Source organism: Hevea brasiliensis, chromosome 1 (assembly GCF_030052815.1).
Source record: "Hevea brasiliensis isolate MT/VB/25A 57/8 chromosome 1, ASM3005281v1, whole genome shotgun sequence".
Taxonomy (NCBI): Eukaryota; Viridiplantae; Streptophyta; class Magnoliopsida; order Malpighiales; family Euphorbiaceae; genus Hevea; species Hevea brasiliensis.
In genome coordinates, this window is record NC_079493.1 from 117,470,907 (window position 1) to 117,615,085 (window position 144,179).

General features: G+C 32.4%; 6 protein-coding genes, 1 non-coding gene and 1 pseudogene across 8 annotated transcripts; 3 read left to right on the plus strand and 5 right to left on the minus strand.

Annotated features, from left to right (window-relative positions):
• Positions 1-45,561: 45,561 nt before the first annotated feature.
• LOC131180813 (disease resistance protein SUMM2-like) lies at positions 45,562-49,611 on the plus strand. The gene is made up of 3 exons (XM_058148541.1): positions 45,562-48,538; positions 48,736-49,284; positions 49,459-49,611. The coding sequence occupies exons 1-2, from the start codon at positions 45,848-45,850 to the stop codon at positions 48,976-48,978; spliced, it is 2,934 nt and encodes a 977-aa protein (XP_058004524.1). The 5' UTR covers positions 45,562-45,847; the 3' UTR covers positions 48,979-49,284; positions 49,459-49,611.
• Positions 49,612-60,335: 10,724 nt separating this feature from the next.
• LOC110639653 (disease resistance protein SUMM2-like) lies at positions 60,336-65,385 on the plus strand. Of its 2 annotated transcripts, XR_009149496.1 has the most exons (3): positions 60,336-60,725; positions 61,737-64,401; positions 64,803-65,385. XR_009149496.1 is itself a non-coding variant. In XM_058148546.1 (2 exons), exon 2 carries the CDS (start codon positions 62,814-62,816, stop codon positions 64,026-64,028), a length of 1,215 nt encoding a protein of 404 aa, XP_058004529.1. In that variant the 5' UTR covers positions 60,336-60,725; positions 61,737-62,813; the 3' UTR covers positions 64,029-64,407. The 2 variants fall into 2 exon arrangements, 1 of the variants encoding a protein (XP_058004529.1); XM_058148546.1 differs by lacking the exon at positions 64,803-65,385 and having other exon boundaries at positions 61,737-64,407.
• Positions 65,386-66,473: 1,088 nt separating this feature from the next.
• On the minus strand, positions 66,474-67,121 carry LOC110639666 (pentatricopeptide repeat-containing protein At1g74900, mitochondrial-like; the record flags this gene model as incomplete). The annotated part of the gene is made up of 1 exon (XM_058154245.1): positions 66,474-67,121. A coding segment is annotated over one exon (648 nt), but the record flags the coding sequence as incomplete, so codon positions are not given.
• A 24,756-nt stretch (positions 67,122-91,877) lies between these two features.
• On the minus strand, positions 91,878-93,686 carry LOC110671704 (uncharacterized). The gene is made up of 2 exons (XM_058154246.1): positions 93,449-93,686; positions 91,878-93,334 (listed from the first exon to the last, which is right to left on the minus strand). Exons 1-2 carry the CDS (start codon positions 93,684-93,686, stop codon positions 91,878-91,880), a joined length of 1,695 nt encoding a protein of 564 aa, XP_058010229.1.
• A 7,824-nt stretch (positions 93,687-101,510) lies between these two features.
• On the plus strand, positions 101,511-105,645 carry LOC110639655 (disease resistance protein SUMM2). Its single transcript, XM_021790697.2, has 3 exons — positions 101,511-104,514; positions 104,724-105,314; positions 105,489-105,645. Exons 1-2 carry the CDS (start codon positions 101,791-101,793, stop codon positions 105,000-105,002), a joined length of 3,003 nt encoding a protein of 1,000 aa, XP_021646389.2. The 5' UTR covers positions 101,511-101,790; the 3' UTR covers positions 105,003-105,314; positions 105,489-105,645.
• A 24,614-nt stretch (positions 105,646-130,259) lies between these two features.
• On the minus strand, positions 130,260-130,331 carry TRNAP-UGG (transfer RNA proline (anticodon UGG)). The gene has a single exon. It is a non-coding gene; the product is annotated as a tRNA-Pro (tRNA).
• A 509-nt stretch (positions 130,332-130,840) lies between these two features.
• On the minus strand, positions 130,841-132,055 carry LOC110639668 (triphosphate tunnel metalloenzyme 3). Its single transcript, XM_021790707.2, has 2 exons — positions 131,715-132,055; positions 130,841-131,583 (listed from the first exon to the last, which is right to left on the minus strand). Exon 2 carries the CDS (start codon positions 131,571-131,573, stop codon positions 130,962-130,964), a length of 612 nt encoding a protein of 203 aa, XP_021646399.2. The 5' UTR covers positions 131,574-131,583; positions 131,715-132,055; the 3' UTR covers positions 130,841-130,961.
• A 5,078-nt stretch (positions 132,056-137,133) lies between these two features.
• Positions 137,134-137,955, minus strand: LOC131180818 (MACPF domain-containing protein At4g24290-like; annotated as a pseudogene).
• Between the last annotated feature and the right edge of the window lie 6,224 nt (positions 137,956-144,179).

Here is a 144,179-nt window from a genome sequence, read left to right on the forward strand (position 1 = left end):
ATTTTAATTTTAATTTCAATATTATTATATGTTCAGGCATGCCCATGCATCACTTATAAATATATATTTATGTAGTTAAATACTAGACACATTTTATATTGCATCTTTATTTAATGAAATGTTATAGATATTGTTTTATGGTAATTTGGAGCAGTGTGCATGTGTTGGTGTGCTTGTGGTGTGTGATATCGGATATGGACAGGACGGGTAGACGCGGCTGGAGCTTGACTCGCTGGGACCCGATCCTTTTATAGATAAGTCGGGGTAGGCACGACTCGAGATGATCTTACTGGCCCCCGCATTTGGTCTATTAAGAGAAAGTCTAGCTTGAGATATACTCGCTGGCAAAGGTTGGATTAAGAGAGCTGTATAGGGGATCAACTCCCATATATGTACTGTTTGAATATTATATGGGTGTGTAAGTGCTCCAAATTATCTTTTTGTTGTTGTTTATGATGAGATTTGTATGAAAACCATGAAGGTATTGTATTCCACTCTTTAGGATGCATTAGCTTTAGATAGCTATAGAAATTATACTTAAAATCGGTATTTTACTCTCTGAGTTGAACGCTCACTCATGTTCACCTATTTTTCTAGGATACAAGAGGTCCTTTATTGAGTTTAACCAGCTTTATTTTTCACAGGTCTACTATCGACATTTAATTGTATTTTGTTCTTTTACTTTGTTCTAGAATTCCGCATGTATTTTTATTATTAGTAATGTATTCATTTGGATCTATTATGTATGTATTAACTGGAATTGTAAGCATGGTATATGAGTATGCATGGATGATCATTGGGTTGAATGAGGGAGCTGAGCTCCCATTTGAATTAGTATTATTATGAGTATGTGGAGGGTGAGCTGAGCTCCCCAAATTATTATATATATTGTGCTTACAAGTCGGATGAGTAAAAAACTCCTCGTTGGATGGTCCATATTATGGTCAGATTCTGTCTAGTTGATTTCTTAAAATTGGGCTCAATATGGACTTTAGGATTGGGTTAAAGAATAGTTAGACTTACTACGGGCCTCAAGGGCTTTAGGCTGACTCAGGTCCTAGTGCCGGTCCGGCCCATAGGTTGGGTCATGACACATATGGACTACATAAATAACTTTGTAAAATTTTGAATTTTTGTTTTGGTGGATTTTGAATTTGTCACAACCTGATCCCATAGGCCAAACCGGCACAAGGACCTGGACCGGCATAAAGCCTCCGAGGCCTATACTAAGCCTTACTGTTCCCAAATCCATAACCAAGGTCCAAAAACTGAGGCCCAACATATAAATAAAATGAAATATTTTTATTCGAGTCAACCCAACCCGATAACCATAAAAAACTGAAGTTAGGGGAGCCCCGCTCAACCCTGATACTATCATTTACAAATTGTTTAATTATCATACAAATCTTTATTTATTAACCTCAAGAATTTAAATTAACACAATTCCTAGCATGGTCCATACTACTGCTAACACATGTGGAGTTCTAGATTTCAAATTTAGAAAGTAATAAAACAATTAAATAGCTGATGTTAAACCTGCGAGAAAGAAAACAGGTTACTCTGAAAAAGAACTCCTCCCGTAGCCTGAAAATAGGGTAAACAGGAGTGAGCATTCGACTCATAGAGTAAGATACCAATTTTAAGTACAATTTTTATAGCTATCTAAAGCTAATGCATCCTAAAGAGTGGAATGCAACACCTTCATAGTTTTCATACAAATCACATCATAAACAACAAAAGGTAATTTGGAGCACTCACACACCCATATAATATTCAAACAGTACATATATGGGAGCTGATCCCCTATACAACTCTCTTAATCCAACCTTTGCCAGCGAGTACATCTCAAGCCGGACTTTCGCTTAATAGACTAAATGCGGGGGCCAGCAAGATTATCTCGAGCCGTGTCTACCCCGACTTATCCATAAAAGGATCGTGTCCCGGCGAGTCAAGCTCCAACAGTGTCTACCCGTCCTGTCCATATCCAATGTCACACAACACACGCACGCCAACACGCACACTGCTCCAAATTACCATAAAACAACATCCATAATATTTCATCAAATAAAGATGCAATAGAAGATGTGCCTAGTATTTAACTACATAAATATATATTTATAAGTGAAATATATATTTATAAGTGATATATGGACATGCCTGAACATATAATAATATTAAAATTATAATTAAAATCAATATTTTACTCATAGACGTAAACCGAGGTCACTGTGGTGGCTGGACGGAGGAGCAAGGCTGTCTTGGCTTACCTGACAATTACATTATAATTATTTAATATAATTGACTCAGTACAAGCTTAAAAAGAACCAAAGACACAATAAATTGTGTTAGAAATCCGGCAGAGTTTCCCCTATATCTAGGACCTACTCAACCTGCAAAAGGGCTTAAAATACACTTCTATATCCACAAGTCATATAACCATATCTCAATCACATCACATGACCCCTCATGGGACCATCCAAACAGTCAACAACCACAATTTGAAAAATTACAATTTAGTCCTTATAACTAATCCTTTTGCAAAAACTACCCAAATGAGCTCTAAAAATTCTAAAATTTTGCCCCCGTGGTCCTTAGCAATATTAATAAGCTAATACAAAAGGAATTATAATTTTCTAACTATCCATGAATATTTTATAAATTTTTAATCTAAATATGAAACTAAATAATTAAGAAAACTTAGGGTTCGAGTTTACCTATCCCAATTCTGATACTGAAAACATATCCAGAACGTCTGAAAATCGTGGGGTAGCCTATAATCTTGACTCGGTTCTGAAGTAGCTTCGATCGCCTGTCTGTCTAGCCCGAAAATATAGACCCAATCGACATTCGAATTTCTGTGAATCAAATATACCTATGTGAAGCCTATAATACGGGAATTAGTATATAATTTTTAGAGGAATTATTAAGCTCATTTAATACCCGAAAAAATACTACGAAGTTCTATGGGACCCATTGAAAAACGATGTCAAAAAATTTTAAAATTTATATTGTCGCAAAGCTCTCATCGAATGTAGTATGTTGGTGGTCTCGGATTTTCGATCCGATGGTCGGATCGCCAGAAAAGTGGTCAAAAAGCTAAAAAAAGCCGCACTTTCTCTCTCTTTGCTGACGCAGGAAACGGCCACCAATTTAGGCATGGTGGGTCTTATCTGAAAGTACTCTTCACCAAGAGTTTATAGCAACTTGAATCACTCCAATCGGATGTCGGGATAGCTAAATATGAGCAGTCAAAGTTCGAGACCTATTTTTCTCTCTCCTCTTTTTATGTCGCTGGAAAACCACAATGTGCCACCATTCTGGGTTCCTGGAGGTCACCAGAGTCGTGCCTGGTTGCTGGTGGTGTTACTGGCCGATCACCGGAGAAAGGAAAAAGAAGAGAAGAGGGGAGGAGATGAGAGAGAAATGGGAGGGGGGCGGGGGGCGGAGCTTCTCCTGATTTTCTTTTAAAAAATTTATTTATTTATTTTTTTCAGCTGATAGTGGAAGTGAGTTCCACTGTCACTCCCACTACCACACGTAAAGTCACCTCAAATCTCTTATTTTTTTTCTAACATATATATTAAATTAAATTATAATATAAAATTAATACTTTTAACATTTACATACATAATATTTGTTAAACACCTTTATTAAATTCTAATCAAAATATAATTAAAATATTATTAGTATTTATAATAAACTCTTACTTAATGAATTAAAATTAAAATAATAAAAATAATAAAATAAATAATATCGACAATATTAATAATAATGATAATAATCAAATTAATAACAATTAAATCAAATCTTAAGATCAATATCAGAAATAATATAATGCTATATCTTGTTAATTGATTAAATATTAATAGTTAAAACTAATCATTTCAATTAAATTAGACTATTAAATAATTTATAAAATATGTTTAGAAATAATATTAAGAATATATAAATGAGGATTTTTACAAAAATTATAAATTAATTAGATATTATTAAAATAATATTCAAATACCATATAAAGAAATATAAAATTTATATTTTTAAAATTCAGATTATTACAAAATTTTATTTTTAACATTTCCGTTTTATTTTAATTTATCTTTTTTACATTTATCAAATTTCAAGTTTTGGTTAATAAAAATTTATGAATTTTTGAAATTTATCATCTATCATAATCTTTCCCCTAATAAGTTGGATTTGGTGAGATAATTCATTCAATGAGAATTTTTTTTTAATCATTTTTTTATTATAAAATACCTTCCAAATCTACAGATTTAATTATAGACCGAATAAGACAAATTATAAAAACTTATAGAATTAAATTTCATAATTTTACATTTTTAATCATTTTTAATGTCATTACTTTCATACTTGGTCTGGTTTAGATAACAACTTTCCACGATTCATTCATGGGACTGTTCAAAAAATGAATAAGCTCGAAACCGGTTCAATTCAGTCTAAAAGAATTAATTTTAAATCGAAATATTTTAATCATTGAATTATGAACCATTTTAAATCATATGATAAAATTAAAATTTACCATCTGTGCATGTTCGATCTAAAATTTTCCTGCTTTTCATTAATAAAATCTGATTATTTATAAGAAAAATGGATTTAGGTTCGTTTGCATAAAAAATATTAATTTTTGGATCATTAATTATTTTCAAGTTCAAGATTAACTAAATTAATTTTTTATGAAATTATTCTATTAATTTAATTAATTAACAACTTGAAGTTAAATTAATACATAGATGTGGATAGTTAAAAGATAAATATCAAAAGAGGCTAACAAATACTGAGTGATTAGCCAAGAAAGAGAAATTGTGGGAAGTCATGAGGAATTAAGAGAGGTTATAAATAATAAGCAGTTTATCAGAGTTATAAATATCATATAAACAGTAATATAAAAAATTTCAACAACTCAACCAAATAATCAAATCAGACATCAGTGGTCTTTAACTTTTCAATTATTATATTTACTTTTTTAAGACTTGTATTTAATTTTTGCAGTTGTATGCTCACTTTACAAACAATCAATCAAAGCTCTCTTTCATTTTTCAATACACTTGATTTTAGTTCATAACAAAATTGGTGAAAATATATTCAGTCTAATCAATTCTCATAATAATTTAATTTAATAAATTAATTATATAATTAAATAATATACTCAATATTTAATACACTCAAAAATTCCTAAATTTTTTGCCAGTCAAAATTGTTGTTTTAAGGAAATAAGGTGACAATATCGCTAATTGCACTTGCATTTCAGCAACTCTCTAGAAAACAAATAAGTTATCATAATTTTCAGCAACATGCATTTGCTTCAGGGCTAAACAGGAACTTTCCATTGGAGAGCCAATCATAACACATTAATAAAATATTTAATATAAATACCTTATCCTAAAAGATAAGTAAATATATTTTACCATTGAAATAAAATAGATATTAATATTTTATAAAAAAATAAATCGAATTAGTAAAAAGATGTCCAATGAAGATCAATGAATACTGTTTTTTGAGATCTCCCAATATCAGGTCTATGTAATAATGATTGTGACTGCATTGATGATTATTGGAAAAATGGCCGGTTGAGTTTGACCCACTCTCCCAGGCATCCAAGTTTCGAGGAAACTTCGTTTGCCTTTCCAGGTGGACTAAGAACAGTACCACAATTTTGCTTTTTTTTTTTTTTTTTAGGATAGTATCGTCTAAGTGAAGTGTGCTTCCTAATAAATGTTTAAATAAATTAAAATAATTATTATTATATTTTATATAAATAATTTATTTAAAATTTTTTTATAAAATTATAATAATATAAAATTTTATATTTTAAATTTATATTTTATTTTTATTTAATGAAATTTTTTTTAGAAAAAAACTATGTAAATAACTTTTTAGACCATTGATGCGATTCTCATATATTTTATATAATTTAAATTAATTAACGTAAATCATAATTGTGTTTTAAATTTTTTTAATGATATAATTACATATTTGAAATAAATACAAAAATTTTACTTGTACATTAATTTCTCCTAACCAATATTGTAGAAAAAAAAGCTAAGGAAAAAAAATGAATTTCTATAGAAAGGGAAATTATTATTTTTTTTATAATTTTTTTTCACAGATAAAAAAATTATTTAATTATTTTTTATATTTTAATAAAAAAAATTATTATATTTTTACTGTTATATCTATATTGAATAAATAAATTATATTAAAAAATAACTATTAAAAAAAAGACATAAAAAATAGAAAAATTAACATTGTTTTTTTTTTATTATTTTTCCCTCAATTTGAATGAAAACTAAATACATCAATTTTTTTTTCAAAATAAAGAAATTGAATTTTTATTTTTTTTCCAAAAAAATAAGAAAATTACATTTTTTTTTCGATTTTCCTATCATTTTTTTCTCCAATTTCGTTACTACAAAACAGACCTAACCAAAAATTTCCCCCTTGTGTGAATATAGAAGTTGGACAATGGATGCTAAATTTTCATTGTCAAAATAATGCCACAAAAATTTACTAAAAAAATGGCTGCCAAATTTCTCCACTAGTCACTAGCTCGTTGACTCTTGGACTAACAAGTATTTTTAATAAGACACATTTTGAAAATTTGATATGTATAATAAAAATAAAAATTATCACTAAAATTTTAGCAAAATTTCAAATTTGAGTCACAATTAAATTTAAATATACTAAAAAATAAAATTATTATAATATATTTCATAATATAATTTTTTATTCATAATTTTATTATGTTTCTATAAGATATATTCCGTTTATATAACTTTATTTTTAGATTCATATTTTACATTATAATATTATAAAATAATTTATAATTATAATTGTATCTGTACAAATAAATATTATATTTATAAGGTGAAATTACAAATAATTACTATGTAGTTTACTCATTTTATGGTATGTGGACTTTAATTAATACTATTTTCCGTGGAAAAAAAATAATATTTAACAAATTTAAATGATTGAAAATGAATAAAGATAAAATACTGCACATAATCTTCTTCCTTTCTTGATCCCATTTGGCGACCAGCAGCTCCAAGATTCAAATAAACTCTTCTCGAATCAAGATTCATGTTAGCGAGATTGCAACCCCTCGTGAGATAATATTCACGTGCAAACACCACCTCAAGCTCGTGTGCTCTGTCGTCCCTGCTCAGTGCTTGCGCTAGAGTTGCAGCCCAGGAGCCAGAACTATTACAGCAACATGGTGTCATAGGAATCTCAGCTCTTCTGAAGAATCTTTGCAGACATGGGAAAAAAAAACATTTGAATAAGATATGTGATGCTTACTTTCTTCCTGAATTGTGGAGGAAATTACCTAGAGGGTCTAATTTAAAAACTAAATTATCAAAAGGGGTGAGGAAAAAATTATTTATTAAAGGGGATATTTTTTATAACGTGGAAGAAACAGATTGACAGACTAAATTATGAGTAACAACTAGGGACAACTTGTAACAAAAAATCTTCTTTTGGACTGAAATATAAAAAAAAAAATAAAACGGCAGATGCAGTTGGGTGCTATCCATAATAGAGTCTAACTGTAGTGAACAGTATAAATTCTCTCGTTTTGCTAAAAAAGAGTCTCATTTTGCAAAAAAGAAAAAAACGAATATCATTTTGTGAAAAAGTAAAAACGCAAAAAAAAAATGTGGGCAGTTGGGTGCTATCCATAGTAGAATCTAGCTATTACGTTGTTAGACATAGCAGCCAGTCGCTACCAAAGGTAGTGCCTAGGTACCGGTGAACACATTACTCTGCAGCATTCCTTCTCGTTTAGCGTGTGGCGTCAGAACCCGTAATAGAGTAATCTTGTTCTGCAGGTAGACGCGAATAATAATAGCATCTGAGTGCACTATTTAAACCTTCCTCCCCCCTTGTCCCCCAACAACCATCAGCTATAAAAAAAAAAAAAAAATTAAGCCTGCTCTGCTCTCTCTCTAAAATTTTGCTATAGATCAACTCTGTGTAAGAAATTTAGTAATCATTTATTTGATTATTTCTCTTTGATTATAGAGGAAATAAAAAGAAAATAAATATATTTAGAGTTAATTTTTTATTATTCATGTTATATAAATATTATATAATAATATCTCTATCTAACAATATCTGATATATTTTTTATATGCTAACAATATCTCTATCTGTGTGTGTGTGTCTCTCTCTATTTGTAGATAAATTAAAGCCCATTGAATTTTGAGATAATTTTACTTTGAGATAATTTTTTTATTATTAATAATATTAAATAATAATGATATAATAACAATTACTGTAGTATGATTTGTTATAATACTACAATAAAAATACTATTTATTAAAATTTTTACACACTCTAATAAAGAAAATAATTTTTTATAAGTGTAACAGTATAATTTTTCTTATTATTGTTGTTAAATAATATTTTTATAATAAAAATGATTGTAACATAATTTTTTGTAATACTCTAGTATCTCCCTCTCCCTCTCTTTGTCAGTATCTCTTTCTCTCAGCTTATAAAAAAAGTAAAGTGCAGTGCATTTTGATGTATTATTTTAATTATTGATGTTATATTATAAATTGTTGTAGTATAATTTTTTATGACCCTCTAATCTCTCCCTCCCTCTCTCTCTCTCTCTCTCTCTCTCTCTCTCTCTCTCGACCTGTAGAGAACTTAAGGTGCAGTGAATTTTGAGGTAATTTTTTATTTTGAGATTTTTTTAATTTTTGATGTTAAATACTAACTTTATAAGAAAAATTAGTATAATATAATGATTTATAACATTGTAAAAAACTATTGTTTATTAAAATTCGTAGACACTGTAAAAGAAAATAATTTTTTGTAAGTCTAACAGTAAATTTTTTTTTTATTATTGTTGTTAAATAATAATTTTATAATAAAAATTACTGTTATATAATTTTTTGTAACACTCTAATCTCTCTCTCCCTCTCTATATTTCTCTCAATATCTCTTTCTCTCAGCCTATAGTGAAAGTAAGTTCCAGTGAATTTTGACATATTTTTTTAATTATTGATGCCATATTACAAATTATTGTACTATAATTTTTTATGACACTCTAATCTCTCTCTCTCAATGTCTCTCTCTCTCTCTGCCTATAGAGAAATTAAGGTGTAGTAAATTTTGAAGTAAATTTTATTTTGAGCTAATTTTTTTTATTATTCATATTACATTTTTTTAATTATTGATGTTAAATACCAATTTTATAATAAAAATTATGATAATATAATTTTTTATAATACTATAAAAAAACTACTATTGATTAAAATTCCTGCACACTTTAAAAAAAACAATTTTTTGTAAGTGTAAAAGTAAATTTTTTTAATTATTATTGTTAAATAATATTTTTATAATAAAAATAACTGTTGTATAAAATTACTGTTGTGAATCTTGAGGTAATTTTTATTTTGAGGTAATTTTTATTTTCAGCTAATTTTTGTTATTATTCATGTGACGTTTTTTTTCATATATGATATTTTATGATTATTGTGGAAAATTTTTAGGTAATATTTATTTTGACATTAATTTTTGTATTATTGCTGTTATATGAAATTCTAAATAGAAATTGATATATTAGGTGTAAATACAATATTGTATTTGTTAAGTTTTTTATATAACGTATTATAATAGATATTAATAGATTAAAAGACTAATAATTAGAGTGATTGTTTATTCATTTATTTTTATAATAGAAGAGTAATAATACAGTGCAGTGAAAGATTAATAAGTTGATTTATTACCCTTGATAGGAATAGAAGAACAAATGCACAGTTAGAATTACCTGCGGCCAAGTCCATCTGATCCTTCAATACTCAGACACTAGAGACTTCATCGGTTAGAGTCTGTCTGGGAAGGTACAATGCAGGAAGAGGTGATAACTTGCAGAAGACATGCAGATGTTCTTCACTTGGATGCCCCTCTACAATTGATTGTTCCTCATTTGACGGAAAGTGGTTTTATTGGCGTATCTCAAATGAGATTTTTTGTATTAGATTGGCATCTCATATCAGCTCTAATTGAAAGGTGGAGACCTGAGATGCACACATTCATATTGCTGATAAGAGAGTGTACTATCACTCTAGAAGATATCGATATAATTACTAGATTGCCTATAGATGATCATGCAGTAACTGGCAATTATAGATTGGATTGGCCATCTGTTTGTGAAGAATATCTAGGCATAAGGCCACCTCCACATGTATTTAAGGGATGTGGATTATATATGTCATGGCTTATAGGTCAATTTGAAGCTATTCCTGAAGAAGCTGATGATGCCACTTTACTTATACACGCACGAGCATATATAATGCGTCTAATTGTAGGTTCACTTTTCAATGACAAATCAAACACTCGTGTTAATTTGATGTTCCTACCATTGCTTGCGGATATGAGACAGGCTAGGCAATATAGTTGGGGTTCAGCATGCCTTGCATATCTATATAGGGAGCTTTGCCGTGGAGCAAATCCTGAAACTAAAGAGATATCTGGTGCCCTTTTCATCTTACAGATTTGGGCATGGGAGAGAATTGAGACGGTTGCTCTATCATTACCAGATCCAGCACCACATGATGATGCTCCATTGGGTAGTAGGTATGCATGTTAGTATTGATTTTCTTTTTATGTAATACAAAATTAAAACATTTATAAATTAAGAAATAAATTAATGGATTACTTTGCAGGTGGAGTAATATGCGACAGGTAACACAAGTTACCACGCATGTATTAATCCAAATGAGAGATAATATTGATAGAATGACGGATAATGATGTAAGATACATAATAACATATTTCTCTTAAATTAATTATAAGAGTTAATCTTATTTTCATGATTTTCATCCAACAACAATTTTTTCTATGGTTTATATTTACAGTTTATATAGGAACCATACACCTAGGATGTACTAAATGGTTTGCCTGAGTATTGCATGCAAGGGGAGGGTGTGTAGCGGGCAATGGTGCCACTAATCTGCTTTCACATTGTTGAGTGGCACCAACCTGATAGGGTATTACTGCAATTTGGATTGCAACAGCCGATTCCTTGGCCCCCTCGTCAAATTGGAGGAGCGGAAGCATGAAAAACATAAGTTTAGATCATTGAAATTCAAAATTTTTCATCTAGGGTCACATGCATCATGCAAGATTTATTTTTATCTATTTGATTTCAATGATAAACAACATATTAAAACTCTTTTAATATATTTTTGGAACAACATTTGCCATTTAAGATTTTAGAATTAACAGATTAATTCATTAGAACCCTAGATTAGATCAAGAATAAGTGCACTAACCTTTTGATGCACTGCAGTGTGTTTGGCACCTTTGGGATGCGTCTTAGAACACCAAATATTGTCCCTCTAGCTTGTCCAAACCAAGGTCACCTATGGCAGCCCTTGAACAGCTTCTAAAGCTTTTTCTATGAATTAGAAAATCAAGTTTTGCCTTTTGAGAGATTACAGATGTAAACAGGACACTAGAAATAATTTCTAGTATTTTTAATTCAAGAGATTGTTTGCTAATCTCTTTGAAATGAGGAGAGATGAAGAAGAAGAGAAGGGCGAGGCTTCTTGGGTGGCGGCACCAAAGAGAGCAGCAGCCTTGTTATTATTTTCTTTCATAACAACACATTATATAGTTAGGTCATCACTTAAAACCCTTGCCATATGTCACCTTCTGATTGGCTCTAGGTTTAATTGACCAATTACATTGTGCCAAATGTCAAACCTATATTTAATCTTGACTTTGATCATCTTACATGATTAAAAGACATATGGCAAGCTTATGTGTAGTGCCATGTGTCACCATCTCATTGTGCCACATGTCACCCTGTGAAATGACCAAAATACCCCTGTGTTTTATTTTTGAGTTCTCAACCCAAAATAATTTTTTTTCTTCTTCTAATCAATTCATATCAAATATAAATTAATTAATTAATCTTTATTAATTAATTTCTCATTAATTAAATTCATACTTAAACACTTTAAATATAAATTTAACTTATACTATACATCCAATAACCTAGATTTGGTTTCAAGCCATGCTAGGGACTTTGCAATCTAATTGCAAACCAAACCTATTTAATTAATCAATTAAACTCTTTAATTAATTAATTAAATCATATTTAATTTGGTGATTACTTGTGTATGTGTGTGACTTACTAGGCTTATCACTAATTGGCAATGAGACATGATATTAACTCTTAATATCATCAGAACTCTTTCTTACTATAAATGATTTCTCTAAATCATTTTATGCAGCTCATAGACTATGGTTAACACTTAGCATAGCATGCCATAGCCACCCAATCAGTAATAAGGTTTACCTTAAATGAACCTATAATCATATGTTATCATGCACTAGAATCTCTCTATTACAAAATCCCAATTCGAGCTGGAGTCATGGTTTATATCAAACCCCATTTGCTATGAATATTATGTTCTCTTTTAATTCCAGTTCTTGATTAAAAAGATTTTCTCATCAGAAACTCTTTTCTGAATAAATCTATCTGTCCTGGCTAGGAACTTAAAACATCAAGAACAATTAAATGAACATAGGATTTTATCCCTATTTACTTAGAGGAACAGATTCCATCTTGATTAACACCTACCTCCATATATAACTAGTAGGAGCCAACACATACCCATATACCCATACACAGTACAAGTATGAAAGCAGTATCAAACTCAAACCACCTATATACAAGATAACTGTGCTATCTCAGGTCTAAAGATTATATGCACTGATATGATTTATGACAATGCATTGACAAGAGTAAACTCCATGTACTTGTCATAAGTATCACTGATTCGACATACTTATCATGTATAAGTGCCTATCATATTTGTTATATGGCATGAGACTCACCATTCCATCTTATTTACATCTCATACAAATAACTTGGGAACAAACATGATTACAATCTTTCTGGATAAGTCATGTCCTTATTGTGAAGTATCCTCGATTGTGAACCTATTTATGATACTTTGAGCTAGAAATACTGTCACTCATATTCTTAACAACTTAAGAATAGAATTTCTAATAAAATATCAATGGATCTTTTCTATTACACATAAATATATTATGTAAACGAAAAAGTGAAAATGTCTTTTATTAATAAAATATATATAAGATACATACTAAATGATATGCTCTAGGACATACTACTAACACAAATAGATGACCTGTATCAAACTTCACTGTGACAAGATAATGGTGACTGGGCAACATTTCATGCCCAATATATTAACAGATGGAATAGACACCACCAATTCATTGTACAGGGTGAAGCTGCTACGAGGCCACTCCACCATCATTCGCAGTATATGGAGTGGTATTGCCTTGTGTCTAGACGATGGATCTCAGTAACAGGAGCTGCTATAGGTTCTGTAGTAAAGTATCATTTTTACATTTGTTTCTTTAACAATGTATTTGCTTATTAAGTAATAAATTAAGTGTGTAATTTTATTATATTCAACATTGTGTTTCACAGAAGGATGGCCTGGAAGAATTGCTTATTACAATGGAAGATCCATCCGCACAGAATATTACATATAGTAAATATTAGTCCTAAACATGCTACGAACCCTGGAGGAGGAGAAGCGTCTTATTAATCGGCGACCACCATATCCAGATCCGACCCCACCAGCGTATGTTTTTGGGGAATTGTTAAAAGATCCACCAATTATGCAATCGCAGTAATAGCAGAAAAGGCGTAGGGGTGGACAAGCAAGACAAAGGGAGTCATCTCATCCGTCTACAACGCCAACAACTGAAGCAGTGCCACACCCTATCTTTTACCATCCCTTTGACAGTTTTGATACTAGGGCACAACCTCCTACCCAATTTCCCAAAGTTGGTCCGTCAACATCCATTCCAACATTCACTGAATATTTACAAAGCCAGTACACGGATTGGACCCCTGGTCCATCCATTCCAGGCCCTTCTGGATACTGGATGCCTTCGTCCTCACATCATATGAGGCAACAAGAAAGGACATCATTCGATTTCATTCCAATTCAACATGAGAGGACACCATTTGATGCAATGTTCGCCCTTTTCTCTCGATCATACACAGATGTACCTTCGACATCATAATACGGATTCAATGCTGCAGAAGCTTCAGAGATGTATTTTTCACCTCATGATTCTGGGCTTGGGAAACATTAGGGGTGGGACTCTTTGGGCATTATGAATCTGTTTTAATGCAGAATAAGGCAGCTCCATCTTCAAGCATGTAGCAAACTGTACCAGAACTTCAACTGATGTCGACATAGGATGTTGATGAACATGAAGATCAAGGAGAACATCGCAGACATGGGAGGTGGGCTGGTGCGTTGTGTCATGCAGGACAGAGGAGGCGTCCAGGATGTGGCACGTGACCATATTTTATTTTTATTTCTTTGTAATTTATTTAGTACATATATAAAATACGTGTCATAAATGACATTGCTATAAAAAAATATGCATTTATTATAATATCTAAAATTAATTTTAGTGATGTCATTAATTTTGCAAACGTAAACTCTGTTTATAGAATAATGTATTTATAGATATAATAAACATAAGTCTCAAAATTTAACTTAACCATCAAGTACATAGTTATTAATTTAACTAAACATTAATTCACATAATCGGCTCAATCATAGAAATAAAAATTTTCATCAACAACCTAGTACATAGTTTAAAAAAAAAAAAACATATATCCATACAGTCCATACTTATGAATATTATGACTAGGTAATTTTCTTGTAATGTCTGTGTATTTCACCTTCAATTGTGCGCTTGTTAACTTTAAAACTTTGATGACTTTTTAGTTGTCTCACATATTCATATAATTGAAAATAATTATTTCCAAATTCGCACGTGGACTGCAATAACATATTCAAATATAATATAAATATGACAATATAAATAAATTTACAATCCATTTTAAGTAACACTATAGTTATAAACATACCTGATATTTTCCTGTTTTCTCTATGACAATATATCTCCTGTGGAACAGATAGAGTTTCTATCCATGTTAAGGTACTCTATGTATTTGGGATGACTTCCTCTAGGAAAAAAGTTAAAACTAGTTCATTATAGGTGTCAACACCTTCTTGTTCCCAAATTCGAGATAACAAATGAAAATATCAAATGAGAACAGTTTCAATTAGGACATTAACTTTTTCTGTTTCTAGTATTTGATAACCAGTATTAATGATTTTTTATAAGAAATTATTAATTTCAACAACATGCTCCATTATGCATCTTCCAGGCTTCCATTTAAGTTCATCAATGTTCTGCAGCCTAAACCTAATATCTTCTATTGCATATTGCCCTCTTAAAACGCTTGGAGTGAATTTCATAATGACCATCTACAAAATAAATAAATAAATAATAGTACTATTAAACATACTAAAAATTAAGAAAACATAATAATGAATAAAGCAGAAAATTAACAACACATCGTCAAGTCATACACATGAGTGACAACACATAATAATTAAAAAAGGTAATAATTGAAAATATAGAATAACATTGTTATGAATTTATTATAATAATATCAATTCACTAACAACATGGCGGAAGACAATATGGAAGAAATTTTACAAAATCATTATCGTCACTATCACTGAAATCAGAAATTTCATCATAATCAACAATTAATTGTGATGTAGTTAGACTTTGTTTTTCACCTGCATTTTTGTATGGACTAAACTAATTGTGAAAATGTTCAAGATGACTATTCATTTTATCTATCTCAAGTTGTAATTGTGCTTTCACTTTACATATTTCTTCATCAGTATTCCGTTTTAATTCAGCTGAATGCACTTTCGGGACTGATAAATTGTGAAATCTACAATATGCTTCCATCTTACAACGTATCTCCCATAATCTCTCCTATTCATGTTGTGGAGAAATTGTAACTCTACCAAAATCAACAATATTCTTTGAATGCTTTCCAACATGTATATGGTTTACATAGCCTCTCTGAATACACGTGTAACTAGGCAAGTTGACAAAAGGTCTTTTATGACCATACCATTTGCATCCATTGGGATCAGTATATTTGTCGACAACAGCACCACCTACATGAACACATGATCGCGTGAAATGTTTCTTCTTTGATGTTTCACCACCAACGTTTATCCTACTCATATTGCCTGTTACATTAGCGACAAAATTGAAATAAATTTATATTAGTACATTATGAGAATTTATTCAATCGAAAATATTCAATTTCATTAATGACTTAGAAAAATATATCAATTCATGAAATATATAAACAATAATATTAGCGATCTACATTCTTCATAGGACAACTTTGTCTATTATGTCCTGGTTCACGATAAATTGAACAGTAGATTATTAATCTCTCCCCTAATTTTTCCTTAAGCATCTAATTCATTTCGTTCTTCCTTCTACTGGACATTGGTCTCCCTTTTTGCCTTTTCCTTGTTGAGTCAGGAACAAGAGGATCGCCATTCGATTCTGGCCAATAACCTTCATCTCTAAGAGCATGGAACATTAACTCATAACATTTCAATGCTCGTTCCAACTTATAATAATCAAACACATATTGCTTATAATCTATTGCTTTGGATTGGCATGCTGCAATGACATGAGAGCGCGGGATTCTCATCTCTTGGAATTTTCCACAACTGCAAGTTTGATCATTTAGCTTGACCACTTGCTTATGACCTTGCCTACCAGTCCTCACTTCAAATTCACCACAATTGTTGTTGAAGACACGGATATGATATCCATTTGCTTTTTGTACATTTTCTTGCAAAATTTTGCTACATAATTGCGTGAACTAAAAGCCCATTTGTTCTTCTTCCTGAAACGTCGTGCGTTGTGCATCAAAATACTCCATGCATTGGGAAAATATTTTTTCTACCATTACAGTTATTAGTAATGCACATAATCCTTTAAGCATTTTGTTCACCAACTCAACAGTGTTTGTCATCATTGAACCATACATGTTACCTCCGTCATGAGATCGAGTCCACTTTTGCAAATCTATCTTTACTGCCCAATCATATATTTCTTGATGCATATCTCAAATTTTATTCATTGCTTCATAAAATTTCTTCTTTTGGTTTTGATGTGCTGTAATCATTCAGAATGAAAGTTTTTTTTATCAGTTATTGCCTTATATTATTATTCTATAAAAATTTAAAAATATACATTGTGACACCCCTTACCCGTGTACAGTATACTCGAGTAAGTAATGCCACACGGTGTACCGGCACACTCTAATATTCCTCAATTAATTTATACAATGCTTTTGCATATAATTTATGAAATACAATTTATTTAAACCATTTATCAAAAGTATTATTCATTTAAGGTTCCGAAAATTTTAAAGAAAATCCGGCAGAGTACCGGCTAAAAATGGAGAAAACAGTTCTTCGGAACCTGTGAAAAACACTTCCAATATTCACATTCAATCATTTCCAAACTCCAATATCAAAATCTCATCAATATTTCTCAATTTCAGTTCTCAACATTTGTCAACCATTCATTTCTCAATCATTCATCCATCTCATATGATACCATGCATATATCATAGATAAACATTCACTTTTCCATTTACAACCACACTTTTCATTATTTACATGAATATCAAAATATATTACATAAGTTCAAATACATATGAGAAAATAAAATCAATTACAAAATACCAAAATGACATCTAGCGTCCTACCAATGCATCACGACGGTGAGGTGACACAGACACTATGCGTAATCGTGAACCGCCTTTACCGAATCTGTGGTCTACTGGGCCCTCTGTCCAATCTTCAGTATCTACGCGTTGCAAAAGCAACGCGCTAAGCATAAAGCTTAGTGGTGCAAATAATAAAATAGAAAGAAATAATATGCAAATAAAAATTATAATTTCTTAGCCATTGTGTTCATAAGAACTGAATAATTACCAACTTAGTGTTTAGTCGAGGGCTAATTACGTTTTATGATATTAACTTCTTCATGAATTTTAAGTTTCTTTGTATTCTATCGTAATTATTCCTGATATTAAATTTTCGTATTTTCTTTAACAATCAGTTCAATTACAGTTATACTTTTCCATGCCCAAGTAACCTATACAAATTGACCGGACTGGATAAACGGGTAAACTAGCACTGGGTACCAGGTACCTAGGGCCGTCACACCATCGGTCACAATGTGTCTCCCGGTGTGCAAACAGAATGGCTAATAAGCCATATAAGCAATAAGGCATAAAGCCAAGTAAAACATCATAATCAGTATAGCCATAGGCTATCACATCACAGAATGGCAATGAAGCCATACATCATACGCAGATCGCTATCGTAACCCTATTGGCATGTCAACCTATCCAAACCAATCACATTAGGCCTACTAGGGCATTTGATATTTTTGAATTCTTCAATTTTTGAATTTCAAGTTTTTATGTCACTATTCACTTCAATAGTCAACAAAAAGTTGACTTTTGCATAGAACATAGGTGCATTGGTTTTAACACTCCCAATGTACCACATTTTGCATTTAAAACTTGTTGGTTTTGGTCACTTTCTCAAGGCTTAGGTCATTTTGGCAAAATTGCCAATTTTCGGTTTTGGTGCTTCGAAGTTGCACTTTTCTATTGGTCGATCTACTGTTGGAATTTGACAAAACTTCCTTCATATAAAATGTTCCTTATTTTGTCTAGTTGAATTTCTTTTTTTGAATCACTCCATTTGGAGTTTTGTAGCTCAAGTTATGGCCAAAATAAGTTTCATCGTTCACGTGCTTGCTCATGCTGCACTTTTGGGTTTTGGCAGATTTTGGTCTAATTTTGGTCAGTAATTTGACCAAGTTAAGTTCATAATTTGGTCTAACTTTCTTCATATGAAATGTTCTACTATGCCTTAGGTTTCCATCGGTTCAAGAATCGCCTAAATTCGAGTTTTCTAGAGAGAGTTATAACCATCCAAACATTACTGCTCAAATCAAAATCTGCAGAGTTGCAGGTTTGAACAGTAACTGTGACTACCATTTGGGTTAGGTTTTGGTCATAATTTGGGGTAGGTTTCTTCATGAAAGTTGTTTTTCTATGTCTTAACTTGTTGCTGTAAAAATTTCAGGTTAATTGACCAAATCTACAGTGAGTTATGGCCAAATACTGTTCATTTGGTCAATTCTGCAGAATTCAGTGCAGGGTATCCGGATTGGGGCCAAGTTTTGGTCCTCTTTCTTTGGTCTTTTGGGCATGGTTTCTTCAGCAAAAATGTGCCATTATAAGCCTAGTTTCATGTCCAATTGGCCAAACACCAATTGGATTAACACAGCCCAAGTTATGGCTGTGCAAAGGGACTGAATTTTCAGTCCCTATGCTGCTGTCCATAGGCAGATTTCACCTTCACTTTACCATCCAATTTTTCAGTTCTAATTAGGGTCAACCTACCTAAAATGGTCACTAATTGACCATTAAAATGTCCATTAATCATTTCACAAGCCAAGTCCAATTTTTCACTCCCAAAATCCTAGTTTTCATATTCATCTCATGCAACATATACTTTATCAACCCATCCATCACATATATACATATCTCATACCATCTCTAAGCAAGTTTAATATCAATTAAACTCATCATACCCCTATACATCAAAGCTGCCGAAATTCATGCACACTCCCACAGATATGTTTTGTTCAATTTTTCATCAATTTCTCATTCAATTTAACTTCCTAACAAAATTTAAGAAAGGAAGGTAAGTATATGCACTAACCTTTTTGAAACCAACCTTGAGCTTGTTATTCTTCAAGATTTCTCCTAGAACCATAATAATCATAATCAATTATAACTTCACTTTCCTAAATTAAATATCCAATAAAAATTCAATAGCATTTCCCCTTAAATTGGACTAAACTCCCATCATAAATCTTAAATCCACAACCCATTAATACCCAAATCTGGCAGCTTGTGCATTCAAATTTATATATAATGATCTAACCGTTAGATAAATCCCAAATTTATACCATATATTCAAGACATCCCTATACAATATCAGTAAAAATTTCAGCATCAAATCATCTCTATATCATGAGATATCAAAACATTCATTCAACCCTTCACAATCTGAATTTTTGCAGAAATCAGTCTTACTCAGACAGCTCATGCAAAACAATTTATATCTCATAAACCACAAGTCTAAAATTCACCAAATTTTAACACAGCAGCCTCAACATCCCAAATATCATTTGTACCAAATTTCATAATTTTATAAGCATCCTAACTATTTATTTTTCTCAAATTTCAGTAGCCAAAATTCAGAATTCAACCTACAGACAGCCTGTGTTCAACAATATGTTTCTCCAAATCCAACCGTTGAAAAATCACCAAATTTTTACCATAACTTCCACACATACATAGCTTAAACATATCCAAAAATCAGCCTTAGATGTTGAGCCAAACTCACCTGGACGGAAAAGAAATATGCTGCCCTGCTGAACCCCTATTTCTGCTACTTCTCCTTCTCCTTCTTCCTTTCTTTCTTGCTTTCGTTTCGTTGTCTCTCTCTTTCTCTCTTATTCCAGCCCGTATGAAGAAGGAAACTGCTGGTTTCCTTTGTTTTTTTATCTCATTTTAAGTCATTTTTATCTCTTTTTATTGGTTTGTCAAATGGTGATTGGAGGGGGGCTTTTAAATGACTTCACCATATGTCATAATTAAGCATTTTCCTTCATTTTCTTTTCTTCTTTTCTCTACTCATTTTCAATTCAATTTTTAGCAATATTTATTCATATTTTGAGTCATAATAATTATTTACTTAACTGGACAAGTCGGCCAAAAATCACCTCTGAAGGCGAAATGACCAAAATGCCCTCCGTTTGGCTTAACGGGTCAAAATTGTCTGTACCGATTGAAAAATTTTTCTAAACATTTTCTTGGCATTCTAATGCCATAGGAACCTCAATGACCCTTCTCTGGAGTCCCAAAAATTATTTTACAATTTTTCCCCCGGGTCTAGGGCTCCTCGTTGCGAGAACCGCAACTTCCCTCTGGTTACCCATCGCTTGGGCACCGGCTCGTTTGACTTGGTTGTATTTTATTTCTAAAATTTTTACTAAGTGTTTCTTATTAATATTTGAGTTAATTATGGTCCCTCACTTAAATTTAATTATTTTTCCGGACGTTCTAGCTGTCCGGACCGACACCGGTCACCGAATAAGAGATCAGCTACTGGGAGGGTATTACAACTCTTCCTCTAATTTAAATTTCGTCCTCGAAATTTACGACTTTAAATGTCGGGAGTTGCTACCTCCTTGTTTCTTCACTTCCTTGTATCGCCTCATCGATTATGCAGGTTTGGCTCTTCCTGAGCTTCCATTGCATATACTTGTGGTGCCACCCTGACTTCGGGCTTTTCAACGGTCTCAGAAACAATCTTCTGTGAAATATCAGCCGTTTCTGCTCTACCCGATCTTTTACCCCTTTGAACTACAGGGGAAGGTCTATCAACTTGTACCGGAGCTATTGAACCACTCCTCTGAGGGCAATCTCTTATGAAATGATCCGTAGCCCCACACTTGAAACACTTCCCAGTTAACAGTCGACACTCCCCTCTATGTCTTCTGCCACAATGCATACATTCAGGCACTGGGGTTGATCCCCTTGTTATTGCGCCCGGAGAACTAGCTATAGATATTCCAATCTGGCCTCTGTGGCCCTGTGTCTGATCTTGTGAACCAGAACCCTTAAACTTCTTACTATCAGTCGGTATACTTGACTGTCCTGGTCCAAATTCCCTCTTACGCTGCCTATCTTTCCTATTTTGTTCATTTATTCTCACTTTTTCAACCTTTATTGCCGCTTCCACTAACTTAGTAAATTCTGTAATTCTCAAGGCAGTGAGCTGAATCTTTATGTTGTCATTTAGTCCCTCTTCAAATCTCTTACATCTTTCAGCTTCATTAGGGACTATCTCCCTTCCATAGCGGCTCAATCTTACGAATTCCTTCTCATATTCGGCCACTGACAACTGTCTCTGCCTCAGGTTAATAAACTCTCTTCTTCTCTCTTCCAGGTATACAGTACCCACATATTTCTTCTTGAATTCTGAGAGGAAGAAGTCCCAAGTTACAGCTTCTGGCTGCACTTCACTGGACACAGTGTCCCACCACTCATAAGCATCATCTTGCAACAGAGATATGGCAGCTTCCAGGTTTTGCTCTGGAGTGCAGTGGAGTTGTTTTAGGACTCTGCCTGTTCTGTTTAACCAATTCTCGGCTGCAACAGAGTCATCTTCTCTCTTGCCATAGAAGTCCACAGCTCCAAACTTTCTTAGCCTTTCCAGGTGTGATTTCTGCTGTGGAGCGGGTGGTGGTGGTGGTGGTGCTGGCATTACCCCGGCCATTTGTCTAAAGAAGTCGGCCATTTGCTGGAACATGGCCTGTGGAGGCTGAGCAGGCTCTGCTTGAGTTGGCGGAGCAGATTCTCTCATGCCCCCAGTCTCAGCTGCTGCAGGTAGAGCATGACTCTCCACTTCCTCCTCAACGGCTCTCTGAGATGAAGGGTCCATATCCTATTTAACAAAGACAAACAGATCTGCGTTAGTGTCACCTCGACTCTTACAAATGCAATGCATGGTATGGACTCAATCTAGGCCCAGAAACGCCTAAACCGTGCTCTGATACCACTAAATGTGACACCCCTTACCCGTGTACAGTATACCCGAGTAAGTAATGCCACACGGTGTACCGGCACACTCTAATATTCCTCAATTAATTTATACAATGCTTTTGCATATAATTTATGAAATACAATTTATTTAAACCATTTATCAAAAGTATTATTCATTTAAGGTTCCGAAAATTTTAAAGAAAATCCGACAGAGTACCGGCTAAAAATGGAGAAAACAATTCTTCGGAACCTGTGAAAAACACTTCCAATATTCACATTCAATCATTTCCAAACTCCAATATCAAAATCTCATCAATATTTCTCAATTTCAGTTCTCAACATTTGTCAACCATTCATTTCTCAATCATTCATCCATCTCATATGATACCATGCATATATCATAGATAAACATTCACTTTTCCATTTACAACCACACTTTTCATTATTTACATGAATATCAAAATATATTACATAAGTTCAAATACATATGAGAAAATAAAATCAATTACAAAATACCAAAATGACATCTAGCGTCCTACCAATGCACTGCTGACAGTGAGGTGACACAGACACTATGCAGAACTGTGAACTGCCTTACCGAATCTGTGGTCTCTTGGGCCCCTCTGTCCAATCTTTCGCACCTACGCGTTGCAAAAGCGACGCGCTAAGCATAAAGCTTAGTGGTGCAAATAATAAAATAGAAAGAAATAATATGCAAATAAAAATTATAATTTCTTAGCCATTGTGTTCATAAGAACTGAATAATTACCAACTTAGTGTTTAGTCGAGGGCTAATTACGTTTTATGATATTAACTTCTTCATGAATTTTAAGTTTCTTTGTATTCTATCGTAATCATTCCTGATATTAAATTTTCGTATTTTCTTTAACAATCAGTTCAATTACAGTTATACTTTTTCATGCCCAAGTAACCTATACAAATTGACCGGACTGGATAAACGGGTAAACTAGCACTGGGTACTGGTACCTCGCCGTCACACCATCGGTCACAATGTGTCTCCGGTGTGCAAGTAATGGCTAATAAGCCATATAAGCAATAAGGCATAAAGCCAAGTAAAACATCATAATCAGTATAGCCATAGGCTATCACATCACAGAATGGCAATGAAGCCATACATCATACGCAGTACTGCTATCAGAACCCTATTGGCATGTCAACCTATCCAAACCAATCACATTAGGCCTACTAGGGCATTTGATATTTTTGAATTCTTCAATTTTTGAATTTCAAGTTTTTATGTCACTATTCACTTCAATAGTCAACAAAAAGTTGACTTTTGCATAGAACATAGGTGCATTGGTTTTAACACTCCCAATGTACCACATTTTGCATTTAAAACTTGTTGGTTTTGGTCACTTTCTCAAGGCTTAGGTCATTTTGGCAAAATTGCCAATTTTCGGTTTTGGTGCTTTGAAGTTGCACTGTTCTATTGGTCGATCTACTGTTGGAATTTGATAAAACTTCCTTCATAGAAAATGTTCCTTATTTTGTCTAGTTGAATTTCTTTTTTTTGAATCACTCCATTTGGAGTTTTGTAGCTCAAGTTATGGCCAAAATAAGTTTACTGTTCACGTGCACTGTTCATGCTACACTTTTGGGTTTTGGCAGATTTTGGTCTAATTTTGGTCAGTAATTTGACCAAGTTAAGTTTATAATTTGGTCTAACTTTCTTCATATGAAATGTTCTACTATGCCTTAGGTTTCCATCGGTTCAAGAATCGCCTAAATCCGAGTTTTCTAGAGAGAGTTATAACCATCCAAACATTACTGCTCAAATCAAAATCTGCAGAGTTGCAGGTTTGAACAGTAACTGTGACTACCATTTGGGTTAGGTTTTGGTCATAATTTGGGGTAGGTTTCTTCATGAAAGTTGTTTGTCTATGTCTTAACTTGTTTCTGTAAAAATTTCAGGTCAATTGACCAAATCTACAGTGAGTTATGGCCAAATACTATTCATTTGGTCAATTCTGCAGAATTCAGTGCAGGGTATCCGGATTGGGGCCAAGTTTTGGTCCTCTTTCTTTGGTCTTTTGGGCATGGTTTCTTCAGCAAAAATGTGCCATTATAAGCCTAGTTTCATGTCCAATTGGCCAAACACCAATTGGACTAACACAGCCCAAGTTATGGCTGTGCAAAGGGACTGAATTTTCAGTCCCTATGCTGCTGTCCATAGGCAGATTTCACCTTCACTTTACCATCCAATTTTCCAGTTCTAATTAGGGTCAACCTACCTAAAATGGTCACTAATTGACCATTAAAATGTCCATTAATCATTTCACAAGCCAAGTCCAATTTTTCACTCCCAAAACCCTAGTTTTCATATTCATCTCATGCAACCTATACTTTATCAACCCATCCATCACATATATACATATCTCATACCATCTCTAAGCAAGTTTAATATCAATTAAACTCATCATACCCCTATACATCAAAGCTGCCGAAATTCATGCACACTCCCACAGATATGTTTTGTTCAATTTTTCATCAATTTCTCATTCAATTTAACTTCCTAACAAAATTTAAGAAAGGAAGGTAAGTATATGCACTAACCTTTTTGAAACCAACCTTGAGCTTGTTATTCTTCAAGATTTCTCCTAGAACCATAATAATCATAATCAATTATAACTTCACTTTCCTAAATTAAATATCCAATAAAAATTCAATAGCATTTCCCCTTAAATTGGACTAAACTCCCATCATAAATCTTAAATCCACAACCCATTAATACCCAAATCTGGCAGCTTGTGCATTCAAATTTATATATAATGATCTAACCGTTAGATAAATCCCAAATTTATACCATATATTCAAGACATCCCTATACAATATCAGTAAAAATTTCAGCATCAAATCATCTCTATATCATGAGATATCAAAACATTCATTCAACCCTTCACAATCTGAATTTTTGCAGAAATCAGTCTTACTCAGACAGCTCATGCAAAACAATTTATATCTCATAAACCACAAGTCTAAAATTCACCAAATTTTAACACAGCAGCCTCAACATCCCAAATATCATTTGTACCAAATTTCATAATTTTATAAGCATCCTAACTATTTATTTTTCTCAAATTTCAGTAGCCAAAATTCAGAATTCAACCTACAGACAGCCTGTGTTCAACAATATGTTTCTCCAAATCCAACGGTTGAACAATCACCAAATTTTTACCATAACTTCCACACATACATAGCTTAAACATATCCAAAAATCAGCCTTAGATGTTGAGCCAAACTCACCTGGACGGAAAAGAAATATGCTGCCCTGCTGAACCCCTATTTCTGCTACTTCTCCTTCTCCTTCTTCCTTTCTTTCTTTCTTTCTTTTCCTTTTCTCTCTCTTTCTCTCTTATTCCAGCCCGTATGAAGAAGGAAACTGCTGGTTTCCTTTGTTTTTTTATCTCATTTTAAGTCATTTTTATCTCTTTTTATTGGTTTGTCAAATGGTGATTGGAGGGGGCTTTTAAATGACTTCACCATATGTCATAATTAAGCATTTTCCTTCATTTTCTTTTCTTCTTTTCTCTACTCATTTTCAATTCAATTTTTAGCAATATTTATTCATATTTTGAGTCATAATAATTATTTACTTAACTGGACAAGTCGGCCAAAAATCACCTCTGAAGGCGAAATGACCAAAATGCCCTCCGTTTGGCTTAACGGGTCAAAATTGTCTGTACCGATTGAAAAATTTTTCTAAATATTTTCTTGGCATTCTAATGCCATAGGAACCTCAATGACCCTTCTCTGGAGTCCCAAAAATTATTTTATAATTTTTCCCCCGGGTCTAGGGCTCCTCGTTATAGAACCGCAACTTCCTCCAGTTACCCATCGCTTGGGCACATTGCTTGACTTGGTTGTATTTTATTTCTAAAATTTTTACTAAGTGTTTCTTATTAATATTTGAGTTAATTATGGTCCCTCACTTAAGTTTAATTATTTTTCCGGACGTTCTAGCTGTCCGGACCGACACCGGTCACCGGAACAGTAAACTGTACGGAGCTGCTACGGGGAGGGTGTTACATACATAGTAGTTTTTGTACTAACCAGCCTTACGTAATGTGTCTTTTATGACTGGATTCTTAAACTTGGTATGATAATTGCTTAAGATGTGCTGAATGCAAAACCGATGATGAGCTGTAGGAGGTTGCCACTAATCATCCTGCATTGCCTTTATAATCCCTTTGTGTCTGTACGATATGACACATATATCTTCCTAGTCAGTGACAAACACTCTTAAACATTTCATAAACCAGCCCCAATTCCTTCCATCTTCACAATCAACAATGGCCCGTGCAACGGGAAAGATATGGCTATTTCCATCCAGGGCTGTTGCACAAAATAAACAACCTTTATACTTCTCGTACAGAAAGGTGGAGTCAATGCATATAATAGGGCGACAATGCTTAAATCCCTCGATTAATTATTTAAATGACCAAAACATTCTGTCAAAAACCTTGTATCCCAAAACTAAACGATTATCAATAAATAATTCATCATCTTCAATTAGGACAGGAGATCTAGGGTTTTGCTTGCATAATGTTGTCATTAATCGTCTCAACCAACCATAAGATTCTTCCCAACCTCCACAATTTCCATATGTCTTGCCTTCCAAGTTTTCCTATAACTCGGTTCGTAACCGATTTTGTCTTTATATTTAGCTTGTAAGGCTGAAATCTTTACACTCGGTTGTTGTTCAACTATAGGCATTATGAAATGACAAATAATTTTTTAATCCAATTTGCAATGATCCTTTGAGATGGCTAGATTTGAACACGTATGAGGTCCATTGTAACGAGTAATTTTCCATACATCTAGACCTTCCTGTCGGGACGCACGCATTCTCCACTTACAATTACTATTCTTATCACTGCATCTAATAGCACATGTTCAACTCTTGGTCTCTTCCTTACAAAAGTCATGGTGTCTTAATATGTGATATTTTTTAGCAGCATTTTTAATAGTCTCTCTTGACAGAAATAACATACCAACTTCAAACTCCCTTGAATCATCCCAAAGTGAAGAAGACGTCGATTTTGAGAATGTGTCAACAGTTAATAAGGAAAAATCTATTTCTGAGCAAGGTGTAGGAGGCACAATCGGGATAACTAGGTTTGACACACTACTGTTATAGCAATTAACCAAATTCAAATTGGCACCACAATCATCATTATCTGTATCATCATCGTAACAAAAAAATTCATTTTCGTCTTCTAAATCTTCCTCATCTTCGTCATTAATGCAATAGTCACTGTCGTCCGATTCATGTTCGATATCCAATTGACTTGTACCAACATCATGACCTTGAATTCGAACATCAATTGCACTATTATTAACATCATCTGCAACCTGAGCATTTTTTGATGTATGGGCATTTGATGGGCCTGCTTCATCTACTACATTTACACTACTATCGGGTTGGTAAATGTCAACGTACAATTCTATCAATTCCAAACCCCCAATTTGCTCAATGAAATTAAACATTATTGACACATCATTATCATTTCTCAAATCCATACAAGCCCAATTCAAAACACCTTTGCTCAATTTTGGTTTCCTAAAAAGGATACGCTCAATGAATTTATGTCCTTTTATCAGGGAAATAGTATGTACTATTCTCATCGCGAGATTTACATATTTTAATCTACTACCAATACTAAGCATAGCTCATCTACCCCCATAATAATTATATTCATCATCACCTAAAATAATCTCGCCGTCCCAGTACACAGTACCAAAACGTGGACTTAACATCTTCACATATAAAAAAATAACATTTCTTACAATTTATAAAATATATGTAAAATAGCACACAAACAGAATACAAATTTTTGACATAAAAATTTTAATACCGTTTCATACAATTGGACCAGTTAATGTATGAGGGCAAAACAAAACATAATATAATTAGCTTTTCCATTAAACCAATAGGATCAATAATTGCAATAATATAAAATTTTAATGTAATTATTTGTAATAAATTTACAATTGACTAGGCCAAAAAAAAACTATCATCTTTTTGTAAATCAAATAACATATTCACAAATAAATTATAGAATTATATTTTTTTCATAATAATATAAATTTAAATATTTTAAATATAAGACATATTAAAATAAATCATTTCAATCTATTTCTTTTAAATTATTATACTTTAAACAATTCTTTTCCTAATTTCAATTTTGCAACATAATATATCAATTTCACTAATAATAATTTTTCTTTTTATATTTATACTAATACAAACTTTTTTACTACACTACTAAATTTATTAGACATAAAAAAATAATACATATGTAGATTTTATTCTATTTTCCTAATCTAATAATGTATTGACATTTATACTACATAATAAATTTTTTCTAATAATATAAATTTACCTCATATTTATTTTAAGTACTCTATAAAATTTTTCTTAAAAAAATACGTAATATATTATCTATATTTTACCTAATTAGTTTTATCAAAAAATACAATACACATTAAAAAAAATTACCTCAACATTTTTTTTAGTTTTTATACTTTTAATATTTTTTCATTATTTACAACTTTTCAATTACATTTTATATTATTTACTTAACTGGACAAGTCGGCCAAAATCACCTCTGAAGGTGAAATGACCAAAATGCCCTCCGTTTGGCTTAACAAACTAAAATTGTCTGTACCGATTGAAAAATTTTTCTAAGCATTTTCTTGGTATTCTAATTCTATAGGAACCTCAATGACTCTTCTCTGAAGTCCCAAAAATTATTTTATGAATTTTTCTCCTGGTCTAGGGCTCCTAGTTGCGAGAACCGCAACTTCCCACTAGGTTACCCATCGCTAAGGCACCGGCTCATTTAACTTGGTTGTATTTTATTTCTAAAATTTTTTCTAAATTTTTCTTATTAATATTTGAGTTAATTATGGTTCCTCACTTTAGTTTAAATATTTTTCCGGACGTTCTAGCTGTCCGGACCGACACTGGTCACCGGAATAGTAAAATGTACGGAGTTGCTACAGAGAGGGTGTTACAACTCTTCCCCTCTAATTGAAATTTCGTCCTCGAAATTTACCTGATGCAAACAGTTGAGGGAACTGTTGCCTTATCGTCTCTTCACTTTCCCAAGTTGCCTTCTCGGTGTTGTGGTGCCTCCAAAGCACTTTCACCAGAGAAATCTGCTTATTCCTCAACTCTTTCACTTCTCGAGCCAAGATCCATATGGGTTCTTCTTCATATGTCAAATCCGGTTGTACTTCAATTTCTTCCATGGAGATGACATGTGAAGGATCTGAGCGGTATCTTCTTAGCATAGATACGTGGAACACATTGTGGATCTTATCCAACTCTGGTAGTAAAGCTAGCCTGTAGGCTACTGGACCCACACGTTCAATGACTTCATATGGGCCAATGAACCTAGGACTTAACTTACCTTTTCTTCCAAACCTCAGTACCTTCTTCCATAGTGACACCTTGAGGAATACTTTATCGCCAACTGTGTATTCTATTTCTTTTCTCTTCAGGTCGGCATATGATTTTTTTCTGTCTGTGGCAACCTTCAGATTGGCTTTGATTAGTTTTACCTTCTCCTCAGTCTATTTCACCAGGTCTGGCCCTACCAGTTTATTTTAACCCAATTCAGTCCAGCACACTGGAGTTCTACATTTCCTCCCATAAAATGCTTCATACGGGGCCATTTGGATGCTAGCTTGGTAGCTATTGTTGTATGCAAATTCTGCCAGTGGGAGGTATCTATCCCAACTTCCCTCAAACTCAATGACACAACTCCTCAGTATATCCTCAAGGACCTGCCATATATTTCATGTTATTATTATCATTTCAGTTAAATATTTGTATTAGTTCAATTGGTTTTAATTGTTTACCTGGATTACTCTTTCTGATTGCCCATCCGTCTGAGGATGGAAAGCTGTGCTGAAGTGGAGTTGTGTACCCAAGGATTCATGCAATTTCTTCCAAAATCTCGATGTAAACCTTGGGTCTCGATCAGATATGATGGAAAGTAGAATTTCATGCAGTCTAACTATCTCACTGATATACAATTCTGCTAACTTCTCCAGCAAGTAGTCAGTCCTAACTGGCAGAAAGTGTGCTGACTTCGTTAATCTATCTACTATTACCCATACTACATCATGCTTCTTTTGGGTGAGAGGTAGACCACTTACAAAATCCATGGTGACCGGATCAAATTTCCATTCAGGTATGCGTATAGGCTGTAGCAAACCCGATGGAACTTAATGTTCTGCCTTGACTTGCTGGCATGTCAAGCATTTAGTCACATATTCAGCTATGTCCTTCTTCATACCAGGCCACCAATACTGAAGCTTCAGATCATGATACATTTTTGTACTTTCTGGGTGCATAGCATAAACACTGGTGTGTGCCTCTTTTAGAATACTGGCATTCAATTCCCCATCATCTGGTACACATAATCTTCCTTTATAGTACAGACACCCATCTGTTTTCACTTTATAGTCAGTTTCTTTCCCTTCTAGGATTTTGCTCATAATAGCCTTTAGCTTCTCATCTACCTTCTACCCATCTAAAATCTGTTGTAGCAGGTTTGACCTCACTTGCAACTCAACTAAAATAGCTCAATCTCCAGCCAAAGATAGACGGGCATTCAATGATCTCAAAGCTGTGATGGATTTTCTGCTCAAAGCATCAGCAACTACATTTTCTTCCCAGGATGATAGTCAATTACACAATCATAGTCCTTCAGGAACTCAATCCATCGCCTCTGTCTAAGGTTGAGCTCCTTCTGGGTTGGCAAGTATTTCAGACTTTTATGGTCTGTGTAAATGTAGCACTTTTCACCATACAAGTAGTGCCTCCATATCTTCAGTGTGAAGATAATTGCTGCAAGTTCTAAATCATGGGTAGGGTAATTCTGTTCATGTGGCCTTAGCTGCCTAGAAGCATAGGCGACCACCTTCCTCTCTTGCATCAATACACACCCTAACCCATTATGCGAGGCATCACTGTAGACCACAAAGTCCTTTCCCGACACTGACTGTGTTAACACTGGTGCCTCTGTCAACATAGCCTTCAACTTCTCAAAACTAGCTTGACACTTGTCATTCCAGTTAAATCTGATATTCTTGTGTAACAACTTGGTTATTGGAGCAGCTATTAAAGAAAATCCCTTCACAAATCTTCTGTAATACCCAGCTAGCCCCAAGAAACTTCTGACCTCAGTTGTATTTCTGGGAGGCTTCCATTCCATCACAGCTTCTATTTTCTTAGGATCCACTCTAATCCCATCTGCTGACACTATGTGTCCAAGGAATGCAATTTCATCCAACCAGAAGTCACACTTGGACAACTTAGCATACAGCTTCTTTTCTCTCAAGGTTTGCAGAACAATCCTCAAATGCTCATTATGTTCTTCCTTGGTCTTGGAATACACCAAAATATCATCAATAAAGACCACTATGAACCGATCTAGGTATGGATAGAAGATACGATTCATAAGGTCCATGAATGCCGTTGGTGCATTTGTTAGGCCAAAGGGCATCACCAGAAACTCATAATGCCCATACCGGGTCCTGAATGCAGTCTTTGGCACATCTGCATCCTTCACCCTCAACTGATGATACCCTGATCTGAGATCAATTTTGGAAAATACTCCTGCTCCCTTCAACTGATCAAACAGATCATCAATTCTAGGCAATGAATATTTGTTCTTCACTGTCACTTTATTCAACTGCCGGTAATCAATACATAACCTCAAAGTCCCATCTTTCTTCTTTATAAACAGCACTGGAGCTCCCCATGGTGACACACTGGGGTATATGAACCCCTTATCCAGTAACTTCTATAACTGGATTTTCAGTTCCTTCAATTCTGTGGGTGCCATTCTATAAGGAGCAATAGAAATTGGTGCTATACCTGGCAGTATGTCAATAGCAAACTCGACTTCGCTTTCTAGTGGCAAGCCAGGTAATTCTTCAGGGAACACATCTGGGAAGTCTCTTACTGTGGGTATGTCACACAGATTTGGCTTAGCCTGCCTAGTATCCACCACATGTGCTAGGTAGGCTTCACAGCCTTTTCTCATCAGTTTTCTTGCAACTGTGGCTGAGATGATATTGGACAAGAAATCTATCCTTTCCCTCACAATTGTGATCTCATTACCCTCAAGAGTTTTCAAAGAAATCCTCTTAAGTTTACAATCAACCATTGCCTGATGACGTGACAATCAGTCCATTCCCAAAATCACGTCAAACTCATGGAAAGTAACTCAATCAGGTCTGCCAAGAATTCATACCCCTGAATCCTTAACGGGTAACCCTTGTACACTTTGTTCACCACTACACTATGGCCCAATGGATTAGTGACCAGGATGTCTTGATCACTCTCCCCTACTAGTATCCCCCTTTCTATGGTTAGGTTGATGCAGATGTATGAATGAGTGGATCCTGGATCCACCAATGCATGCACAGATGTATTGTAGAGGGAGAACGTACCCCTAATAACGTCCGGGGCTTCTTGCTCCTCCTGAGCTCTCATGGCATAGGCTCTGGCAGGTGGTCTGCCCTCAGGCCTCTCTGCTGGCTCAGATGCAGGCCTCTGTGATGGTCCCACTGCCTCAGATTTGCCAGATTTCCTACCCCTTTGTGGTGCAGGAGCAGGTCTGTCTACTTGTGTTGGAGCAGCTGGAGTAGTTCTGCGTGGACAGTTCCTCAGCTGATGCTCTGTCGACCCACACCTTAAGCAGGCACCAGTCACTCTCCAACACTCCCCCTTATGCCACTTCAGGTAATGTGGACATGCAGAAGATGCTGGGGCTGGTCCCCTGAACCCCATCCCTAGAGAGCTGCCCACTGATGGTGTGGACTGACCTCTCCTAGGGGTGAGCAGTGGCTTGGGCCCCTGGGATTGACTCTGACCTTGTGGTTGACCTGAACTCTGTGCAGGTGGACCTTTAAACTTCTTCCCTGGTGCAGGAGATGAGCTAGACTGACCCGAGCCCCTCTTCTGCTGTCTCTCTCTTCTAGTCTGCTCACTTATTCTAACCTTTTCAACTTTTATAACAGCTTCCACTAACTTGGTGAAGTCTGTGATTCCCAAGGCAGTGATCATGATCTTTATCATTTAATCCCTCTTCAAATCTCTTACACCTTTCGGCCTCATTAGGGACTATCTCCCTTCCGTAGCGGCTCAGTCTGACAAATTCCTTTTCATACTCGGCCACTGTCAGCTGTCTCTGCCTCAGGTTAATGAATTCTCTTCTTCTCTCTTCCAGGTATACACTACCCACATACTTTTTCTTGAATTCTGAGAGGAAGAAGTCCCAAGTTATTACTTTTAGCTGCACTTCACTAGACACTGTATCCTACCATTGGTAGGCATCATCTTGTAATAGAGATACAGCAGCTTCTAGATTTTGTTCTGGAGTGCAGTGGAGTTATTTTAAAACCCTTCTGTTCTGTTCAACCAATTTTCGCCTGCAACAGAATCATCTTCTCTCTTGCTAAAGAAATCCACTGCTCCAAATTTTCTCAGTCTTTCCAGGTGTGATTTCTGCTGTGGAGGTGGTGGTGGTGGTGGTGGCATTACCCCAGCCACTTGTCTGAAGAACTCGGCCATTTGTTGAAACATGGCCTGTGGAGGCTGAGCAGGCTCTGCTGGAGCTGGTGGAGCAGGTTCTTCCCTACTCCCAGTCTCAGCTACTGCAGGTGGAGCATGACTCTCCACTTCCTCCTCAACTGCCCTTTGAGATGTGGGGTCCATATCCTATTCAAAATAACAAAGACAAACAGATCTGCATTAGTGTCACCTTGACTCTTACAAATGCAATGCATAGTATGGACTCGATCTAGGCTCAGAAACGCCTAAACCGTGCTCTAATACCACTAAATGTGACAACCCTTACTCGTCTATAGTATAGCTAAGTAAGATATGTCACACAGTGTACCGGAACACCCTATTTTATCTCAATCATTTTTATTCTTCCTTAATTTATTTTTATCATAGTTATGAAGTATAATAAATTTCATTTAAGTCATTTATTGAAATTATAATTTATTTGAGGTTCCACAAATTTTATAGAAAATCCGGCAGAGTGCCGGCTAAAAATGGATAAAACAGTTCTTCAGAACCTGTGAAAAACACTTCCAAAATTTTCTATCAATCCCAAACTCCATTTCATCAACAAAATCTCAATATTTCTCAAATATACCCCCATTTCTCATTCATTCATTTCATATGAAATTCATATAAAAGTCATAAATAAATATTCACTTGTTCATTCCTAAACACAATTTCCATAATTTACATCAATACTAAAATACATTACATAAGTCTTAATTACACATGAGAAAATAAAAGTTAATTACAAAATACCAAAATAAAACCTAGTGTCCTACCAATGCACTGATGACGGTGAGGTGACACGGACACTATGCAAAGCTGCAGAAGATCTCACCCAGTCTACGGTCTACTGGGCTCTCGGTCGGTCTCTCCAGAACCTACGGGTGGCAAAAAGTAACGCGCTAAGCAATAATATTTAGTGGTGCCAATAATAAAATAAAAAGAAATAATAGAAAATAAATATGCAGTGCATATCCTGATTTCTTATGCAGACAATTTTTTGATCATTATTGGTAATCTTATTTATTTTGTACTTGTTATATTCATAATTTCATTAAATTTATCCACTTCCATTTTTGGTTGCCCAAGTAACTTATATTGGATGACTGGACTGGATAAACGGGTAAACTGGCACTGGGTATCTAGTACCTTGGGCTGTCACACCATCGATTACATATGCATCTCCCGGTGTGCAACAGAACAGCTAATAAGCTGTAATAACATTAGGCACAAGGCCAAGTATCAACACAATGTCAGAATGGCTAAAAGCCATAAAATCACAGAATGGCATAATGCCATGTGCAGTACTACTAACTGAACCCTATTGGCATGCCAACCTAACCAAACCAATCTTGCTAGGTGTACTAGGGCATGTTATACCTTTAAATTTTATAATTTTTGAAATTTAAGTTTAGGTGTTACTATTCATTTCATTAGTCAACTAAAATGTTGACTTTTGCATAGATAATAGGTACATTGGTTCTGTCACACCTTACCCCTCTGTAAGGCATAACATGATCCCGTAGAATAGCTAATGATCTATCGAACTTCATCTACCGATAACTCATTAGGTACACTACAAGGGATTTTAAAACCATTTTCTTACATTTTGGAAGTGGTGAGCATTTTGGTAGGAATTAAAATCATTTATTCAAAGCTTAAAAACTAGTAAAAATTTTTGTCCATTTTTATTTTTCTGCAAATTTTATAAAAATTTCGGCAAAGTGTCGTCTGTATTTTGAGAAAACAGTTATTCAAATACCTGACAAAAACACTTCTAATAAATTTTCCACAACTCCCAACCTCCAAATAATCTCAAGTCAATACAATTCAATTCATTCCACAATTCAACCAAAAATTTATCAACTTAAAATATTTCATAACTTCATTCACAGTGCATATAGCACGAAATTCACAAAAAGAAAATCCAAAATAACCTTATTACAATTTATTGTACAACTGCTCAACTTTACATTGATACATAGAATACTACAATATTTACATCAAATAATTACAAGGGTATAAATAAATACCCTTACAAAAGTAATCAAAGAAGTTCTTGCCAATCCAGCAGCTCACTCTGCTGCTTTTTCCTTGCCCTTATCAGCGACAGCAAAATAAGCTATCACTGAGTACAAAAATACTCAGTGGTGTACAATAAAAATTGAAATGCAGTACATAAAATATTCCTTGACAAATTCACAATTTGAATATTTCATAATCACATTTCACAATTTATCAAAAATCATTATAGCACAATTTTGGTCAAATAATTTAATAAACACAGTGTTGTCAATTCATACACAACTTAAGCCATGACACAAAATTTCCGATCAATGCCGTGTTGTACACCACGACAAAGCAATCTACAACCCCACTAATCAAAATCAATGAGGGAGGTGGCTAGCTAGCTAATGAGTACTCATCCGATCTACAACCTCAACTGGTAAACCAGAGAGGGAGGAAAATAATCGATCTCAACCCCATAATGGAGGAGGAATAATATGGTACTGTCATGCTAAGTGTGAACATAAAATCAATTCAAAACAATTTAATCCAATAATTTGTGAGAAATCTGATCAATTCCCAAAGTCATATTTGCGATCATAAAATGGCAACACAATTCATAATTAACACATAAGTCAAATTTTCAAGAATAAAATATTTAAACAAGAATTATTGTGCAAAGACCTGACGTGAGTCGCCTCTAGGCCTTGACTCAGTCTCTCAGACCTTCCAAGTCTTTTTCAGCTGAAACACAAAATTTATAGTGTCTCAGTATCTTTACTTCATAACAATTCCAATAACTAATTCCAATATGTTTAAACTTACATTCTTGCAAATTTTCATGTTGAGGTTACTATTCATGATACTATTCTAGTAAAAATATTGACTTTCTTATACTTAAAAGATATGGGAAGTCTAACTATACTCACATACCACATTTTGGTCATCAATTTTATTGGTTTTGGTTGTTTTCTCAAAACTTAGGTCTTTTAGGCAAAATTATAAATTTTTAGTTTTGGTGTCTTAGGTTGCACTGTTCCATTGGTCATTTTTCTGTTACAATTGGGCTAAGTTTTCTTCATAGAAATTGTTCCTTAATGTCTTAATTTTATTTTCCTTTTTGAATCACTCCATTTGGAGTTTTGTAGCTCAAGTTATAGTCATTTGAATCATGGCTGCCGGATTGGACTTACCCAGATTTCTGGGCACCAAACTAGTTCTGGCAGTTTTAGGTCACCAACTTTGGGTGGCCAAATGACTTGGTTAAGGGCATAATTTAGGTTTATTTTCTTCATGAAAGTTTTAGGTCTATATCTCAGCTTTCCACTGATAAAATTTCAGATCATTTAGACCTGCCTAGCCCAAGTTATGGCTAAATGAACAAACACTATTCATTTGGTCATTTTTGTACAGGTCAGATTGCCAATTCCGGATTTGGTCAATTTGTTCACTAAGTTTTGGTCACTTTTTGGGCATGATTCCTAAATGAAAAATGTTCCATTTTGTGTCTATTTTCATTCTCAATTGGCCTCACACCAATTGGACTTGTAAATTTTCAGTTTTGGTCCCTGAAAGGAACCTTGGTCCTGCTGCCTGTAGCATGACCCTAAGCAATCCGAATTTGCATTTGGTTCCAACACTTCTAACATACTCCAATTGGTCACAAATGACCATTTCTCACCTCAAACCAAGTCCAACACACCATTTAACAAATTTTCACATTTTTGTCTTCCAAACCGTAGGTGTCAAACCCTAATTCACCAATTTGTTACACTTAATTAATTCTAAGCATACCAACATCACTTCCACATTCATACAAACTTACCTACACTTTTAATTCAATCAAAACACATGTATACACCCATCAAACCCTAGCTGGCCAAATTTACTTCTAGTCCTCCAACAATTATTTTCATTTCATTTTAAGCATATTTCCAAGTTCTTCATGCTATAAATACTTTAATTAAACTAAAAATTTAAAGTGAACTCACTAACCTTGAATTGCAGAATTTTCTTCCTCTTCAACTCCTTCCTTTCTTCTTTCTTTCTCCTTAACTCTTGGTTTCTAGTTGCCCAAACAAACTTTAATTAGGGAACTTGCAATTTCTATGGCTAAAATTTAGTTTCTTCAAGCTCACAAAAGAGCTCTAATGGAGGTTTTAAGAGGGAGAGGGTGAGAGTGAGAGGGACGGCAACCTTGCAAGAAGAAGATGGTGATTTTATTTTTTTTTCTTTTACTTTTTGTATATTTATCAAAGCTTTTTGACTTAGTCAAAATTTCCATTAATTTAAAATTTAATTATGATGTCATGGCTTATGTCACCCTATGATGTCATAATTTTTCATCCCTTTTCCTTTTTCTTTTTCATTTATTTTTCTTTAGTTCTTTAATTTAATTCTCGATTCCAAAATTTTCTTTTCTCCGATTTTATTTGACAGTTAGGTCAGGAGTCAGCTCTTGGGGTCAATTAACCAAATTGCCCCTCACCGGTTCGACTCGGTTTGCAAATAATTTAATATTTTTTCTGGATCCCTGACCTAATTATTTGACTGACTTAACAATTCTTTTTCGTGATTTTCTCTTTTTCACTGTGTTCGCAATAGTCCTAAGGACCGTAGCGTCACATTTTACGGTTCAAAATTTGAGTTTAAATCGACCTCGCAGTCCTTCCCGAGAAGGTCACTCATCGCTATGACTCTCGACTCATTTAACTTCTTATGTCCTGTTTTTCTTATTTATACTTAACCAATTGACAATTACTAATTATTTGTGTTCAGGACTTATCTAGTTATTTTAAGTGTGGTTCTAATCCCCTTAATTATCCGGACCGACACCGGTCACCGAAATAGTGAAATATACCAGGCTATGTAAATAGGGGTGTTACGGGTTCTAATACTCCCAACATACCACATTTTGCATTCTAAAATTGTTGGTATTGGTTGCCAATACCATTTCTAAGCTTAGTGTTAGTTATTCAAAATTTTCAGATTTCAAGCCTCATATTTACTATTCCATTGTTCATTTGTACGGTAGGAATTTGGCAAAATTATCTTCATGAAAGTTGTTCCTTATTTTTGTCTAGTTACATTTCCTTTTTTGAATCACTCCATTTGGAGTTTTGTAACTCAAGTTATGGCCTGAACACCATAACTGGCCGGATTGGACAGAATCCAAAATTGCAGGCAAGCGGATTCTGCCATATTTGGTAACCTAAGTTTGGTTGGCAATTTGACTAGGTTATGGTCAGAATTTGGATTTGTGTTCTTCATGAAAGTTGTAGGTCTATGTCTCAACTTTCTGCTGGTAAAATTTCAGGTCAATTGGACCTTTCTACACTGAGTTATGACCAAATGAATAAATATTATTCATTTGGTCATTTTGCCCAGGCAGAATGCAAGTCACCCGGATTAGGGCAATTTTTAGGTCAACTTGGTTTGGTTTTCTGGGAAAGGTTTCTATACCAAAGTTGTGCCATTATGTGTCTAGTTTTATTTTCAATTGGCCTTGCATCAATTGAACCTCTATAATTCCATTTATAACTGCCCAAACCTGCTGGACTCATGCTCAGTCCTACAGGTCAGCCAAGGCAGCTCACCCATACACAAATGCCAAGCCTCAACTCACTTCATTTCCTCATCATACACATTCAAATGGACACTAATTGACCATTACAAGGTTAATGAACCATCACATGAGCAAACCCTAGAATTGTTCAAGTGTCCAATTTTTTTCATTTCCCACATGCACAATTCTTGCATTTCATTTACTCAATTATGTTCAATCTCTCATCCACTATCAAAGGCTGCTCATAACCATTTTTCTACCAAGCAAAATCATCAAACCCTAGCTAACCCTAGCTACCAAAATTGTAGGGTGCACACACACACTTGTTTATTTTATTTTCTTACCTTTCTTACACGCCCTTAAACATGAATTAAAGCAAAAGGAACTAAGATTGGACACTAACCTTGAATGGAGCAGAATTTCAAGCTACCCAAACTTCTTTTTTTCTTCCTCTTTTGGCTGCCTAAAGGATGTTCAAGTTGCTAAGTTAATTTTTTGTGAAGCTAGGTAAGGAATTCAAGTGAAATTTGGTGAGCTAATGAAGCTTTGGGGTGTTTTAATGGAGGTTTGGGTGGGAGAAGAGGGAAACAGGTGGTTTGTTGAAGGTGATGAAATCTGATTGCTTTTGGTTATTTTGGTCTCAATTATCCCTTTTTAATAGGTTAGCTTAATTGTGATTAGTGGGGAAAGGGTTGATGACATAATGTGATGTCAAAATTGTCATTTAATCTCATTTTCTTTCCTTTTCTTGTCTACTCATTTTCAATTTAATTTTTAGCAATATTTATTCACATTTTATGTCATAATAATTATTTACTTAACTGGACAAGTCGGTCAAAAATCACCTTTAAAGGAGAAATGACCAAAATGCCCTCCGTTTGGCTTAACAGACTAAAATTGTCTGTATCGATTGAAAATTTTTTCTAAACATTTTCTTGGCATTCTAATGTCATAAGAACCTCAATGACTCTTCTCTGGAGTCCTAAAAATTATTTTATGAATTTTCTCCCTGGTCTAGGGCTCCTAGTTACGAGAACCGCAACTTCCCATTAGGTTACTCATCGCTAAGGCACCGGCTCATTTAAATTGGTTGTATTTTATTTTTAAAATTTTTCCTAAATTTTTCTTATTAACATTTGAGTTAATTATGGTTCCTCACTTTAGTTTAAATATTTTTTCAAACGTTCTAGCTGTCCAGATTGACACTGATCATCTGAACAATAAAATATACGGAGATGTTACAGGGAGATGTAATTTTTATATTTTATCATAATTTCATAAAAATAATAAAAGAAAGAAAGAATTTTAAAGTATGCCCATTGAAATATGAACCCGTTCGAACTAAAAAGCATAATTTTATGTATAAAAGAAATGTAAGAAAATTTTATAAATTCATTGAAATAAATATATTTAGACTTGTTACGAGTTTTTGATAGTCTTAAATTTATAAGTACCTTACTGTTGGTAATGATCCTGAAATTGAATTACTACAAATTTGATTTTTTTTTAATAAAAATAATTTGAAGGTGTTGGTGTGAGTGGTTTTAGTGGAAGTGGTAACTGAGTCATACTTTCTTGTCGACACCCGTCTCAAAATCTAATAATTCACTTTAGGATGTGTATAATTGCCTCCCATGTGAATCAAAGGACTACTAATTGCTCTTTCAGTCGTATAAAAAAAAAAAAAAGGAAAAAAAACCAAAGCGACATGCAGGGTGGCGTTAACTTTGTTGGCAATAATGCATTTTGGAATGCACGTATAATTGCCTCCCATCAGTTTAAAAATCACAATACAAAGTAATATTTATAAATTAATCTCTAGAATTTTAAAAATCTACTCACAAATCATGGTTTCAAGACAAATCCAAATATAGAAATGAAGAAATAATGAAAATTTAAGTTAAGGAACAGAAAAATCCAGTAAAATGATGGAGAATCTGTCACTGGAGTGTTGCAGAAAACGTTCTCTACTGCTGCTGCAAAACGATTTCACGTGCTCCTCTTTCTCTCTCTCTCTCTCTCTCTCTCTCTCTCTCTCTCTCTCTCTCTCTCTCTCTCACTTGCAAAATCTCATTGTTTTCTTTTTTTGGAAAGAAAGAGAAAAAGAAGTTTTTATATGATTCAGAGGTCTGCCCTAGAATAGGTAAAAAGTTAGAAGATTCTGGAGAAAGTGATGTATTAAATCAAAGGGACGAAAGTGCCACGTCAGCCATTTTCATTAAAATGACACAAGCTAAATCGATTGTGTTGTGCCTTGTGTCGCAAATTGTGTAACCTTCTGTCCGAGAAAAACTTCATATCTGACAATGACACAACCTGTGATACAAGCTGTGTCATAGATTGTGCAACTTTTAGTTTTTTTAACTCAAATTTAAAATTTTATAATTCAATTCTAATTTCTTTTAAATGACTACTCTGATCAAAATATACTAAAATTCTCTAAATTTAACTTATAAAATAAATAAATTTTAAAAATTAAACTAAAAAGTATAAAAAGATAAAATTGATTAAATATATACTAATATCTATAATAATAATTATAAATAAGGATAAATTATATGTAAAAATTATATTTAAATAATAATACAAAATACATGCATAAGTAGTTATGCGAGAAGTAATGCGAGAAGTAATGAGAAATTAAAAGAGGTTACAAATAATGAGCAGTTTAACTTTGACCATGTGTAAAATCTGAAGATGGATATTCCAGACTTTTCAAGTACGTGCAATGAGAGTTATAATAGCAATATAAAAAATCCCAACAACTCCACCAAACAATCAAATCAAAGTAAATGTATCATTTAATTTTTCAATTATTGCATTTACTTTTCAACTTTCGCATTAATTTTCACAACTGTGTACTCGCTTTAGAATTAATTAATCAAAACTCTCTTTTACATTTCAATACACTTGCTTTTAGTTTACTGTAAGATTAGAGAAATTATATTCAATATAATCAATTTTTTTAATTATTTAGTTTAAGAAGTCAATTTGTACACTTAGATGGTATACAAAATATCTAATATACCCATAATTCCTATATTATTAATCAGCCAAAATTATTTTTTTAAGGATATAAGGTGATAATATCGACTAATTGCACTTGCATTTCAGCAACTCCCTAGAAAACCAGAGGCTAATAATTTATTATTCTCCTGGTCAATAAAAAATAACTTTTTTGGTAGTTGTATGTGAATCCCGCTCTGCATTGTGCATTACAGTCCAAGTTTATATATAAATATAGTTATCAGTGGTCCAAAATATATATATATATATATATTATATATATATATATATATATATATATATATATATATATATATATATATATATATATGACTAAAAATATATTAATTAAGAGTTGACACCTCCATTCACAAGTAATTGACACTCATAATTAAAAATAATAATTTTATTTCAAATTTTCACTTTAATTTATTAGTTTTAGATAATATTTAACTGAATAATTTTATATTTATTATATTTTTATTTAGAGATATTTAATTTTTAATCATATTTTTTATTTAATATATTTAAGTTATTTAGTGTTATGCAAGTATGTTAAAGACTTTTTACTAATTAGTTTTTGAGCTAATGATTATAATTCTATTTTTTTAAGAATCTTTGTTAGTAAAATTTTTCTTTTTTTATTTTAATTTGATGGATTATTTTTATTTAAATTAAATACTATTAAATTAATATATATATTGATATTAAATTTTTTTATAATATATATAAAAAAATAAATAATTTAATTAATTGAAGATTGCATAATTTAAATAAAATAAAATAAAATTAAAATTATTACCACGCAATATATAAATAGATAATTAGATAAATGTTAATGAGTCTAAATGGGTTATAATTTTATGAACTGCAGTGGTTTTTTTTATTCCATCTTTTTTTTTTCAAAGATATTAATATATAACGAAAGGCTATCATGGAGGCAAGTCATGGCGTACAAAGTTTAAATAAGAATATTAATGTGTGAAAAAGGAAATAAAGCGACCCCATTGTGGAAGCTGTCGGTGGCAGAGGCTGACGCATTCTCGCGGTCATCCAACTTTCAGAGGAAACTTCCTTTGTCTTCTGGGTGGAGCAAGAACAACAGTACCACAATTTTGATCAAATTAAATGCTTTAATAATATGATGAGTAATTTAAATAAGATAATTATTATTATATTTTAAGTAAATAATTTATTTTAAATTTTTTATATAAAATTATAATAATTTAAAATTTTATATTTTAAATTTCTATTTTATCTTTATTTAATGAAAATTTATTTTTTTATTTTTTTTTAAAAAAGCTATAACAATAACTATTTAGATTATTCATCGATGCAATTCTTATATATTTTATGCGATTTAAATTATTTAATGTAAATCATAATTGTGTTTTAACTTTTTTAATTATATAATTATATATTTGGAATAAATACAAAAATTTTACTTGTACATTCATTTCACCTAAATGAACTCTAAGCCTATTTTGTAGAAAAAAGCTAAGGAAAAACAAGTGAGTTTTTATAGAAAAAATAATTTTCTTATAAATTTTTGTCACAAAGGGATTTATTTATTTATTTTTATATTTTGAAGGAAAAAAATATAAGAAAAAATTATTATACCTTTATTATTATATTTATATTAATTAAATAAAATTATATTAAAAAATAACTATTAAAGAAAAAAAAGTACATAAAAGAAAAATAAAAAAAATTAATATTATTTTTTATTATTTTTTATTTTTACATTTTAATTAAAAAAAAACTTTTTTATTATAAATTGATCCCTAATCACTACTCATAATTAAATCTATCTGCCTTCCACCTCCACATCATCAAAAATATCTTTTGATAAATAGTTTTTCCCTCTCACTCACTTTTGATCATTTAATTTTTAAATTACACCTTTGATTAATTTCCCCTCAATTGTGTTCTGCTGCTGATTATGTTGAAGTACTCGGGTCTCTGGCTTTATTTGTTTTTTATACTCTGTTTCTCTCATAAAAAACAGAGTACGATTTACTTCATGATTTTAATGGGTGATGCCATGCAAACCACTAACCTACTTCTTGTTTACATGCGATTTTTTTTTTCTTCTAATGTCCCAACTTCAAGATACTGTTCTCCTATAATGCGCTATACAGCAAAATTTAGATGAATGAAAATTTTACTTTTATTTTTTTTCCCTTTATTGTTGTTGGTTAATTAGCTTGGAGGGAATCCAATAACGCGAAAACATGAATCCTTCTTGTGGCCTATTTGTAAGGTGCTCACAAATAACCCCTTTTTTTGGCTCTTGAAAATTGATCAATTCTACTGTGATGAGTCAAATACTAAAGTTGAAGTTTTCACTAATTGTGGAGAAGCACACATGTTTCTCTGAGATTCTTCTTGCATTAGCTTACCATATATTTGAGAATCAGATGGCAACTTGAATTCGGAAAAGATAGCACCTCCTCATCCATGGATACGAGACACCGTCTTGAATTGTGGCTTTGGATAGTGCAGTAGCAATGGTAGTGAAGTTGAGGAAGAAGAGATTGAGGGATTAAATATTGATTTTTTATTTTAAATGAGGCTCATATTTATAATTAAAAGTTATTTTATTTAAATAATTAATGTCACGTCAATAAATGCGAAAGACTTTATTTGTTAACGGTGCATAACTATTTATTTTATCTCAAACTGAATCTCAACCTTTTAAAATATTTTTAAATTTTGATTTGTTAAATCCCTGTAAATTCCTCAAAAATAATTCACAAGTGACAGCTTTCCAGTAACTCTCACATTATTGTCTTCCATGGCACAGGTCTCCCTGCACTTTCATTCTGTTGCTTTTTCTCTGAATTGTCTCTTTTTCTCAAAGTTTAAATCCCACTGCCCTTCTGAAATCTGTTAACTCTTGATCTGAAGATTGAAGAATCAACCTCTCCCTTATTATTTAGCTGAACTCTTCCTTTCATCCTTGGAAAAAAAAAAAAAAAAAAACTCTTCCTTTCTTCGTGTTATAGCCATGTCAGGCATAGAGGCGGCAGCAGCTATTGGCCCCGTCTGTGACGCTATCAAAGGCTTCTCCTCTTTTTGTTGCGCTCGCGCAGATTACTTTGATGATTTGGAAGCCCATCTCATGGTCGCACAATTTGAAATGGATCAACTGGAGATAATGAAGAAGCATGTAGTAGAGAGGGTTAAGAAAGAAACCAAACCACAGATGCAGCAGCGCTTGGAAGTAACCTTCTGGCTCGAGAAAGTAAATCACGTGCAGGAGGATGCAAAGAAGATAATTAAAGAAGCTGAAGAAGAAATTTGTAAGAAAGTTCTCAGATGGTTCTGTCCTAAGAAGTGCTGCTCCTACAAGAGGGTTGGAAAGAGAGTAAGTGAAAAGCGCGGAGAAGTGAATGAACTCATAGAGGCTGGTAAATTTGATGCTGTTGTCGAGAGAAAGCCTGTCGATTTAGTGATCCAGATGCCTGTAAGGAAAACTTTTGGGTTCGATTTCAAACTTGAAGAAATCTGGACATGGATTGAACACCCAAGTGTGGAAATTATAGGGTTATATGGAATGGCAGGCGTGGGTAAGACCACCCTCCTCAAGAAGATCTACAATAAGTTTTGCGAAAAGAGTGACTATGTGTTGATTTTTGTTGAGAGGTCTGAACAAGACCCAGTGAAAGCGGCCAAAGAAGCTATTTGCAAAAAATTTGGTATCTCTCAAGAGGAGTGGAAAAATAAAGGTGAGCCAATAAATAACGCGATTTCGAACATTTTGGGAAAGGAGAAATTTGCTTTGATGTTGGATGGTGTAGGAGGGCAATGGCTACATCAACTCTTGGACGAAATCGGAGTTCATCTGAACGGCAACGGGAATGGGTCCAAAGTCATTTTTACTACTCGGTCAAAAGAGGTATGTGACAGGATGAAGGCAAAAACAATTGAAGTAGAGCGTTTGCCACCAGAAACTGCTCTACAATTGTTTGAGTTTTGTGTGGGAGGGGACACTCTAAATGCTAATGGGGAGATCCCAATACTGGCTGAGGAACTTGCTGGTGTGTGCAATGGTTTGCCGCTTCTGCTCACCACTATCGGTCGAGCCATGGCTAGTAAGACCAAACCCCGCGATTGGGAGCGTGCAATTGAAAAATTGAAGACTCAGCCATCATCATTTCCAGATGTTGAAGCTAGTGTCTTTCCTGTTCTCAAGATAAGCTATGACAGCTTGAGCGAAGATACCCTCTGGAACAGCTTGAGCACAGATAGCCTCAGGAAATGCTTTCTTTACTTTTCGTTGTTCCCAGGAGTTGATAATATTAAGAAAATGGAACTGACTGAACTCTGGATCGCAGAAGGGTTTCTAGATCAATCTAATAGCACGCATGAAGCCAGGGAAAAAGGAGAAGATGCTTTAGGAAGTCTAAAGAGTGCGAGTTTGTTGGAGACTGGTAAATCAGCAGATTTTGTTAAAATGCATGATGTGATTAAAGCAATGACCTTGTGGCTAGCTTGTGAGGAGGGGAAGGCAAAGGACAAAGTGTTGGTACAGGAAAAAACACCACAGCTTTCAACATGGATTAACGCAGAGAGGATATCGTTGTGTGGTCCTTGCATCGAATCTCCCCGTGAGACACCTTCTTGTCATCATCTTACAACATTGCTTCTCAGGGCTACTAATTTGGAGATGCTGCCAAGTGAATTCTTTCAATCTATGCCTGCTTTGAGAGTTTTGGACTTGTCAGATAATAAAGGCTTAATTGAGCTACATGTGGGCATTGGATATTTGGGGAACTTGAGGTATCTAAATTTGTCAGGGACTTGCATAAAAAAATTGCCAGTGGAGGTTCAAAATTTGAAGAAGTTGCAGTTTTTGATATTGGATAGGACACCGCTCCAGCTAGATATACCAGTGGGCGTGATCTCTAGTCTTTCATCATTGCAGGCTTTTAGGAGGGTATTTGATCAGATGTTGCTTCTTAATTCTCCACTAGATGATCAAGCAGAGCTTCTAAAGGAGTTGGAATCCTTGGAACACATAGATGAGATTGGCATATTTTTATCACATGCTAGTTCCGTGCAAAAAGTATCGGACACCCACAAGTTGCGAAGATGCGTAAAACAGCTGCAACTAGCACAGTGCACAGATCGTCTACCAAAACTCTCTCTAAGAGGAATGGAGCATTTGGAGAGGCTTGAATTATTGAAGTGCTCGTCCCTGACAGAGCTTGAAATTGTCAAAGAAAATAATCAGCAAGAGCATCAGGGTTCTGAGATCACAGTTTTCCCTGGCCACATCTATAGGAAAAGGCAGCAATCTTTTCCCAACCTCTGTATTGTGAGGATCCGCAACTGTCCAATAAAGAACGTGACGTGCCTCATAAATATCCCGAGCCTTCAATCTTTGAAATTATGTGACTGCAATGAAATTGTTCAAGTAATAAGTGAAGATTCTAGGCAAAATGTCTTCGAAAATCTGGTGAAATTATCTTTGAAACGCTTACCAAAGCTCAAGTCCATCTACTGCCAAGCCCTACAATTTCCTTCCCTTGTGAAGCTAGCTGTATTTGATTGCCCGAACCTACGAAGCCTTCCATTGGATTGCAACAGCGCAAAAAAATTAAGACAAATTAAAGGGAGTGGAAGCTGGTGGAACGATATGGTACCAGAAGGCATTCGAGATGCTTTCTCCAGTAAATTCAGGGAAACAGATGCTGTACGTTCAACTCTTACTCTTTTTTATTTTATTTTAACCCTTTAATACTAATACTAATATGACATTGAAATTTGAGACTGGATTTTCTTATATTATCAAACTCAATATGTTTCAGTTCAAAAAAAAAAGTCAATATGGTTTTCTGATCTAAGTATCATTCTTAATTACCTCTCTATATATGTGGCTTTTTGGAACAGGTTGTGGAGCATGTATTGAAAGAAATGACAACGGAGCAGGATGAGGTTAGGGATTGCTTTTCTCGTCCTCGTCCCGTAAAAGAAGAGGGTGAAGCTTGCTCCTCTCATCCTGGTCCCGTAAAAGAAGAAGATTGGGGTCTGAGTAAAATGAATTTGCCTATACAACTTTTCCTTTTTTCTCTTTCTCTTTTCATTTTAATTAGTCATACAATATTAATTTATTTCTTAAAAAATAGATTATAAGTTGGTCATATAAATTTTAAACATAATCGTAATATATATATATATATATATATATATATATATATATATATATATATATATATATATATCTTTTAATAAAAATATAATATATTATTATCTGGTGAGCAATGGGGATTTGGACGGGGGAGACCCTCACCCTGCACGATTGGAGCAGACTGGAGAAAAAATTGATCGGGTGGAACGGGACAGGCGGGTTCCAAAAAAACAAAGAGAAGTGGAAGCTGGTGGAACGATTTGCCGCATGAACCATGCTTTCTCCTGAAAATTCAGGAATCAAGATAGTGTGTAAGTCCAACTCTTACTCTTTTTATTTTATTTTATTATTAAAGCTTTAAAACTAAAACTAATATGATATTGAGACTGGGCTTTCATTTTGTATGATCAAACTTAATTTGGTTTTCTGATCTAAGTAATCATTCTTTCCTTAAAGCCTCATATATGTGTGGTTTTTTGTAACAGGTTATGGAGCTTGTAAGGAGTTACAAGGCATACGATCCTCACAAGACTCCATATTAATATATGTACATTCTCTGAAAGAAGAGCCGAAAGCTTGTGTTGTGCAATAATTATGACATCTCAATGAAAATATATATTAGAAAGTCGTGACATTTATGGATTGTTTGTGATCTCCATGCATGAAAGTATGAATATAAATAAAAAAAAATAACTTAAAATAAACTACATAAAAAATTCAAATTTTAAAAACTCATCCTTTTTTTCTTAAAAATTTATTCAATCAATATAAAATGTAACTCACCTTAATGTCATCACCTAATTCTAGATTCAACACAAAGGCTGCAAATTCACTGTCCTTCATCTTCTATTCTTCTCTTTTAATGTGGATGAAAAAACTAAAAATTAAGTAATAATTAAATTTCTATTCCATCCCTACCATTTTAAATTAAAAAAAATAGTGAATTGAAATCCATAAGGGTCTGTTCGGTTTAACTGTTAAATACAGCTGACAACTGTTTACTAATAGTTGTTACTGTTAGCTTATAGCTGATTTATGTTAAATAGTTGGTAAAATTATATTTAACTGTTATTGTTGATATTTGAAATGACTATTAAGGGTATATGTTATATAATTTATTTTATTATTAAAACAACTATAAAATTATAAATTTATTATATTATATTATTTATTTTATTATTAAATTAAATATATAATTATTAAATTAATATATTATATCATTTATTATATTATTAAAATAAATATAAAATTATTAATCTATTATATTATATCATTTATTTCATTATTGAAATAATTAAAAAAATTAATTTTTTAAAAAAATAATTAAATAATTTAAAAAATATAGATAAAATAATAAAGTAATTATTATTGTTATAATAAAGTAATTATTATTGTTGATAAAGAAAAAAATTATAATTAATTTTAAGTTTTTAAATATAAATAAGTATTTTATATTTTATATTATTAATAAAAAATATTTTAACAAAAGTTGAAATGCATAAGTTAAAATGTTAAAATCATAAATGAAAAATATAAAAATATTAATAATATTAATTTTCAAGTTAAATAAAAAAGGATAATATGGTCAAAATAAAAAATAAAATCAAATCAGCTATAAACTGATGAGAAACAGTTTTAAAAGTAGAGCTGATACAAACTGCAGCCGATGGGTACCATATCAGCTACCCATCAGCTATCAGCTTTATTTTTTAAAACTTGCCAAATACTTTAGTTTACCTATTTAGGTGTCTATCAATAGCACCCAACAGGTAAATTAAACACCTCCTAAATATTATAATCATTCTAGAGAGGTCTTTCTTTTTTTGCCAACATTCAAAGATAACATTTCAAACTATAATGAACTTTAGAAAAATAGAATTTAAGTTGGAAAACTCAACTCAGCTAGTTAGTTAGCTAGATGTCTAGTTTGACTTGATTTAATAATTAAAAACACATTATTTATTTAATAAATTTAGGTTTAAATCCTCACTTTTTTTTAAAAAGTAATAATTTAATTCTTTGAAGTTCAATTTTATTTTTCAACTAATAACAATAATTGTTACAGAGAGGTATGTAATAGAGAAATCACAAAATAAAAGAAGTAAAAAATATAACATATATAGAAATATTTTTTATTATAGTGAGTAAAACACTAATATATTGCCTAATATTTTATTTTTATTTGGACTCTTAAGTGTTAAATTCTAAATTATGTAAACTATTAAAAAAATAAAGTGAAGTCAGCCATGTTAATCTTCACATGGCAATCAACAATTTTGGTGCTTCAGCTCCAAGGTTAGTAAACCATTTTTTATTGAATCTTGCTTGTATTGTGCAAAAATTTTTTCCAAGCTTGTCAAGATGTATAATATTTTGAATATTTTGAGTACTGTGCAATGCCATTAAGTAAATATAAGCCTTTTAATGTATTTTGAGATGTAATTTTCATATTTTATCATAATTTCATAGAAGTAATAAAAGAAAGAAAGAAGGTTAAAGTATATCCATTGAAATATGAACCTGTTCGAACTAAAAAGCACAATTTTATGCGTAAAAAGAAATGTAAGAAAATTTTATAAATTTCATTGCAATAAAGGCGTTTAGACTTGTTACGAGTTTTTGATAGTCTTAAATTTATTGGTACCTTAGTGTTGGTAATGATCCTAAAATTGGATTACTACAAATTTGATTTTTTTTTTTAATAAAAATAATTTGAAGGTGTTGGTGTGAGTGATTTTAGTGGAAGTGGTAACTGAGGCATACTTTCTTCTCGACACCAATCTCAAAATCTAATAATTCACTTTAGGATGTGTGTAAATCAAGGGACCAATAATTGTCCTTTCAGTATCAAAGAAAAGGACAAAAGACCAATGGGACATGCAGGGTGGCGTTGACTTTGTTGGCAATAATGTATTTTGGAATGCACGTATAATTGCCTCCCATGTGAACTGACAGGAATTGATAAGAAGGAAAAGTGGATGGGATGAAGAAAATGAAAGGGAAATAAAGTAAACATAACAAGACTCAATTATTAAGGAAAGTTGACAGTTTCTGCTACATGATTGTTTTTTAAATTCATATAAAACATCTTTCTATCATTTTTTTTTTATTATATGAAAGCATAATGAATCGAATAATATTAAGGGGAGATTTGTTAAACAGACGTTATCAAATAGCACCCCCATGTCCCTCTCATGTAGCAACATGAAGGCCAAAAAACAAAAGAGACTGAGGTAAAATTTTAGCTTTTGAATTTCGGTCAATTAAATCTACCAACAAAAGAGACTGAAGTTTTCTGGGTTTAGCTGGCTACTACAGGCGTTTTGTACAAGATTTCTCCAGGATAGCAGCTCCCCTAACTAAGTTGACCAGGAAGAATGTTCAATTCATTTGGACAGATGACTGTGAGGTGAGTTTCCAGAAGCTTAAGGAGTGTCTAACCACTGCCCCTGTGTTGACACTACCTGTGAGTGGTGAAGGATACACCGTGTATTGTGACGCCTCCAGAGTTGGCCTAGGGTGTGTTTTGATGCAGAATGGAAAGGTAGTGGCTTATGCTTCAAGGCAGTTGAAGAGGCATGAGCAGAACTACCCCACCCATGATTTGGAAATGGCGGCTGTAGTCTTTGCACTGAAAATCTGGAGACACTACCTGTATGGTGAAGTGTGCGAGATATACACCGACCACAAAAGTTTAAAGTACATCTTCCAACAGAGGGACTTAAACTTGAGACAGAGGAGATGGATGGAGCTTCTGAAAGACTATGATTGCACCATCCAGTACCACCCTGGGAAGGCCAATGTTGTAGCAGATGCCTTGAGCAGAAAATCTTCTGGCAGTTTGGCGCACATTTCAGCAGAGAAAAGACCATTGATTCAGGAAGTACATGAGTTGATGGATCAAGGTTTAATCCTAGATCTGTCAGATGAGGGGGTATTGTTGGCTCACTTTTCAGTGAGGCCAGACTTGAGGGACAGAGTTAGAGTTTCCCAAAGACAGAGACCAACAATTGATGAAGATCATAGAAAGAGTACAAAGAAGGTGAAGGTGGTGAGTTTGGATTTGCCAATGATGGCGCCCTAGTGCAAGGTTCTAGGATATGTGTGCCCGATGTGGACAACCTCAGGAATGAAATCATGCAAGAGGCACACTATACATCAGACAAGATTCACCTGTGTTCCACCAAGATGTACCATGATGTGAAAGATAGCTCTTGGTGGAATGGCATGAAGAGAGACATAGCAGACTTTGTGTCCAAGTGCTTGACTTGTCGAAGGTGAAGTTTGTACACCAGAGACCGTCGGGGAAGCCGCAAGAGCTCCCTATCCTGCATCGGAAGTGGGAAATGATTACTATGGATTTTGTGATCAAGGTTGCCTCGTACCACGCGAGGATATGACTCGATATGGGTAATTGTAGACCGCTTGACCAAATCGGCTCACTTCTTACTCAGAAGACTACATACTGTGGGCACAAGATGCCCGGCTCTACATTCGAGAAATAGTCGATTGCATGGAGTTCCGCTTCCATAATATCGGCAGAGGGCCCAGATTCACTTCTGGTTTTGGAGAAAGTTGCAGGAGGCACTTGGCACACAGCTTGAACTTTAGTACACCTTCCACCCTCGAGACAGACAAATTGAAAGGACGATCCAAACATCGGAAGACATGCTTCGCATGAGTGTCTTGGATTTTGGAGGTCGATGGGATGAGACAATTAGCTCGTGGAGTTTGCCTACAACAACGATTATCACTCCAAAGATAGGGTTGGCACCCTATGAGGCATTATATGGAAGAAAGTGTAGGTCTCCTCCGTGTTGGACAGAAATGGGGAAGCGAAAGTGCATGATGTAGACCTAGTGCAAGACACTTGAGGTAGTTCCTTTAATCGTGGAACGATCGAGGACGGCTTTGAGGCGTAAGAGTTATGCGGACCCAGACGGAGGGATGTGGAGTTTGATGGGTGACTATGTATTCTGAAGGTTTCTCCAATGAAGGGAGTCATGAGATTTGGAAAGAATGGCAAGTTGGCACCTCGATATCGGACCTTCGAGGTTACCGATAGAGTGGAGCGATTGCTCACCGGTTGGAGCTACCACCCAACCTTTCTCACGTTCATCCGTGTTTCACATCTCCATGCTCAGAAATACATTCTGATCCTTCTCATGTCTTGAATGGATGTGATAGAGCTAAAAGAGAACTTGACATTTGAGGAGCGACAGAGCCATAGTGGACTACCAAGTGAGACAGTGAGATCCAAACAGATCCCTATGGTTAAGGTTTTGTGGAGGAGTCGATCGGTGGAAGAGTGCACTGGAGTCCGAGCGGGACATGCGTAGCAAGTACCCTTACTTGTTCAATGCATAATCATGTGTTTTATTCTGCCTTGTGTAAAAATTCGAGGACGAATTTTCTGTAAGGGGGGAAGAATGTAACACCCCAAATTTTATTATTTATGAGTATTTTTGATATTTTAATTTTATTTAAATTTTAGGAATTTTTTTGAGATTTTTCGGATTTTAAAAATCGGGTTCGATTTTCCGAAAATATAAACTTTGATGATTTTTAAAAATTAATTTAAAGACCACGTGGCAAAACTAAAAATATATTTGGAGTCTACGTATTTTTCTGAGTTTTACGGAATTTTTTCGGAATTTTTGGACCTCGTTTTCGGTCCCGAGGCAGAGTAAAAATTCAAAATTTTGTATTTCGAATCGAACCGGCCGAATCGAACCGGACCGGATCGGACCGGTCGAATCGAACCGGCTCCCTTTCCTTTTTCTTCTCCCGCGCGTCGTCCCTCTCTTTTCTCTTTCTTTTCTCTCTCCTCCCCTCCCCTGCGCGCGCGCGTCGCTCCAGTTTCTCCGGCCAAATCCGGCCAATCCGGCCACCGATTGGACCGGGTCTTGTGTCTAAAATCATCTACTCGGCGAGAGCTTTCCATAGACACCAAGAACGCCGAAATCCATCGAGCGGTTTGTCCGATTTTTGCTCGGGAAGATTTTAGCCCATTTCGACTTTTGGGCTAGATTTCTCGAAAACCGTGAATCCCACGAGGAAACCGAGGCCACCAGCACGCTCCATTCGTCGAGAGCTTCGCAACGACATAAATTTCGAATTTTTCCGACACCGTTTTTCGGTGGGTCCCACGGAACTTCGCAATATAATTTCGAGCATTAAATGAGCTTAGAAAATTCTGAAAAATTTATGTGCTAACCCCCGTGTTATGGGCTTCGTGTAGGTATCCTCGATTCGCGGAAATTCGGCGATTGACCAAGTTCGCAAATTTCGCCGCATGCACTGCGGAAAAAGTCTCGAATTGGGCCGAGGTTTTGGCTAGCCCCATTGTCGACGCCCCGAAAGGCCCTCAAGTCGGAATCGGAAAAGGTAAACCCGAACCTAGTTTTTACGTAATTTTCTAGTGCTTAAATAGGATTAAAAATCCATAAAATATTCGTGGTAGCTTAGAAAATTACGATTCTTTTTGCAATAGCTTAGTAATATTGCTAAGGACCGCGGGGCAAAGTTTTATAATTTTTAGAGCTTGTTTGGGCAGTTTTTGCAAAAATGATCAATAATAAGGACTAAATTAAAATTTTGCGTATTGTGATGGATGATTGATTTGATGGGCCCAGGAGGGGCTGTGTGATATGATTGAACTGTTGATGTATGGATTGTGAGTATAGAAGTGCGTTTTTAGCCCTTTTGCAGGTTGGGTAGGTCCTAGGTATAGGGGAGACTCTGCCGGATTTTCGGCACGACTTAGGACGTAATTGGTCTTTTCTTTATTTGTATTGAGTCGATTGTATTAAATAAATGTAATATGATTGTCAGTGAGCAGATGACCTTCTTCCTCCGCCCACCGCCAGTAATTTGTCGTCAAGTCCGTGAGTAAAATATTAATTTTAATTATAATTTCGATATTATTATATGTTCAAAGATGCCCATGCATCACTTATATGCATATATTTATGTAGTTAAACTCTAGGCACGATTTATGTTGCATTCATAATCGTTGATGTACCATGGATGTTGTTGTGGTAATTTGGAGCAGCGTGCGTTGGCGTGCGTGTGATGTGGTGTGGACTATGGATAGGACGGGGTAGTCACGCTTGAGTAATTCTGCAGGACGTTCCTTCGAGGGGTAGTCACGGCTTGAGTAATTATTTGGGACCCTCGATTTGGTTATTAAGTGGAAGTCCGAGCTTGAGTAATTACCGGCACCAGTTGGATTTAAGAGAGTCAGATAGGGATCGGCCCCATATGTTATGATTGATACTACAGGGTGTGTGAGTGCTCCAAATTACCTTTTTGATGTTATGATGTGAAAATGTTGTGTATGTTGCATTTCACTCTACAGGTTGCATTAGTTTCAGATAGTTATAGAGATTATAGTTAAGATTGATATTTTACTCTCTGAGTCGAACGCTCACTCCTGTTCAAAAATTTTTACAGGCCACCTGCCTTTTTACCTCGCAGGTTGTTTATCAATATTGTGTAATTTTAATTACTCCTAGAATTTCCGCATGTGTTAGCAGTAATTATTTGAAATTAGTCTGTAATATTATATTCATGTTGGACCTGTAAACTTAATATTTTAAGTCTGTTTGATGGATTGGATGAGGGAGCTGAGCTCCCATTTATTATTATGTTGATGAGTATGTGGAGGGTGAGCTGAGCTCCCCAATGGATTGTTTATTGTGTTTACAGGTCGGGTGAGTCGAAAACTCCCCGTTGGAAAGTCCATTTTATGGCCGGACTCTGTCCGTTTGTTTTCTTGATATTGGGCCCAAATGGGCCTTAGAGTTGGGTTAATGAATAGTTAAGGCTTACTACGGGCCTCGGGGGCTTTAGGCTGGCCCAGGTCCTAGTGCCGGTCCGGCCCATAGGTTGGGTCGTGACAATTGATCGATGCAATTCTTATATATTTTATGCGATTTAAATTATTTAACGTAAATCATAATTGTGTTTTAACTTTTCTTAATTATATAATTATATATTTGGAATAAATACAAAAATTTTACTTGTACATTCATTTCACCTAAATGAACTCTAAGCCTATTTTGTAGAAAAAAGCAAAGGAAAAACAAGTGAGTTTTTATAGAAATAATAATTTTCTTCTAAATTTTTGTCACAAAATAATTTATTTATTTATTTTTATATTTTGAAAGAAAAAAAATATAAGAGAAAATTATTATACTTTTACTATTATATTCTTATTGATTAAATAAAATTATATTGAAAAATAACTATTAAAGAAAAAAAGTACATAAAAGAAAAACAAAAGAATTAATATTGTTTTTTATTTTTTTTTTACCCAATTTGAATGAAAACTAAATGTTCCGATTTTTTGTTAAATAAAGAAATTAATTTTTTAACTTTTTTCTTTCAAAGAAAAAGAAAATCATTTTTCTCTCCAATTTCGTCGCTACAAAACAGACATAAGCAAAAATTTCCCCTTGTGTGAATACAGAAGTTGGACAATGGATGCTAAATTAGAACGAAAGTTTACCACAACAAATGTTTAATTATCTTTAAAATATTTACTTTAAATTAGAATCAAGCGATGAAAAATTAATGATTAAATATTATTACTTGGTTAATATAAATCATTTCAAAATGTTTTTTTATTATTTAGAAAAATTTATGTACCATTTATATTTGTATTAATTTTTAATTTTTTTTTGATATTTTTAAAATATAAATAATAAACGATTGAAATAAAATTTTATTTTTCATATATTATTTGAATATTATTAATTTTATATTTTTAGTTATTTTTATATTTTCATTGAGATATATATATATATATATATATATATATATATATATATATATATATATATATATATATATATATATATATATATATATATTAGTAACTACTACTTTTTCCCTTTAATATTATTATATTAATATTTTATATTTTTTTAACAAATAATGTTATATGCATTATTTAAAAGGATAAAATAATAAATTATATCTAGTGGTCATGAATTTGTAATTTATAGTCATTATTTTATAACTTATGACTATTGAATGGCCAAACTTTGAATGCAAAAATTAGTGGTATAACATTTTTTAATTAAAATTATTTAATGATGGAATTAAATTTATTTTGAATTTTTTTCATCTTTTTTCTTATAAATATTAAATTTATTTACAATTTTTTTTTATTCCTGGTTTCTAATTTCTTATAATATTAAGATGAGAATATTGAATCCAAAGTAGCACCAACTAAAAAAAATAATAACAAGAAAAATATAACTATTTGTATATATATATACAAAGATAAGTTTCCTATTTTAATCCTACATATATTTGTTTTTATCTTTATTTTTTATTTGTCTTTGTTATTTTTTATTTATTTATCATGCTTTAATTTATAGTAATTATTATGTTTTATATTAAATATTTAATTATATTCTTTTTCTTTTAAATATTTTTATTATTGCTAAATGATCCAAAATATTAAATATATTTAATTAATAATTATTTTATTATTAATTTATATAAATTTCCTATTTAATATTTCTTAAACTTTTTACTATTTCATTTCATTATAAAATTAAGAATTATATATTTTAAAATCAATAATGAAATTATATATATATATATATATATAATGAGTTTTGAAAAGAATTAAATAAATTTTTTTATTCATATAAATTTTACTAATTTAAAATACATTATATATAAGACGATATATTAATATTATAAAATTTTTTCTTGAGTTTTATTTTTACAAATGTACACATCAAGCTCATATTTAATCTCTATTTTGTGCTATTAAAATTATCTATTAAAAATTTTAATATAATTAATTATTATAATTTTAAAATAATGAAATATTTTCTAAATATTTTTTCAATCACATCAAAATAAATATTTTTCAAAAATTAATTTTTAATTAATTAAACTTTTTTATTACAATCTCAAATAAAATTTTAATAATAAACTGCGATATTATATGTATCTATACATATAGTGTCTAAATCTATTTTACAACTATGATCATTAGGACATATATGGTAACCCTCAATTAAATAATATTTATTAAAAAAAGTAAATAATAATTGATGGTTTTTAAAGTTGATTAAATATTAGTTATATTTGATATTTAATTATAACTTATATATAAATCTCGCATTTATATATTATATTTATTACTGAAATATATTATATTGTGAATAAAAAAGATATATCTATTGTTAGAGTTCACCAAAATACACAAATTACACTCTCTATATAATTAATATAATTTTTTCCTAAAAGGTTGATAACTATCTTTCAAGTATTCGCTATACAGAAATAATAATTCTTTTTCACTATTTTTTTTTATTTGATTTGAGTTATAGGCATTGAATTGATAATGTGTTGAATATGTTGTTTCAAACAGCCGTATTCTTTCATCAACGTTTTAGGATTAAATGGTCAATTTTAAATATTTTCTTATAATGAGTTAACATTCTTTTTTTTTCGGTTATATAATAATTAGTGATAAAATAACAATTTTGATTTAAATGAATTCTTATTCTTTGTCTATAAAGAGTTGATACATTATGATATTTGAGACACACTACCAAAAAATAAAAAATGTTGTAAATTTTTAATATTTATTAGATTAATAAAAAATAATGATATTAAATTTTATTTTTTTTGAAATATATACATTTTATATCATGAATTTATATAAAGTGATAAAAATTATTGTAAAAGAATTATTTTATAAAAAACATATATCAAATTAATAAAAAAACGTTGCATTTTACAAAAAAATTTATAGATATAGCATTTTTAAAAATAATATAATAAAATATTATTTTTAATTAAGAATAATGTTATATATTTTTATTATTATTTAATTAAATTCATTATTAATAATTTCATACATTTTTATTATATTAATTAAAAAATAATACATTTACATATTTTTTAAAATAATAATATTTTTTTATTAGCCTAATATATTTTCTATAAAAAAATCAATTTATATAAGTTATGAAATAAAATATAAAAACTTTATAAAATTTAAATTATTTTTGTGAATAAAGTAATTTTATTACATTTTAAATGAAATAATCACATAAACTATTATTAATATATGTATAAAAAAAATTAAATGTGGTATTTTAATTAATTATATGATAAATTAATTAAAATTTTATTTCAATTAAATTAAATAAAAAAATCAACTTAATAATAATTTATTTTTATTTAAAATATAATAAAAAATTAAATTAAAAAAATAAAAAGTATAATTTATGACTATTTTCCGTCTTTATCCGTCGAACGTGGAAAAAATTAATATTTAACAAATTTAAATGATTTAAAATGAATAAAGATATAATAGTGTTCACGCTCCTCTTCCATTTTTTATCCCATTTGGCGAGCAGCAGCTCCAAGATTCAAGTAAACTAATCCTGAATCAAGATTCATGTTAGCGAGATTGCTACCCCTCGTGAGATAATATTCATGTGCTCACACCAGCTACCCCTCGTGAGATAATATTCATGTGCTCACACCACCTCCAGCTTTCTCTGTCGTCCCTGCTCAGTGCTTGCGCTAGAGTTGCAGCCCAGGAGCCAGAATTACTACAGCAACATGGTGTCATAGGAATCTCAGCTCTTCTGAAGAATCTTTGCAGAGATGGGAAAAAGAACATTTGAAGAAGATATGTGATGCTTATTATCTTCCTGAATGGTGTTCTGCTGCCGATTATGTTGAAATACTCGAGTCTCTGACTTTTCAGGTAAACAATACTTCCTTTCGAAGAGTGATGAATGCATCTGCTGCTCTTGCTGCAGGCATTTTCCATAGGAAGAGGTGCCCATTCAGTTTGTAAAAGAGCACTTGTTGAAGGAACACATAGAAGTCAATATCTAAATGGATTTTGTTGCAGAAACATAGAAAAATGTTGTCCGAGTTGTTATATAGGAATTGATAAACTTTAATCTGATTTTTATTAATTTGATATAGCTTTTTGTAGTTCTATTTCATTTTGGCATGATTTTTATAAGATATTCTTTTAGAAATTAATGTTATAATATGATTAATTACAATTTCCATTAAAAAAAAAAGGTAAAGGTGTTCTTTATGTGTTTTTCATACTCTGTTTCTCTCATAAAAAACAGAGCATGACTGACTTTATAATTTTAATGGGTTATGTCATGCAAACCACCAACCTACTTCTTGTTTACATGTCTGGTTTTTTTTTTCTAAAGTCCCAACTTCAAGATGCTTTTCTCCTATAAAGCAATACAATGGATTCGCTTTTTCCACCCTTAACTATTTTGGGTTAAATTCTCAGAAAGTTCTCAGAAACGTGTAATGCTTCTAAGTCTTATGTTGTACTACTCTCCTCCAAGTTAAATCTCCAAGTCAATTTAGGTCTACTCCTCTTTTTTTTATTTCTATCCTCTATCCTAACCACTCACCTAATGTGCTCTACTTATCTGATTGGTGTCGTATGTCTACCCTTTACATCACCAAATCACCTCAATCTCCCTTCTCTTAACATGTGCTCTACTTATCTGATTGGTGTCGTATGTCTACCCTTTACATCACCAAATCACCTCAATCTCCCTTCTCTTAACTTATCTTCAATTGACGACACTCCTACCTTTTTCTCTAATACTCTCCTACAAGGCAATATACAACAAAATTTAGATGACTGAAAATTTTAATTTTACTTTTTTTTCCCTTTTATTGTTGTTGGTTTTGCTTAATATTTAGCTGAAGTCTTCCTTTTATCTTGTCGTAGCCATGTCACGTATAGAGACGGCAGCTATTAGCCCCGTCTGGGATGCTATCAAAGGCTCGATCTTTTTTTGTTGCACTCGTGCAGATTACTTTGACGACTTGGCAAACAATCTCAATCACGCAAAACATGATATTGGGCGACTGGAGAAATGGAAGGAGAATGTACTACAGAGGGCTCAAAAAGAAACCAAACCACAGATGGAGCAGAAATACGAAGTGACCGACTGGCTGGACAGAGTAAATCACGTGCAGGAGGATGCAAAGGAGATTATTAAAGAAGCTGACGAAGAAATTCGTAACAAAGCTCTCAGATGGTTCTGTCCCAAGAAGTGCTGCTCCTACAACAGGGTTGGAAAGAGAGTAAGTGAAAAGCGCAGAGAAGTGAATCAACTTATAGAGGCTGGTAAATTTGATGCTGTTGTCGAGAGAAAGTGTGGTGATTTTGTGATCCAGATGCCTGTACCGAAAACTTTTGGGTTGGAATCCAAACTTGAAAAAATCTGGAGATGGATTGAAAACCCAAGTGTGGAAATTATTGGGTTATATGGAATGGGAGGCGTGGGTAAAACCACCGTCCTCAGAAAGATCTACAATAAGATCTGCGAAAAGAGTGATTATGTCGTGATTTTTGTTGAGAGGTCTGAACAGGACCCAGTGAAAGCAGCCAAAGAAGCTATTTGCAAAAAAATTGAAATCTCTCTGGAAAACTGGATAAATAAAGGTGAGGCAATCAATAAGGCGATTTGGAACGCTTTGAGAAAGGAGAAATTTGCTTTGATGTTTGATGGCGTAGGAAGGCAATGGCAACATCAACTCTTGGAAGAAATCGGACTTCATCTGAACGGCAATGGGAATGGGTCCAAAGTCATTTTTACCACTCGGTCAAAAGAGTTATGTGACAGGATGAAAGCAAAAACATTTGAAGTAGATTGTTTGCCACCAGAAACTGCTCTACAAGTTCGTGTCCTGTGTGGGAGAGGACACTCTAAATGTTAATTGGAAGATCCCAAAGCTGGCTGATGAACTTGCTGATGTGTGCAAGGGTTTGCCTCTTCTGCTCACCACTATCGGTCAAGCCATGGCTGGTAAGACCAAACCCCGCGATTGGGAGCGTGCAATTGAAAAATTGAATACTCAGCCGTCATCATTTCCAGATGTTGAGGCTAGTGTCTTACCTGTTCTCAAGATAAGCTATGACAGCTTGAGCACAGATAACCTCAGGAAATGCTTTCTGTACTTTTCGTTGTTCCCAGGAGTTGATAATATTAAGAAAATGGAACTGACTGAACTCTGGATCGCAGAAGGGTTTCTAGATCAATCTAATAGCACGTATGAAGCCAGGGAAGAAGGAGAAGATGCTTTAGGAAGTCTAAAGAGTGCGAGTTTGTTGGAGAGTGGTAAATCAGAAGATTTTGTTAAAATGCATGATGTGATTCAAGCAATGACCTTGTGGCTAGCTCGTGAGGAGGGAAAGGCAGAGGACAAAGTGTTGGTGCGGGAAAAAACACCACAGCTTTCAAAGTGGATTAACGCAGAAAGGATATCATTGTGTGGTGCCAGCTTCGAATCTCTCCCTGAGGCACCTTCTTGCCATCATCTTACAACGTTGCTTCTCAGGGCTACTAATTTGAAGATACTGCCAAGTGAATTCTTTCAATCTATGCCTGCTTTAAAAGTTTTGGACTTGTCAGATAATGAAGGCTTAATTGAGCTACCTGTGGGCATTGGAAATTTGACGAACTTGCGTTATCTAAATTTGTCAGGGACTTGTATAGAAATATTGCCAATGGAGGTTCAGAATTTGAAGAAGTTGCAGTCTTTGATATTGGATAGGACACCGCCCCTGCTAACTATCCCAATGGGCGTGATTTCTAGTCTTTCATCATTGCAGGCTTTTAGGAGGGTATTTGATCAGATTTTGATTCTTAATTCTCCACTAGATGATGAAGTAGAGCTTCTAAAGGAGTTGGAATCCTTGGAACACATAGATGAGATTGGTATATTTTTATCATATGCAAGTTTCGTGCAAAAAGTATTGGACAGTGACACCCACAAGTTGCGAAGACGCATAAAACAGCTGCAACTAGTACAGGGCACAGATCATCCACCAAAACTCTCTCTAAGAGGGATGGAGCATTTGGAGAGACTTGAATTATTGAAGTGCTCGTCCTTGACAGAGGTTGAAATTGTCAAAGAAATAATCAGCAGGAGCCTCAGGGTTCTGATATCAATGTTTCCCCCGACCACCGCTGGAGAAAAATGCAGGAATCGTTTCCCAACCTCCGTATTGTGAGGATCTGCGACTGTCCAATAAAGAACGTGACGTGCCTCCTAAATGTCCCGAGCCTTCAATCTCTGAAATTAAGTGGCTGCAATGAAATTATTGAAGTAATAAGTGAAGATCATGGGCAAGATGTATTCAGAAATCTGGAGAAATTATCATTGAAACGCTTACCAAGTCCATCTACTGCCGACCCCTACAATTTTTTTCCCTTGCGAAGCTAGTTGTATTTGATTGCCCAAACCTACGAAGCCTTCCATTTGATTCCAACAGCGCAACAAAATTAAGACAAGTTAAAGGAAGCGGAAGCTGGTGGAACAATTTGCTGTGGGAGCCGGTTGTCACTAAACATGCTTTCTGCAGAAAATTCAGGGACAAAGATGACGTAAGTCCAACTCTTTACTTTATTTTATTAATATTATAAGAAAATTTTATTTAAATTTAACTATTATGAACTTAATATGTGAATCTCATCCTGTGTGTTATGGTTTGAACTGAGTTTATTATGATATTGAAATTTGATATTAAACTTTCTTTTATCGGTATATTTAATATAAACTCAACTTTATATGATAATGAGTTTAAAATTTATATAAAATTAATTATAATATATATAATAAATATATAAATTTAAATATAAATATTTAATCTAATATTTATTAAGTTTATCTTTGTGAGCTCAAGTTTCCCAAACTTTCTTTTACATGGTCGAACTCAATGTGATTTCCTGATCAAAGTATCATTCTTCTCTTAACGTTTTCTTGTCTATGTGGCTTTTTGTAACAGGTTGCGGAGCTTGTGAAGTCTTACAAGGTTTACAATCCTCACACGACTCCATATTACTATTGCTATAATATTGAAGAAGCCCCGAATGCTTGTGTTATCCAGTAATTATTAGATCTCCCAGAAAATATATATTAGAATGTGAAGGTTCGGTGTTCATCTCCTCTTGTTTGTTGGTGAAGCTCAGGGGATTCTGCGGCTATTAAATTAGCAAAAACAATGGGTTGTGCTTGCGCAGGCAATTGCTTCATCAGTTTTGAAAGAGCCTCCAGTACATAAAGTTTGGGCAATTCAGGCAATTGTGCAGCTGCTCATCTTCAGCCAAGTTACCTTCTCTCATGTAAAAAGGCTAACGCAGCTGCTCATCATCTTGCAAAACTTGGTTTTCTTAATCAACTTCCATGTAATTGACTTCTTGTTTGTCCTGATTCCCTATCTTCTATTTGTATTTTTCATGCTCACATGGCCTCGTAATACATTTTCTTGCCATTCAAAAAAAACAAAAAATGTTGTGACCTTTATATGTTTTATCGAACTTTCTGAATCTTCTTAATTTTAGGCCATCATTGGCATTATGATTATAGCTTATTGTGGTTTATAGTCTTTACTACTTCTATAGTTACAAATATGGCTTCATTATTGCAATATGCATTTTTTAATTGCCTTTTCATTTACTTTTCCTTTTTCTTCCTTTCCATCTCATGGATTGTTTGTGATCTCCATGTTAATTTTGTGGAGTGGGTGATGAAGGCGACTAGACTCATTTAATGATAAGAAGATGAGTCCCATTGGTTGAGATTTGAGATTCGCAAACAAGACCAGTCATTTGTGTGTAGAGGTAAAGCAAGCAAGATAATAGCACATTAGTAAGTTTATGGTATGGGCATTCCAATTTTCAACTAGTAATAGTCCTTTTCTTGTAAATACTTGCCACTGTACACCATGTTTGTTATCATAGTTTATGATGACTTCACATTATATTGTATAGTATGATTACTTTATATGTTTGAAAAGATTGTTCCTAAAAAATAATAATTTTAGATTAACTATCATTTTACAATAATTTTTAAAATCATCAAATTTATTCTCTCATGGAAATGTTATATATTTATAATATATGTTTAACTATTAATTAAAAAAATAAATGTTTCTTTAATTATTATTACTATAATATTATTTATAAATTAATATTTTATTTAAATAAATATTTTTTAATCATTTATATATTTAAAATAATAATAAATACTATTTAATTTTAGTAATTTTTATAAATACTAGTAAATCATCATGTAATATGTTATCTTTTCAAATTTATTAACAGTAAAAGTTATATCATATAATATAATATTACAATATACGATACATTAATAACTGACATTGTACTCAATCCAAATAGGAGATAAATGCCCAACCACTTAGCATATAAAAGAAAAGTAACTGTTGACTTGATTAGTTAGTTTATTGATTTTAGTTCTTGTAAATCTTATTATAAGCCTGTTATATTAAAATTAATACATATATTTCTTGACTTTTGTAAATTAATGGCTTAATTTTGTATTTTGATTTTCTCAATTTAAAGGTCTTTTTGTTCAATTTTTTGTCATTAATCGTTGAAGAAATGATCGAAATATCTCTAAACGTAAATTATTTTTCAATCCTTAGATTATGTGAAAATTAACGTATATATGCCCTCACAAACATTGCACTTATTAGTATATTATAGGTGTCCATATTTGGTAAGCAATCTTCGGTGCCCATCTTCTGAAATAAATCCAACCCCTTCTCAATCTCTCCTGAATCACAGAAGTACCTAATCAAAATATTGTATGTTTGAACATTTGCCTTGCATTCATCATATTTCATTCTCTCCGTAAATGCCAATGCCCTCTGCATTTCACCTGCATGACACAATCCTCTAATCACCAAGTTATAGGCTGTTGAATTAGGGACATAACCCATCTTCACCATCTCCTCGAAAACTAATATGGCATTATCTACATTATCCTTCTTATATAGTACCTGAATCAAAGCATTATAAGTTGGTACAGAAGGGAGTACCCCTTCCTTCACCATCTGATCAAAAACCTTTCGAGCTCTCTTAATCTCACCCGCAACACCAAGCCCATGAATCACAGTAGCGTAAGTAACAACATCAATCTCACATTTCCTCTTCTTCATTTTCAAAAAGAAATCCCAAGCTTCATTAATTTGACCAGCTCTAAAATACCCTTTGAGCATTATATTGTAAGTAGTGAAATTTGGCGTTAGGCCTCTCTCCACCATCTCCTTCAACACCTCTAAGGCTTTTGGTGTCCTCTTAATCAAACATATATAATGTATTTAAAACATATATAATATAATTTATAATTTAAAAAAATGAAAACACTTAAATATTAAATAAGTTTTAAAATTATTTATATTAAATAATATGACAATATAAAATTTTAAGATATCAAAACAATGAAAATGAAGATTTATAATGATAAATTACCTTTTAAAAATTATCCTATTTTCAATTTTATAAATAACTTTTTTTACATTAATCTAATTATATAACTTGGTTATGTAAATTAATATTATTTAAAATATAAAAAATATAATATTAATAAATCAAACTTATTTTTTCTTAAAAAAGTAAAACAATAAAATTTAAATAAATTTAATTCAATGAACTAACTTGTATTTTTTTATTAATTTACTATAATTTTTAAATATTTTTCACTCCTTTATAATTTTAAAATTTATTATTATATTATTTTTTATTATATTACTGATGTCCCAAAATATGTCAAAGAGGGGGGTGAATTGGACTTTAAAAATAATTTTCGGTTCTTGCTCAAAACCTTTGAAAATTGCAGCTAGGTTCAACTAAATTGACTAATGTGAAATATGAACAATACAGCTCAATTGACAAGTTTATTCAAAGATAGGTTATATGCAATCAGTATACTGATCTAACAAATTCTATCAGCATTCAGTAAAGATATCAGTAATCTGGATAAATTTTTAACACAGCAACCAGAGCAGAATATTAGATATCTTAACTGACAGCAAAACAAATAACAAGCAGATTATTTCAGATATCAACAGATTTAGCAGCAAACTAATTTTCTCAGTTTGCAGCAAGGTTATCAGCAAACAATATCAACTTTCATATCAGCAAAGGCATATCAATCACAAAGTTAAAATGCATAAATGTAAAGAGTAAGGGTTGAGAAAATGAACACTGAAATTTTTATAGTGGTTCGGCTTCAACTAGCCTACATCCACTCTCTCAAAGATCCCACTTTGAGTCTTCACTTCACTATTCTTCTCTTTTAAAGGCAAGAGACAAAAGCCCTTTACAAATCTTCTCACCAAAGCTTTTACAAGTAGCTTCACACTTCTACCAAGTGTTATCCCAAACACTTTTCACAATCAAGTTTCAATAGGTGCTTGAATGACCTCTCATAAATGATAATAATGTGTTTAAAACTCACTCTCACTCAATACAATAGAATCTATAAAGAAGAGTTGAGTAAATAAGCCAATGATGAGCAATAAAACACTTTGAGCACTTTGAATGAAAGCTTTTATGATTTTGAACAGTAGAGGGACTTTCATTAAGTGCAAAATGGCCAAAGGTAGGTGTATTTATAGCTTTGGAACGTTTTTTACCGTTGCAGAACTCATTTGAACGTTACAGATACGAATTTCAAGAAAATAGCTGTTATTTTATCGTTTTCTGCGATGTTGTGCAGAGTTGAGACAGTTAGCATACTTGAGAAAATAACAAACCAGTTAGCATACTAAAATAAGTAGTAAACCAGTTAGCATACCAGGAAAACTTTTCTGCATAACTTTTAAAACTATAAAACTTCACACCAAATCATAGTCAAATACTTTTTAGGCCAATAATGATATTTAAAAGAAAAATCATTTGAGGATTTGAAAATAAGCATCATTGACTTTTACTCCTCAATTCTTTTCACAAGTAATCCTATCAATAAAACTTAACTTCTATACTATGTGTACCTTCAATTTTGATTTTCAATGCAGCCTTAGAAGGTAGCCTTTTTTTCTTTTATCTCCTTTGATTCGTCCTGTGTTATCCTTAGAATGTCATCCTTTCTTCAGAAGCACGAATCCATCATAAAATCCTTGTGTCTTTTTCTTTCAGATACACAACACTTAAAAAAATGTTAGTTTGATTCTAGTTGAGTTTTGGTATCATCAAAATCTATGCTCCTTTGAGCTTGTGGGGTCAACAATCTCCCCCTTTTTAATGATGACAAAACTCAATTGAATCACCATGAAAATGTTAATAAGTGTGAGTATGTGTATGAATGTATATGTGAGAATAACTCCCCCTATGTATGTGCTTATATCAACAATTAATCACAAATAACTCCCCCTAAATAAAATATTCATAAGCATTTTCTTAAGGAGTCAAGTGTGACTAAAGATACTAATTACAATATGCACACTAATCACAAACTGTATATCATTCACAAGTTATATCAACAATATGCACACTATAAAGTTATATCAACAATATACTATTCACAAACTATATTAACCATGAGTTATATCAACAAGATTACTCATCCATTTTCTCCCCCTTTTTGTCAGCATCAAAAGATAATGGGAAAAATCATGCACATGTGTATAAATCAAAATTTAGTTTAAGTGCAGTAAATAAACAGTCAAAACAGAAACTGATATAGCAGACTAATTTAAAGTTCAGAAAAACCAAAAGTAGCAAACTATGTAGCAAACTAACAGACAGACTGTTAGACAAAATTCAATCAAAATTCTGTTTATCCTTTCAGCCTAGAGCTTCTGCGGATTGGTTTTGGAGCAGCCATTTTCAGCTTTTTCGGCTTAACAGGTTTATCACTCAAGGTTTGAAGAATTTCAGCAGCCAATTCAGTTCCTGGTGTCAAGGGAATAATCGGCCCAGCTGCTAACTCAGTTGCAGCAGTAGTACCAGATTCTGCTGTGGACTTTTTGCCAGTTTTAGCCTTTTTGCCAGATGGTTTACCAGTTTCCTCTTTTTGCTTGCTTCTTTGTTCCTTTTGGGCTGTTTTTCGCTTTCCTTTTGCAGGAGCAGCAGGAGCAGGGATCTGTGGTTCTGCCTCGGATTCTGAGTCACTCATATCCTTCCCACTTCCTTCTTTGCTGCCTCCATTACCATTCTCATCATTAGAATCATCTTCATCTTTTTCGGCTTCATCTTCTTCCTCTTCTTCCTTTTCTTCCTCTTTCTCTTCTTCTTCTTCGGTTTCTTTCTCTTCCTCTTCTTCTGTTTCTTCTTCTTCCTCCTCTTCTGTTTCCTGTTCTTCCTCTTCTTCTTTTTCTTTTTCTTTTTCTTTTTCTTTTTGAGGAACAGAACCAGTAGCAGCCTTACTGGTTTCTCCAGCCTCAGTGGTTGAAATACCCAAATGAACTTTGATTTTAAACAATTCTTCCACAATTTTGTACATTAACATCAAAGTGCCATCAACTTTAGAATCAAGAGCATTCATAAGAACAGTTTGAAAACTTCTAAATTTCTATAGCTCTCCAAGTTCCATTTCAACAAATTCCCTCAAGTTGCTCACTTCCTCCAAAATTCCTTCAACATTAACAGTACCACTTGCACTATCTTTGGAACTAGCACCTTGTTCAAATCTAAGTTTTCTGCCATCATCATCTTTTTGCAAACTTGTAATTGGGATCATATTGGTCATAAGTTTCTTGGTTTCCAAAGGTATCCCAAAGTCTCTAAACAGACCATTAAGAAGATGGGCATAGGGTAGCTTGTAAGGTGGTTTCCATTTCATGATTTGCTTCAGCATAAAATAGGCAAGATTAAATTCAATTTGGTTCACAATATGCCAAATTATGCAGAGATCAAGGGTACTCAAATAGTTTGGACTGCCAGTTCTAGGATTCAACACATAGATGATAAAACTATGAAGAATTTTGATGTGTTGATAAGCATGGGTAATGCTAGTCTTATCCTTTACTTCCCCTTTAAACACTTCAGCCTCAAAATCTCTTTTATTGAATCCACCAACAGCAAAAACATCTTTGTGAGAACAGATTTTATTCCCACTGTTTGGAATTCCTAGGGCTTTGGCTAATCTAGCAACTGTCACTTCATAGACTTTCCCTTTCATTTTCACCTTAAAAGACTCATCTTTGTCAGAATCATCAACCCTTAAATTCTTATAGAATTCTTGAACTAAATCCACATACACTCCTTCAGTGTCAGAGCACAATTTGTCCCATTTTTGATATTCAAATAAGGATTGTAAAGGAATAGAAACTTCAATAAAAGCAGGCCAGTGGATATACCTTGGCTCATGAAGGGCCCTCTCCATATGCATAACTGGAGCTTTAGAAGTCTTTTTCTTTTTGGTTCCCTTTTCTTGGACAGGCTCACTGGTTCTTTTCTTGGGTGTTTCTTTTGATTTGCCAATTACCAGAGGAGCATCTTTTTGTGGAGGAGGAGACGCAGGAACACTTGCATCAGTGGAGTCCGATGATGAATATGTAGGGATTTTTGCTTTGCCTTTTCCTTTTTCCCGCGCCATAACCAACCTCAGAAGTAAGTTAGGCCGAAATGACAGTGAAGACTGAGATTACAAATTCAACGATGTGAGCAGCCAATATATATATATATATAATCATTCGAAGCATATCAACATACTTTTAGCACAACTGACCACAATGTCATAAAAAAAAATAGAACAGACAGCAAGAGATACTCGGGTTTTTGAGAATCAATGGCAATCGATTTATGATTATATACCACATTTTTACGAAATGTTAATGCCCAAAAAAAATAAACAACTGAGTGCGAAAACAGAATAAACAGAACAGTCCCAAAAAAAAAAATCCAACAGCACATTGTGAAATCAAAACAAGCGAAACAAGCTCAAACAAAATGTAAAACAAGATTCTATTAAAATTTTAGATTTTATACCTGAGATTTGCAGAGACAGAGAGTGCGAATCGATATCAAGCGCAAGAAAAAAATATCCAACAAGAAATAATTTCTTTCGGCAGATTTAGAGAAATAACAGAAATGGAGAATTTGGGGATTTTCTAACTTGAAACAATCGATTTAATCGATTCACAGCCAATGGGTTTCGGAAATATTTAAGAGTAATGAAGGGAGACAATGGTTTGGAAGGTTGCGAATGGAATGGGTTTGCAGATGGAGCTATGACGCGTTCGTTTGGATTTTGGGAGACGAAGCGACGGAAATAGAAGGAGTTTTGAATTTTAAAACTGAAAAGACACAACTGTAGACATTTGCAGAGAATGGGTAGCGTGTAGCAGAGGAGAAGCAGTGAGAAGATTGATGGTTCAGAAAAAAAAAATTTGAGTCTCGCGCTAATTAATGTGTTAAAAGTCCATTTTGCCCTTAAATCTCATAAAGATGCAATGCTCTAAATAGAGGGGTATTTAAGTAATATGGGCTTTAAACATGCAGAGTAGGCGCTTAAAAAAAATAATTTTAGAGTTTTAGTGCAATCAGACCTACTTCCAGTTTGCCAACGAAAAAGTAGGAGCAATGGTAAAGCATTTAGAGATCAAGAAAAGTAGCAAACAGATTAGTATGCCACTGTGATCAATTTCTGCAGATTACTGTTCATATCTGATAAGACCCAGAAATTTTTCATATAGCACTAAAAATATCAGAATGCATTTTTAACACTACAAACCAACTTTTATCACTTCATTTTCATATAGAAACATGAGAATGCATCAAAACTTAATCAAGAGCATCAATCATACCAAGTTCTCTTCTTATTTTGCAGAAAATTTCCTCATTAAGTGGCTTTGTGAAAATGTCAGCAAGCTCTATAATGTTTGTTATCTACCTCTTTACCTTTTTCATCTTTCTCCAATTTAATTGTTGAGCTCATGGGAGTTCCGATACTTTTCATATCCTCCATTTTGAACTTCTTTAGCATATCCTTTATGTACTTGGACTGATTTATAAAAATTTCATCTTTCATTTGCTTAATTTGCAATCCAAGGAAGAAAGTAAGTTCACCCATCATACTCATTTCAAATTCACTTTTCATCATGTTGGAAAATTTCTTACAAAGAGAATGGTTAGTAGCACCAAAAATAATATCATCTACATAAATTTGCACAATAAGCATGTCTTTTCCTATTTTCTTAATGAAAAGAGTAGTATCCACTTTTCCTCTTTTAAAATCATTTTGAAGCAAAAATTTACTAAGTCTCTCATACCATGCTCTAGGAGCTTGCTTTAAACCATAGAGAGCTTTAGTAAGCTTGTAAACATGATTTGGGAAGTGAGGGTCTTCAAAACCAGGAGGTTGAGCTACATAAACTTCTTCATCAATATATCCATTTAAAAATGCACTTTTAACATCCATTTGATAAAGCATGAAATTCTTAAAACATGCAAATGCACACAACATTCTAATAGCTTCAATTCTAGCAACTGGAGCAAAGGTTTCATCAAAATCAATACCTTCCTCTTGGTTGTATCCTTGAGCTACTAGTCTAGCTTTATTTCTAACTACATGTCCTTTTTCATCCATCTTATTCCTAAATAACCATTTAGTTCCAATAACAGAGTGCTTTTTAGGTTTAGGAACAAGTGTCCATACTTTGTTTCTTTCAAATTGATTTAATTCCTCTTGCATAGCAAAAAGCCAATTTTCATCATTTTGAGCATCATCATATGTTTTGGGTTCAAATTGAGAAACAAAAGCAACATTATCAAAATATCTTCTAAGTTGAGCTCTTGTCATCATTCTTTGTGATGGACTATCAAGAATATCATCTTTGGAATGATTTCTATGGTACCTCCATTCTTGTGGAATATCTTGATGTTGAGGTTCCTCAATTTGTAGTTCTTCCACATTTGGTTGAGAGTCATCTTGAATTTCAATATTTGTGGAGCAAGGGAGTTCTTCTTCTTTGTCATTTTGATCATCCTCCACTGGTTCTTTTGATTCAAGCTCATCATTATTCAAACTCTTTGAGTTTAGAATCTACTCAATTTCATCATCATAAGAATCTTTCCTTTGCAAGGAAGTGCTAGTATCATCAAAAAGTATATGCATTGATTCTTCCATGGTCAATGTTTTTCTATTGAAAATCCTATATGCTTTGCTATTTGTTGAATAGCTAGAAATATTCCTTCACAAGATTTAACATCAAATTTCTTGAGATTGCTGTCTTTGTTATTCAAAATGTAACATTTGCAACTAAAGACATGAAAATATGCAATATTGGGTTTTCTTCCTTTCCATAGTTCATAAGGAGTTTTCTTTAAAATAGCTCTAATGGAAACTCTGTTCAAAATGTAGCATGCTGTATTTACAGCTTCTGCCCAGAAATATTTTGGTAAACTGTTTTCATTCAGCATTATTCTTGCCATTTCTTGCAAAGATCTGTTTTTTCTTTCAACAACTCCATTTTGTTGTGGAGTTCTAGGAGCTGAAAATGTATGATAAATACCATTTTGAGAGCAGAAATTTTCAAACAAATTATTTTCAAATTCTTTTCCATGATCACTCCTCAAAGATGTAATGCAATATCCTTTTGCATTTTGAGTTCTTTTGCAAAAAGCTTCAAATACATCAAAGGTTTCATCTTTATGAGCAAGAAAGAAAGTCCATGTGAATCTTGAAAAATCATCAACAATTACAAATGCATATGCCTTGCCTCCTAGACTTCTAGGTGTGATTGGGCCAAAAAGATCAAGATGTAATAGTTCTAATGGTCTAGACGTAGTTACAACATTTTTTGATTTAAAAGATGATTTTGTATGCTTACCAAGTGCACAACCTTTGCATTGAAATTCTTTTTCAAATCTTAGCTTTGGAAGTCCTCTAACAAGGTTCCTTCTAGAAAGTTTAGCAAGTGTACTCATGCTAGCATGTCCTAATTTTCTATGCCATAACCATGCACTATCATCTGAAGTCATAAGGCATGTTTCACAATTTTCTTCAAGACTTTTTAAATCAAGTAGGTAAATATTATCTATTCTAGCACCAGCAAACATGACATTATTTCCATGAATCTCACAATGTATAGAAGTAAAAATAACTTTAAAACCATTATCACATAGTTGACTAACACTTAAAAGATTATACTTTAATCCTTGTACTAATGCAACATTCTCTATGCAAGGATTTTTACCAATAGTTCCACATCCAATAATTTTAGCTTTACTTTTATCACCAAATTTGACATAACCTTCTTCTTTCAAAGTAAGAGAGAAAAACTTGCCTTTATTTCCTGTCATGTGCCTAAAGCAGCCACTATCAATGTACCAATGTTCTGTTTCTAGCATACTCCTTAGCGGACTGAAATCGCTTAATCGTTCTTAGGTACCCAAGCAACTTTGGGTCCTTGAATGTTAGTAACATTAGGTAGGGTTCCTTTAGGCACCCATACTTTCTTTGCCTTAAAGGTTCCTTTCCTAATAGGACAAGCATTAATCATATGACCTTTATGATTAAAATAAAAGCATGTAATACTTGGTTGAGAAAAAGATGTAGCTTTAACAAAAAACTGTTTGTATTTTTCATACTTCATAAATCCATCATAACCAATTCCAGATTTTTCATTTGTGGATCTTTGATTCCCAAGAAGTATATCAAGTGTTTCTTTTCCTTTTGTAAATTTAGATAAATCTCTTGTCAAAGATTCAACTTTTTCTTCAAGAATTCTGTTTTTCTCAAGAAGTTGTTCACACACTTCTTTTGATCTTTGAAGCTCATCATTAACTTCCTTAAATAATTTCATTTGAGATTTGTAAAATTCATTTTCTTTTGAAACCATACTCAAGGAAATATTTTATGATCTTAAAGCACAATTTTCATGAACTAAAATTTTGCATTTCTTTTTAAAAGTTCTATATTTATCATATGTCTTCACAAAAGCAAGTTCTAATTCATCAACATTAGAAAGTTCAAGATTTACCTCATTTTCACTATCTTCGATGTGTGAGCTTTCATTTTTTTCTTCAATTGCCATCATACAAGTGTTTGCAGCTTCTTTGCCACTTGTTTCATCATTTGATGAGGAGTCACTATCACTCCATGTTGCTGCCATTGCCTTTTTGCTTTTGTCCTTTCTAAACTTGTTTTTCTTCTTCAATGTAGGACATTTTGGCTTAATGTGGCCTGGTTTGTTACACTCATAACAAACTATTTCACTTGAATGATTTGGAGTCTTTGGAGCATATTTCTTTGTGAACTTCTTGTATTTGCTTCCACCTTTTCTAAATGCTCTTTTGAATCTTTTGACTATCATAGCCATATCTTCATCATCATCACTTGAAGCACTTGAATCATCACTTGAACTAGCTTTAAAAGCAACATTTTTCTTTTTCTCATCTACTTTTTCGGATATGAAAGCTATACCTTTCTTTTTCTTTTGATCACCTTCATTCTCATCTTTCTTGTAAATCATCTCATGTGCAATGAGAGAACCAATTAGCTCATCATAGGTGTATTTTCTGAAATCATTGGTGTCTTGAATAACAGTAGTCTTTGCTTCCCACGTCTTTGAATAAGAGACCTCAGAATTTTCTTTACAAGTTCTTGTTCCTCAAATCTCTTTCCAAGAGCTTTAAGTAGATTTACAAGATCTGTAAATCTGGTGCTCATCTCAGCATTAGTTTCACCAGGTTTCATCTCAAATAACTCATAATCACGGATAAGGAGGTTTGCCTTCGACTCTTTTACCACATCAGTTCCTTCATATGTGACTTCTAGTTTGTCCCATATCTCTTTTGCAGTTTGACATCCTGAAATACGATTATACTCATTAATATCAAGAGCACAATGAAGAATATTAATAGCCTTGGCATTTGTAGAAATTTTCTTCCAATCATTATCATCATATTCAACTTCAGCTTTAGGAATTTGTACAGTTCCTTCACTGGTTTTATAAGGAATATAAGTACCATCTTTAATTATTCTCCAAGCATCAATGTCAACAGATTGTATAAAGTTTCTCATTCTAGTTTTCCAAAAGGAGTAATTTGTGCCATTAAAAAGTGGTGGTCTAGTGATGGAATAACCTTCAGCTGAGGGGGCAGGTATACCAGCAGAATTTCTATATGAACTAGCCATGTAAATGGATCACTCTAAGGGGTTTAATCCTCAAGCAAGAGAGACAAGCTCTGATACCAAATTGATGTCCCAAAATATGTCCAAGAGGGGGGTGAATTGGACTTTAAAAATAATTTTCGGTTCTTGCTCAAAACCTTTGAAAATTGTAGCTAGGTTTAACTCAATTGACTAATGTGAAATATGAACAATACAGCTCAATTGACAAGTTTATTCAAAGATAGGTTATATGCAATCAGTATACTGATCTAACAAATTCTATCAGCATTCAGTAAAGATATCAGTAATCTGGATAAATTTTTAACACAGCAACCAGAGCAGAATATCAGATATCCTAACTGACAGCAAAACAAATAACAAGCAGATTATTTCAGATATCAACAGATTTAGCAGCAAACTAATTTTCTCAGTTTGCAGCAAGGTTATCAACAAACAATATCAATTTTCATATCAGCAAAGGCATATCAATCACAAAGTTAAAATGCATAAATGTAAAGAGCAAGGGTTGAGAAAATGAACACTGAAATTTTTATAGTGGTTCGGCTTCAACTAGCCTACATCCACTCTCTCAAAGATCCCACTTTGAGTCTTCTCTCAAAGATCCCACTTTGAGGCATATCAATCACTATTCTTCTCTTTTAATGGCAAGAGACAAAAGCCCTTTACAAATCTTCTCACCAAAGCTTTTACAAGTAGCTTCACACTTCTACCAAGTGTTATCCCAAACACTTTTCACAATCAAGCTTCAATAGGTGCTTGAATGACCTGTCATAAATGATAATAATGTGTTTAAAACTCACTCTCACTCAATACAACAGAATCTATAAAGAAGAGTTGAGTAAATAAGCCAATGATGAGCAATAAAACACTTTGAGCACTTTGAATGAAAGCTTTTATGATTTTGAACAGTAGAGGGACTTTCATTAAGTACAAAATGGCCAAAGGTAGGTGTATTTATAGCTTTGGAACGTTTTTTACCGTTGCAGAACTCATTTGAACGTTACAGATACGAATTTCAAGAAAATAGCCGTTATTTTATCGTTTTCTGCGATGTTGTGCAGAGTTGAGACAGTTAGCATACTTGAGAAAATAGCAAACCAGTTAGCATACCAGGAAAACTTTTCTGCATAACTTTCAAAACTATAAAACTTCACACCAAATCATAGTCAAATAATTTTTAGGCCAATAATGATATTTAAAAGAAAAATCATTTGAGGATTTGAAAATAAGCATCATTGACTTTTACTCCTCAATTCTTTTCACAAGTAATCCTATCAATAAAACTTAACTTCTATACTATGTGTACCTTCAATTCTGATTTTCAATGCAGCCTTAGAAGGTAGCATTTTCTTCTTTTATCTCCTTTGATTCGTCCTGTGTTATCCTTAAAATGTCATCCTTTCTTCAGAAGCACAAATCCATCATAAAATCCTTGTGTCTTTTTCTTTGAGATACACAACACTTAAAATAATGTTAGTTTGATTCTAGTTGAGTTTTGGTATCATCAAAATCTATGCTTCTTTGAGCTTGTGGGGTCAACAATTACATTTAAGTTTATAACTATATTATTATTATTAGAACGTATAATTATCATAAAAATATAATAAATTTAAATTAATAAATATTTTTATCAAAATTAATATTTTAATTTAAATAATCAAATTTAAATATTATAATAATTTTATATTACATACATAAAAAAAATAAAATACAAGTATATATAATGAGAATGTGCAACAGGTAGATATATATATATATATAAACTTAAATAACAAAATGAATCTAAACAAGAATTTCCTTTGTAGTGTGAACGTAGAAGTTGGGCAATTGCTGCCAAATTTTCATCGTCAAAACAATGCCACCAGAATTGACTAACCAAATGGTTACCGCTCGTTGACTCTTTCAACTATGGTAGAATTTTTTTATTAGATATATAAATTTTATATTTTTATATTTTATATTTATAATTTTTTTAAAATATGAAAAATAAAAAATTAAAAAATTAAAATTTATTTTACAATATAATTTACACTTCTACACAATAAACATTATATTTTTATGAAATGTATTATATTTACATAATTTTATAAAATATTTTTAAATTTTGATTTTTTAAATCCCTTGAAATTCCTAAAAAATAATTTATCACATAACAGCTTTTCCTCTGCATGCTGAAAACAAAAATTTCCCACAAATATCGTCTCACATGGTCTTCCACTGCAAGTCGGGCAGAGGCGCAGATCTCTCTGCAGATTCATTCTGTTGTTTTTCCTCTAAATTCTCTCTCTTTTTATAAAAAGTTAAATGATTTAACTCTGAAAGTTGAAGAATCTTCACGCCAATATCCTCTTAAGTCTCTCACTTATTATTATTTAGCTGAACTCTTCCTTTTGTTTCTGGGATCATGTTATAGCCATGTCAGGCAAGAGGCGGCAGCTATTACCCCGTCTGGGAAGCTATCAAAGGCTCCTCTTTTTTTTAAAATAGTAATTTGAATATAAATGTAAGATCATATTATAAATAATAATAATAATTAAAAAATAAATAAAAAAATTAAATAATAATTAATATAAAAAAATATTTATAATTAATTATGAAATTATAAGTAATAATAAATGTTTCTGAAATTAATTGTTATGAATTATCTTTTTTATTATTTTTATTATTATTATTATTATTATTATTAAAATACCTTTTATAAAAATTTTAATTATAAAAATTTCACCAATCTCACTTGGTAGCTTCTATAAAGTTTTAATTATATTTTTGAATTTTAGCAAATAAGACAATAGTAATTTTCTCTTTTCTGTTTGGCAGATTTTATAAATTTTAAATATATTTTTAAATTTTAGTAGCCTTTATAAATTTTAATTATATTTTCTAATTTTATAAAAGTAAAGGATAATAATAATTTTTGCTTTCCTAATTTCTTCTTTACAACTTCTATAAATTTTAAATATATTTTTTAATTTTATAAAAATAAAGGACAATAGTAATTTTCTCTTTCTTACTTGGCAGCTTCTAGAAATTTTAATTATATTTTCTAATTTTCATAAAGACTTTTCTATTTTGCAGCAAGAGCCAATATTTACAAATTATTTATATTATTTTATAAATATTAATTATTATTTTTTTATTTCTCTTATAATTATTATTATTATTATTATTTACAATATTATTTTAATATTTATGATTTAAATTATTATTATTTTTGCATTAATTTTTAAAAATTAAGATATTTTATGATTAAATATAATATTTAAAAATTATTTATATTATTTTTTTATAAATTTATTTTTGTAAAAACATTATTTACCAAATATTACACTCCATAATAATAATAATAATAATAATAATAATAATAATAATAATAATAATAATAATAGATCATTGATGGCCATTAGTTTAAAAAAATTAATCATTAATTTGTGATCTAATAATTAATTATCATATAATTCAATCTTAAATTATTTCATATTTTTAACAGATATTTTTATTGTATTATTATATTTTTTATTATAAAATCCTTATTAAAAAATTTGAGAGGTAAAAGTGTAGTCTATATAAAAAGTTATAAAAATAAAATATGGAAATTTGACTTATTTATGATTAGTATATATTATTTTTTATGTTAATAATTTAATATTTTTTTTATTTTACTTTCTTAAAATTAATTAATACTTATTATTATTATTATTATCATTATCATCATCATCATAGCCAACTTATGGCGCCAAGTAAATAAGAAATATTTTATTTTTAAAAAATTGAATTTAAATGTTTTTGTTACCATTTTTCAATTCAATAATATTTAGTTATAAATTATTTTTTATTTAAATAAGTTTCATTTATTTGTCAATAAATAGTATCATCTGAGATTTTTGATACACATCAAGTACTCTTTTTTCATCAAGTATTTTTATTTAATCTAAATGTGCTCAAATATTTTTTATATTTTATTATTTCTTTCAAAGTTATTAGTTACCATTCTCATAATTTATTTATTTAAATATATCTAATTAATATTTATTTAATTATTAATTTTTTAAATTTTCTTATTTAATATTTCTTAAACTTTGAATATCTTATTTCATTATAATCATATATCGAATAAAATTATAATTAATATTTTAATTATCTATATTTTATTATAATTAATTTTTATCAAAATTATTTTTAAATTTTAATTAAATATCTATATCTTAATGTATAAATTATCTCTTAACTATATTTTTATATAGAAGTAGAATTTTAAAGATAAATTGTAAATATAATAATATTGAAAATTTAGCTACAAATAAATATGATTAAAAACAATTAAAGTTATAATATTATAATCATAAAATCTGTCTTTTGAAAAATAGCATGTATTTATAATATTTATTTTAATAATAAAAAATTATAACATTTTAAAATTATAACTTTTATGAAATGCATTTATTTTATATTACAAACTTATGTAAAGTGATAACTATTTTTTTTTCAAATAATTATTTTATAAAAAAATTAAGATTAATAAAAAAAATTTACATTTAGATGTAGCAATTTTAAAAATAATATAATAAAATTTTATTTTTAATTAATAATAATATTATATATTTTCATTATTATTAAAATTAAATAATTCAATTCTTCGTTAGCAATTTGATAATTTTTTTATTATATTAATAATAAAAAATATTATATTTATATATTTTTAAAATAATATTTATTTTCTCATTAATTTAATATATTTTTTATAATTTATAAAAAATAAATATCCATCTATATAAATTATGAGAAAAAATATAAAAAATTTATAAAATTTAAATTATTTTTTAAATAAAGTACTTTAATTATATTTTAAATAAAATAATCTTGAAAATTACTCTTAATAAATATATAAAAAAAATTAAATAGGTATTTTAATTAATTATAATATTAATTAATTATAACATAAATTAATTAAAAAATTATTATTATTATAGATAAAAACTTATTAAATTAAATTAAATAAAAGAAAATTTTTAATTTAAAATTAATTTAATAATAATAATTTATTTTATTTAAAATATAATTAAAAATTAAATTAAAAAATATAAATTATAAATTATTCACACATAACATGAATAAGCGTGAGTAGTTAGAAAATAAATTCAAAGGAGATTAATAGAAATAATGAGTAGTCAGCTAAGACACTGTAGTTGTGCGGGAAGTAATGAGAAATTAAAAGAGGTTACAAATAATGAGTAGTTTAACTTTGACCATGTGCAAAACGTGAAGATGGATATTCTAGACTTTTCAAGTACGTGCAATAAGAGTCATAATAGCAATATAAAAAATCCCAACAACTCCCATTAAACAATCAAATCAAACTTCAATAATTCATGTATCATTTAATTTTTCAATTATTGCATTTACTTTTTAAAATTATTTTTTTAAGGATATAAGGTGATAATATCGACTAATTGCACTTGCATTTCAGCAACTCCCTAGAAAACCAGAGGCTAATAATTTATTACTCTGCTGGTCAATAAAAAATAACTTTCTTGGTAATTGTATGTGAACCCTGCTATGCATTGTGCATTACAGTCCAAGTTTATATATAAATATATTTATGAGTGATCTAATAAATTCTTTTATATTCACTCAAAACTCTTGATAATTTATCAACCTCAATATTAGTTAAAGGTGCGTTAATTATAATAGGATATATTCCATTGGGTCTAATAAAAGTATACCTAATATTGAAAGGAAGAGGTTTAAGATCTATCTTTGGGGCATCCTCTACCTTTAATGATGGTGGTTTAATCTCCAAAGTTTACACTTCCTCGAGCTAAAAAATTGTGACTTAAAGATGTGGTGGAGAGCTCTCCAAGTGTTGTGCAAAAGCAGTTATGTTGTAATTGTCATCTTCAATGCTCCCACCATGGACTAAGTAATTTTCAAGAGGGTCTTGTGAACAGCTTTTTCTGAAATGCTCTTGAACAATCTCATCAATAATGTCTACCCGCAAACAAGACTCAACTTCTTCATGTTTTCTTTTCGTGGCTGGATTGATGTTGAATATCATTTGATCATCTCCCACTCTAAGTGTCAATTTGTCACCCTTTACATCAATTAATGTACCAGCTGTTGCCAAAAAAGGTCTTCCCAATAAGATAGGAATTTTTGTGTCTTCTTCCATATCTAAAATGACAAAGTCCACCGAAATGTAGAATTTCCCAACCTTGATAGGCACATTTTCTAGAATGCCTTCTAGATACTTAATTGAACTATCAGCCAATGAAAGATACATGTTTGTGGGCTTCAACTCTCCCATATTCAACTTCTCATATATTGAAAGAGGCATTAGGCTGACGCTAGCTTCAATGTCACATAAGGCATTTGCCACACAATTATCACCTATATGACAAGAAATGGAAAACACACCCGAATCTTTGAGTTTATGAGGTAACTTCTTTTGAATTATAGCACTGCATTGCTCTCCCAAGTTGATGATGTCATAATCTTGTAGCCTTTTTTTTTTGGTAAGAATCTCCTTCAAAAACTTGGCATAACTTGGCATTTGGGATAGTGCCTCAGTGAATGGCGCATTGATATACAACTTCTTTAGCAATTCAAGGAATTTGCCAAATTGTTTGTCTAGTTTATGCTTGATGAATCTTTGAGGGTAGGGAAGGGTGGGCTTGTAAGGCTCAGGTGGGATGTATGGCTTCTCTCCCTCATCTTGCTCACTTTTGCTTTCTTCTTCTTTTTCATTTTTCTTGCTCTCAACTGATTTTTCTTCTTTTGTGCTCTCTTTTTCTTCTTTCTTGTTTTCACTCTCATGACCAACTTTCTTACCACTTCTCAAGGTCACAACCTTACATTATTCATCAGGGTTTTGTGGTTGGCTAGGTAGTTTGCCATAGGATTTGCTTCCTGATGAGCTTGCTTGTAACACCCTACGCAAATCCCACATCGGCAAAACACGGGAGAGATGCTGGGTTTATAAGTTGGTGGTTCGTAATCCCTAGTGACTCATTTTAAAACCGTGAGGGTTTCGGCCCAGAGCGGACAATATCACTAATGGGCCAGGCCGTTACATTTGTGGTATCAGAGCCGCTCCGCGTGCAACCTTGAGTGATGGTGGGGCAAACCTCAGCGAGGACGCTGAGTCTCATAAGGGGGGTGGATTGTAACACCCTAGGCAAATCCCACATCGGCAAAACACGGGAGAGATGCTGGGTTTATAAGTTGATGGTTCGTAATCCCTAGTGACGCGTTTTAAAACCGTGAGGGTTTCGGCCCAGAGCGGACAATATCACTAATGGGCCAGGCCGTTACATTTGATAGCACAAATGTAATGGCCCGGCCCACTAGTGATATTATCCGCTCTGGGCCGAAGCCCTCACGGTTTTAAAATGCGTCACTAGGGGTTACGAACCGCCAACTTATAAACCCAGCATCTCTCCCGTGTTTTGCCGATGTGGGATTTGCCTAGGGTGTTACATTGCTTGTTGAGCCAATTGATTCTCCAACATACGGTTGTGGGCTTGTAATTGATCCATGGTTTGGCTCATGTGCTGCATTTCTTCCTCCAATTTGCTATTCATCTTGCTTTGTTCAGCAAAAGATTTCTCCATCATGCTTTCCGAGGTTAGCTTTGGTTCATGAGGTGGAAGGGGTTATTGTGCTCTTGCTTGATATCCAGGTTGTGGCTATCTTGTGAGCTGAAATTGAGGCTAAAACTGAGGCCTATTATGCTGCATATACTGCTGGTTATGAGCATAATTTGAGCTTTGACCTTGTTAAGCAAAAGTTGCTTGTGATCTCCATGTTGAGTTGTCACATTAGATTAAGAATTTCCCATAGATTTCTATTGATAACCTCCTGTATAAGCAACTTGTTCTTGCAAATAATTATCACCATAAGAAGAGCAATCAACTCCACAACTTTGGGTTCCATTTGTGTAGGCAACTTGTTGCATAGTTGTAGGAGTTGAGGTTGTTGCCTTTGTGTAAAAATCATTAAGAAATTGAGTCAACTGATCAAATATTGCATTCATGTAGCTAACTGAGTCAAGTTCATAAATCTCAGCCTTTTTTGGCTCAAGTGCTCTCGGATTTCCCCACAAATGGGTATTATGAGCAATCTTCTCTAATAGATCATAGCATTCTTCACTTGTCATTCTTATGAAATCTCCTCCTGCTTGTAAATCAATTGTGTTTCTTATGGCTGGAGTAACTCTGGTGTAAAAATTATGAACAATCATCCATTTGGGTATTTCATAATGAGGACACTGCCTTTCAAGCTCCTTAAATCTCATCCAAGATTCATACAAAGTTTTATCATCCCTTGGTTTAAAAGCTACCATCAAATTCCTTAAATGAGTGGTCTTCCCAGGTGGGAAAAACTGAGAAAAGCCTGAGATAGCTGCTCCTAAGTAGCTATAGTAGCTTGTGGAAGTGAGTCATACCACTCTAATGCTGAATCCCGAAGAGAGAATGGAAATAAGGTGAGCCGAATCACTTCATCTGAAACTCCAAGCTGCCTTTGTGTACCACATATCATCAAAAATTTCTTCAAATGAGAATGAGGATTTTCAAGTGAGCTACCTCCAAATTGTGAATTCTGAACCATTTGAATGAGACCAGTCTTTAACTTAAATTGATTAGCTCCAATGATAGGTCTATTATCTCTCACATCTGCACATCTAGGAAAAGCATAATCTAACATAGATCTTCTCTGAGGATCATTTTGATTAACAACTTCATTCTGTCTGTTTTGCTCATTTTCTCCATTATCTCCACCAATAGCACTATTTTGATTCTCCATATTTTCAATTTTCTCCTCTTAGTCAAACCCTTGTTGTTCTTCTTTTTTTGCTTTCTTTCTCCTCTTAAATTCCTTTTTTGTTGGCTCGACAGAATTTTTCAATTTCAGGGTTGAACAACAATTGAGTATCACTTGTGCTTTTCGATCGTCTCATAAACAAGAAAAGTACCTGAAAAACACAAGGAACAGCAGTGAAAATAAAAGAAAATAAAAATTCTAACCAGCTTAAAACAATTAAAATCCAACTTAAAAACAAATAATTCCCCAGCAATGGCTCCAAAAACCTGATGTTAGCTGTGAAATAGCTTCCGCAAGTGCATGGGTCACAGTAGTATAGTTTTAAAAATAATATCGTTCCCACAGGAAATTGTGGTTAAATTGAAAATAAAAAATAAGTTAATTAGAATGGTAAAATTTAAAGATATTAAAAAAATGAAATTTAAATTTTAAAATTGATATTTGGGGAATTTAAGCTAAATCAAACAATTAACTAAATTAATTAAACTAGATTACCAAAATTTAAATTGAAATTGCTAATTATGAAATTGGGAGGAATTAAATCTAAATTCAATAAAAATTAAAGTGATTTTAGAGATAGGGTTTTCAATATTGTTTGCATGTGGTTTATCCCAAATTTAGCCAAATACATGAGAATTACAATTTTGAGGGAAATCAATTCTTAGTTCTTTGAAATATTTTTCAAGCATTTCAAAGTTGATATTCATCAAATCAAACCATATTTTCGCGGTATTTCAAACCTGACAAAAACTCAATTAAAGCTCTAATTGATTTTAAAAGTCCCCTTAATCCTCTTAGCTTATCTCTAACACCAAGAAAATTAAGTTTTTTGCAAGATTATCTATCCCAAACATTCACTTTTCAGTCCATCTGTCAAATATTAAAACTTAACTTAATGCGGGCCCATTCATCAAGCAAGGCAACAAGCTCACAAGCAATAAATCAAAATGCAGCAAATTTCATTTAAATGACTAAATCAGTTCAAAAACCACAATACAAAGCAATATTTACAAACCCATCTCTAGAATCTCAAAGATCTACTCACAAATCATGGTTTCAAAATCAAACCATGTTTTCACGGTATTTCAAGCCTGACAAAAACTTAATTAAAGCTCTAATTGATTTTAAAAGTCCCCTTAATCCTCTTAGCTTATCTCTAACACCAAGAAAATTAAGTTTATTGCAAGATTATCTATCCCAAATATTCACTTTTTAGTCCATCTGTCAAGTATTAAAACTTAACTTAATGAGGGCCATTCATTAAGCAAGGCAACAAGCTCACAAGTAATAAATCAAAATGCAGCAAATTTCATTTAAATGACTAAATCAGTTCAAAAACTATAATACAAAGCAATATTTATAAACCCATCTCTAGAATCTCAAAGATCTACTCATAAATCATGGTTTCAAAACAAACCTAAGTATAGAAATGAAGAAATAATGAAAATCTAAGCTAAGGAACAGAAAAACTCAGTAAAATGATGAAGAATCTGCCATTGGAGTGTTGTAGAAAATGTCCTCTACTGCTGTTGCAAAATGATTTCACGTACTCCTCTTCCTCTCTCTCTCTCACTTGCAAAATCTCCTTGTTTTTCTCCTTTTGAAAAGAAAGAGAAAAAGAAGTTTTTATATGGTTCAAAGGTCTGCCCTAAAATGGGTAAAAAGGTAGAAGATTCTGGAGAAAGTAATGTATTAAATTAGAGGGACGAAAGTGACACGTCAGCCATTTTCATTAAAATGACACAAGCTGAATCGATTGTGTTGCGCTTTACGTCACAAGTTGTGTAACTTCTGTCAAAGAAAAACTTCATATCTGACAATGACACAACCTGTGATACAAGCTGCGTCATAAGTTGTGCAACTTTCGATTTCTTTAACTCAACTTTAAAATTTTACAATTCAACTCTAATTTCTTTCAAATAGCTGCTCTGATCAAAATATATCAAAATTCTCTAAATTTAACTTACAAAATAAATAAATTCTAAAAATTAAACTAAAAAGTATAAAAAAATAAAATTAATTAAATATATATTAATATCTATAATAATAATTATAAATAAAAATAAATTATATATAAAAATTATATCTAAATGCTAATATAAAATACAAACATAAGTAGTTATGCGAGAAGTAATGAGAAATTAAAAGAGGCTACAAATAATGAGTAGTTTAACTTTGACCATGTGTAAAATGCGAAGGTGGATATTCTAGACTTTCAAGTACGTGCAATAAGAGTTATAATGGCAATATAAAAATTCCCAACAACGCCACCAAACAACCAAATCAAACTTTAATAATCCATGTATCATTTAATTTTTCAATTATTGCATTTACTTTTCAACTTTTGCATTTAATTTTCATAACTGTGTACTCGCTTTAGAATTAATTAATCAAAACTCTATTTCACATTTCAATACACTTGCTTTTAGTTTACTGTAAGATTAACGAAATTATATTCAATATAATCAGTTTTTTCAATTATTTAATCTAAGAAGTCAATTTGTATACTTAGATGATATACAAAATATCTAATATACCCAAAATTCCTAAATTATTAATCAGCCAAAATTATTTTTTTAAGGAAATAAGGTGATAATATCGACTAATTGCACTTGCATTTCAGCAACTCCCTAGAAAACCAGAGGATAATAATTTATTATTCTCCTGGTCAATAAAAAATAACTTTTTTGGTAGTTGTATGTGAATCCCGCTCTGCATTGTGCATTACAGTCCAAGTTTATATATAAATATAGTTATGAGTGGTCCAATAAATATATATATATATATGACTAAAAAAATATTAATTAAGAGTTGACACCTGTATTCACAAGTAATTGACACGCATAATTAAAAATAATAATTTTATTTCAAATTTTCACTTTATATTATTAGTATTAGATAATATTTAATTGAATAATTTTATATTTATTATATTTTTATTTAGAGATATTTAATTTTTAATCATATTTTTTATTTAATATATTTAAGTTATTTAGTGTTATGCAAGTATGTTAAAGACTTTTTACTAATTAGTTTTTGAGCTAATGATTATAATTCTATTTTTTTAAGAATCTTTGTTTATAAAATTTTTCTTATTTTTATTTTAATTTGATGGATTATAAATTAAATACTATTAACTTAATGTATATATTGATATTAAATTTTTTTATAATATATATAAAAAATAAATAATTTAATTAATTGAAGATTGCATAATTTAAATAAAATAAAATTAAAATTATAACTACGCAATATATAAATAGATAATTAGATAAATGTTAATGAGTCTAAATGGGTTATAATTTTATGAACTGCAGTGGTTTTTTTTTTTTATTCCATCTTTTTTTTTTCAAAGATATTAATATATGACGAAAGGCTTCCTACGCAATATATCCAGGCAGGCAAGTCATGGCGTACAAAGTTTAAATAAGAATACTAATGTGTGGAAAAGGAAATAAAGCGACCCCATTGTGGAAGCTGTCGGTGGCAGAGGTTGACGCATTCTCGCGGTCATCCAACTTTCAGAGGAAACTTCCTTTGTCTTCTGTGTGGAGCAAGAACAACAGTACCACAAATTTGATCAAATTAAATGCTTTAATAATATGATGAGTAATTTAAATAAGATAATAATTATAACAATAGCTATTTAGATTATTGATTGATGCAATTTTTATATATTTTATGCGACTTAAATTATTTAACGTAAATCATAATTGTGTTTTAACTTTTCTTAATTATATAATTATATATTTGAAATAAATATAAAAATTTTACTTGTACATTCATTTCACCTAAATGAACTCTAAGCCTATTTTGTAGAAAAAAGCTAAGGAAAAACAAGTGAGTTTTTATAGAAATAATAATTTTCTTATAAATTTTTGTCACAAAGGGATTTATTTATTTATTTTTATATTTTGAAGGAAAAAAATATAAGAGAAAATTATTATACTTTTACTATTATATTTATATTGATTAAGTAAAATTATATTGAAAAATAACTATTAAAGAAAAAAAGTATATAAAAGAAAAACAAAAGAATTAATATTATTTTTTATTATTTTTTAATTTTAAATTTTAATCTAAAAAAAAATTTTTTTTATCATAAATTAGTTTCTAATCGTTACTCATAATTAAATCTGACTGCCTCTCCCCTTTACTAGTAAAAAATATTCCTCTTAGTAAATAATTTTTTCCTCCCATCCACTTTTAGTAATTTAGTTTTTAAATTACACCTTTGGGTAATTTCCCCTGAATTGTGTTCTTGTTGTCCCAAAATAGTCCAAGAGGGGGGTGAATTGGACTTTAACAATTTTTCGGCCCTTGCTTATAGCCTAATGAAAAATTGTGGCTTTGTTCAACTATGTGATTCTTCTATATAAAAAGAAAGTAATATGTACTTCAACAATGTGTTCCTAAGTTGCAATTCAATTCTCAATCAATGTATATGGCAATATCTAACAAAGCATTCATCAATCAATTTTCTCAAGTCACTCAATATGTCCACAAATTTATCAACTCCATCTATTTAACCAACATTCAATATCATGTATATGAGAAAGGAAATTTAAATTACTCAAAAGTAAAGAGGTAAAGGTTAGAGAGATCAAACACAAGGATTTTATAGTGGTTCGGCTTAACTAGCCTACATCCACTCTCTCAAAGAACCCTCTTTGAGTCTTCTCTCCACTATTTGCTCTTTTGAAGGCAAGAGACCAAAAGCCCTTTACAATTTCTCAACACCAAGCTTTTACACCAAGGTAGCTTGAAACCTTCTCAAGTGCAATTACAAGCACTAACTCTCCCAAGCTTCAATAGGTGCTTGTACAACCTCTCTTGAATGCAATTCAATGTTTCAACACTCACTCTTACTCAATACAAATCAAACTATAAAGAAGAGATGAGTTGATTTGCCAATGGAAGCTCAAAATCTTAAATGCTCTTGAATGAAAGCAATAAATGAAAAATCAATGTTGGAGTTCAAATGTAGGCTTTCATTAAGTGTAAATGAAGTGAAGAAGGTGTATTTATAGTCCCAAATCATTTTAGACCGTTTGAAACCCTTTTGGAACGTTATACACACTGCCCAAGGCAAAATAGCCGTTATTTTGTCCTTTTGTGCTAAGTTGAGCAGCTCTGATAAATTAGCAAACTAAAGAAATTTTAGGTGCAGTCAGCAAACTGGTTAGCAAACTAATTTTTTTAGCAAACATATTAGCAAACCGAAAATATTAGCAAACCAGTTAGGAAACTAAGTCAACAGCTGCATGTCTCAACTTGCAATGTAAAATGATTTAGACCTTTAAAAAATGTTCCAATAGTTGTGTTTAAGGTCATGATGAGAAAAAGTAATCAGAAAATAAATTTTCATTTTTGAGCTCCATATGACTAAATTCTCATCTATTCTTTTTCACAAAAAGACCTAAGACTCTAACACTATGCTTTTCATACCTTTGCTTTGAGTCTTGATTTCAATAGTCTTTTTCTCATTTTGGATTTGTCTTGGAATGCCTTTGAGTATCTGTTCTTCTTAGATGCAACTTCAAAGGTTCTTTATGCATAAGACAAAGAATCTACACATCACTTTGAGGTTAGGTTAGATAGATTCTCTTTGAGTTTTGTTATCATCAAAATCAATGCTCATTTTGAGCTACACGGGGTCAACAATCTCCCCCTTTTTGATGATGACAAAACTCAACTGAATCAATCAGTCAAAAATAAAAGTGTGTGAGAATATATGTGAGTATGTAAATCCAAGTATAGTATACCGAAAATGCTCCCCCTAAATATATGCACATAATATCCAAGAAATCCATTTTCTGTACATAAGCTCCCCCTGAAATTATGCTATAAAACATATTCACACTTCACAAGTATCAATCACAAATATAAACATATATCCAGCAACACAAGTATCATCACATATATATCACCACATTTCCACACAAGTATATATATCAACACATATTCACATATCCATCATAACCATTCTCCCCCTTTTTGTCATCAATCAAAAAGGAAACAGGAGAAAGTACCCAAAAAGAATCATGTGAGCCAAAATATAAATGCAGTAAGATAGACAGTAGCAAACTAAAAACCAATATCAGCAAACAAACTAGTAAACTAAATATGCAATCAGTAAACTAAAAATTCAGATGAGATGCTATTTAAGTCTTTTACTCCTGCGAGTGGATTTTGAAGGCACCATTTTCTTCCTAGGCAGTTTAATAACAGGAGCCGGAGGTGCTTGGTCAGCCACTTGATCATCTTTCTCGGCCTCATCATCTTCAGAAGGTGGTTCAAGAGCAGCAGCCAAGGTCTGATAGGGATTGGACATGGTGGACTTGTACCTTTTCTTACCTTTCTTGGCTGCAGGGACAGCAGCTGCAGATAGCTGAGTTTGAGCACTAGCTTGGTGGTCTTTGAGAGAAGGTTCCTGGTGCTGTGTAGGAACAGCAGCAGTCTCAACTGGTGGAGCAGGTGGAGGTTCAACAACTTGTTCAGATTCTAGAACCTTTTCACCTTCCTTGGGTAACTCACTTTCAGCTTCTACATCCTTGGGATCATCAAGTTCAGTAGGTACATCAGCTTTAGGACCAATCTCAGGTTCAAGGATCTGGTCACTAGCATGCTCATCATGGGCATCCACTACAGGTTCAAGTTCAGCTTCAGCAACTTGGCCACTTTCACATGCCATATCAGCAGGAGACTCTTCAACCTTGTTGCTTTCTCCCTTATCAGCAGAAACCTGAGTAGCAGCCTCAACTTTGTTTGGAGCTGCAATTTCCTTGGCCTGCTGAAGGTCCATTATCAACTTCTTCAGCTCCTCATTTTGAGTGAGCAGGTGACTCACTTTATAGTCAACTACATCCACAAATTTCCTGAGAATGTCAAGGGACTGAGTTGTTGAACTAAAATGTTCATTAACAGTAGCCCTTAGCCCTTGAATTTCATTCAAAACTCCACTAGCAGAACCAGAATCAACTTTAGCAGAGGAGGAACCACCCTTTTCAAATCTGGTCTTTCTCCCATCAGTGTCTGAATGTATTTCTCTAAGCACTATCAAGTCAGCCCTAGAGCTTTCCTTAGTGACATTCACCTTTAGCTCTTTAAACACAGCAGTCAACAAATGTGCATATGGCAGTTTGCCAATTCCATAGGCTTTGCACATGTTTTTGAAAATTAAGTAAGCTAGATTCAACCTAACTTTGTTCACAATGTGCCACATAATACACATGTCTAAGTGACTCAGATAGCCATAACTGCCAGATTTCGGACAGAACACATAGTTCACCATACTGTGAATAATTTTGATATGCTGGAGGGCTTTGGTACTGGTGGATTTCTCATTTTTGGCAGTGTTAACAGGGAACACCTCATTTTCAAACTCAATCAGATTGAACCCTGCTACCCTAGCAACATCCTTATGAGAGGAAATTTTATTTCCATCATTGGGCAATTTCAAAGCCGTGGCTATCAGTTCAACAGAAACACTATATGTATTGGTATTCAAAATCACTTCAAATCGATCCTCATCATCAACAGTTCTCATGGTTCTATAAAATTCTTGTACAAGCCTAGGGTAGTACTCATTTGCACATTCACAGACACCCAACCAGCCTTGAAACTCAAAAAGCTCTTTAAAGTGAAAGTTTACCTGATTAAAGTTCTCCCATTTGATGAATTTGCAATCCAACAGTGCTTTATCCACTGAACCGGAAAGTTTTTCGATACCCATTTTCCTTTTAGCATCCGTCCCTTGCTTCTGTACCGCCTTTTTCTTTTCTGGTGTTGATTTAGGGGATTCGACACCTTTGGACGAGTGAGAAGACTCACTAACTGATTTTGATTTCGGCACATTTTGCTTACCTTTCATTTTCTTCCGCAATGCCGCGACAGGAACATTGTCGGAGGCTGACGAGGAAGATGAAGCAGCTGCAACAACAGGGGATTTTTGTTTGGTGCGAGCCATTGAAACCAAAATGAAATTGGGTAATGGTGGTTCGGTGAGTTAAGTGAGGAAGAGGAAAGGAAACTCGAGATTTTTTGGTGAGTTAGGGTTTGTTTCGCCGGATAGAGGTATTGGGTATGGTTTGGGATGTGTCGGAAATCGAAACAGAGGAGAGAGAGAAAGCGTGGGGGGGTTTCGTGTGGCAGAGGATTTAAGTCCTCTTGAGTCCCGCGCTTTCCATTTTCACTGTACTGTCAACTGAACCTGTTTTCCCCCCTTTTTTTTTTTACTTTATTTTGTATGTCAAAAAAGTCTATCAATCCCTATATGCATAAATAAACATTTCGACATGTCTGACACAGTACTGAGAAAAGGATATCGAGTGTGAAAAGATAAATGCATTGGTGAACACGTAGAAAACTTCAAGAACAGTCACCTTTTGGTTTGAAATTTGAACAGAACATGATATAGCAAACTAATTTTAGCCACGCAATATTAGTATACAACTTAGTAAACTAATTTCACGAGTACACAAACAGGTTAGCTAATATTCTTTAAAGATTTTTCAGTAAACTAATATCACAGCAAATCAGTTACACATTCAATAAAATGCAGATACATGAAGTTATTATGACTTAGAGTTCAAGCAAGTGATTCACACATACCAATTTCCCTTCTAATTCTACAAAAGGTTTCTTCATTAAGAGGTTTTGTAAAAATGTCAGCAAGTTGATTTTCAGAGGCAACAAACTCTATTTTGATATTTCCATTTTGAACATGATCTCTAATAAAATGATGTCTAATCTCAATATGTTTAGTTCTTGAATGTTGGACTGGATTTTTGATCAAGTTTATGGCACTTGTGTTGTCACACCTAATTGGAACAAGATTATATTTTAAACCAAAATCTTCCAATTGTTGTTTCATCCATAAGATTTGAGCAACACAACTACCAGCAGCTATATATTCTGCCTCAGCTGTAGATAAAGCTACTGAAGTTTGTTTCTTACTGTGCCAAGAAACTAGTGCAAGACCAAGAAATTGACAAGTACCTGAGGTACTTTTTCTGTCCAGTCTACTTCCAGCAAAATCAGAGTCACTATAGCCAATAAGATTAAATGATTCGCATTTTGGATACCATAAACCAATTGATTGTGAGCCTATGAGATATCTAAAAATCCTTTTAACTGCACTTAAATGGGATTCTTTTGGACATGATTGAAATGTTGCACACAAGCAAACACTAAAGTGTATGTCTGGCCTAGATGCAGTAAGATACAAAAGAGAACCAATCATACCTCTATAAAGCTTGGTATCTACTTCTTTACCTTTTTCATCACTGTCCATTTTAATTGTTGAACTCATAGGAGTGCCCATGCTCTTCAAACCTTCCATCTTAAATTTCTTTAGCATATCCTTGATGTACTTTGATTGATTTATGAAGATGCCATCTTTCATTTGCTTAATTTGAAGTCCAAGGAAGAATGTGAGCTCACCCATCATGCTCATTTCAAATTCATTCTGCATAATCTTAGAAAACTTCTTGCAAAGAGATTCATTAGTAGCACCAAAAATTATATCATCAACATAAATTTGCACAATGAGCATATCACTATGATGCTTCTTAACAAACAGTGTTGTATCCACTTTGCCTCTTTGAAAGTCATTTTGTAAGAGAAATTTACTAAGCCTTTCATACCATGCTCTAGGAGCTTGCTTTAAACCATATAAGGCTTTAGTAAGTTTATAAACATGATTTGAATGCTCATGATTTTCAAAGCCTGGAGGTTGTGCAACATACACTTCCTCATCAATATAACCATTTAAAAATGCACTCTTGACATCCATTTGATAAAGCATAAAATCCTTGTAACATGCAAAGGCACACAACATTCTAATAGCTTCAATTCTAGCAACCGGAGCAAAGGTTTCATCAAAATCAATCCCTTCCTCTTGGTTGTAGCCTTGAGCTACTAGTCTAGCTTTGTTTCTAACAACATTGCCTTTTTCATCCATTTTGTTTCTAAAAACCCATTTAGTACCAATAATTGAATGATCTTTTGGTTTAGGCACTAAATTCCAAACTTTATTTCTCTCAAATTGATTTAGTTCTTCTTGCATGGCAAGAATCCAACTTTCATCATTTTGAGCATCTTCAAAACATTTAGGTTCAATTTGTGAAACAAAAGCAACATTACCAAAATATCTTCTCAATTGTGCTCTAGTCATCATCCTCTGAGATGGATCATCAATAATATCTTCTTGAGGATGGTTTCTATGGAATCTCCATTCTTTAGGTAAATCTTCATGTTGGGGCTCATTTACTTGTAGTTCTTCCAAATTTGGCGTTTCTTCATTAATTTGATCTTCATTGGCATCATGGATATCTATTGTAGTTTCTCCTTGAGTTTCCTCATCTTTGTCATCAACTTGTTCCATTTCTTGACTTGATATTATATTTTCTTTTTCAAAAACCTGCTCATTATTATCATCACAAGCATTTTTCTTTCTAATAGAAGGGTTAGTCTCATCAAACAATACATGAATAGTTTCCTCAATAACCAAAGTTCTTCTATTGAACACTCTATAGGCTTTACTCTTTGTTGAATACCCAAGAAAGATTCCTTCATCGGATTTAGCATCAAATTTCTTTAAATTATCCTTCTTGTTATTTAAAATATAGCACTTACAACCAAATGCTTTGAAATATGAGATATTTGGTTTTCTTCCTTTCCAAAGCTCATAGGGGGTCTTTTTCAGAATTGGTCTAATCAAAACTCTATTCAACACATAGCAAGATGTATTAACAGCTTCAGCCCAAAAGTACTTTGGCAAGTTATTTTCACTCAACATAGTTCTAGTCATATCTTGCAAAGTCCTATTTTTCCTTTCTACTACTCCATTTTGTTGTGGTGTCCTAGGAACTGAAAAATTATGACTAATTCCATGTTTATCACAATATTTCTCAAATAAATGATTTTCAAATTCAGTTCCATGATCGCTTCTAATAGATGATATGCAAAAGCCTTTTTCATTTTGAACCATTTTACTAAATGAAATGAATTTTTCAAAAGTTTCATCTTTGTGAGCAAGGAAAAATGTCCATGTATATCTTGAATAGTCATCAACAATAACTAAAGCATATGACTTTCCACCTAAACTAGTAGGAGTTACAGGTCCAAACAAATCAAGATGAAGCAATTCTAATGGCCTAGTGGTAGACACAATATTCTTAGATTTAAAAGATGCTCTAGTATGCTTTCCTAGTGCACATGCTCTACATTGAAATTCACTTTCATATTTAATCTTAGGAAGACCATTAACAAGTTCTTTCTTAGACAGTTTTGAGAGTGTATGCATGCTTGCATGACCCAGTCTTCTATGCCATAAATAACTAGAGTTATCAAGAGATACTAGACATGTACCATGATTAGTTTCAAAATTATTCATGTCAAGCAAGTAAACATTATTTGATCTATTGGCAATGAACAATGTGTCATTATCTAAACTATTGATTGTACATAGAGACGAAGTAAACTTTACCTCAAAGCCTTTGTCACACAGTTGGCTTACACTTAGCAAGTTGTATTTCAACCCTTCAACAAGCGATACATCTTCAATACAAGGTTTGGTGCCAATTGTGCCATTTCCAATTATTTTTCCTTTCCCTTTGTCTCCAAATTTTACATATCCTCCATCTTTCATTGCAATTTTTGAAAACTTGTCTTTTTCACCAGTCATGTGCTTTGAACAACCACTATCTATATACTATTTATCACTTTCCTTCATCCCTTTGCAACAAACCTGAAATTTAATCATTTAGCTTTAGGTACCCAAGCAACTTTGGGTCCTTGAGGGTTAGTGACCTTAGGTAAGGTTCCCTTTGGTACCCATACCTTCTTTATCTTAAGATAACCTTTCCTAAATGCACAAGAGCTAATCATATGACCTCTTTTATTGCAATAATAACATGTAACATTAGGTAAGGAATATGTAGATGCTTTAATGAAATGATTCTTATATTTGTCATAGTTCATGAAACCATCAAAACCAATTCCATATTTTTCACTCGGAATTCTTTGGTTTTCAAGAAGTACATCTAGAGTTTCTTTTCCTTTTGTAAATTTTGCCAAATCATTTGTCAAAGACTCTACTTTAGTTTCAAGAACTTTATTTTTCTCAATGAGCATTTCACAAGTATCTTTTGAGATTTTCAACTCTAAATCTAGTTCTTTAAACATGGCAATTTGTCCTTTGTAAAATTCATTTTCTTTATACACATTGGACATGGCAATATTTTGTGATCTCAATGATTCAATCTCTAAATTCATTTTAGTGCACTTTCTCTTGTAATTTCTATACTCATCATATACTCTAGCAAATGCAAGTTCAAGTTCTTCTACATTAGGAGATTCATAAGAATTTACCTCATTGTCGCTTTCTTCTTCTTTTAGTGAGCTCTCGACTTTCTCTTCAAGTGCCATCATACAAAGAAGAGCAGCCTCTTTGTCACTTGATTCATCATTTGAAGATTCTTCACTGTTGCTCCATACTACTTTCATAGCTTTCTTGCTCCTATCTTCTTTTCCTTTCTTCTTTTTGAGCAATGGACATTTGGGCTTGATATGTCCAGGTTTGTGACACTCATAACATACAATTTCTTCTTTTGAATCTCTGAAGTGTTTATCCTTGGGAGTATACTTTTTCAAGAAATTCTTGTATTTGCTTTCACCTTTCTTGAAAGCTCTTTTAAATTTTCTTGCAAGCATAGCCATTTCATCATCATCTTCACTCGAAGCACTTGAGTTGTCACTTGAGTCAACTTTGAATGCAACTCCTTTTTTCTTATCTTCATCCTTATTTGACTTGAGAGCAATGCTTTTCTTCTTCTTTTGGTCATTTTCAACTTCATCCTTCTTGTATACCATCTCATGTGCAATGAGAGAACCAATGAGTTCATCATAGGTGAATGTTTTGAAGTCTTTGGTATCTTGGATAACTGTTGTCTTTGCTTCCCAAGATTTTGGAAGTGATCTAAGAATTTTCTTCACAAGTTCAGCTTCCTCAAATCTTTTACCAAGTGCTTTGAGAAGATTTACAAGATCAATAAACCTTGTACTCATATCCGCAATTGATTCTCCTGGCCTCATTTCAAACAACTCGTAATCTCGAATCAGAAGGTTTGCTTTGGACTCTTTAACAACATCAGTTCCTTCATAAGTTACTTCAAGCTTATCCCAAATTTCCTTAGCAGATTGACATCCTGAAACACGATTGTATTCATTAAGGTCAAGTGAGCAATGCAAAATATTGATAGCTTTAGCATTTATAGAGATTTTCTTCCAATCATTGTCATCATATTCATCTTCATGTTTTGAAACTTTTGTAGTTCCAGTACCATTCTTTTGAGGAACATGTGGACCATTTTTAATAATTCTCCATGCATCAATATCTACAGATTGTATGAAATTTCTCATTCTTATTTTCCAAAATGAATAATTAGTGCCATTGAAAAGTGGTGGTCTAGTGATTGAGTAGCCTTCAACTAAAGGTGCAGGTATACCGGCAGTATTACTAGATGAACTAGCCATTATGGATCACTCTAAGGTTGTAATACCCTAAGCAAGAGAGTCAGGCTCTGATGCCAATTTGTTGTCCCAAAATAGTCCAAGAGGGGGGTGAATTGGACTTTAACAATTTTTCGGCCCTTGCTTATAGCCTAATGAAAAATTGTGGCTTTGTTCAACTATGTGATTCTTCTATATAAAAAGAAAGTAATATGTGCTTCAACAATGTGTTCCTAAGTTGCAATTCAATTCTCAATCAATGTATATGGCAATATCTAACAAAGCATTCATCAATCAATTTTCTCAAGTCACTCAATATGTCCACAAATTTATCAACTCCATCTATTTAACCAACATTCAATATCATGTATATGAGAAAGGAAATTTAAATTGCTCAAAAGTAAAGAGGTAAAGGTTAGAGAGATCAAACACAAGGATTTTATAGTGGTTCGGCTTAACTAGCCTACATCCACTCTCTCAAAGAACCCTCTTTGAGTCTTCTCTCCACTATTTGCTCTTTTGAAGGCAAGAGACCAAAAGCCCTTTACAATTTCTCAACACCAAGCTTTTACACCAAGGTAGCTTGAAACCTTCTCAAGTGCAATTACAAGCACTAACTCTCCCAAGCTTCAATAGGTGCTTGTACAACCTCTCTTGAATGCAATTCAATGTTTCAACACTCACTCTTACTCAATACAAATCAAACTATAAAGAAGAGATGAGTTGATTTGCCAATGGAAGCTCAAAATCTTAAATGCTCTTGAATGAAAGCAATAAATGAAAAATCAATGTTGGAGTTCAAATGTAGGCTTTCATTAAGTGTAAATGAAGTGAAGAAGGTGTATTTATAGTCCCAAATCATTTTAGACCGTTTGAAACCCTTTTGGAACGTTATACACACTGCCCAAGGCAAAATAGCCGTTATTTTGTCCTTTTGTGCGAAGTTGAGCAGCTCTGATAAATTAGCAAACTAAAGAAATTTTAGGTGCAGTCAGCAAACTGGTTAGCAAACTAATTTTTTTAGCAAACATATTAGCAAACCGAAAATATTAGCAAACCAGTTAGGAAACTAAGTCAACAGCTGCATGTCTCAACTTGCAATGTAAAATGATTTAGACCTTTAAAAAATGTTCCAATAGTTGTGTTTAAGGTCATGATGAGAAAAAGTAATCAGAAAATAAATTTTCATTTTTGAGCTCCATATGACTAAATTCTCATCTATTCTTTTTCACAAAAAGACCTAAGACTCTAACACTATGCTTTTCATACCTTTGCTTTGAGTCTTGATTTCAATAGTCTTTTTCTCATTTTGGATTTGTCTTGGAATGCCTTTGAGTATCTGTTCTTCTTAGATGCAACTTCAAAGGTTCTTTATGCATAAGACAAAGAATCTACACATCACTTTGAGGTTAGGTTAGATAGATTCTTTTTGAGTTTTGTTATCATCAAAATCAATGAGCTACACGGGATCAACAGTTCTGCTGCTAATTATGTTGAAATACTCGGGTCTCTGGCTTTATGTGTTTTTCATACTCTGTTTCTCTCATAAAAAACAGAGTACGATTTACGTCATGATTTTAATGGGTGATGCCATGCAAACCACTAACCTACTTCTTGTTTGCATGCGATTTTTTTTTTCTTCTAAGGTCCCAACTTCAAGATATTGTTCTCCTATAATGCACTATACAGCAAAATTTAGATGAATGAAAATTTTACTTTTATTTTTTTCCCTTTATTGTTGTTGGTTAATTAGCTTGGAGGGAATCCAATAACACGAAAACATGAATCCTTCTTGTGGCCTATTTTTAAGGTGCTCACAAATAACCCCTTTTTTTGGCTCTTGAAAGTTGATCAATTCTACTGTGATGAGTCAAATACTAAAGTTGAAGTTTTCACTAATTGTGGAGAAGCACACATGTTTCTCTGAGATTCTTCTTGTATTAGCTTACCATATATTTGAGAATCAGATGGCAACTTGAATTCGGAAAAGATAGCACCTCCTCATCCATGGGTACGAGACACCGTCTTGAATTGTGGCTTTGGATAGTGCAGTAGCAATGGTAGTGAAGTTGAGGAAGAAGAGATTGAGGGATTAAATATTGATTTTTTATTTTAAATGAGGCTCATATTTATAATTAAAAGTTATTTTATTTAAATAATTAATGTCACGTCAATAAATGTGAAAGACTTTATTTGTTAACAGTGCATAACTAAGTGTTTATTTTGTCACAAACTGAATCTCAACCTTTTAAAATTTTTTTAAATTTTGATTTGTTAAATCCCTATAAATTCCTCCAAAATAATTCATGAGTGACTGCTTTCCAGTAACTCTCACGTTATTGTCTTCCCAGGCACAGGTCTCGCTGCACTTTCATTCTGTTGCTTTTTCTCTGAATTGTCTCTTTTTGTCAAATTTAAATGCCATTGCCCTTCTGAAATCTTTTAACTCTTGATCTGAAGATTGAAGAATCAACCTCTCCCTTATTATTTAGCTGAACTCTTCCTTTCATCCTTGGAAAAAAAAAAAAAAAAACTCTTCCTTTCTTTGTGTTATAGCCATGTCAGGCATAGGGGAGGCAGCTATTAGCCCTGTTTGTGACGCTATCAAAGGCTTCTTCTTTTTTTGTCGCGCTCGCGCAGATTACTTTGATGATTTGCAAGACCATCTCATGGACGCACAATCGGAAATGGATCAACTGAAGAAAATGAAGGAGCATGTAGTAGAGAGGGTTCAGAAAGAAACCAAACCACAGATGCAGCAGCTCTACGAAGTAACCGACTGGCTTAAGAGAGTAGATGGCTTGCAGGAGGATGCAAAGGAGATAATTAAAGAAGCTAAAGAAGAAATTCGTAACAAAGCTCTCAGATGGTTCTGTCCTAAGGGGTGCTGCTCCTACGAGAGGGTTGGAAAGAGAGTAAGTGAAAAGCTCGGAGAAGTGAAACAACTTGTAAAGGATGGTAAATTTGATGCTGTTGTCGAGAGAAAGCCTTTCGATTTAGTGATCCAGATGCCTGTAAGGAAAACTTTTGGGTTCGATTTCAAACTTGAAGAAATCTTGACATGTATTGAAAAACCAAGCGTGGAAATTATGGGGTTATATGGAAAGGGAGGCGTGGGTAAGACCACCCTCCTCAAGAAGATCTACAATAAGTTTTGCGAAAAGAGTGACTATGTGTTGATTTTTGTTGAGAGGTCTGAACAAGAGCCAGTGAAAGCGGCCAAAGAAGCTATTTGCAAAAAATTTGGTATCTCTCAAGAGGAGTGCAAAAATAAAGGTGAGCCAATAAATAACGTGATTTCGAACATTTTGAGAAAGGAGAAATTTGCTTTGATGTTGGATGGTGTAGAAGGGCGCTGGCTACATCAACTCTTGGACGAAATGGGAGTTCGTCGGGACGGCGACAGGAAAGGGTCCAAAGTCATTTTTACTACTCGGTCAAAAGTGTTATGTGACACGATGAAATGTGACATGATGAAGGCACAAACAATTGAAGTAGAGCTTTTGCCACCAGAAACTGCTCTACAATTGTTTAATTTTTGTGTGGGATGGAACACTCCAAATGCTAATGGGGAGATCCCAGAACTGGCTGGGGAACTCCCAGAACTGGCTAGGCAACTTGCTGGTGTGTGCAATGGTTTGCCGCTTCTGCTCATCACTATCGGTCGAGCCATGGCTGGTAAGACCGACCCCCGCGATTGGGAGCGTGCAATTGAAAAATTGAAGACTCAGCCATCATCATTTCCAGGTGTTGAAGCTAGTGTCTATCCTGTTCTCAAGATAAGCTATGACAGCTTGAGCGAAGATACCCTCTGGAACAGCTTGAGCACAGATAGCCTCAGGAAATGCTTTCTGTACTTTTCGTTGTTCCAAGGAGTTGATAATATTAAGAAAATGGAACTGACTGAACTCTGGATCGCAGAAGGGCTTCTAGATCCATGTAATAGCACGCATGAAGCCAGGGAAAAAGGAGAAGATGCTTTAGGAAGTCTAAAGAGTGCGAGTTTGTTGGAGACTGGTAAATCAGAAGATTTTGTTAAAATGAATGATATGATTAAAGCAATGACCGTGTGGCTAGCTTGTGAGGAGGGGAAGGCAGAGGACAAAGTGTTGGTACAAAAACCACAGCTTTCAACATGGATTAACGCAGAGAGGATATCGTTGTGTGGTCTTTGCATCGAATATCCCCATCAGACACCTTCTTTTCCTCGTCTTACAACATTGCTTCTGAGGGCTGCTAATTTGGACATACTGCCAAGTAAATTCTTTCAATCTATGCCTGCTTTGAGAGTTTTGGACTTGTCAGATAATAAAGGCTTAATTGAGCTACATGTGGACATTGGATATTTGGGGAACTTAAGGTATCTTAATTTGTCAGGGACTTGCATACAAAAATTGCCAGTGGAGGTTCAAAATTTGAAGATGTTGCAGTTTTTGATATTGGATAGGACATCGCTCAAGCTAGATATTCCAGTGGGCGTGATCTCTAGTCTTTCATCATTGCGGGCTTTTAGGAGGTTATTGGTATTTGATCAGATGTTGCTTCTTAATTCTCCACTAGATGATCAAGCAGAGCTTCTAAAGGAGTTGGAATCCTTGGAACACATAGATGAGATTGGCATATTTTTATCACATGCTAGTTCCGTGCAAAAAGTATTGGACACCCACAAGTTGCGACGATGCGTAAAACAGCTGCAACTAGCACAGTGCACAGATCGTCTACCAAAACTCTCTCTAAGAGGAATGGAGCATTTGGAGAGGCTTGAATTATTGAAGTGCTCGTCCCTGACAGAGCTTGAAATTGTCAAAGAAAATAATCAGCAAGAGCCTCAGGGTTCTGAGATCACAGTTTTCCCTGGCCACATCTATGGGAAAAGGCAGCAATCTTTTCCCAACCTCTGTATTGTGAGGATCTGCAACTGTCCAATAAAGAACGTGACGTGCCTCATAAATATCCCGAGCCTTCAATCTTTGAAATTATGTGACTGCAATGAAATTGTTCAAGTAATAAGTGAAGATTCTGGGCAAAATGTCTTCAAAAATCTGGTGAAATTATCTTTGAAACGCTTACCAAAGCTCAAGTCCATCTACTGCCAAGCCCTACAATTTCCTTCCCTTGTGAAGCTAGCTGTATTTGATTGCCCGAACCTACGAAGCCTTCCATTGGATTGCAACAGCGCAGAAAAATTAAGACAAATTAAAGGGAGTGGAAGCTGGTGGAACGATATGGTACCAGAAGGCATTCGAGATGCTTTCTCCAGTAAATTCAGGGAAACAGATGCTGTACGTTCAACTCTTACTCTTTTTTATTTTATTTTATTTTATTTTAACGCTTTAATACTAATACTAATATGACATTGAAATTTGAGACTGGATTTTCTTTTATATTATCAAACTCAATATGGTTCAGTTCAAAAAAAAAAGTCAATATGGTTTTCTGATCTAAGTATTATTCTTAATTACCTCTCTATATATGTGGCTTTTTGGAACAGGTTGTGGAGCATGTAGAGGATTACAATGCCTACGATTCTTGTGTAGAAGCATGGAAAGAAATGACAACGGAGCAGGATGAAGTTAGCGATTGCTTTTCTCGTCCTCGTCCCGTAAAAGAAGAGGGTGAAGCTTGCTCCTCTCATCGTTGTCCCGTAAAAGAAGAAGATTGGGGTCTGAGTAAAATGAATTTTACTATAAAACTTTTTCTTTTTTCTCTTTCTTTTTTCATTTTAATTAGTCATACAATATTAATTTATTTCTTAAAAAATAAATTATAAGTTGGTCATATAAATTTTAAACATAATCGTAATCGTGTGTGTGTATATATATATATATATATATATATATATATATATATATATATATATATTATCTTTTAATAAAAATATAATATATTATTATCCGGTGAGCAATGGGGATTTGGACGGGGGAGACCCTCTCACCCTGCACGATTGGAGCAGACTGGAGAAAAAATTGATCGGGTGGAACGGGACGGGCGGGTTCCAAAAAAATAAAGAGAAGTGGAAGCTGGTGGAACGATTTGCCGCATGAAACATGCTTTCTCCTGAAAATTCAGGAATAAAGATGGTGTAAGTCCAACTCCTACTCTTTTTATTTTATTTTATTATTAAAGCTTTAAAACTAAAACTAATATGATATTGAGACTGGGCTTTCATTTTATATGATCAAACTTAATTTGGTTTTCTGATCTAAGTAATCATTCTTTCCTTAAAGCCTCATATATGTGTGGTTTTTTGTAACAGGTTATGGAGCTTGTAAGGAGTTACAAGGCAAACGATCCTCACAAGACTCCATATTACTATGTACATTCTCTGAAAGAAGAGCCGAAAGCTTGTGTTGTGCAATAATTATGACATCTCAATGAAAATATATATTAGAAAGTCGTGACATTTATGGATTGTTTGTGATCTCCATGCATGAAAGTATGAATATACATAAAAAAAAAATAACTTAAAATAAACTACATATAAACTACGTATAAACTTAAGACCAAAGAGACATGCTGGGTGGCGTTGACTTTGTTGGCAATAATGCATTTTGGAATGCATGTAAAATTGCCTCTCATGTGAACCGACAGGAGTTTGATAAAAAGAAGAAGTGGGTGGAATGAAGATAAAGAAAGGGAAATAAAATAAACATAACAAGACTCAATTATTAAGGAAAGTTGACAATTTCTGCCACATAATTGTTTTTTAAATTCATATAAAACATCTTTCTATCATTTTTTTTTATTATATCAAAGCATAATGAATCGAATAATATTAAGGGGAGATTTGTTAGACAGACATTATCAAATAGCACCCATGTCCCTATCATATAGCAACATGAAGGCCAAAAAAAAAAAAAGACTGAGATAAAACTTCAGTTTTTGAATTTCGATTAATTAATTGAATATCTCAATAAATTTATAATAGGTAGTAAGTCATTTTCTTTTTTTATTAAAAAAATAAATAATCTCAAAATAATTAAATTACGATACTCAAATTTCTTGCTCACTCTCCACGCCTTACTTATTAATGGAGGAAAATTAATTAGCCTATCTACTTATCTATTATCACTCACGTTATTATCTCCTACTTTTTAGTTTTATTTGTTTTCTTTCATTTTTTTACATTAGACACATATCCCAAGTGGAGGGAAATATTAGACTTGCAGTTTTTTAAAATCATTCTAACAACTTTAATTTTAATGATAATGATAATGATAATGACATTATCATTATCATTATTAAAACTCCCCTATAATTTGATAAGCCAGCCATTTACATCTTTACTTTTGGAAACATAAATTATATATAGTCCTTAAATTTTTTAAAAGATACAATTCAATCCTTTTATAACATTTTAGTCTTTCCTTTTTTTAAGAAAAAAATTTTGAATAACTATTTTTAAGAATTAAAATGATTTTTCATTTAAATTTAAAGAACTAAAATTTTGTTAAATATAAAATATTACAAAATTAAAATATATGATAGTTATTAATAAATTTTAGCTAAATAATATTAAAATTATCTCTAAAATTATAAAATTTTGAGTTTAAATTCTAATAGAAATCAAATATATATATATATATATATATATATATATATATATATACACACACACGAAGTAAATGAAGTGTAAAGAAAATTAAAAAAATAATCTTTAATTCAAATTTTAAAATTGAAGGATTTTAACCTAAATGAATATAAGAAAATGCGCCCACTTAATATTATTAGCCTTTAAAGCTCGAGCCTTGTACATCTATCAAATAATTTGTACATCTATTAAATAATTTATAACACATAATTATTTCATTTATATAATTAGATATTAATTACTTAAATTAAAATATTTATTATAAATTTATAATTATTAGAATTAGCATGTTAATACTAATTTCATTGATTCACAAATAAAAACATTTATTAATGTAGAAATTATATTTATTTAAATTATATTTTATAAAAAATATGTTAAAATTAATTTAATTATTAATTAACATATAATATTAATTTAATTATTAACTTAAAGACAATAAAATTAAAATATAATATAAAAGTATGAATTATCAATGAGCTTTAGTACTAGAATAGTTTCTAAAATTGTGAGATTTTGAATTCTATATTTTGTTGAAGTCAAATTAAAAAAAAAAAAAACAAATAAATGAAGATATTGTTTATAAGTTAAAATGATAAGTTGGTGTTACATGCAAGTTGGCTCATGGCATTAGGTTTATTCAATTTTTTTTATTTTAAAGAAAATAAGTTTATTTTGTTTATATTTTAAGTTTCATTTGAAATAAATTATATGACAAAAAGAAAACAATTAAATTTAATTTTCACACTATCATACTATTTTATGTCAGATTTTTATTTTTTAAAATAATTCTTCTTTAAATTAAAAAAATTAAATTCTTTCATGTAATATATTTTCAAATGAAAAATTAATAAAAAATTAATTGAAGTAAATTCTTATAAAATTATAGTTTTCAAACGTGCTATAAATCTTTTTAGGATGCATTTAGTACATAGTACATAATGAAATGAGTTGAAAAGTTACCATTGCAATATTTAAGAATACAAATAAAACAATAAAAATAAATATTTAATAATAGCAGTATAATGGAATGTAATTATAAATAAATTTATATAATTATTTAATTACTTTTTAAAATAATAGGGTAAGTGTTACCCTCAAAATTTTTTTTTCCTTGTCTCTATATCTGCGAAATATAATTAAAAGAGGATTAAAAGTTAAGAAAGGACGTGATCATAAAAATTATAATGGAAAATAAATTCTAATTTTTTTTATTATTTTATCTTTTAATAATTTCTTTTCTTTTTAAATTTTTTAAAATATTTAAATTAATTACTTTTTTAGCAATAATATTTTTAATAATGAAAAATTTTAATTATGTAAAATTTTAAATTAATGTAAAGGTATTTAATTGTAGTCTTTTAAAAGGTATATATTATATATTTGTAAGACTTATATACGTTAATTAAAACATTTTTAAAAAATTAATATAAAAACAAAAAATCAAAAGTAAAATTTTAGAGTTAAAATTTTACATAAATTAAAATTTTAATTTATTTATATGTTTAGATGTACTCTATGTTTCATGCATTAATATTACTCTGCACTATTTAAAAAAAAAAAGTTCACCATTCATTAAGTTTAGATTTATATTATTATAATTAACTAGAATTTTAGTACAAATAATTTTTTTGAAATATTAAATAAAATCATATATTTTTCATAAATTCACATATTAACCACTTGTTTACACTTTATATAGATTATAAATAAATTAATTAAAAAAAAGGATATAAAGGCTATTTCATTCCTATTTCATATTATAACTAGTAATAACTCTTTATAATAAATATATATATATATATATATATATATATATATATATATATATATATATATATATATATATATATATATATACACATATATATATTTGTTAAAAAAAATAATCTTTGATTTTATCTTTATTTATGCAATAAAAAAACTAAATTGATGTATATAAATTTATTTTCTTTTTAACAAACTCATTAATGATTCATCCTCCAAACATAATAACGATATTTTTAGTCTCTTTTTGCTATATAAAAAAGAATTCTAGTCTCTTTAGTTTCTTAATTTTCAAAATAATAAAGTAAGATGTACGTTTTATTTTCCCTTTCTTTCTTCCTCCTTTCCCAGTGCCCCCTGCCTTCTTTTTCAATTTTCATTCAGAGTTCTCCATATCAGAATCTACGTATCAACCTCCCAGTTATTCTTTAGCTGAACTCATTCCTTTTTTATTTTTTTTATCTGGGAGCCATGGCAGGCATAGATGTTGCCCCTGTTTATATAAATGCTCCTTCACTTTTTATTGCATAAATGCTTAAATCATTAGACCTTAATTCTTGGCATTTAATACTTCAAATTAATAGAAAAATCTATAAAATTCAAAGATGAACCAGTGGGCATTAAAGATGCTTTCTCCAGTAAATTCAAGGATACATATATGGTTTAGGAGTACTCCTTTTATTTTTTCTAATTTTTTATTGATCTGTTATATATTAGTTATATGTGCTTGTGATTTATCTTTTATATATAATCTTCTGTTAATTTTTTATGTATTATATTACATCATCACTTAATTAATAAATATAGAGTATATTAAATATGGAAATTCCTAAAATTATACTATTTAAAATATTAAATTTTATAAAATTTTAAAATAAAAACATTAAAATTAATTTTTACCTCAAAAAATTTAAATTTATCTCATAATAATAATAATAATAATAATTATTATTATTATTATTATTTATACAATTTAAAAAAAAAACATAAATAAGTAGGTGATAATCACAATCTCTCATATATAATACACTAATTATAATAAAAATCAATTTAAATTTTCCCTTGAGAGAGGCTCCACCTTTTTTCTAGAAATCTTTTCTCTTCTCCATTTTTTTCATATTTTTTCTTTTCTTTTCTCTTTTCCTCCCTTTGATATCTTCTTTGGGTGGCCACTAGTGGCAGTCTCCCATTTCTTTTATGTTGGTTTTTTTTTATCTGTGATATGTTCAGAACAGATATTGGGAACATATCATCAAATCCATCATTGTTAATATATTTTGAGTGAATAAATTCTTAAATTTGTCCTTGTTGATAATCTTGAATTTTTGTTATATTTTCTCTCCTTTAATGGAGTTATTTTGTTTTTTGTTTGTTGAGAAATATATATATATATATTTTTGAAAAGAGAATTTTATGAGGTGTAAATCTTTCATTCAATTTAGAGAACTAAAATTGAAAATTATCTGATAGAGATAATAAAAATATCATAGAGTTGAAGAGTAGAGCGCATAATCTGCCTATTAGCCAATCTTGTCAACATTATCGAATCTTCTGAATTTTTATAAGATAAAATATAATTTAGTCATTGAGATTAGATAAAACCTATAATCTAGTCCTAGTATTTTATAAGCCAAGCAATTTTATCCTTGAAATTTGAAAAACCTACAACTTAGTCCCTATCATTAGAATTTCAATTAAGTTATTATTAATTATAGTAAAAATGACCTTAACTTTATTTTTAATTTGAAAAAATTTAGTCCCTGAAATTTTATTTTATTGATAATTTAGTCCCTGAGATTTGATTAAATATACAAATTAGTCCTTATAGTTTTAAAATCAAATAATTTAGTCCTTAACATTTTAATAAACCTATAAGTTAGTCCCTACAATTAGAATTAATTCCCCGTTAAATTCAGCCAAAATACCAAAGTGCTTTTAACTCTTTTTTCAATATGAAAATAATTTAGTCATTGAAGTTTTATTTTAATAACAATTTGCATCCATATTCACATATTTTTCCTTTTTATATATATAACAATATAATATAATAAATGAAAATATTATAAATTGATAAATATATGTAATTATTATATATTATTACAATAATAATGACATAAATAGAATTTACAAAATTATAAAGGCTTATTTATAAATAGTTCTAATATTTAAGGATAATTTGTAAAATATATGAATGATTTTGTAATTAACCAAAATTTCTAAGGATCTTAAAATAAGTAATTCATATTTTAAAAATTTAAATTTAAAATATTTAATTTAACGGGACTCATATTTTAAAAATGTAGGGACCAAATTGTTAATAAAATAAAATATCAGGGATTAAATCATTAAAAAAATAAAAGTTTATGTACTAAATTGTTTTCATATTAAAAATAAAGATAAGGGTATTTTTGTCATTTTTGATAAATTTAATGATAACTTAACAAAATTCTAATAATAGGAATTAAATTGTATGTTTTTCAATTTTAGGAATTAAATTACATGGTTCTGAAAATATAGGGACTAAGTTGTATGTTTTGTCAAATCTTAGGAATTAAACTGTAATTTACACTTTTTTATATTATTTTTTGTATTAATGATTAGTTTTATTTATACAAAAAATATAATACATTAATTTGTATTTCTCTTTTATAATATATTTTTAATTATAGAAATATTTTCTCCGTTTCTATAAAATAAAATTAAATTTCCCTCAATATCTCTTCATATATAATGTTGATATAAATACAAATAATTATATTAATACAGACATAATAATTTATATTAAAAAATAATTAATTTAAATTTTAATATGCATAAGTTATATGATTATATCAAAATAATCGCACAGTTTTGGAAAATGTACGGGCATGATGAATTCTTTCTGTTGACCCCACAAGCTCAAAGGAGCATAGATTTTGATGATACCAAAACTCAACTAGAATCAAACTAACATTGTTTTAAGTGTTGTGTATTTCAAAGAAAAAGGACAAAAGGATTTTATGATGGATTGGTCCTTATGAAGAAAAGATGACATTCTAAGGATAACACAAGACGAAGCAAAAGAGATAAAAGAAGAAAAGGTTACCTTCCAAGGCTGCATTGAAAATCAGATTTGAAGGTACATCTAGTATAGAAATTAGTTTTAATTTCTAGAATTACTTGTGAAAAGAATTGAGGAGTAAAAGTCAATGATGCTTGTTTTTAATCCCTCAAAAGATTTTCTTTTTAAATATCATTACTGGCCTAAAAAGTATTTGACTATGATTTGGTGTAAAGTTTTATAGTTTTGAAAGTTATGCAGAAAAGTTTTCCTGGTATGCTAACTGGTTTGCTACTTATTTTAGTATGCTAACTGGTTTGCTATTTTCTCAAGTACGCTAACTGTTTCAACTCTGCACAACATCGCAGAAAACGACAAAATAACGGCTATTTTCTTGAAATTCGATTCAGAACGTTCAAATGGGTTCTGCAACGGTAATATACGTTCCAAAGCTATAAATACACCTTCCTTTGGCCATTTTGCACTTAATGAAAGTCCCTCTACTGTTCAAAATCTTTAAAGCTTTCATTCAAAGTGCTCAAAGTGATTTATTGCTCATCATTGGCTTATTTACTCAACTCTTCTTTATAGTTGCTGTTGTAATTGAGTGAGAGTGAGTTTTTCAACACATTATTATCATTTGTGAGAGGTCATTCAAGCACCTATTGAAGCTTGGTTGTGATAAGTGTTTGGGATAACACTTGGTAGAAGTGTGAAGCTACTTGTAAAAGCTTTGTTGAGAAGATTTGTAAAGGGCTTTGTCTCTTGCCTTGAAAAGAGAAGAATAGTGGAGTGAAGACTCAAAGTGTGATCTTTGAGAGAATGGATGTAGGCTAGTTAAAGCCGAACCACTATAAAAATTCGGTGTTCATTTTCTCAACCCTTGCTCTTTACATTTTTGCAATTTAGCTTTATGAATGATATGCTTTTCGATATGAAAATTGATATCATATCTCGTTGATCTTGCCGCTATCCGAGAAAAATAGTTTCTTCGCAAAATCACGATATCCGATATATTCGCTGGTTATCTCACTTTGTCACAATAGGATATCCGTATATCGCTCTAGTTCTTTGTGATAAAACGTATTCGCCATCGATATATTTACTGAATGCTTATATAGTCTGTTATATCAGTATACTGATTGCATACAGCTCAAACTTGAGTCAACTTGTCAATAGAGCTATATTGTTCATTTTTCACATTAGATAATTTAGTTGAACCTAGCTGCAATTTTCAAAGGTTTTGAGCAAGAACCGAAAATTGTTTTTAAAGTCCAATTCACCCCCCTCTTGGACATATTTTGGGACATCAATTTGGTATCAGAGCTTGTCTCTCTTGCTTGAGGATTAAACCCCTTAGAGTGATCCACACACATGGCTAGTTCATCTAGAAATTCTGCTGGTATACCTGCCCCCTTAGCTGAAGGTTATTCCATCACTAGACCACCACTTTTTAATGGCACAAATTACTCCTTTTGGAAAACTAGAATGAGAAACTTTATACAATCTGTTGACATTGATGCTTGGAGAATAGTTAAAGATGGTCCTTATATTCCTTATAAAACCAGTGAAGGAACTGTACAAATTCCTAAAGCTGAAGTTGAATTTGATGATAATGATTGGAAGAAAATTTCTACAAATGCTAAGGCTATTAATATTCTTCATTGTGCTCTTGATATTAATGAGTATAACCGTGTTTCAGGATGTCAAACTGCAAAAGAAATATGGGACAAACTAGAAGTCACATATGAAGGAACTGATGTGGTAAAAGAGTCAAAGGCAAACCTCCTCATCCGTGATTATGAATTATTTGAGATGAAATCTGGTGAAACCATTGCTGAAATGAGTACCAGATTTACTGACCTTGTAAATCTACTTAAAGCTCTTGGAAAGAGATTCGAAGAACAAGAACTTGTAAAGAAAATTCTGAGGTCTCTTCCAAAGACGTGGGAAGCAAAAACTCGTTATTCAAGACACCAAGGATTTCAGAAAATACACCTATGATGAGCTGATTGGTTCTCTCATTGCACATGAGATGATTTACAAGAAAGATGAGAATGAAGGTGATCAAAAGAAAAAGAAAGGCATAGCTTTTATATCCGAAAAAGTAGATGAGAAAAAGAAAAATGTTGCTCTTAAAGCTAATTCAAGTGATGATTCAAGTGCTTCAAGTGATGATGATGAAGATATGGCTATGATAGTCAAAAGATTCAAAAGAGCATTTAGAAAAGGTGGAAGCAAATACAAGAAGTTCACAAAGAAATATGCTCCAAAGACTCCAAATCATTCAAGTGAAATAGTTTGTTATGAGTGTAACAAACCAGGCCACATTAAGCCAAAATGTCCTACATTGAAGAAGAAAAATAAGTTTAGAAAGGACAAAAGCAAAAAGGCAATGGCAGCAACTTGGAGTGACAGTGATTCTTCATCAAATGATGAAACAAGTGACAAAGAGGCTGCAAACACTTGTATGATGGCAATTGAAGAAAAAGGTGAAAGCTCACACATCGAAGATAGTGAAAATGAGGTAAATCTTGAACTTTCTAATGTTGATGAATTAGAACTTGCATTTGTGAAGACATATGATAAGTATAGAACTTTTAAAAGAAATGCAAAATTTTAGTTCATGAAAATTGTGCTTTAAGATCAGAAAATATTTCATTGAGTATGGTTTCAAAGGAAAATGAATTTTATAAATCTCAAATGAAATTATTTAAGGAAGTTAATGATGAGCTTCAAAGATCAAAAGAAGTATGTGAACAACTTCTTGAGAAAAACAAAATTCTTGAGGAAAAAGTTGAATCTTTGACAAGAGATTTATCTAAATTTACAAAAGGAAAAGAAACACTTGATATACTTCTTGGGAATCAAAGATTTACAAATGAAAAATCTGGAATTGGATATGATGGATTTATGAAGTATGGAAAATACAAACAATTTTTTGTTAAAGCTACATCCTTTTCTCAACCGAGTATTACATGCTTCTATTGTAATCATAGAGGTCATATGATTAATGCTTGTCCTATTAGGAAAGGAACCTTTAAGGCAAAGAAAGTATGGGTGCCTAAAGGAACCCTACCTAATGTTACTAACATTCAAGGACCCAAAGTTGCTTGGGTACCTAAGAACAGTTAATTGATTTCAGGTCTGCCTAAGGAGTATCTTTGGAAATGAACATTGGTACATTGATAGTGGCTGCTCTAGGCACATGACAGGAAATAAAGGCAAGTTTTCCTCTCTTACCTTGAAAGAAGAAGGTTATGTGAAATTTGGTGATAAAAGTAAAGCTAAAATTGTTGGATGTGGAACTATTGGTAAAAATCCTTGCATTGAGAATGTTGCATTAGTTCAAGGATTAAAGTATAATCTTTTAAGTGTTAGTCAACTATGTGATAATGGTTTTAAAGTGGTTTTTACTTCTACACATTGTGAGATTCATGGAAATAATGTTATGTTTGCTGGTGCTAGAATAGATAATATTTACCTACTTGATTTAACAAGTCTTGAAGAAAATTGTGAAACATGCTTTATGACTTCACATGATAGTGCATGGTTATGGCATAGAAAATTAGGACATGCTAGCATGAGTACTCTTGCTAAACTTTCTAGAAAGAACCTTGTTAGAGGACTTCCAAAGTTAAGATTTGAAAAAGAATTTCAATGTAAAGCTTGTGCACTTGGTAAGCATACAAAATCATCTTTTAAATCAAAAAATGTTGTAACTACGTCTAGACCATTGGAATTGTTGCATCTTGATCTTTTTGGTCCAATCACACCTAGAAGTCTAGGAGGCAAGGCATATGCATTTGTAATTGTTGATGATTTTTCAAGATTCACATGGACTTTCTTTCTTGCTCATAAAGATGAAACCTTTGATATATTTGAAGCCTTTTGCAAAAGAACTCAAAATGAAAAAGGATATTGCATTACATCTTTGAGGAGTGATCATGGAAAAGAATTTGAGAATAATTTGTTTGAAAATTTCTGCTCTCAAAATGGTATTTATCATACATTTTCAGCCCCTAGAACTCCACAACAAAATGGAGTTGTTGAAAGGAAAAATAGATCTTTGCAAGAAATGGCAAGAACAATGTTGAATGAAAACAGTTTACCAAAATATTTCTGGGCAGAAGCTGTAAATACAGCATGCTATATTTTGAACAGAGTTTCCATTAGAGCTATTTTAAAGAAAACTCCTTATGAACTATGGAAAGGAAGAAAACCCAATATTGCATATTTTCATGTCTTTGGTTGCAAATGTTACATTTTGAATAACAAAGACAGCAATCTCAAGAAATTTGATGCTAAATCTTGTGAAGGAATATTTCTAGGGTATTCAACAAATAGCAAAGCATATAGGATTTTCAATAGAAAAACATTGACCATGGAAGAATCAATGCATATACTTTTTGATGATGCTAACACTTCCTTGCAAAGGAAAGATTCTTGTGATGATGAATTTGAGCAGATTCTAAATTCAAAGAATTCAAATAATGATGAGCTTGAATCAAAAGAACAAGTGGAGGATGATCAAAATGACAAAGAAGATGAACTCCCTTGCTCCACAAATGTTGAAATTCAAGATGACTCCCAACCAAATGTGGAAGAACTACAAATTGAGGAACCTCAACATCAAGATATTCCACAAGAATGGAGGTATCATAGAAATCATTCCAAAGATGACATTCTTGATAGTCCATCACAAAGAATGATGACAAGAGCTCAACTTAGAAGATACTTTGGTAATGTTGCTTTTGTTTCTCAATTTGAACCCAAAACATATGATGATGCTCAAAATGATGAAAATTGGCTTTTTGCTATGCAAGAGGAATTAAATCAATTTGAAAGAAATAAAGTTTGGACACTTGTTCCTAAACCTAAAAAGCATACTGTTATTGGAACTAAATGGGTATTTAGGAATAAGATGGATGAAAAAGGACATGTAGTTAGAAATAAAGCTAGACTAGTAGCTCAAGGATACAACCAAGAGGAAGGTATTGATTTTGATGAAACCTTTGCTCCGGTTGCTAGAATTGAAGCTATTAGAATGTTGTGTGCATTTGCTTGTTTTAAGAATTTCATGCTTTATCAAATGGATGTTAAAAGTGCATTTTTAAATGGATATATTGATGAAGAAGTTTATGTAGCTCAACCTCCTAGTTTTGAAGACCCTCACTTTCCAAATCATGTTTATAAGCTTACTAAAGCTCTCTATGGTTTAAAGCAAGCTCCTAGAGCATGGTATGAGAGACTTAGTAAATTCTTGCTTCAAAATGATTTTAAAAGAGGAAAAGTAGACACTACTCTTTTCATTAAGAAAATGGGAAAAGACATGCTTATTGTGCAAATTTATGTAGATGATATTATTTTTGGTGCTACTAACCATTCTCTTTGTAAGAAATTTTCCAACATGATGAAAAGTGAATTTGAAATGAGTATGATGGGTGAACTTACTTTCTTTCTTGGATTGCAAATTAAGCAAATGAAAGATGGAATTTTTATAAATCAGTCCAAGTATATAAAGGATATGCTAAAGAAGTTCAAAATGGAGGATATGAAGAGTGTTGGAACTCCCATGAGCTCAACAATTAAATTGGAGAAAGATGAAAAAGGCAAAGAGGTAGATAACAAATTTTATAGAGGTATGATTGGTTCTTTACTCTACTTGACAGCATCTAGACCAGATATTCATTTTAGTGTATATTTATGTGCAAGATTTCAGTCATGTCCAAAAGAATCTCATTTTGTAGCAGTTAAGAGAATTTTTAAATACCTCATTGGCACTCACAATATTGGCTTGTGGTATCCAAAATGTGAATCATTTGATCTTATTGGTTATAGTGATTCAGATTTTCTTTGGTAGTAGATTGGATAGAAAAAGCACTTCGGAACTTGTCAATTTTAGGTCATGCATTAGTTTCATGGCACAAAAAAGCAAACTTCATTGCACTTTCTCTGCAGAAGTTGAATATATTGCATTGGAAGTTGTGTTGCACAAATTTTGTGGATGAAACAACAGCTTGAAGACTTTGAAATTAAATTTGATCACATTCCCATAAGATGTGACAATACTAGTGCTATAAACCTATCAAAAAATCCTGTTCAACACTCTAGAAGCAAGCATATTGAAATTAGACATCATTTCATTAGGGATCATGTTCAAAATGGTGATATTCAAATCGAATTTGTCCCTTCAAAAAAAAATTATCGACATTTTCACAAAGCCACTTAGTGAGGAAACTTTTTGCAAAATAAGAAGAGAACTTGGTATGATTGATGCTTTTGATTAAATTTTGATGTATTCTCATGTTTCCATATGAAAATGAAGTGATATATGTTGATTTGCAGTGTTGAAAATGCATTCTGATATTTTTGGTGTAATTTGAAAAATTCTGGATTATATCGATATGAGCGATGAATCGCAGAATTTGCTCTCAGTGGCATACTAATCCGTTTGCTAATTTTCTTGTTTGCTAAACGCTTTACCACTGCTCCTACTTTTTCGTTGGCAAACTGGGAATCAGGTCTGATTGTTCTAAAATTTTTTTTTTTAAGCGCCTATTCTGCATGCTTAAAGCCCATATGACTTAGATACCCCTCTACTTAAAGTATTGCATCATTATGTATTTAAGGGCAAAATGGACTTTTTAACACTTTGATTTGCGCGGGATTAAAATTTTTCTTACGAACCATCGCCTTTCTCGCCCTTCCTCTCGCTACACGCTACCTATTCCCCGCAAAACCTACGATTGTGTCTTTCGCTTTTAAAATTCAAAACCCTTCTTTCCGTCGCCTCGCTTTCCTAACCCGAACGGCCGCTTTTTCTTTTCACCTGCTAACCCGTTTCGGTCGCACCACTTCAAGCGTTCGTCTCCCTTCATCGTTCGTAAACTCTTCCGAAAACCTTTGACAGTGAATCGATTAAATCGATTATTTACAGAAAGAAAATCCCCAAAAGTTTTTCCGTTTCCGTTAAATCTGCCGAAAGAAATCATTTGGTTTTGGTTATTTTTCTTGTCGATTCGCACTCTCTGTTCCAGTGTATTCAGGTATAAAGTTTAAACCTTTAACGAAATCGTGTTTCATATTCGTCTATGCCTGTGCGTTCTGCTTTCGTAATATGTTGATATTTTTTTTGATTTGTTCTTGTCTGTTTGCTCTGCTTTCGTAATATGCTGATTTTTTATTGCCCTCTGTTGTTTGTTCAGTTTTAGCGCTCTGTTGTTAATTTTTGGGCATTAACGTTTCGTAAAATATGATACATAATATTAACTCGACAGCTATGGATTTATAAGAACTCTAATATTTTTTTTTGCTGTCTGTTCTATTTTGTCATTGCGCTCTGTTGTGAAAAATGAATGTTGATATGCTTAAATTGATTATATATATAAATATATATATATATTGGCTGCTCACATCACTTATTTTACAATCTCAGTTCTCTCTGTCATTTCGGCCTAATTTATTTCTAAGATTGGTTATGGCACGAGACAAAGGAAAAGGGAAAGCCAAAATCACCACATATTCATCCTCAGACTCAACTGACGCCAGTGTCCCTGCGTCACCACCTCCACAAAAGGATGCTCCTCTGGTAATTGGTAAGCCAAAAGAAACATCAAAGAAAAGAACCAGTGAGCCAGTCCCAGAAAAAGGATCTAAAAAGAAGAAGATTTCAAAAGCTCCAGTTGTGCGTATGGAGAGGGCTATTCATGAGCCAAGGTATATTCACTGGCCTGCCTTTGTTGAAATTTCCGTTCCTTTGCAATCTTTATTTGAGTATCAAAAATGGGATAAACTGTGTTCTGATACTGAAGGAGTGTATGTGGACTTAGTGCAAGAATTCTATAAAAATTTGAGGGTTGATGATTCTGAAAAAGATGAGTCCTTTAAGGTGAGAATGAAAGGGACAATTTATGAAGTGACAGTAGCTAGATTAGCTAAAGCCCTAGGAATTCCAAATAGTGGAAACAAAATCTGCTCCCACAAAGATGTTTTTGCTGTTGGTGGGTTCAACAAAAGGGATTTTGAGGGTGAAGTGTTTAAAGGAGAAGTGAAGGATAAGACAAGCATTACTCATGCTCATCAACACATTAAAATTCTGCATAGTTTTATTATTTATGTGTTGAATCCTAGAACCGGCAGTCCCAATTATTTGAGTACCCTTGACCTCTGCATAATTTGGCATATAGTGAACCAAATTGAGTTTAATCTTGCTTATTTTATGCTGAAACAAATCATGAAATGGAAGCCACCTTATAAGCTACCCTACGCTCATCTTCTAAATGGTCTATTTAGAGACTTTGGGATACCTTTGGAATCTGAGAAACTTAGAACCAATATGATTCCAATCACTAGCTTGCAAAAAGATGATGATGGTAGAAAGCTTAGATTTGAGCAAGGTGCTAGCTCCAAAGATAGTGCAAGTGGCACTTTAAATGTTGAAGGTATTTTGGAGGAAGTAAACAATTTGAGAGAATTTGTTGAGATGGAACTTGGAGAGCTACAAAAGTTTAGAAGTTTTCAAACCATTCTTATGAATGCTTTAGACTCTAAAGTTGATGGATCTTTGATGTTGATGTACAAAATTGTTGAAGAGTTGTTTAAAATCAAAGTCCATTTGGGTATCTCAACCACTGAGGCTGGAGAAACCAGTAAGGTTGCTACTGGTTCTGTTCCTCTAGCCGAGAAAGTAAAAAAAAAAGGAGAAAGAGAAAGAAATAGAAGAAGAAGAAGAAACAGAAGAGGAAGAGGAAGAAAAGGAAGAAGAGGAAAAAGCTGAAGCAGAAAAAGATGATGATGATTCTGATGAAAATGGTAATGGAGGAAGCAAAGATGGTAGTGGGAAAGATATGAGTGACTCAGAGTCTGAAGCAGAACCTGAGACACCTGCTCCTGCTGCTCCTGCAAAAGGAAAGGGCAAAACAGCTCAACAAGAACAAAGACGCAAACAGAAAGAGGAAACTGGTAAACCCACTGGCAAAAAGACTAAAACTGGCAAAAAGTCTGCAGCTGAGTCTGGTACTACTGAGTTAGCAGCTGGGCCTATTGTTCCTTTGACACCCGGAACTGAATTGGCTGCTGCAATTCTTCAAACTTTGAGTGACAAACCTATCAAGCCCAAAAAGCTGAAAATGGGTGCTCCAAAACCAATCAGAAGAAGTTCTAGGCTGAAAGGATGAACTGAATTTTAATTGAATTTTGTCTAACAGTCTGTCTGTTAGTTTGCTACTTAGTCTGCTACTTTTGATTTTTCTGAACTTTAAACTAGTATGCTATATCAGTTACTGTTTTAACTGTTTATTCACTGCACTTAGACTGAATTTTGACATGCATGATTTCTCCCATATTCTTTTGATGCTGACAAAAAGGGGGAGAAAAGTAATGAATGAGTAATCTTGTTGATATTACTTGTGGTTGATATAGTTTGTGATTACTCATGGTTGATATAGTTTGTGAATAGTATATTGTTGATATAATTTTATGGTGTGCATATTGTTGATATCACTTGTGAATGATATATACAGTTTGTGATTAGTGTGTATATTGTGCATATTTAGTTAGTATATTTAGTCACACTTGACTCCTTAAGAAAATGCTTATGGATGTTTTATTGAAATTATTAAGGGGGAGTTATTTGTGATTAATTGTTGATATAAGCACATACATAGGGGGAGTTATTCTCACATACACATTCATACACATACTCACACTTATTGACATTTACTTGGTGATTCAATTGAGTTTTGTCATCATCAAAAAGGGGGAGATTGTTGACCCCACAAGCTCAAAGGAGCATAGATTTTGATGATACCAAAACTCAACTAGAATCAAACTAACATTGTTTTAAGTGTTGTGTATTTCAAAGAAAAAGGACAAAAGGATTTTATGATGGATTGGTCCTTATGAAGAAAAGATGACATTCTAAGGATAACACAAGACGAAGCAAAAGAGATAAAAGAAGAAAAGGTTACCTTCCAAGGCTGCATTGAAAATCAGATTTGAAGGTACATCTAGTATAGAAATTAGTTTTAATTTCTAGAATTACTTGTGAAAAGAATTGAGGAGTAAAAGTCAATGATGCTTATTTTTAATCCCTCAAAAGATTTTCTTTTTAAATATCACATCGCCTAAAAAGTGTTTGACTATGATTTGGTGTAAAGTTTTATAGTTTTGAAAGTTATGCAGAAAAGTTTTCCTGGTATGCTAACTGGTTTGCTACTGATTTTAGTATGCTAACTGGTTTGCTATTTTCTCAAGTACGCTAACTGTTTCAACTCTGCACAACATCGCAGAAAACGACAAAATAACGGCTATTTTCTTGAAATTCGTATCTGTAACGTTCAAATGGGTTCTGCAACGGTAAAAAACGTTCCAAAGCTATAAATACACCTTCCTTTGGCCATTTTGCACTTAATGAAAGTCTCTCTACTGTTCAAAATCTTTGAATATTTCATTCAAAGTGCTCATATTGATATCTTGCTCATCATTGGATTATCTACTCAACACTTCTTTATAGATTCTCTTGTCATTGAATGAGAGTGACATTTTCAACACATTATTATCATTTGTGAGAGGTCATTCAAGCACCTATTGAAGCTTGGTTGTGATAAGTGTTTGGGATAACACTTGGTAGAAGTGTGAAGCTACTTGTAAAAGCTTTGTTGAGAAGATTTGTAAAGGGCTTTGTCTCTTGCCTTGAAAAGAGAAGAATAGTGGAGTGAAGACTCAAAGTGTGATCTTTGAGAGAGTGGATGTAGGCTAGTTAAAGCCGAACCACTATAAAAATTCCAGTGTTCATTTTCTCAACCCTTGCTCTTTACATTTTTGCAATTTAGCTTTATGAATGATATGCTTTTGCTGATATGAAAATTGATATCATATCTTTGTTGATCTTGCCGCTATCCGAGAAAAATAGTTTCGCAAAATCTGCGATATCCGATATATTCGCTTGGTTATCATTGTCTTTGTCAAATAGGATATCCGGTATCTGCTCTAGTTCTCGTGATAAAACGTATTCGCCATCGATATATTTACTGAATGCTTATATAGTCTGTTACATCAGTATACTGATTGCATACAGCTCAAACTTGAGTCAACTTGTCAATAGAGCTATATTGTTCATTTTTCACATTAGATAATTTAGTTGAACCTAGCTGCAATTTTCAAAGGTTTTGAGCAAGAACCGAAAATTGTTTTTAAAGTCCAATTCACCCCCCTCTTGGACATATTTTGGGACATCACTTTCATCTCAAAAAAAAAAAAAAAACTTGTATCTTTTAATTTATCAAAATTAGATATTTTTATTTTATTGGGTTCCTCAACATTTATGTGTTAATATTAAGTTGATATATTATAAAATGCCTCCAGTGTGTGCACATTGAATCCTTATTTAACAAATTTAATAAAAAAAATTACTAATTCTGTAGTAATGGGGATAAAGAAAAGAAAATAAAAAGTAAAAAATTCACAATAATTTTTTTAAAAAATAAAAATAATTATGGAAGATGAATCACAATTACGTGAATGACACAATACATTTTTTTTAATAGACAAAACACAAGCACATACGAGTTAAAAAAATAAAATATTCTTAAAATTATGACTATTTCTATATAACCCACACAAATGTATACATCACTTCCTATCTAGGATCTCGAAGGACCATCCTTGGGTATGCCCATCTATTGATAAAAAAAGAAAGGCACCTGAGTAAAAACAAGGGAGAGCTTAGTGTTCCAATGTGGCCTTAGTTAAGATCCACGAGTGAGTTGGGAATGAAACAATATTGCTCCGTATATATCCTATAATGTTAATAAAAAAATAAAAAAAAATTGATAGTAAATAATAAATAAGGTTACCTCTTATAAAAGAAAGAATTGAAAATGCAAAATATAAGGATACAAAAGAAAACAAAAGTTGATTAACTTGAAAAAGTAAAAAAAAAAAATTAGGAGGTTTAAGAGGATATTTATAATTAATTCATTATGAAATGAGTAAATATTTAAAATATTACAATTAGTACTTGGCCAAATGACAAAAAATTCAAAATTTTACTCACAATTTTAATTTAAGTTGAATTGAAATTTTTTTAACTCAACAATATTTGTTTATTATATTTTATTAAAATTTTATATTTCTTTTATTCTAATCAGCATGTTATATTATTGATTTCTTATATTTTCACTTGTTAATTTTTAAAATTAAAATAAATATTAAAGGTTGGGAATTAAATTGATAAAATTAAAAATTTTTGTTAAATTTGAAAATTCATACAAAAGTTTGAATTTTAAAAATGATTAGGCCTTCATTCTTGGCATTTTACACTTCAAATTAATAGAAAATTTTATAAAATTCAAAGATGAATCATCTAATCTTGATATCTCATGAAAATGGAGAACAATTTTAGCTTGAATTGGGTAAGATGACCATAAAGAATGATGATTAGAGGAAGTGGTGAAAGAAATTGAAAGTGAAACTTGTAACAATTTGCCATAGCCTTCTTATGGCTCCTTGAATTCTCTATGCTCGCAAACTCTACCATATTTTCAAGGTAATGGTCACTCTCTATTTGTAATATACTCAATCATAGTTGCTAGTTATTAAAACATTAAGTGGTTAATCATGAAAGAATTTGTAACTTACATGGGTATAATTAGATTATTCGTAACCCATTAATCATAATTTAAAGCAATGGAATAACTAATTAAAAAAAGGCTTAATGAAATAGCTAATTTAAAAATATAATTAAACTGATAAAGGAGAAAAGAACCATTATATACTTTATTGTACTAAAATTAATAAAAATGGGACTAACCGTCATATTAAGTGCCAAATAAAAAAGAAGTGGTCAAGGATCTACCTTTCTGATACACAAAAAAGGAATTTTGGGGCTAAAAAAAACAACCAGAATTGTATTATCACGATAACCATTCAAGAGCACATTACATTAGTATATATTGGCTATGCTAGTAACAAAATACAGCTTACTAACGACTCATGCTAGCTAACATGAATCCTCTCCATTTATAGCTTGACATGCATCATCATTAGCGCAACCCGTTCTAACAACTCCAATAGCCATAGCAACCATTTAGAGCCTTATACTTCTTTACTGAGCTCAGCAGCTCGTACTAAAATGCCTCCTTCATGTAACAATTCTCCTCCCTTAAGGAACACAGAAGGAAACGAGCTGTAAAATTGAAGCTGAGTGACCACTAGGCAATGAACATGGAATATGGCCAGGAACTGTTGGAATGAATTATCGTTTTGTCCTACCTTCAAGTTCCCTTTATTCATAGTTGTTAATTGTGCCATTGAAAGGCGGCTTGAGAAGAACAATTCTTACTGATATTCATTTCTGCATAACTCTTTGCCACAACATTGACTTTTTTTTAACAATAAAAGCACAATCTCCACCCCATCAAATCTCTTCCTCTGCCTTCTCCATTTCTCAAACTCATTTTTTTTTTTTTAGGATAACATAATCATGTGAAAAGAACCAAAAATAATTGTCGCCCAAATCAAACTCACCACATATCCCATAATTTTTGTATTTTTTCTCACCAACTCTTTCTTGTTCCTTCTTAGTTTTCCAGTAATAAGAACATATGCTCCACTTTCATAAACCATAATAGATTTACGAACAGAAATTGCGCCATTATCATTATGAATAGAAGAACTTCGATTAATTATAGTTCCTCAATTACTCTTCTCACTCTCAAAACCCCAACTTAGCAAGAGATCTTAGATATCTTAAAGGTACACTGGCTAGTTTTGGTAACTGAATGAAAGGTGTTGGTAAAAGACCAAATTGGTCCCTAGTAACTATGGGCTTAGGAGAATCAGATTGAAGATTGGATGAAGTAGAAGAAAGAAGTGAAGTATTAACAAAGGTTGCGGATTTGATAGCTGGTTTGGCATTATTCTTGATTACTGCTACAGTCATCAATCGATCGAAAGAATCCATGTAAACTTGCATGGTAAATTCTTGTTTCAAATTCCTTAAATCCTCTAATGGATCTTCCATTTCTCTTGTAGGTTCTCCTTGAGTCACAAAACTTGCAATCTCCATATTCCTCGAGCTTAAACCAATAAGCAAAGCTTTAATTTCATCCAAAGCTTGTTGATGTTGTTGCTCTGCTTCCTTTTGCAAAGTCTCCTGCCTTTGCTCTAGTTCTTGCATCATGACTGTAACCCTTCGTTCCCACTCAAAAGAACACATCCCCTCCTCTATCTCCAAGAATCGAGTGGCTCTGATACCACTGATACACAAAAAAGGAATTTTGGGACCAAAAACAACAACCAGAATTTTATTATCACGATAACCATTCAAGTACATAGTACATCAATACATTTGGCTATACTAGTAACAAAATACAGCTTACTAACTACTCATGCTAACTAACATGGATCCACTCAATTCTTAGCTTGACACGCGTCATCAGTTGCGTAACCATTCCAACAACTCCAACAGCCATAACAGCCATTTAGGCCCTTATACTTCTTCGCTTAGCTCAATGCACCATACTGAAATTCCTCCTTCACGTAACACTTTCATATATATATATATATATATATAGACACACACACACCAGTTTCTTCAGCTCAACCCATTTGATCATACATTGATGTGGTAAATGAAGAAACCTTACAAACATCCAAACTATTGAGAAACAATTACAAATTCAAGAATAGATAGAATCACTATCCAAGTCTTATATATATATATATATATATATATATATATATATATATATATATATATATATATATAATTTCTATTTTAGTATTATTGTGGAAAGGTTATTTGGCTTTATCCATTGCCAAGGAGTGGCTTTCACCCCGTTGAAGATGTAGGAGATGTAGGCTTTTGCCCATTGAGAAGAGTGATACTTAGCTATTGCACTCCCATAGAGGAAAAGAGGCGTAGACCTAAGGTAGACAGAGTATAGAATTCAAGAAGAAGTAATTCTTGTTCATTAATGAGTAGACTCTTGCCCATGTAGTTAAAGAGTAGTGATGTAGTTAAAGTAGTAAATATATTTGGTTATGTATAAAGGAGACAAATAAGACTAATTAATATATTAATATGAGTAATTTTGATGTAAGCTTTCTCTTAGTTGTAATTAGATTAATGGGTAGTATAGCTTTAAACTTGTAATGGATGATTTATTTATTGATAGTGGAAGATAGCATGTCTATAGACGTAACCTTATATAGAGAGGATGATCTACCTATATATTAGTATTTTGTATATTTGTTTTGTTTCTTTATAGTTTACACGCTTTTGCAATGCACAACAATTAGTATCAGAGCTTGGGGATGATCTCAATGAATTTGGTTGAAGATAGAGCTGCTGCAACATGTAGAAGTTGTAGACACAACAATGATGATGCAAGCTGAAGGTGGTGGATGGATTTTGAGGTATGCACTGATCAATGGATTTTGTGTCAAGGTAGAGATTGTTAGATTTGTGACTCAAAATCCTAGTAAGATTTTGAGAGACCTTTTTTTAATTTGAGTAGAAGAAATATTCCTCAATAAAATGGAGGTATATTTCCTATGTAAAGTAGAACTCTTATTTTAATATTATTACTAAATTGAGTCAGATTCTTAATCAGATTAGGATTAAGATAATTAACACTATAAATAAGATTATTATAGAAATATTATTTGGCTTTACCCACTGCCAAGAAGTGGCTTTCATCCATCGAAGATGAAGGCTTTTACTTATTGAGGAAAGTAGCATTTGCCTGTTGCAGTTCAATAGAGGGGAAGAGGTTTTGACCTAAGGTAGAGAAAGGAAATAGAATTCAAGAGGAATGAATTCTTGTCCATTTACGAGGGAGCTCTTGCCTATGTGGAAGACACTTTATGATGTAGTTAAAATAGTAAATATATTGAGTTATGTCTAGAGGAGACTGAGGGACTGACTAATGTATTTATTATAAGTAGTTATAATGTAAGAATTCTCTTGTATGTAATTAAATTAATGAGTAGTATAATTTTGAATTTATAATGGATTATTTATTTATTGATAGTATAATATGGTATACTTGTGGACATAGCTTATATGAAAAAGGTGAATCACATAAATATTAATATTTTTTATATTTATTTTTTTTTAATTTACACGCTTTCGCGGTACACAATATTAGCAAATCTTAAACAGACTCAAATCTTGCAGTTTCTACTTTTGTCATTATAATTATTTGGCAAGATCCCACTAGAGTTTCCTAAAATTGGTGTCATATCAAAAGTGAAATATCTCTTTTATTTTTATTTTTAGATTTGAACTTGATCATAAATCTATTTTAAGTCATCATCTATGGTGAAACTGGAAGAACAGAAGGAGAAATGACTATTAATTGATATAAGCTGTAAATTGAAGTTCAAAAGGCTTCACCTCAAGAAAAGGCTTGCCTTGCCTATCTACAAACAATGGTGTAGGCAAATTTTTTTTAGCTCCTAAGGTTCATCATATTCTCCATTTCTTATAATTACTCAATTCATAAACCTAAGGAGTCTTGGCTGATAATACACAGTATTGATAAGTCTCGATTTTCTTACATCTTTTAATTTTTACCATGTAAAGACTGTGTAGGACATTTGGTAAGTAGACTCAATTCCCCTTTGAAAAATGTTTAAAGATGAAAGCTCCTTAAAAGTGTGCTAATCTTTCAAATTAGACTTCTAGTTCTCATTCTAAGTCGGAATGTGATGATAGTTAGTTTTCTCATTCTAAGCATAACGACACATAACTTGTACACTTTAAAAGATATCAAGTCTTTATTTATTTTGCAGAAAATAATTTATATATAAAAAATATTTTCTAAGAAAATTATATTTTAAGAAAATTTTTTTCATGAAAATATTTTCTATCGTTTGGTTACAATATTAAACTAATAGTACATATTTATATTATATATGTATAAGTATTTTCACATTTTAATAAGATTGTTGATATATGTATTTCATATAGTCATGCAAGAGACCGGAGAAGCATTGCAACTCTGCCAAAATCTGCATGACCTCATGCATAGACTATGCAATAGCTTATGTAACTGACCGGAAAACCTCCTAATATTGCCGAAATGTGCATGACCTTCCGCATACCTTATGCAAATGCTTATGCACCTTCACGAAAACTCTATAAAGCTTACCAAAATATGCATAGGGACGTGCATGACCATGCAAACCTGTCTTCACCAATTGTTTCCAGTTCTGACTCTGCATAAGATGCTACATGGGCACAGTTTCAACCATGCAATTCCTCATTAATTGATTGAAAAGACAAGATTTTATCACACGTGTATGACCTCACCAAACACCATTATGGTCCGCTTTTAGGGTTGATGTTAGAGCATATAAAATACATTATTAACTCATTTTGAAAGGGCAGCAGGGGGGAGAAAAAGGAAAGAAAGATTGAGAGGGCAAGAGACAAAAGGAGCTGCCAACCTCATTATTTTTCATCTGAAGCTCTAATTCTTCTTTTTCTCCACCATTTTCTACACTTCTTTCATTAGGTTTCTTCAATTTTAATTCTCTTTTCATCTTTTATTTCCTTATTTTGCTAAAATCATTGTATCAAACATGAGTAATGAGTAGTTCTTCTTAGATTCTGGAGTTGGATATGTAAAATTTGAGATATTTTTAGGATTTGAGTTGATTTATCTAGATTTTATGGGTATTATGAGGTTTTATCCATTTCTTATATGCCTAATGGTATACTTAGTGTAGGATCCCATTAAGTATTATTCTTAATCCTTGATTGAAGCACCGAAAGGGAAAAACTTAGTGAGAGATAATCAATAAATTAGATTTAATTAACTTAGATTTAGAAATAGACTAAGAATTAAGAGGATTAATAGATTGATTAAGGAACCTAATGGATCTCAATTAATTTTAACTTCATAAAAGTAGGATTAAAGTTAATTAAGGTATTTTTTGTCTTACTCGAAAGAGTATTCAAATAATTTAAGAATTAATCTTCTTGAAACTCATGATTTCCATGTGTTTTGATAATCAATTTAAAATCTCAAAATAGCTTAACTATGAAACTCAAAACTCCGGAGTCACCCTTTTATCATTATTGATTATTAATTTTAATTGCTTATTACTTTAATTCTTGCCATATTTTATTTTGCTGCATTTATTTCTTGTAATTTTAGTGATACTTGCCATTCATTTAATTTCTTCACTAAATTTGCATATACACATATTAAATCTCCAATCTCGTCATTTAATTAATTTTTAGTTTAAATCCTTGTTGTTTAATTATTTTTTAGCTTAAATTTAGTTTAGATTAGTAAATTTTTATATCAAAAATTCAATTTAGAACACAATTTTTCGAGAAAATAATAATTTTTCTACATTACTTGTGCGACTATACGCATGCGGTTAGGCCACATCAATTGTCAAAGTGCGGAAAAGAACTTAGTTTTCCCTCTCCCTTTTCTTACTGCTTGCGGCAAATAACACCACCAAAACGAGTCCTATTGGTTGTGACTTGAAACACACAAACAAGGCCAGTCATTTGTATAGAGAGTACCAGAGTGAAGACAAGTAGACAGCAGTGAGACATGGAAAATTCGTAGGCAAGCTAAACTAGCTTAAAAATACGTCAAGGGGCGTTCCGAGAATCGAACTCGGGACCTCTCGCACCCAAAGCGAGAATCATACCACTAGACCAAACACCCTCGGTGCTTTTAAGACCGTCTTAATTTATAAGAATGCATGACAAACAAAAACCTATGCCTAATACATTATAGTTAGATCTAATTCAAATTTAGTGACATAATTATAATAAATTATTTTTTTAAGATCATAGTAAAATTCAGTAATTAGTTTAGTGACTATTTGTATAATTTACTCCGGGTACTCGATAGGAGTAACTTTGCAAGATCCCAATTCACAAAATTATTTTACCAGCCGCGTGCAATTCCCCGTATCATGCAGAATCACGCCAGCCATTGCACAAATTATTTCTTAGGCCATTGCAAGACCAAGTTTGCAGCCTCAGGCTCTGTTTGTTATCAGCAATCAAATAACTGATTACACAATTCTTGTGCACTATAAAACGTAATTCATTTTCTTGTATGCTCCAACAACCAGACACAGGAAAATTCAAATACAAATATTCAACACGAGCAACAGAAATTAAAGATTCATTCAGATTCAGTTGCAGAAGTTGTTTAGACACAATTAGTTAACCAACCAAAGATAAATTGCAATGCACCATTAATAAAGCAAAAAAAGAGTTTATCACATATGAATTAACTACTCAATACTCAGAAAATATCATTCACAAACCAGAGTTCACTTCTGTCTTACTGGGGCAACTTCCCTGATCTAAACACTGCAAATTTGTTAACCTTAGAGTAGGAAAACTCAATCCCATTCTCCTTCAACATCCCTTCAATCAATCTCTTATCCCTCTCAGGCTCTTTACTCTCACACTCAATTTCATAACTAGTTCCAAAATCATAAATAGTCTCATCAAGCTCCAACTTTAACCCTTTCCAGTCAAACACCTGCCTCACATTTCTAAACCCACCCAAACATACAAACCCTTGATTCTCTTTAACCCCAAACTCCTCTCTAACTCTTCCCATTATATTTGAGCTCTCCAACGTGCTTAGCCGCCATGGTTCAGCGACACACATGCGTCCAATTTGTGGGTCCAGGGGCTCTTCCTGCTCCTCCACGCGGCTCACGCCGTTGGACATGGTGGGTCTGGCTTTGAGGGAGAGGACGCAGTGTGAATCGAGATTGTAGAAGCGGAGGCGGAGAACAGCGAGATTTGAGGTGAGTTGGGAGTTTTTGCTGTCAAAAAAGATGTTTTCTTGGGCCAAGGTTTTGACTTGGAAAGGAGAGAGCACGGCGGAGAGCTTTTGGTGGGCATTTGAATCTGGGAGGCGAAGTTTCACTTCCACTTCCATAATAAAAAGACTGTTGATTGGTTGCCGACAAAATGAAGAAAACAATAAGTAATTAGTAATATTTCCTAGTAACAGAAAGAATTCAACAGAAATGGAACAATAAATTAATGTTCTGTCCAGAATGCAGTGAAGAAAACCAACCTGAAGAGTTGAAAATTACAATTCTGTTCTTTTCTTGAATTTCCAAAGAACGGGGAAGAGAATCAACACTTCATGGTCGGCGGAGATAATTAACCAATGCTTGAGGTCTGAAGGATACCGTCAGGGGCGGCTGTGGCGGTGATGGTGGTGGAAGCCGGCGCAGGGTAGTGTTTTTATCGGGTGAGCTCTGTTTTGTCTTGGAGACTAACACAAGAAGTGGGCTAATAAGCGGTAGCTCAGCTCTATGGCCAAGAGATGACAGGGCTTGAATTAAATTTTAGCCTCAAAAATTGAAAGGGATATGATTATAATTCTAATGAAACCTTCAACATTGAAGAACAAATTTTGAAAAGAATGGTACTTGATATTTGCACTTGCTGGAGATCCATCCTCAATATTGATGCAATTTCTTTATCTTAGAATGTAAAGGAACTAAGGAATTTTAGAATGAGAATTCTCATATTTATTGTCCTAGAAATAAAAGATATATATAAAAAATTACAGCTAACAATTAGGTTCCTAATTAAACTAAACTATCAAAATTGTATCAGAATCATACAACAAAAGGTAAGAACAGATATGCACACAAAAATTCTTAAACAAATGTCATAAATAAATGTAAAATAAGCGGCAGCTAACAGTTGCCTTTCCAATACCTCCCTCAAGTTGGAGCATGGAGATTTTGAATACCCAACTTGCGAAGAAGAAAGTCAAATTGATAATTTCCTAATGCTTTTGTGAAGATATCCGCATGTTGCATTGAACTACGTACATAATCTGTTCGAATGTTACCATTCAATATCTCATCACGGATAAAATGACAATCTACTTTAATATGCTTGGTACATTCATGATAGACAAGATTAGCAGCTATATGCAGAGCTGCTTGACTATCACAATACAAATTCATAGGTTCAGTATACGCCACACCAAGAGAATTCAATAATCCTTTCAACCATTTAAGTTCACAAGTTGTAGTACTCATAAACCGATATTCAGTTTCAGCGGATGAGCGAGACACTGTTTGTTGCTTTTTAGTCTTCCACGAGATAGAGGATTCACCCAAAAGAACAAAATAACCAGTCAAAGATCGTCTCGTCAAAGGATAGCTAGCCTAATCAGAATCACAGTAAGCAGACAATTTGAGATCACAATTGGCACGCAGTAGTATACCCTGACCTGGATTTCCTTTTAAATAATGCACAACTCTAACAGCTGCCTCCCAATGAGCTTTCTTCGGTTGCTACATGAACTGAGCAAGAATATGCACATAATAAGACAACTCGGGCCGAGTTATTGTTAGATAAATAAGCCGTCCCACCAGACGCCTATACTGAGAAGGGTCACCCACATCATCACTCTCGGTAAGGGCTAGCTTGTGATTTTGTTCAAGAGGAGTTTTAGCCGGCTTGCAACCCAGTAATCCAACTTCTGAAATCACATCCAACGCATACTTACGTTGACACAAGAAAATACCATTCGAGTTTCTGACTACTTTAATCCCTAAGAAAAATTTCAGCTTCCCCAAGTCTTTCATATGAAAGCAACGACTCAAATAGTTCTTGAATTTTTGTACAGCGAAAACATCATTGCTGGAGACAATAAGGTCATCCACATAAATAAGCACATTCAATTGAACAGTCCCAGCTCGAAAAGTGAACAAAGAGTAATCTGAATATGATTGCTGAAATCCATAAGCTTTCAGGGATGCAGCCAATTTCACAAACCAACATCTAGGTGCTTGCCGCAAACCGTATAGAGATTTTCGGAGTTTACAAACCTTCCCTGGTGATTGAGAAGCAAATCCAAGCGGCATCTTCATGTAAACCTCTTCCTCCAAATCACCGTGTAAGAAAGCATTTTGGACATCCATCTGATGGAGTTCCCAATTCTTTGCAGCCGCAACGGCAAGAAAGGTGCGCACAGTAACCATTTTTGCTGTAGGAGCAAAAGTCTCCTGATAATCTATGCCTTCAACTTGATTATTTCCCAATATCACTAACCGCGCCTTGTATCGTTCAACACTTCCATCAGAATTGTATTTAATTTTGTATACCCACTTGCTTCCTATTGCTTTCTTTCCAAATGACAGATTTTTAACTGTCCATGTGCCATTATTCTCCAAAGCCTGTATTTCTTTTCTCATAGCCGCTCTCCACCGTTCATCCTTAACTACTTCTGCATAAGAGCTTGGTTCATGTCCTGTAGTAATGGCTGCAAAAAAAAATCGGTGTTGTGCAGAGAATTTATCATAACCCACATAATGTGCTATAGAGTAAGGTGTACCTGAGGAATCAGATTGAGAAGGTGAGCATACCGAGGGGCTTGTTTTGATGGCGTTTGTCACATAATCCTTCAAACGAACACTAGGTTGCTTGGCCCTTTGTCCCCTACCTAGTTGCTCTTCAACAACTTCACCTCTATCCACTCTCTCACCGTTTTCATGGATCAATTCTTCCATTTCAGGATTCACCTCACTTTCTCTACCCATACTTTCATTGTGCTTCTTTCTCAAGTTGTTCTCTAAACCATCAACTTCATCACCCAACTCCTCAACTCCATTTTTAATGAGTTCATCACCCATTGTTTTCTCATTTGCATATGGAAATTCTGTTTCAGCGAATACCACATCTCTTGATACAATGTATTCTTTAGTTTCCAAATCATACAATCTCCATCCCTTCTTTTCAAATGGATACCCAACAAAAACACACTTACAACTTCTACTACCAAATTTATCTTTATCCCGATTCAGATTATGCGCATAGCACAAACAACCAAAAACCCGAATGTGTTTGTAAGAAGGTACTTTCCCAAAGAGCATCTCGTATGAGGTTTTATCATTTAATAACATAGATGGAGTCCTATTAATCAAATACCCGGCTGCAAGTACACATTCTCCCCAAAATTCTATGGGTAGATTTGCTTGGAAACGCAAGGCTCTTGCCACATTAAGAATATGGCGATGTTTTCTTTCCACTCGGCCATTTTGTTGAGGTATTCCTACACAGGAAGTCTGATGCAATATCCCTTGTTCATCAAAATATTCTTTCAAGCACATAAATTCACTTCCGTTATCACTTCTGACAATTTTCACATTTTTTTAAAATTGGTGTTTAACCATCACAACAAATTTCTTAAGAACACAAGCTACTTCTTGTTTTACATTCAGCAAATATATCCAAATAGCACGAGAGTAATCATCAACAATTGTTAAGAAGTAAATTGCTCCACAAGAAGTTGGGACTCTATAAGGTCCCCACAAATCACAATGTATCAATTCAAAACAACCATCAGCTTTATTGTCACTAGAAAAGAAAATCTCTTTTGTTTGCTTTGCTCTAAAACAAACTTCACAAGTTTTATTAGTTTTCCTAACTATGCTACCAGCTTCTGGAATTAACTCTACTACCTTATAAAAAGGATGACCCATTCTCTTATGCCAAAGCTCAAAAGACCCCACATCAGCTACCTTGCAAGCATGTACCGATGTCACTCCTTTGAGAAAGTACAGCCCCTCACATTGCTCACCCGCTCCAATCAGGTTCCTCGAATTTAGGTCCTGTATAGCACAAATTTTGTTAGTGAGTTGAATAACCAAATTTGAATCATTAAGTAGTTGTGATACAGAGATCAGATTGCAATTCAAATTTGGCACATAAAGGACTCGTTATAATTTCAACTCTCCTCCAAGTAACACAGTTCCTTCTTTCACCACCAAGGTCTTTTCTCCATTAGGTAACCCGACTGAGCATGGCACAATGTCATGCAATTCACTAAAAAATGCCAACGTTCTTATCATATGATGGGAAGCTCCTGTGCCAATAATCCAAGGTAATATCCTCTGTGTACCTGTCAGCCTCTCATTGCCACCATTCTGACAAGAATTCAACAGGCCCAGCAAAGCAGCCCACTGCCATTCATTTAATCCACTAAGACCCTTTCGATCTGAATCTGTCACAATTTCACGTCTACCATCAACTCTAGTTGCTTGTGTTGCGTTGGCACGAGCAACTCCTCCCTTGCTACATCCTGCTCCATTGCCACGCTTTTGACCACCTCCTTGTCCAGCAGAAGTTCCACGTGGTCTATTACCCCACCATTCTGGATAACCTATCAGCTGGAAACAACTTTCAACTTCATGTCCCTCTCGGTTGCAATTAGAACAAATTGAGGATTTGTCTTTATCTCCCCCTGAATTTCGACCACTTGCCCGAATTGCAAAACTCATAGGATTGCCTCTTTCTTCCTTGGTTGCTGTCATAGTTCGCACCCACTCTTGTTGAACAACCATAGCATAGGCACGATTCAAATTGGGCAAGGGTTCAATGCTCAAAATATTAGAGCGCACTGTTCCATATCCTTCTTCATCCAAGCCCATAAAAAACTGATGAACTCTCTCTTCTTCACGCTTTCTTTCCAATTCAATGGTAAGATTGCATCTGCAGCCTGCACAGACACACATTGGTATCTGATCATAGTTATTTATTTCGTCCCATAACGTTTTGAGTCTTCCGAAATAGGACACAATCTGTTGACCTTCCTGCTTACAATTCGCCAGATCCGATCTCAGTTGCTACATTCGTGGACCATTCCCAATCGAGAACCTCTGTTTAATATCCTCCCACAGATCCTTTAAGTTCTCTATGTGAGAGATGGTCGAGCGAAACGTCGGTTCAATGGTGTTAAACACCCAAGAAACTAGCATAGAGTTAACCGTCCACCAATCTTCGAGTTCCAGTGAGTCATCTGCTGGTTGCTTGACAGATCCATCAATAAAACCATATTTCTTTTTGGCCCGCAATGCAGTCCGCAGAGCTCGCGCCCATTCTTCGTAATTCTCGCCCTTTAACTGAACTTGGGTAATCAAGTTACCTGGGTTGTCATTCAAATTCAGTGTGTAAGAACTAGAAGTTTTCTTCCCTGATCCAGAACTCTCATTTTTCTTTTCATCAGTCATGGCTCTGATACCATGTAAAAGAACTAAGGAATTTTGGAATGAGAATTCTGATCTTTATTACCCCAGAAATAAAAAATATATATGAAAAATTACAGCTAACAATTAGGTTCCTAATTAAGCTAAACTACCAAAATTGTATCAAAATCATACAATAAAAGGTAATAACAGATATGCACACAAAAATTTCTAAACAAATACCCTAAATAAATGCAAAATAAGCGACAGCTAACCGCTGCCTTTCCAATATAGAATGCAATTTTATATTATAAATTTTATTTCAATTATGTTTTCAAGCAAAGGAATTTTTAAAACAAAATGTAAGGTAACCACTACACGAAGTTTCCGCACTCCACTACTCCATGATGTTTGATTGGCAGTATTATTGCTCTTTTCTTTTCCAAAAAAGAAAAACAGAGGATTAAATACTTTTCTCACATCAAATAATTTTGGAGGATGAAATAATGGTTCAATATATGAATTTATTAAAATAATTGTTTCATTTGCGTCTTCTTCTCAGTCTAATTCCATAATTACAAGCAAAGCAGCATTATGGCGTGTCATTTCTCATTTGCAGCAGGCAGTGCTAAGTTCAACAGGGAATACTTGACTAGAAGATGGATTTGACCATTCTTAATAAAAAGCCTTGCTCCCGATACCACCCAGTAACAAGGAGTCCTGTGGTCCTCTCGTTATCTCCGCTGTGTCAACAAACCTTTTAAGCCTAGGAGTCTGTATTGGTATAGGCAAGGGTAACACCTTCTCCATGATGTACAGCAGAGCCAATGGTAACATCTCCTGGCTTTGGTGTTTTGTTGCTGACCCATGCTAAAATGAGTTGAGAAGAAAGTAGAGATGCTTCCAGCTTTAGAAGTGACTTGTTCCAAGGTAGAGGAATCATCCCACTCAGGTTCCTTAACAACAACAGCTCCTTCGACGGCTGAGAAATGCAGGCGCAAGCGAAGGGCACCTTTTCTGTCCATATTTTGCAACTTCTGGTTTGGCCCCAGTGACGATTGAGACATAATCAGATTCAACAGAGGCAGTACAGATGCGTGAGAAACTCCTCTGCTGACCTTCTTGTAATACTTGCTGTCATAGGAGTACTCAGATATATTGGCATTTGGGTGGTCTGAGAGATGGAATGACCTAAGGCAGTGAGGAAAGGCGCTGCAAATGGATTACCAAGCAGTTGCTGCTTCTCCCTTCCAAGTACAAGCGTAAGCCAGTTACTGCCCTCTTACAAACATCAACCAGCCACAAAAATATATTGTTAAAGTATTGATATCAAAGTTTTCTATACATGAACATTGTAGCTTAGAGAAACCCAAAAATATCCCCTTCATGCTAGTAGAATCAAATAAGAATCTCAAAATATTTTATAATACTAGATTTTGGGATTCAATTATGCCACATAGGTTTAATTCTGTTGAAGTGCATATGCTTTTGAAAAACTCACAAACTTGATACTAGTGTTCACTACACCACCATCAACAATTTACATTCCAATGTCAGCATCCGCAACAACAAAACTTTGTCCATGTTTGTCAATGCCGCTACAATTTGAGCTAACAAATAAAACACTATTCTTTGATTAAAAGGGGAAGGACAAAAAATTGCACACAAGAATAGAAGAGGATATAGGTTCCACAAGTCATGCTGTGAAGGAATTTCGGAATTGTCAGCTAACTGTCAGGTTTTAGACTAGATTTGTAGGTCAAATAAATCTGTTGGCAACAACTCTTTTGGAGCCTATATGATTTTTTAGTGTAAAGCTAAGAATTTAGATATTGTGGTGATCACAAAAGAAATTAGGCAAAAGCATGTGCAAGTTCCTTTAATGATGCAGTAATTATGTAAAAGGATGGAAGATTTCCTATTCCTTCCATCTAAGCAGCAGAGAGAATATCATAGATTACAGATTACGCCGTAGGAGTCTGTCCACCTCTATGCATAATAATTAGAATAAAGATGGGATGCAGTCTTTCCAAAACATTTGCAAGCCACGGGTTGGTTTTTAATGATATTGCTCAGAGAATCATTTTGGGAATTTTAATGGTTCAGAGATTAACGATCCGAGTAAGGCAAAAACAGTTAAAAATTGGATTATGCATCCTGCACTCCAAAATGTGCAAAACAGCACACTACCACATGCCACCACATGTCATGCATAGAATTCAAAGGGCCTGTTCGGCAATATTAATTATTTTAGTAGCAGTAAGCTATCTAGTAGTTGTCAGTTATTTTACTAGCCGTTAGCTATTAGATATTAACCGTTAGTAGCTAGTTGTTCATATATTGATTTAAAATAGATGTATTTGATAAAATAATTGTTAGATTAACTGGTAAATATATAAATAATAATATATCTTTTTTACCTAGTTAAAATGCTCCTTCAATCTATAAACTCTAGGAAGGGCAACTGTTTCATGAAGCACTCTCTCAATCTCTAAATACTAGTTTAAACACTATGTCACCTAAGAGAGGTAGTGTTTTGACTAGGGTTAAAATACTAAATGCTACTTTAAAAACTATTACCAAACATGACCAAATTCTCCTCTCACATGCAATTACTATCACAAAACCCAATAAGATTCAACCAAAATCCACTCAGCCTTCTCAACTAGAAGTTCATCATTCTCACACTTACCACCTGAATCCACCATGTTCTGATGCAGCACATAATCTCAAATTAAAAAATAAAAAATGAAAAAACTGCCCTGCACCTGCTTCAGCATGGAGCTCAGGATGAGAAAACAATATCCTTCTTTCACTGGTTAAAACTAGAAACCTCATGAAAGAGATTAAATTAATAACTTAATAACATGGTTCCCATAGTAACTAGCCTTCTAGGTTTCTCCACATTGTTAGTTCTACGCTGTCAACAACTTTTCTCAGCCCATGATAATTGTCACAAGAGTGCCTCAATCCCACTTCGGAAAGAAACGGAGGTCTTGGGCTCCTTATAAGCAGGTGTACTGCACACCCGTCAGGTGTATCTTTTGGGGAGAAGGTAATGACCCTGTGACAATAGTGGTATCAGAGCCGACTGGGCCTCTTCTAACTCACGCCAAGCGCCCCAACGGATCAGGGTAGGCAAGGTGGCCGGAGGCAACGAGGGCGTTGGCAGAATCGGGCATCAGGTGCATCTTTTGGGGAGAGGATAATGACCATGTGACATAATACATTTATCATGCAGTCATGTCATAACAATTCCATAATATGATTTTACAGATTCCATAACAAAAAGGTTCATGAAGGAGAACAAAACTTGTTATATTCATATCAAAAAGCAGTCAAGCATATCGAAAATCCCCATAGGTGAAGTGCACAATCATAACACTAGCTCCTTTAGTCTATAATTATTATGAATTATTTCACAGATGAACAAAAGCACAGGGATTTAAAATATTATACTTTCATTCGAAGTTGCAGCCAATGTAGTCCTTGAATATTGCAAATAAAACAAAAACTAATGCATAAACTTCAATGAACAACTTCTAAAAGTAACATTGAGCAAATATCCATCATAAACAGGATCTCTTTTGCATTATTGCGCAAAGTAAAATGATGATATTTCAGCAACTTGCTTACCTTATCATTTTCATCCACCCCATCAGTATGAAAACTATGATTTGAAACAAAACCTAAAAATTTCTTGCCTGTAATATCCTTATGTGTTCTATATATATCAACAGTCTGAAAAGGTGATGGATATTGCTGTCTGACATATATGGCATCCTTTTCCTCCCATTGTCACCCCAACTATAACATGAGTTCCAAACTTCTTAATAAATCTGGAATTGACGAATAATATGACTATATAAATTTTCAAATTCAAAAGAGAAAATTGAACAAAAATCATGTTGTATATAAATAATTGAAAGTATTATAATAGTAGTGCTCGAGGTAGACTCTTACTTTGAATCTGATGAGAAACAATAATATATAAAATAATAGTTGTTCTAACAACTAATGCATGCAGGCATAATCTTACTTTGTTGTCATTGCATCCTCAAGGTATAATTATTCAACATTTTATAATGAATGTAACAGTGGAAGTTCACCTAAGTCAACACCAGACAACAGAAGTTGACTTAAGTGAACACAGTAGCTAAAAGAGAAACATTAAATTGGCTGTAGATTGCCAAGTCAACTTAGTTACACGAAGATTGTATTTTGATTTGTGTATGAATGGCTGGGATGCACAAATTTTAACTGTAAACCTAGAAAAAAAATTATGATGCAGTTTGAGATGAATACACAAAGCTTACCTATTACGCATGGTCGCTTACTCCTGGGTTCAAGCTAGTTGTCTTCATCACTGTAAAGTTTTCCGACTTAATGTGAGAGAGGTATGAGGGTGATGATTCATCACATCTAGTCATGTGAGCTTGAAAAATTAAATAAAAATATATGTGCCCATAAATTTTGTCCTCCGTGGGTGAAACTTTAAATATGTGAAATCTTTGCGCCCTTAAGATTAATGTTTACTGCCTGAATAGAATTGAGGTAGATTCTTAGTCTGGATAGGAATGAGACAGCAATATTCATGATAACAGTAGTAAGACTCAGTACTCACAACAATAGGTAGAAAATGCTTGTACAAAATACAATATCACCTTGTCATGGCCACAGGATCCCATGTTGCAGGAACAGCTTGTTTGAGGTGACCATGCAATCCAATAGAAATTTTGTTACTGAAAAACTAGAGTGTGATTAACATCTCATTAAAAGAAAGAGCTTTTGTAGAGGAGGCATCTTTCATCTGACATCCTGATTCCTGAGAACCCAAATGCAGCATTACAAAGGCCAGAGGGAATATTGCCGGGCAAAGATACATCCTGGTTGAATCATTTTGTCATCTAAAAGGAAGTATTAATAAAAGAAAGAAGCTGCAAATGAGTCGAGGCACTCTTGCAAGCTGTTATTATGATGTTATCCATCTCAGTGCAAAAAGTAATAATGCCTAACTTTCAACATCATAGAATCTTTACTGTACTTAATTTAACTGATCTGTGTTTTGCTAATTAAAGTAAATGAGTTAGTGTCCAACAATTATCCTCCTACTGCACGACTCGATTCATCTTTCTCCTTTCCTCCCATAGGACGCCTACTGACTCATAAATGAAAATTGCCTAAAGGGGCTAGAACCCTAAACAAGGAAGAAGAATATAACACATACACCACATATAAGGATAAAGGGGAAAAATGAAAAATTAAAAAGAAATAGTGTCCTAAAATTCCATCTTCAGTTTTCAAGTAACACGCAGACCATCTATGTTGCCAATTCCCAAGGCCGCATGCTCCCATCATTAGAAAACAATAAACTAACAAATTACTGTATTATCAATTGATTTCCTTGCTCCTAACAAATAATCTAGGCCATCAAGGCAGCGTATATATAATAAAAATACAAAAATTAAAAACACCATATAACCAACAAAATATAATCAGAAAACCTGAAATTATAAGCTGATGGAAACGGAAACGCGAACACAGGAAAACTCGAAAATGAACATGGAAAAAACGAAATTTTTAAAAATATTCAAAACGAAAACGTAGAAAAACATGAAAATTAAAAAAATGTAGGGATATATATGTTCTCCAAACTCGGAAACCAGCATCATTCAGAGATATTTAACAGAAATCTTCTAAAACCTTGAACGCTATACAGCCCCTATTGGCAAGAAAATTCTACATAGAAACTCAATTATGGTGGAAGAGATACGAGTTAGTGCTAATGCAGAATCAATTAGCATAAGAGCACAATTTCATTGCCACTTCGATTCTGTTCTGTTGATGAAGCGACACAGAAACAGAGCAGAACTCTGGTGGTTTGGCTTTATAAATCAGTTAAAAGTAGAGAAGTAAAGTTAAAAACCAAGTAAGAAGTTGTTTGGTTTGGATATTTGCGTTAATTTTGAATTATTTCTTGGTAAAATTACTTAATCGAGTGTGATTTTATTATTTACTTTTTAATTTCTATTTAAAATATATTTTTTAATTTGTGATTTAAATTAAAAATAAATAATTAACTATTTAATAAAATTATTAAAAAATAACTTTTAATTATTTAAATAATTTAAGCATTTAATTATAAAATATTTAAAAATAATTTAATTAATTAAAATTATTAAAAAAATATGTAATTAAGTGTTAAAATTATTAGAATGGGAATGATATTGATATTTTTTAAAAATTATTAAAATAATTTAATTTTTTACTTAATTAATTTTAAATAAAAAGATAAATTATAAATAAAAATATCTTATTTTTTTATCTATTTATTTAAAATTATATTTAATCAAATAAAAATTTATATTATTTTAATAAATTTAAAAATATTAACACTATCTTAATTTTAAATACTTAAATTATTTTAAATTTAATTTTAAATAATTTTATTAAATAATTGATTATTTATTTTTAAACTAATTTATCAATTAAAATATATATTTTAAATCAAAAAATTAAAAAGTAAGTAAACAAACCCTTCTACATTTGTTAGAAAATAGAATTCTACAGTATTTAATTCAATTACGTTTGGAATTAAAAAATTCAATTTTTTAATAAAAATTTTAAAAAATAAACATAATTATATGAAAATTTAATTAAATTATTCTTAGAAGTAATTTATAATAATTAAATATAAATAAATAATTATTTAAACATAAAAATAAATTTATTAATAAAATAATATTTTTAAAATTAAACTATTTTAAAATAAAAGATTTAATTGAAATAGTAATTAATTTATTAATTAAATTTAAATTTAAAATTTAAATTAATATTAAAAACAAGTAAAAATTAAATTAAAGATATTAAAAAAAACAGAATTTAGTTACAAAAGAGAAAAAAAAAATCTCCGGACTCCGATTGTGGCCATTAGATCATATAAGAAATTTGAAGTGAAAAAAATTGATAATAGTTCAGTGATATCCATACGAGGAAATTTAATTAAAAAGAAAATTTTTAATTAAATGTAGAATTATTTTTTTTAATTACTCCAAAAACTAAAATTTTATAATAATTTAATTAATTTTTATATTTAAAATTTTAAAAAAATCAATTCTTTTTAATTTAAAAAAATATCTAAAAGGAAGTGTTATTTTTTAAAAAAAATTGATGCTAATTACATAAATTAGTGATCAAAATCTGTCGCTGACGAAAAGCTATTTCTTATCAAATTCGGTGGAAAGCTATTTTATATAAATTTATTTATAATATTTAATAATAAATTATTTATTGATAACTAATATTTTTAGTAATGAAAAACTATCTAATATAAATTCATGGCAAATAATTTTTAGTGAAAATTTATTCGTCAGTGAATTTACAAATAATTTTGATGACTAGGATTCCTATGTTAATATAAATTTAAATTTCAAAATTATTTTAATTGTAATTGTATTTGTACTAAAAATCTTATTATAATTTTATATTATTTATTCTATAAGTATTATTAATTCCTTAAAAATTATATAATTTTCTATAATAAAATTAAT

Excerpts from the sequence above, each read along its gene's own strand:
- LOC131180813 (XM_058148541.1), top strand. The coding sequence starts at position 45,848 with ATGTCAGGCATAGAGGCGGCAGCAGCTATTGGCCCCGTCTGTGACGCT. Across the intron at positions 48,539-48,735 it reads AATTCAGGGAAACAGATGCT|GTTGTGGAGCATGTATTGAA; the intron begins GTACGTTCAACT and ends TTTTTGGAACAG.
- LOC110639653 (XM_058148546.1), top strand. The coding sequence starts at position 62,814 with ATGGCTGGTAAGACCAAACCCCGCGATTGGGAGCGTGCAATTGAAAAA.
- LOC110639668 (XM_021790707.2), bottom strand. The coding sequence starts at position 131,573 with ATGGAAGTGGAAGTGAAACTTCGCCTCCCAGATTCAAATGCCCACCAA.
- LOC110671704 (XM_058154246.1), bottom strand. The coding sequence starts at position 93,686 with ATGGCTCGCACCAAACAAAAATCCCCTGTTGTTGCAGCTGCTTCATCT. Across the intron at positions 93,335-93,448 it reads GGATGCTAAAAGGAAAATGG|GCTGGTTGGGTGTCTGTGAA; the intron begins GTATCGAAAAAC and ends TTGAGTTTCAAG.
- LOC110639655 (XM_021790697.2), top strand. The coding sequence starts at position 101,791 with ATGTCAGGCATAGGGGAGGCAGCTATTAGCCCTGTTTGTGACGCTATC. Across the intron at positions 104,515-104,723 it reads AATTCAGGGAAACAGATGCT|GTTGTGGAGCATGTAGAGGA; the intron begins GTACGTTCAACT and ends TTTTTGGAACAG.